The sequence below is a fragment of the Anguilla rostrata genome, chromosome 10 (genome assembly GCF_018555375.3).
Source record: "Anguilla rostrata isolate EN2019 chromosome 10, ASM1855537v3, whole genome shotgun sequence".
NCBI lineage: Eukaryota > Metazoa > Chordata > Actinopteri > Anguilliformes > Anguillidae > Anguilla > Anguilla rostrata.
In genome coordinates this window covers 43510776-43653271 of record NC_057942.1, presented here as the reverse complement: position 1 = coordinate 43653271, position 142496 = coordinate 43510776, and the positions used below count along the sequence as shown (strand labels likewise).

General features: G+C 47.6%; 4 protein-coding genes across 13 annotated transcripts in view; 3 read left to right on the top strand and 1 right to left on the bottom strand.

Annotated features, from left to right (window-relative positions):
* Window positions 1–12846, bottom strand: part of lmbrd2a (LMBR1 domain containing 2a) — a 14020-nt gene extending 1174 nt beyond the window's left edge. Inside the window, exons 1-18 of one of the 6 annotated variants that reach the window (XM_064297338.1) lie at window positions 12796–12846; window positions 10645–10920; window positions 10417–10514; window positions 9938–10033; window positions 8027–8194; window positions 7707–7917; window positions 7488–7562; window positions 7288–7401; window positions 6876–7059; window positions 6289–6500; window positions 5292–5425; window positions 4929–5034; window positions 4522–4619; window positions 4223–4326; window positions 3296–3342; window positions 2052–2163; window positions 1730–1886; window positions 1–1481 (exon numbers count right to left, since the gene is read on the bottom strand). The exon at window positions 1–1481 is cut by the window's left edge and continues 1174 nt beyond it. In XM_064297338.1, the coding sequence (XP_064153408.1) occupies window positions 1418–1481; window positions 1730–1886; window positions 2052–2163; window positions 3296–3342; window positions 4223–4326; window positions 4522–4619; window positions 4929–5034; window positions 5292–5425; window positions 6289–6500; window positions 6876–7059; window positions 7288–7401; window positions 7488–7562; window positions 7707–7917; window positions 8027–8194; window positions 9938–10033; window positions 10417–10514; window positions 10645–10818 (2154 nt within the window). In that variant the 5' untranslated portion in view covers window positions 10819–10920; window positions 12796–12846 and the 3' untranslated portion in view covers window positions 1–1417. Of the gene's footprint in view, window positions 1482–1729; window positions 1887–2051; window positions 2164–3295; window positions 3422–4222; window positions 4327–4521; window positions 4620–4928; window positions 5035–5291; window positions 5426–6288; window positions 6501–6875; window positions 7060–7287; window positions 7402–7487; window positions 7563–7706; window positions 7918–8026; window positions 8195–9787; window positions 9866–9937; window positions 10034–10416; window positions 10515–10644; window positions 10921–12223; window positions 12579–12795 lie in introns of those variants that run through there. The other 5 variants (XM_064297336.1, XM_064297339.1, XM_064297337.1 and 2 more) reach the window with 5 other exon arrangements.
* Window positions 12847–36324: 23478 nt separating this feature from the next.
* On the top strand, window positions 36325–59784 carry slc1a3a (solute carrier family 1 member 3a). Its single transcript, XM_064297335.1, has 10 exons — window positions 36325–36875; window positions 38690–38979; window positions 41340–41477; window positions 49715–49919; window positions 50463–50505; window positions 51831–52102; window positions 52731–52964; window positions 54397–54591; window positions 55246–55380; window positions 57381–59784. The coding sequence occupies exons 2-10, from the start codon at window positions 38799–38801 to the stop codon at window positions 57589–57591; spliced, it is 1614 nt and encodes a 537-aa protein (XP_064153405.1). The 5' UTR covers window positions 36325–36875; window positions 38690–38798; the 3' UTR covers window positions 57592–59784.
* A 9128-nt stretch (window positions 59785–68912) lies between these two features.
* Window positions 68913–126341, top strand: nipbla (NIPBL cohesin loading factor a). 5 transcript variants are annotated; one of them, XM_064297334.1, is made up of 47 exons: window positions 68913–69357; window positions 91535–91683; window positions 95714–95879; window positions 95994–96094; window positions 98608–98719; window positions 98961–99112; window positions 100388–100542; window positions 100972–101062; window positions 102805–103410; window positions 104370–105629; window positions 106385–106558; window positions 106761–106943; window positions 107240–107311; window positions 107401–107490; window positions 107794–107894; window positions 108466–108552; window positions 108651–108882; window positions 109896–110047; window positions 110453–110533; window positions 111228–111328; window positions 111520–111652; window positions 111883–111965; window positions 112080–112212; window positions 112546–112689; window positions 113159–113245; window positions 113618–113838; window positions 113921–114023; window positions 114116–114214; window positions 114646–114792; window positions 115480–115614; window positions 116192–116290; window positions 117153–117206; window positions 117462–117570; window positions 118185–118321; window positions 119227–119367; window positions 119599–119692; window positions 119908–120062; window positions 120288–120378; window positions 120635–120808; window positions 121880–122070; window positions 122169–122276; window positions 122859–123059; window positions 123567–123713; window positions 123910–124250; window positions 124414–124588; window positions 124722–124898; window positions 125148–126341. In XM_064297334.1, exons 2-47 carry the CDS (start codon window positions 91620–91622, stop codon window positions 125511–125513), a joined length of 8025 nt encoding a protein of 2674 aa, XP_064153404.1. In that variant the 5' UTR covers window positions 68913–69357; window positions 91535–91619; the 3' UTR covers window positions 125514–126341. The 5 variants fall into 5 exon arrangements, with proteins under 5 accessions (XP_064153404.1, XP_064153402.1, XP_064153403.1 ...); XM_064297332.1 differs by having other exon boundaries at window positions 68915–69357; window positions 119908–120080; XM_064297333.1 differs by having other exon boundaries at window positions 68916–69357; window positions 107791–107894.
* Window positions 126342–129694: 3353 nt separating this feature from the next.
* Window positions 129695–132877, top strand: LOC135264535 (uncharacterized). The gene is made up of 6 exons (XM_064353242.1): window positions 129695–130205; window positions 130354–130576; window positions 130812–131071; window positions 131460–131550; window positions 131763–131835; window positions 132095–132877. Exons 1-5 carry the CDS (start codon window positions 130194–130196, stop codon window positions 131816–131818), a joined length of 642 nt encoding a protein of 213 aa, XP_064209312.1. The 5' UTR covers window positions 129695–130193; the 3' UTR covers window positions 131819–131835; window positions 132095–132877.
* Window positions 132878–142496: the final 9619 nt, after the last annotated feature.

Sequence of the window (142496 nt, the reverse complement as noted above, 5' to 3'; positions counted from 1 at the left end):
TCCCTCAATTTAACTTTTAATTTTGAATTTCACTGAACAAATAAAACTTAAATTGTCACCAATTTCACATTAAAAGTAGACCACACAATTTCAGTGACATGCATCAGATAGAAATGTCTGACTTTCACACAGAAATATGTCACCCATGATCTATTCAGTCTCCAAACATTTTCAGACCAAGGCACCTTCCGGACTCCTAACGGAACCCAGCAGGCCCAGGCTCGGCTGAAGCAAGACTTGCTGAGCTGTGTAATGTCACATGACACGTGCCTTCATCATCAGGGTGAACTGAGGCGAACGCTGTCAGTTATTGACTCAAACCATTATAAAAGCAAATGTTGTGTATGCCAGCCAAAACAAAACGAGGAGAAAGGGGCCGAGGAAGAGACATGAATCCGAAGGTCAAAAGGTCATGGAACGACCCGCGCTTTGCCCTGTTAGGTCTGCAGAACACCAGCAGCAACTGGGTCCGCGCCTCAACAGCAAAGCAAAGAACCCCCAGAAGGGCTTCACTATACTCATGCTCATTATACACTACCAGGAATCACACCAAGCCAAACAGAGACTGGAAGACAGCCTCACTAAAACACAAAGGAAGAATCCCTTTTTTAAAATAAATTCACAATATCGTTATATTTACAAAAAAGATTCATAGTTGATTGGTGAATAACCTGCTCCACTGCTACTCAACTCCAGGTCCTGCCGGCGGAAAAATACAGATGCAGATGACCCTCCAATAGAAGAACAAAAGTACAAACGTGTTTTGGGACTTGAACCCGATGATGAACGTGTAATATGCACTGCTCCCATAGGAAACTTGTTTAAGATCAAGTCTAAGGGAAGAAAGTGCACCCTAACGGTGTATAAGAGAGGTAATGCACTACATTCACAGACCAAAGAGCCTCACTCCTCTGGCCTGAGTCATCCCTGCAGGATTGATGAGGGGATCATAAACACTCACTCTTTTCTTTCCCTTCAAATAAATAAATACTTCAGATACAGACGTCCCTCATGACCGAAATAACAAGAACAAAAACGACGAGCACGTTTCCGGATTTGAACCCGATGAAGTGGCAGAATTTGTGATATTCAACGCTCCCGGAGGAAACTTGTTTAAAATGGAGTCCGCGTGTAAAAAGTGCATCTCACTCACGTACAAGAGAGGTCATGTGCTGCATTCACAGAGGCCAGAGAGCCTCACTCTCCTGACCAGAGTCTTCACTGGAAAATGTCCAGGGTTATAACACCACTTACAGAGTGTATATGAGGCCACTATGGCCAGGGTGGGTTTATACGAACTCTGTAAGAACTGAATTAACACTGAACACTTCACTGCGCTCCCCACAGGACTGCTGGGGGCACCGTAAACACCCCCTCTTTTCTCTCTCCCTCTCCTTCTCCTTGCCCAATCCCTCGCTCAGACGTCGTCGAAGATTCGGCTGTGGGACGAGGTCATGGACAGGTACCGCCCACCTGTGTGTCTGATGGGGAACAGGGAACAGGAAGAGAGGTCTGTTCGCTTTATGATGGGATAAACGACATGCATTTAACATTACAGACATGGACAGAATTATGATTGAGTGTGCGCCTGTGCGAGAGATGTTTGCAAGTGGTATAACAGGAGAGCACAGGGATAGACAGGGAGAGAAGACAAGAAGAGGGCAAAGGAGGAGAGAATAAAAATGAACGCAGAATTTGAGAGAGAATTTGAGGGGGACCTCAACCACACCTTCCACCTTCGGGCTCCAGGGGCTCTTCCAGGACGGCGTCTCCGCTGAAATCCAGTGGCTCCACATCGTGCAGGAGCTCCATCCGGTCCCTCTCCGTCCAGTCCCTCTCCGTCCGGTCCCTCTCCGGCCGAGCGCTGGGGCGGGAGAACTTTCCTTCTGTGGAAAAGCAATATTGATGTCTCTTGTTAATTTGAAGATCGCTTTCAAAGTTATTAGATTTTTACGGACACACAAACACACAAACACACGTCTAGTATTGAGAATGAGAAGCAGCCTGAACGCTGCTCTTCCCCTGAGCTCCAGAGCAGGAACATCACTCACGTCTGTTTGCTCCGGCTGCCTCCGGCTCTCCGGACTCCGTCAGCTCTGAGTAGGTGTTCCGGTTCCGTGTGGGATAGTCCTCCCGATGATTCCCATAGCGCTCCCGCCAGTCCTGGAGCATGGACATCACACACAAGCATGCACATGCACACGTACACACACACACACACACACACACACACACACACACACACACACACACACGCACACGCACACACACGCACACACACACACACAAGCATGCACAGTCGCACACGCACACACACACACACAGACACACACACACACACACACGCAAACACAAAAAAACACTCATTGAACTTTTTTTATTAATTCATTTATTACTTTCTAATATATTTATTTATTAATTGAATAACCCTCATTCATACAGGCAAGGCTGACTGAGCATGCATGCTCTTTAAAGAGCAACCCTCCCCACTAGCCTAACCAGCATGCATTTGGATTCTAGTCTGCAGTGCTTTGGATTCACTGCTGGACAGCGGTGAGAACACAGACGTGATGAAGTCGAACTACACTCCCTCCTACACAGGCACTCTAGCGCCCCCTGTCTTCCCTTCCCTGCCATTCATCTAAAATTAAACGGACCTGACTAGAGGTCATTAGTCAGCATGTTATATCGCTAATATTAATAATACAGTGTATTATATTACACAATATAACAGGATTTAATTGAATATGACATGACCTTTTTTTTTAGAAAAATAAGAAATAGAAGAGCTAGCTGGATAGCTTGGAATGCTCAGAGCAGGCAGAAGAGGCCGGGGCCTCTGTTTGGGGGCAGAACGTCACACCTGTTCACCTGCCCATCGCACGGTTTACCTGGAGGCTTTGTGCTATGGAGAACCTGTGAGCGCTTGTGAATGGCCTTTTGTTATTGATGTTTTGTTTATTTTTTTAACGACACGTATGTCAGCTGGCACCCGGGCTTAATAACCTCAGAAAACAAAAATAAAACTCCCAACATTTCTGGGAAGATTTGGACTTCCTGGTTTCTCTTTAAGACCACTCCCTGCGACAACAAAAAAAACATGGTTTTTAAAAGCTGCATTTATTTACGTCATGCAGGAAAGAATTCTAGAATTGGCCGTTGCCACAAGCATTTGTCCCTAAAGTGAACCGGTCTGTAGCTTGGGGGGACAGTGACTGTGTAAATTAGGTTTGCGGGATGGAAATAAAGCACAGAAATAAGTGGTAAAAAAATAGATTTTAAACAAAGGACTCACTCTTCTGCGATTCTCTCCATCTTCCACCCTCTGCTTTTTTCTTTTCTCTGCACGGAAATCAAAATCCGGAAGACTTAGCATCAATTTCCTTCTCCTTTGACTTTAATCTACTGGTAAATCCGGAATCTAAACAGAATAATGAATACAAGTGATTACCAACCCTGTTTCTGAAGACCTGTTCCAGGAACAGGGTTGGGCGGCCCTGCTCTAGCTGTTGAATTTGGTGTTTTGTTAGGGTTGGAGTAAAAACCTACAGGACAGTAGATTTCCAGGAACAGGGTTGGGCAGCCCTGCTCTAGCTGTTGAATGAGGTGTGCTTTATTAGGGTTGGAGTGAAAACCTACAGGATGGCAGATCTGCTCTAGCTGTTGAATGAGGTGTGTTTGTTAGGGTTGAAATGAAAACCTAGGATAGTAGATCTCCAGGAGCAGGGCTGGAGACCGCTGGTGTAGAGCATGTGATATCAGCACTACCATCAACACATTACAGCCCAGGTGTCAAACTCCAGTCCTGGGGGGCCGCAGTGTCTGCTGTTTTTTGGCGTGTTCTCGCCACGAGTCTTTTTTTGACTGGCAAACACACCTTGTTCTCAAGGCTTTAATTGGCAGCTGATCGAAAGGAAACCACAAAAGCCCACGGACCCTGCGGCCCCCTTGGGGTTCAGTTTGACACCCCTGAATCGCAGCAAGACCTGCCAGTGCACGTTCATGCATTACATCATTACCCCCAATATCCAGCACGTCCTGTACCACCATAACACTGCTGTACATCAGGGGCACCGCACAGCTTTCTAACACCAAAGCAGTGGAGCCTCAAAATTCATTATGATTTACATTATGATTTGTTTTTTTATTTAAATGAAAGTGTAAAATGAAACAGAGGTTGTCTGTAGTTGTGCTGAGTAACGAAAAAGGCCACAAGGCCTACCTCGGCGGATCAGCTCCTTGCCCTCGTCGATGAGGTCGGAGGTCATCTCGTTGTCACCCACAAACTGCTGGAACCCCAACAGGTTGAGACAGCGGGTCCCGAGGCTGTGGGGGGGGCGGGGTTTGGGATGGGGGGTAGGATCAGGATGAGAGAGCGGAGCGTCACACCAACACTGACAGAAAAAAAAACCCCGCAGGGGCTTTTCAGCTGGATTTCAGACAAAACCAAACGGAACTGCACCTGAGTCACCTGTGTTTTAAGTGGGAGGGAGACCCCGGGTCAGGACAGGGGGGACTCACCTGAAGTAGGTGGCGATGCACAGCAGGAGGATCAGCATGGGGTAGTAAATGTAGAAGCCGTCAGCGATGAAAGACAGAACCTTCATGGATCCCATGATCTGGCGGGGAGACCCGAGGTTAATATAATCAGGCTTGATTAAATAACTTCATCATTCTGTATGAGCCCCTGTCACCATGCAGGCACAATGCCTTGTTAGCAATATCACACTCCAACACTGTGTTATTGTTACATGAAAATTGTCTGGGTACCGCTAATAATTTTGAGTATGGTTACAGAGGAGTTCTGCAGACAGAAAAATAGGAAGAGGTTTGTTTTTAGACAGGATTTCCATGGTGACGATGCTGCCAAGCGGAGCAGGTGTCCCGGGACGCGGAGGGGGAAGTGTTTTGGGGCTCTCTGAACTCACAGAGGTGTACGCAGTCTGCTCCTTGTCCTGGTGCGAAATGGCCGAATCCATGTGGATGAGACCCAGGAAGTTCAGGCAGAGGGGCGGAGTCAGGCGGCAGAACAACCTGCGGGTCGACAGCGCACCTCGTAAGTCCCCAAAAACTGACCCCAGGTCAGTTCACCCACCCCTAACCGTGACACCGCCCAGCATGTGAAACTGGGGGAGACTGATCTGAAGTCAGTTCATGCCTTCAAGGAAGAAAAAAAAATCACCATTGATATCTATTGGGTGCTGATAAGACAGCCAATCAGCAGCAACGTCTGATTGCTGTTCACATACATGATCACCCCCCCTCCCCCGAACACACTGCTGCTCACATACATGCCGCTGAACTGCAGGCTGTAGGCGTCGGTCTGGTGGTGGGGGGCCAGGTAGTAGTAGTTGAAGACTCGGATGCGGAACACGGTGGAGTACACGCAGGTGCAGAGGAAGAAGATGGTGACGAAGCACGCCATCTAGTGAACGAAAACGGCACCCGACACATTTTTACATCACATCACAGGCATTTGACAGATGCTCTTATCCATGAACGAATTACGCAACGTAAACACAAATACACGGACCAGGGATCAAAGTTGCAAGGCAACCAACCAGGAATCAATAAAGACCCATGAGACAGACAGGGAAGCGTAAAGGTGGGGGGGGCCCTCTCCCCCTGGCCTTACTGAAATACAAAATGGCCTCTCCTGTCATAACAACAGAAAGGTTTTCTCTCAGCTCTACTGTACTGTGGTGCACATACATGCTAGCTTCAGTAGACATGACATCTGATTGTGCAATGCAGTTCCTCCTGAAGGTGTTGCCTGTTACATCTACTGCACACACAGTAAAACACATGCTCTGTCAATCAGTTACCTGCTCCAGCAGGCAGTCTCAGTTCTTTATACAGACACCATCTCAGGTGTGTTCTGTGTTCACAGGTAACCTTGCTTCTACATACTGTACAGACATCGAACCAGAGCACAAATAATATCGCTGCTTTTGGCTCTTTAAAGGTTTGGTAGTTGTAGTCCCTCACCTCGATGTACAGGTAGTTGTAGTCCCTCAGCTCTATGTACAGGTAGTTGTAGTCCCTCACCTCTACGTACAGGTAGTTGTAGTCCCTTAGCTCTACGTACAGGTAGTTGTAGTCCCTCACCTCTACGTACAGGTAGTTGTAGTCCCTTAGCTCTACGTACAGGTAGTTGTAGTCCCTCACCTCTACGTACAGGTAGTTGTAGTCCCTTAGCTCTACGTACAGGTAGTTGTAGTCCCTCACCTCTATGTACAGGTAGTTGTAGTCCCTCAGCTCTATGTACAGGTAGTTGTAGTCCCTCACCTCTATGTACAGGTAGTTGTAGTCTCTCACCTCGATGTACAGGTAGTTGTAGTCTCTCTCGGCCAGCTGGATGAAGACGGCGAAGAGGGAGAGGACGGGCCGGGTGCTGAAGAAGGTGCACTCGGACCACACCACCGCCACAGAGAACAGGCTCAGAACCACCGCCAGGGCCCGGTAGAACCACTGCCTCAGGAGACACTCCCAGTACCACTCTGGGAAAAGAGACAGACCAGTTACTCACACGTCCAAGAGGGCCTCAGGCCTTCAGGGTTAGATAGAAACACACACAAGGCACACACACACACGCACACACACACAGACACACACACGCACAGAGGAAAACACACAAGTGCCTACATATACAGCCACAACAGCAGTGTGTGACTAACATAAAATATAAGAGTTTTATTCAACACGTTTCCTTTCCCTCCCTCTGCTCAAGCTCAGGGTAAGAGCAGTGCATTATGGGCACTGCTGAGCAGCTCCGTACCCCACAGGCTACTTTAATAATACATGGAAGTAATTTAATATTTATAAATCAACAGTCCTCCTTTTATTTCATCTGAAAAAATAACCCGCCCACTCACCCACGGTGGGGGGGTAGAGCACCCTGCTGACCCAGCCGCGCTGCTCCGGGGGGGGGAAACTGCGCACAAACAGGCGGGAGGGGCTGGTCTCGTTGCGGGCCACGTCCTCCAGGTGGAAGGCCTGCTCCAGCAGGATCCGCCACTGCACCTGCGTCCGGTTGTGCCGCTGCACCGCATAGATCACCTGACCCAGACACCCACACTTACCGCTGAACAAATCTGGCACTCTCTATCTCTATCTCTAGCCAAACTGAGATCGTGAATAAGAAGTGCAATGCTTGCATTTGCTTGTAACTCGAAGTTAAGGACAAAGGTTTATAGCACTTTCAAAGATACTACAGAAAATAGTTCTATAAAGCATAATGCTTTTGCCACATCCCAGCCCATTATATGTGAAATCCCTCCCTCTGACCTGTTTATGGAGCTTGGCGAAGCTCTTCTCGCTGGGGTAAGTGCTCCGCCGTTCGTCGTAGTCCTCGTAATCGTCCATATTCCTCCCCATCTTCTCCTGGTAGTCCACCGGACACTGCGGTTAAAGACCAGAGATTTGAAATTTTAAAAAATCTCTGTAGCTATCATTTTCAAGATTCGATATGGATTCACAATGCCCACCTTTCTCAGAATTGTATCAACGCACTTCCTCAGAGGGTTGTTGTACTTGATGGACTCGCTGAGTTTTCTCACTTCCTGTCAGAAGGGAGAAGAAGGAGAGTAAAACAGAACGTTGGAGCACTTCACCCACAATCACAGGTGAGAAAATCAGTCTTCCCATCCCATCCCTGCCCCCCCGGGCCCCCCTCCAACCCCCCCCCCCTCCCCCACTCCCAGCACCTCCATGGTGTCCTCCAGGTTCTCCTCCGCGTCCGCCTTCTCGGTCATCAGCTTGGCGGCCTTGAAGTAGGTCTTGCCCAGCAGGTAGCCGGGGCGGGCGGAGTTCCAGTACGAGCGCGGGATCTCCACCAGGCCGTAGCCTAGCAACAGCACCAGCAGGAACAGGCCCCAGGTGTTGGCCGCCGTGATGCCGATGGTCTGCAGCTCGTACCTGCCGGCGCGAACAGGGGGAGACGAGGGGGAGGAGTCAAGGGGGAGGAGTCAAGGAGGACACGCTGCCGGGGCTGGAGAAGGAGGTTTGGGAGGAAACGGACACGCACCAGGACAAACGCCACTTCGGGTGCACGGCCACGTAGATGAGCAGGGACCCGAAGACCAGCAGGTAGGTGCCGTAGTAGATGGCGTTCTCGATGAGGGCCGTCTTGATCTTCCCCGTGATGGAGAACGCGCCGGAGCGAGCGTACGACTGCATGAAGGGCAGGAGCAGCCTGAGCACACAGCAGGGAGGGAGACAGCTCTGCATGAAACGCCCATACATCATCAACCACCAGTCACAGCCATGCATCCACGTTAGCTCTGCATGAAACGCCCGTACATCATCAACCACCACAGTCACAGCCATGCACCCACATTAGCTCTGCATGAAACGCCCGTACATCATCAACCACCACAGTCACAGCCATGCACCAACGTTCAGAGGCACTGCCATGTTACTGCCATGCACCCACATTAGCTCTGCATGAAACGCCCATACATCATCAACCACCAGTCACAGCCATGCATCCACGTTAGCTCTGCATGAAACGCCCGTACATCATCAACCACCACAGTCACAGCCATGCACCAACGTTCAGAGGCACTGCCATGTTACTGCCATGCACCCACATTAGCTCTGCATGAAACGCCCATACATCATCAACCACCACAGTCACAGCCATGCACCAACGTTCAGAGGCACTGCCATGTTACTGCCATGCACCCACGTTAGCTCTGCATGAAACGCCCGTACACTACCAACCACCACAGCCACAGCCATGCACCCACATTAGCTCTGCATGAAACGCCCGTACACTATCAACCACCACAGCCACAGCCAGGCACCCACGTTAGCTCTGCATAAAACGCCTATACACTATCAACCACCACAGTCACAGCCATGCACCCACATTAGCTCTGCATGAAACGCCCGTACACTATCAACTACCACAGTCACAGCCATGCACCCACATTAGCTCTGCATAAAACGCCCATACACTATCAACCACCACAGCCACAGCCATGCACCCACGTTCAGAGGTACTGCCATGTCACTGCCATGCACCCACGTTCAGAGGCACTGCCATGTTACTGCCATGCACCCACGTTCAGAGGCACTGCCATGTTACTGCCATGCACCCACGTTCAGAGGCACTGCCATGTTACTGCCATGCACCCACGTTCAGAGGCACTGCCATGTTACTGCCATGCACCCACGTTCAGAGGCACTGCCATGGTACTGCCATGCACCCACATTCAGATGCACTGCCATGTTACTGCCATGCACCCACGTTCAGAGGTGCTGCCATGTTTCTGCCATGCACCCACGTTCAGAGGCACTGCCATGTTACTGCCATGCACCCACGTTCAGAGGCACTGCCATGTTACTGCCATGCACCCACCTTCAGAGGTAAAGCACACAGCAGTATACCATTATACGAAGAGACTGAGCACATATTCGATCGCACAGTATGACCGGTGTGACAAAACGAAGGACTGCCACGCCCCCACACAGAGTGAAGTCATGTTTCACTCTGCAGGAATGAAGGGAATCTGCCAAACCGTTCAAATAAAGTACATCGTGTGCTTGCACTGAGGTCAGATCAAGGTGCACGGACAGGTGTGCTTATAAATATTTAATAACCAGTTTAAACATTTTTCACATATTTCCATAAGATGATGAACAATTTTACATAAGAGGTTTCTCTCAAATTCCAGAGGAACCAGATTTCTAGAACATTCTAACAGTAATTGCTGAACCAGAGGGGGTACAGGTGTAACATACACTGCGAGGTCCAGTACACAACCATAGAGGTGTAACATACCAGGTCAGACACTGTGAGGTCCAGTACACAACCATAGAGGTGTAACATACCAGGTCAGACACTGTGAGGTCCAGTACACAACCATAGAGGTGTAACATACCAGGTCAGACACTGTGAGGTCCAGTACACAACCACAGAGGTGTAACATACCAGGTCAGACACTGTGAGGTCCAGTACACAACCCTCCAGAACACGGGCATTATTCCTTCAGGAATGTAGCTCCACGGCCTGTAGCACTCCTGAACGCTACCAGGGAGACAACAGAGCCATTAATAAACCCGCTGACAATAAACCCAAACAAAATCATTAGGACATCACTCAAAGCACTGAGAAATATCCCCTGCCAGGTTCCGCTCTTGTAATAATAGTCATAATAATAATAATAATAATAATTATGCTCCCTTCATACAATTGGAGGAGCCTAAAGTGCAAACACAAAAATAACAAATCAACAACAGCTTAAAACTGAGGAATAGATAAAAGAGCATATAAAAAAACACAATGATCAAAACAGATAAAAGAAAGCAATAAAAAAAATGCCAGAGGAAAAATCATATAAAAGCCAACTTTAAACATAAAATTATGAAGATATTTAGGAACTCTGTAACAAACTAGGAGAACGTTTCCACCTTTCGGTCAGAGAGACGGGGGAGTTGGGCATGGTCTGATTGGACGCAGTCACAACCTCATGCTGCTCATGGTCCTTCTTGCATTGCTTATAAATGGTCTGCAAATACAAAACAAGCTGTCAGTCAAACCAGCCGTGTCTGCCTTCGCAAAACAGACAAGAACGCACATTGAGAGTCACAGTCGGGAGAGCGATGGGGGGGTGGGGGGGAGTGGGCGTTCGTACGTACCGTGCTGACGTCCAGCGGGAGGATGAAGACGATGAGGAAGCACAGGAACCAGGCCAGCAGCGTGCCGAAGAGCACCATGAGCTGCTGCCGCCGGAAATCGCCATAGCGATGCAGCAGGAACAGCGCCAGGAAGAAGACCACCACGACCTCGATGCCCAGGGCCGCCCCGCTCATCCTGCCCCACCCGCTCAGCGCGCCAGCATCAAGCGAACGGAGCCGTCCACGACCACGCCCGACCCGATCCTGGACAGGCTCCTGAGGGCCGACCACCTAGAACTGAGGTCAAAGAAATGTTCGCCATTTTAGTCAGGAAAATGGCGAGCATTGTTGGGCTGAATGACCTGTTCTCATCATTATGTTATGCAGTGTTATGTTATGTTATCCGTGACTAGAGTCAGAGGCATGTATTGATATACTATTTGGCTCCAACCAAAACATTTAAGAAATTTTGTACAACAACATGGTATAACTGGGGTCCTCAGTGTGTTTCTCTTGAACCCTGTCTTCTCAATTAGTTACTCTTTTTCACTTTATGAACAATGTTTTTTCGTTGTTGTGATGCAATTACTCTGACTATAATTAAGAAATGATGGCTTCTCTTCCATGTTTGAAAGACCCCATTCAGCTGAGATGAAAATAAAACAACAAGTCAAGTATTATATCTTAAAACACGTGTAAGTGAGGTTCAATTACCTATAAACACAAAAAAACTATTGAATGGTACACAATAGAATTATTTTAATACCCTATTAAAAATAAATGAAATAACTAAACAGACAGACAAACACACAAACAAGTAAATATTTAAATTAATAAATAAACACATGAATAATTACACGTTCAACCGTAATGAGATATTGTAAAATATTAACATAAAATGCAAGTGAGCTAAAGCTTATATTTGAAGAGCAGATGGATAATGAGACATGGACTTCATCACTGAATCATACGAACATTTCTGATCTGGCATGATTTTCTCACGACAGTGCCCGACAGAAACAACAGTTATTCTAAATATTAGAAGTATGTGGCAGATAATTAATCTAAAGACAAACTCTCACTCAAGGACCTTGGGTCAATAACATACATTTTGGATGAAGACACCCGTTGTAGTTCACCAGAATACAACGTAGCCTACCTAACTTAGATATTTGACTTTAGTTATCCACAGCACCTAAATATAGTCCAACAGCTCGCATAGCTAGCTACAGTAGCTGTTGGCAACTACACGTCAGCGACAAAACTTCATTTATAGCGTCACATATATAGCAACTGTGGAAACACAATTAAAGGCACATGACTTTTCGTGACTATCACAGTTCATTGACAGACATCAACAACCACAATAGTCAGAAAGAACAGAGAAATGGCCGAAAACTACCGAAATATAACAACATTTGTCAGCTGAACGGTAAACTTCGACAAAAGGCGGTGCGTAACATATTGATCTGACTAAAGCTCGCTTTTCTGTCATTGTCCTGTTATTCAGTCAGGTAGTACGAGTTGAGAGCAGCGTAATCAAGCAAGCTAACCGATCAGTTAATCAACATACAGTATGCAATATTATTTGTATTCTTACCTCTGATCTCTCTGACAGTTCACCAAAATTCACGAGCCAAACACGTGTAACGCTGAGCCTATGATGACGAAATATGGAGTTTGTACATTTGTGCAATACCTGTGATATGTTATGCCAGTCAGTACCGTGGCGACTTTGACGTAAGTAGTTATTATGCGATTCTAGCCTAGTCTACTTCCTGTTTCGCGGACGCAGACCATCGCAGGATCCATGGATGCCCTTTGGCTTCACCGTCTGCACAGTATTCGGTACAGTATCTGTTCTGCACGGGGCTGCATTCAATATGAAAACCAAAGACGCTGTTGACATTAACAATTCAATATGCACAAAGACTTTATTTGGCCTTTGTTTTCATAGCGATGATATAACAGCTACTAATGAGGCGGGACAATGTAACACGCATTCTTAAATACGTCACTGGCCACTTCTGGTTACATCTATGGTTACCATAGAGCTACATTATGATTATTACACATAGAACTGTTGACACGCCCACCAAACGGGAGAAAACATGTTAAAAGTTTTGCAAAACGTTTAGCGTGAATCTAACGTCCAAGACGAATCTTGCGAACCTAAGAAAATGGTTCTGAATCTTCAACGCATCCTCGGATGTCAATCAGTCGTTCTTCTAACGTTATATCTCCGATGGAATCAGCAGATTCTAACATTACGTCACCGCCGCCATTTGTAGGCTATTCCAGAACTGGTGACAGCAGTTAGGTAGCCTACATGGCCAATCACAGACTGCTGCCTGGATCCAGTGTTAATATTTCATTTATTACGATATCCCTTATGCTAAAGAGAAAACTGCCGTTACATAGTGGAAGGTAACCCGCGTTCGTGGAGTAGCTGAGAGTAAATTCTAATACGTATTTGACAAAAAAAGAAATATTTGAAAACGATCTTTTATGGACTTTAATGATCGAAGCTGGGAGAGCAGAAAAGGAGTCACATTCTTTGAGGTGACGTGTCTGTAATCCCCTTATAGTTCTGCTGACAGGCAGCCGGCTCTTCTGTTCGTTCAGTTTGTTGTTGAATAGACGGTGGCAGCCAGGGTCCTTAGCTCTTACTGTAGATCCATTAAATTAAAATAAAAAAATTTTTAAACCCTCAATATAAAAATAGCCAAACGTAGGGGTCATCGGAGTGGAGGGATCCAAACAGGTTTGAACATACACCAGCGTCTTCCAACAGAAGATCCACGTTCACAAACAGATCCCTGCACAGGTGTTCAAACAGATTCAGACAAAGAGTCCAGTCCACAGAGGACGTCTCGGGTCCCCAAAATGGGTTCAGCCGCAGAGATCCAAAGAGATCCAAAGACTGGGTCCAGTCCTCCAACAGAAATTCCATCTTGACTGTGTTACAGCTGCACATGCATGTGAAACGTGTGCGTGCTCTGGAGCGTTGGTTCGCGGTGTGCGAGTGGGCTCCACTGCAGGGGTCAGTATGACATACGCTTGCTTTCTTAGCCCGAGTCTTTAGTGAAACAGTCCACCTGCTCCCTGATCTTAAATCCTTACTTCAAGAGCACACTGGACTGCAAGGCCACCCCACTGCTCAGGATTAAGCTTAATATAGCACCACAACACCACCCATCTTACTGCATGGATTATATACACCAAGAGTGGGCGACATCGGCTACCTGCTACCTGCTACCTGTAACCTGGGCTCCTGACATTTCCACGACACATTACGTTACATTTCCCCTGTACATTACCTACACAACTCATTACCCGCTACCACTCCGTGATAAAAGTTATTGTGCAGAGTTTAAAGAAAGGTACTTACACCTACAATATATAAACAGATGTGTGTGGGTACTATTTGTCATTATACAGATACTGGATTATGTATGTATGTGTTACATAGGTGTTATTTTTATTTTTAGCTTGATAGTAATGGTAATAATGCTCAGGGGCTGATAACAATGTAGCCTTTTTGCATGGGTATAAATTCTTCTTTTACATTTATTGCCATAAATATATTCTGTCTAGATATTGTTTCAGCCTAAGCAAAAATGTATTTGGCCCCACAACATTTCTAGCATTGTTTTTCTAATGTGAACATGTATTTAAAAACACAAGATTCAAGAAATAAGTTCCTTATGTATTTCTATGCAATTACTGTTTAAGTCAATCACATAATTTCATACACATAATACATAATACTGAACGTACTGAATACACAGTACTGAAAATGAAATGCTGAATTACTACGTACTTGAGGATTGGAGGTTGGGTTTCACTATTAAGATGAAACGCAATTCCATATACAGACCACAGGGTGGCAGTAATATCTCATCGGATGACTTCTAGCGTATAAATTATTAGTGCCTCTTGGGTCGGTTATTTGAATATGCAGCGTCTACCATTTGTACGTGTAAATTTATATACTTATATTTAACACTGTGCATTTATAATGTAATATAAAAAGTTTATATTATATTATTATAAGTAAATTCAGCATGAGCCTATCTAACATCATGTGATGCCCTCTAGATAGCAGTGTATAGTTGACCAAACAGTGCTGTTACTCACTGTTGTATTTGGATTGGCTGGACTTTTGCACCGGGCATTGAGGTTCATGTCTTCTTTCGCAGTATAAATACTGACCTGTGGCCTATGTGTATTCAGTGTGTGATGTTTGTATTGCATACAGCATTCTTGTGTCCTCTTTAATCAATAAGTATTTCCTAATGCTTGTTTTGGTCAGGTTACCCTTTAGTAATAGAAATTTATTTAAACACACACACACACACACACACACACACACATAATTTTTCACAGATGAGTCTAAACTTTACGGTGTAGTTTACATATTCATATGGATAATCAACCTATCCCCACTGTGTGCTAACCTGATTTGAATAGATTCAACAATGTTGTTTGCATAGTCTTTGTACAGCACATACCTCACTTCAGATAACTGCAATAAGGCTCTATTCAAATGTCTGGTTGAAAATTACAGTTGCTTTATATTATCAGAAATGCTTGCAGAAATGTTAAAAAAGTTGATTGCAGAGAAATAGTTTTAATATATTTTAGCTGTGACAGTATGAGAGAAACCCAGGTCAGGTGAAAGATGGTAAATATACGGCTGCAATCAGCTAAAAGTTCCAGCTGGCTTGGTGGAAGAGCCCTCTTGTTAATCAGATCACACCATGACAGGCGATAGAATCCAAATCAAGGGAGTTTCTACAAGATTCTGTTCTTGGGCTGGAGTTTTCTGCCTTCACAGAGAAGTCCCATCAATTTCCATCGCTGGGCAGATGATGCCAAACCATACATATATTTCAGTGGACACAGATTTAAGCTCTGCTAGAAGAGTGGCTTACAGTACTTTTATCTTAGTGACAAAGACACAACAAAAAACAAATAAAAACTGGATGACAGCTAATGTAGCCTTACTCATTTCTGGCAGATGGCATTCTTCTTTGTGCTTGCTCTGAAATGACATGACATGACTGGGCTTTAATATGGATGATTTTTCTTTAACCGAAGGCAGGAGTCTCAGTGTAAATGAGACCTCGACTTATAAATATCACCTCCACACGCAGGCCTTGTGGAAACAATGCCAGGCCGAGACGCACGCTGTCTCTCAGAGATGAGGCGAAGCGCGGTCCTGTAGCAGCTCGGGGTCGCGTTATCGCCACGCCTGGCGCCTTCAGTACGCTTTGCACTCAGCCAACTGTCAATCTCGCCTGGAATGCTCACCAGAAATTTGACTGGAAACCTGGATCTTCAAAGCCGAAAGCCGAAAGCCCATTTACACCCCGTGAGTATGTGAACAACACAGAATGCACACCGAGTGAAGTTAAAGCAAATTTATGAAAATTCAAATCTATGAAAATGAATTCCATTGTATCTTATTGTATTTATGTGCTTGCTGTAAAATCCACACTGTTTTAAAATGCACTTTCTCACTGTTAAATGTGCTCTGTCAATTTTAAATGTGCTCTGTCACTGTTGATTTCACTCTGAGCATACTGCTCTGCTCTCTGAGTGAGCACCCACTTCCTCCGCCATCTCAACTTCCTGCTTTTCCCTGAGGTGTCCCGCCAGGGTGGATAGCAGATCCCAGACTGCGGCCTTGGAGGCGAGCCGGCCTGGTTTACTCCAGGTCAACGCACAGGAAACGCTGGAGCCTCGTAAACGTGTGCAGCCTCACCCCCGATTGAACAAACAGCACATTAGGGCCCGGTTGGCTCGTGGTTTTTGTCTCTTTTCAGTGCGTTTTGGCTTCAGCTGAACCCGCGATAACGTTGCGTCACCGCTGAATCAACATTGTGTCCCATGCTACTGAATGAACCCCACTGTGCCCATTGTGTGCCAGTCGCATCGCCCCCTGTGCCCACTGTGTGCCAGTCGTATCGCCCGCTGTGCCCATTGTGTGCCAGTCGCATCGCCCACTGTGCCCATTGTGTGCCAGTCGTATCGCCAGTCAGATCGCCACCCAGCGGCTACTTCGCCGATGTTGCCACGCAGTGCCATCTCTGTTTTAGGTGGGTTGCCCCGGGTCGTGACCCCTCCCTCTGCCCCCGACACGATCAGGCCACGCCCGGTCAGGTGTGAGAGCGGCATGCGCGCCCCGTTCCCCGGGTAACGCCGGTGAGGAAAGGCGACCGGGTCTTTTCGGAGTAGTCGCCCGCGTTTGAAGTTTGATCCATGGGAAACCGGGGGCACAATGGCGCGGGGAACAATGCGGGCACAGAGCGGCCGGTCCCTGGGGTGGCACCGCGGAGCACAGCTCCCATAACCTGCCCCCGTTTCCCTGCCTCCCTGGGGAGGGACCCCCCCCCCCCACCGGCACAGGGAGCTGGGGACAACCACACAAAGGCGGGACAGATAGACTTACAGTTATTGAGGGCAGGGCAGGGGGCACTGTTCCCTTCAGCGGCTCAGGAGGTTCTGCTCCTGCCTGCCGTATGGGGACAGCGGACAGTTCCTCTGTGATGTCATAAAGTTACGGAACAATGACAGAACTCAACAGAAATCAGACGGGATTTGGACCTCTGAGAACCGCTCTTTGATTTGTTTAGCACTGTTAATTTTGCTCAGAGTAAGAGCTTGTGACAGACCCATACCATAGCATAAGCCCAGCACATTGTTTTTGACATGGAAAAGATATACAGTTTTGGCCTGTGAGTTTTTTTCATACTGTGCTTCATACAAACACAACTATGTTTCATAATGTGATGGGACAGCGCATGTGACTAATGCATATTACTAATGGGAATGTAATTTCAGGTATGTTTTCACACAGTGTACTCATTTACATGCTGTCCTAGTTAAATGAAGGTAAATTTGTTTATTTAAATCAACATCAACCCTCGCTTGGATTACAGAGTCGTTTACCTGTCTCCAGTGTAATTGCTGCAAAGCCCAGCAGCCTCCAGGTCTGTGTGTATGTGGGAGCGGTTCTTCATGTGAAGGAAGCCGACTGGTACCATGATGCAAAATTAGAGACGTGTAGCCAACCATGACCTGGTGTTACTCTCCATGCTTTAAGGCAGGCTTGCCTTGGTTAAATATTAACACAAAGAGGAACGGTCTCTACAGCAAGACCCCATTTTGAACAAGAGCTGTGACTACTTACTTATACTACATATGACAACGTACCACATATGACATTTTTAACATTTGCACTTCAACAGACAGAGGTCATATTCATATGAATCATTTCTGGATTAAAACACAATTTAAACATAATAGTAGAATAGAATAGTTCTAAGAATAAAACAAATACAAACATTTAAAATAAAATTAATTTAAAATAAATCTTGCTGCCGCCTGACCTAAAAGACGGCGATATTCCTGTAATCTTCATCAAGGTAATGTAACCACAGAAATATTAATTAATACAGGCCAGTCTGTTTGTTACAGAGTTCTTGTGACAGAAGCAAAGGTTCAGTCCCACCCTTGACACAAAGCAGCAGCCCTTTAAAGGTGGCAACAACCCTTGAATGCTTGTCGAACATGTCATTGCTGCATCCCAGTTACTGCGTTATTTTTATATTGTTAGTAGCTGAATGTGTAGATAATTTACCCTCCGCTGAGTCTATGCTACTTAGCGCCCGTCCGATGGCTGAGTGGCATATTTGCCTCTTTGTGTGCACACACATACATCTGTTGAGTCATTATGCTATACATGAATGGTAATGTAGTAATGCAAATAAATAAATTATGATATTGCCACCATTCTGTTGCTCACGGCTGAGTGCCTAAAGATAAAATGCTGATGTTAAATATGTATATCCGTTTGTGGAAAACTGAAACTATCAGTGTAGTATTTCAAATAAATATATTTAATTGGTCAAAAAATAACTAAACTTCCACTAAAAATAAAAAAATAACTAAATTGTTTGTGGGCCAGGCACGCAACAGCGGAAGTAAAATGTGTTTCTGGTGTGAACTATCGATGGTATGTTTAGAATCCCATGCCAACAGTCTGGCAATAAGCACTGGGGAAATGACACTTTGTGCCTGTGAAATGTTACACATGAAAAACATAGCTTAGCACGGCTGTTTTTTCTCACCTGGCCTCGGGGGGGATGTGACAGCTTAGCTCACCTGGCCTCTGGGGGAGGGGGGGGGGCGGGGCAGGACGTGATATTATCGTCTCTGGGATCGGCCATCGTATTGTTGGCTCGGGTCAGTTTACTGTGGAAAAGCTCACCTCGGATATATCACCTGCCCACAGGTAAGCAGGTCAGGGGAAATACGCTGTGCTGTAGTTCTGTAAACATGCGGCACAGGCACAGAGGCGGTCCCTGGGGGAACCGTTTCCCACAATGCCGAGCGCAGTGCCCGCTCACCATCACTCCCTTTTCTTTGTGGGTCACAGTATTACATCTGAAGGTGTGAATAGACAGACATTACTGCATCTTTGACTTAAAATTATTATTTTTGTGCAAACTTAGATTTACGAGCCATGGCACTGGAAGGCATGTTGACTCAGTCCTTTAAAATTCTGGAAAATGAAAGCTGGCGCACAGGAGGGACACTCAGTTTGCTCTGGAGGCTTCAAACGCTGAAGCGAAGCCCGATAAAGAGGATTAGCCATTCTAACAGGACTGAAGAGTGACTGAAGAGTCCCTCTTCACCAGCCCCCCTCCGCCCCTCACCCGTACCCCCCCCCCCCCCTCCGTATTAACGCTCCTGCCAGGACTTCCCAGGTGTCCAGCATGCTAATGACACAGGTTTCTAGGCCCGGGGCCTTCTCTGCTTTGCATTCTAACAGTGCCGAGGCATTCATCGAATTTAATTTATCAGCAGGAATAAGAGACAAAAAAGAAAAAGAAGTCCTTGAAAGAAAAAAAACCCTATTTTCATTCCCCAGATGCACTGAAGATTGTTGGTTTGGAGCTGGGGGGGGGGCAGGGGGGGCGGGGGGGGCAGGCAGCGGGGCAGCGGGGCAGGGGGGGCAGGGAGGGGGGGCGATTAACATGCCTTCATCGCTGGACCTCTCACTGAGCGCCCAGGAGAAAAACGGCCTGTTTGTTTAGCAAAGTCGTCGGGCCTGGCGTGGAATGCAAAGAAGACCTTAATCAACCATCAGCCCACAGTCTAACACACCACTGCACATTTACATTTATAAATCCGGACACTTGGCACCGTTATTGAGTTAGTGTGTCTGCGTAGAGCTTGTGCATCGGTGCCTAATTGGATCTTTTCTCCTAAATCATCTAGGAGAGATTTTATGTGCTACTGTATTATTTGGGTTGACATGAAAACGACTTTCGACGATGACACAATCTGGGCCAAAACTGGGATTACGATGGGATAGCATCGCTGTGTAGGTTCACAACAAACATTTTTACTGAAAGGATGAAAGGATGAAGGATGAAAGAAATCAGTGTGAGGAGGAGGGAGGCTGACATATTGGGGGGGGGCCCTGAGGAAGGAGAGGGAGAGGGGGATGGAAAGTGAAGGAGAGGGGTGTGACAAGGTAAAAGAAAAGACATGAATCAGAGTGTGTGTGTGGGTGTGTGTGCATGACAGAGAGAGAGAGAGAGAGAGAGAGACAGACTTACAGACAGAGAGAAAGGGATAGAGAGAGAGAGAGAGGTTTGAGAGTCTGTGCTATCAATCAGAAGAAATCTGACACTGTCATGGGACAACAGCCTTGGCAAAGTTTCACTGCTATAACAGTGGCCACATTGTCGGCACGGAGACTGAACTAAAATGTATAAAAACACTAAATCAAACATTCTGATGGACTAGGTCAACTAGCTCTATTTTTATCGGGGAACTCGCGTCTGATTATTTTTCTTAAATCGGTGAAGGTGTGATGTGTTCAGAGTCAGACTGTCCCTCCCCAATTTCCCAACTCGAGAATTTTCGGAACTTTGGCTCATCACTGTCAGGAGAATGGAGCTGAACTATCCCAAATGTGGAACAAACCTTCAAAAGAGCTGCATTTCCAGGGGGTGATGGGGTCTCTTTCCTTCGTTCACTAAGGTTCAACACCAACATGTCTTTAATAAGTGACAAGGTTATCTGAATTTGAGTGATAAAAATGTATTACATTTTTCAGGTGTTGCTTCAGTCATATTCAGTGCCATTGCACTACTGCTGTGTATCCTTGTATTGTAAGTATCCATAAAGGGTTTAGTTAAATGGGACTTAAATGTATTTGCTTATAACTGCACGAACATCCCAGCATCTTTCTCCACAATGCAAACAAATTTATGAAAGGACATTCAAACTCTGCTTAAGGATATTCAAATGATGCTTGGTACAGGATTCCCTGGGTTAAAAATCCAGCAAGAAAAAATCCCTGTGAGCAGTGGCTGGTGTTTCTAATAGCTAGTGAGTTCTGATGGATAAAATGTGTGTGTTGGGTCATTTCCCTGCTGCTGGACAGTCTGATTTGTGCTGACCGTTGCTTGGAAGGGAACAGGGTCTAGACCAGTGCGCTCTGGACTGGAATACTGATAGACGAAGTGAAATCCTTCTGTGAGGGCACTCTGGGGATTTGCTTCCCCAGTGAAGCTTGGTGTGTTTGACTTCTTTTCGGTTTCCTCTGGCTTCCTTGTTTTCTATTGCCATAACACAATTAGTATGTTTTTTTCCAGCATTACTGTGATTGCTTCATGCTTTTTTTGCCAAAGCTGGGTATTCCTGAAGAAAATCATTTATGATTTTTTTTGGATGGTCTGGTGAAAAGGATGTATGTGCTTTTTAGCACATGGCAGAGACATATGAAGTAAATAAGTAAAACGTGAGGGAAAGAAAATGTATTGTTGCATTGTATTAAAATGGTTATGAAGTGGTCTGGAATGTTGATACTTTCTTATTGCTAATGATAATGCATTTTGCACTTTACAGGATTCCCACACTTGTCTATTTTGCTAATTCAAGAACAACTTGGTTATTTTCCTCAAATTCAAGGACAGTATCCACATGGCTGCTGAATTATACAAAAGTACCCAAATATATTTATATTATATAACTTACTAAAAGTAGAAACCGAAACCTCCAAAATACAACATGTTTCATTTTTTATAAAAACATTCTTATGGTTTCCTTAAAATTCACATATGGATTTGTTTTTTGTTTTTTTTGCTGGTGCCTGAAATGATACAGTTTTTCTACCTACCACTATTCATGCATATGATCATATGACTTTAAATCTGAAAGCAGTAATGCAGGGTTTAATTTTTATGGCCACAGGAAGTATTCTTTGGTTAATTTGGTTCCCAGGACCATGCCCCTGCCCATAATGCACTGCGTCCCTTTCAGGCTTTACCCTTTGCCCTTCCCATGACCCCTGCCCTGAGAATTTACTCTGAGGTGGCTGAAGGAAGGTCACCTTAAGCAGCCAATCACACGCAGTGGGCAGGGCCAACAGAATTACGATTGTCTACTCATTCAGACCAAAGAGAACCTCCACTGTGATTTATGGCCATGGCCAATTTCTTAATGGCCTTTCTCATTTTCAAAGACTATTGACGCTTGCAACCTCAACCTTTGAAGTTGTATACATACTTTTTATCTAGCATAGTTTTTGCACAAATATTCTTGAAGTATTTTGCTTTTGGCTACTAGCCTAATTAGCTATAAGGCTAATACTTTTCAATAGAGTTCTATTAAATAATGCATACAATATGCCACAGGAGCAGCTCTCTCTGTGAAATGGCTTCTTGATTCCACAGGGCACATGCACACATTTATTGCCAAAACACTATGATTTGGCGTCTGGAGATACAGTTTTCAGTTAGTGAAAGATTTTCTGGGCACAGTATCTTCAGCTGTGTTTAAGTGAATGATGGTGTGATTTCTGAAAATCAGACACAAGCAGGCTGTGTGTGAATCTGACTCGCATTATGGGTGGACGACTTCAGAATCAAGGGGAGTCTGGGCTGACTTTGAGTTTCACATCGGGGAAGTACACTGGGGAAATTCCGAGATCAGGGAAGTACACTACACATCACTCGGTAACTGTTGCCATGTCTGAGCTTAAAGGCTCCGCCCACAGGCTGTTGATGGTGCCCAGTAAGGCCGAGCCTGACCCCCTATGTCCACTCTGCCACACAAGCCCCACCCCCCACCCAACCGCAAATAACGTTTTACCTAAATAGCATGTCGAAATAGACTCTCTTTTCCCATTCTGCCCATTTCCAGCACAGTCCTGGCAGATATCGCACACGTTTCACGCCCGGGCCCACTGCAGCAGGGTGACGGACGGGCCCACTGCAGCAGGGTGACGGGTGGGCCCACTGCAGCAGGGTGACGGCTGGGCCCACTGCACACGTATCACGGCCGGGCCCACTGCAGCAGGGTGACGGCCGGGCCCACTGCAGCAGGGTGATGGACGGGCCCACTGCAGCAGGGTGACGGGCGGGCCCACTGCAGCAGGGTGATGGACGGGCCCACTGCAGCAGGGTGACGGACGGGCCCACTGCAGCAGGGTGACGGGCGGGCCCACTGCAGCAGGGTGATGGACGGGCCCACTGCAGCAGGGTGACGGCCGGGCCCACTGCAGCAGGGTGACGGCCGGGCCCACTGCAGCAGGGGACGGGCGGGCCCACTGCAGCAGGGTGACGGCCGAGGCCCACTGCAGCAGGGTGACGGGCGGGCCCACTGCAGCAGGGTGACGGGCGGGCCCACTGCAGCAGGGTGACGGCCGGGCCCACTGCAGCAGGGTGACGGGCGGGCCCACTGCAGCAGGGTGACGGCCGGGCCCACTGCAGCAGGGTGACGGCCGGGCCCACTGCAGCAGGGTGACGGCCGGGCCCACTGCAGCAGGGTGACGGCCGGTCCCACTGCAGCAGGGTGACGGCCGGTCCCACTGCAGCAGGGTGACGAGGGGGCGAAGGAGCCGGACTTTTAGTGAGATGGTGAAATCCTGGGCTCGGCCTTCCCTTCAGCCCCCCGGTGAAAAATTCTGCTCACGATGCCAGGCCCCATTCACCACCGGGCTGGGCCAACGAGCCCTTCCCTTTATGCAGGGGGAATGGTGAAGTCCACCTTTTCTCCTTTTCAAATCACTGCTTTGAAACGAGGCCCCCCCGCCAAGCTTGGGACCTGAAGAGCTCTCTTAATTGGATGGTGGGGGGCGGTGGTGGTGGTTACTTCACGAAGTCGATTGAGACCATCGATATGCATGGAATTATGTATGTAGACTAGTGCATATGGCATCCACAGTACAGTACATATAGCATGTGCAAGTAGGCATGCAGTAGTGTATGCCAGGAATGTCATATCATGTCAGAAAATTGTGGAAAAGTTGTGCCTGAATTTACTTCATTTTGTGACCTTTACCTCACATTTCCTCTTGGATGTACTAGATGTCTGAATGTAGAGTCTTAAGTTAAGCTTTCCGGAGATGGTGGGTCTTTTCCTAGGATGTGTGTTCGGTAATCATGGGCTGATTGGTTATGGGGTTTGGGTTGTCTTGGCAGTTTTTTCAGAGATATTATATTCTTGGTTTTTAGAAACCCAGTATGTGGTTGTCAGGGAACTGGCTTCAAAATCCACAAATCTTGAAAGCAGCCTGTAATTATTTTACTTTATTCCAGTGTAGTAGGATATGATCTATAATATAAATAATCATTCTCTTCAAGCTGTACAGCGCTTCATTTCAGGAATCCAATCTGCGGTTGAGTTTGGACTGATTTGAAAACTTTGTGATTATCGAAAGACCACAGCATTATAGTCCTTGTTTTCTGATGTAGTGGGACACGACCCACAATAAACTTACCAGAATGCTTTCTTTTTTTTCCAAGTAGCACAGCACAGTACTTCAATGCAGAGTATATTTGTTTATAAGCCACTATTTCTCCATTATTTCTCTATTATTTCAAAAACCATTCTTCCCGGGCCCCAGGCAGCAGCACGCACAGGCCCTTTTATGGATTCACATTCACACATGTAGCCCTCGTGAACTGGAGAGCAGTAAGGTAAATGTTTTCCTGCTCTGAAAGATAATGGTGGCAGTCTATCTGGCTTCATTACTCCACCTCATCAATGCTTTATGAATGGGCTAATGGATGCTGATATCCAGGGGATAATGGATGCTGATATCCAGGGGATAATGGATGCTGATATCCAGGGGATAATGGATGTTCTGATATGCAATAGGGGGCTGTAAGTTACATGGGATCAATAGGGATATGAGGATGTAGGTCTCAGCTTGTCCGTGCAGCTGGAGACGTGTGTCCCAGAGTTTACTCGTTAGAATCCGGGCTGTGCTGTTAGCTGATGAGCACAGGAATTTGAAAGTGGACCCAGGGTAGTCTTACCTTACAGCAAAAACCCATTCTGAAGACACTCAGGAAAGTTTCCTTATAAAACCAAAATGGCACAGCTGTTTAGTTTTGTGTTCACTCCCCTTAACATCGTGCCGCTGGGACGGACAAGGACACATTTATGTATATTCTGAACTCTTCAGCACTTGCTGTACATGTTGTGGGGCCAATGTACCTCTGCAAAACCTTCATATATTCTCTGCTATGCTATGTGACTGTGATATTGTGTTCACATACTGGAATATCACAGTGTATATAGTCTTAGGTCATTCCTTAAGGAGGTCCGTGGAAATCTAGTGGATTTATATATAGACATGGCAGAGATTAAATTAAAGGGCAGAAATTAAGTCAAGATAACGGATCTGAAACAGGGAAGAGTGTCACATGATGTGAGGTGTGCTGGTGAAGGTACGTTTGACTATAATAAAATATTTTGTAAAAAGATAATATGGAAAGCACGTTACACAGAGTACTGGTGTTGGGTGTTACCCCATTTGCTCAGACCTAAATTTGAGCAGTCCCAGAACGGCCTTGATTAGCCTACAGAGGACACCTGGAGGCAGAGCGTGATTAAGGGTTTTTTGGAAGGGTTCGTTCTTTTTCATTTGGTGCGGTCCCCTGATTGGAAAAGTGGTGGAAGAAGTTTTAGCTTTGACATCTGGAATTAAACTCGTGGTTTATTACAACCGTGCGATCGGCTCCCTGATTGCAATTTCTTTTTAGAAACCAGCCAACCCCGTCTTTCTCAAGGTTGACAGCTCTCAGCGACTGTTGTCACCAACATGACCTGGTTTTTAACGCGCAGTATCCTCTATAATTATACTCACGGTTTCATCTGAGAATAAGGCCCCCCGTACAGTCAGATGACTAATTAGAGCACCAGTTCAACTTTTTTCCAATTACAATTTTTTACTCTTCTGTGCCACTTATTGTGCTGATCCAGTTACAACCACAAATGGTTCAAATATGGGCTGAAGCAAACAGACTCAGTTTAGTGTGTATAAACTCAATAAACACTCTGGGACACAAGGACAGGTCTATATGTGAACATAAAAGGGTACTGAGCTTGCTAGGAAAGGGAAACAAACGTCAAGCAATTACACCCATAAAAACTGCTGATTTAAGTATGGATGACTTCGTTTAGGCTTTTTGCAATAGCAAATGTTTGCATTAGAATTCATGAGAACATTCTGCCGGCGAAAGCTGTCATGAATCATTTTCATGTTCTTATTGACTGCATTTGGATGTTACAGAGATGTTATCTGGTGAGGTTTTAAATGAGACCTTTGCTGATTGTACGGGTGTTCCCCTAGAAGGCTTGTTATAAACAACATTCAGGGGAGCAATCTTCAGCAAGATTATTCAGGTCATTCTACTCTAATATAAAGAAAGCCATCACTAATCATGTGAATTCATAAACAAGGTGCTCAGTGACAACTCAGCATTCAAAAACCCTTGTTCTAAAACTGTTGTAAAGGGGTTGGTTGTGTCTTAATGTAAAAATCTTATTGAGTCTTATCTTGCGTTAAATATTACAGACCCACAAACAAAAATGTCTGTAGTTTCAAACTGTAATTTATGAAACTAGGTGGTCTGAATTATGTTTAGAATATCAACCATAGTTTTGCTGTTTAATAAAGATAAAACTATGATATGATGTTGCACACTGAGTTGTCCCATTAGGTCCCGCAGGCTCAGTACATCGACTTTGTCGGTTGAATGGTTTCTTTTTCCGTTTTCGGAAGCCATCTCCCACGCACCTTTGTGTTTCGGAGAGGGAGTTTCAGGGTCTTTGTGACCAACTTCCGCATAATTAATGCGTATCTCCGGAGTTCAGACCCCCCACCCCCCCCACCCCCTCTTTGGCAACGTCCCTAATCTCAATACTGAGCAGCCCAATGCATGCTGGGACAGTTTCCCCCTAATGCCAAGGGTCAATTTAAAGAGGGTGAGGAATAAAGGCTCCACCTCATGCATCCCTAATGGCCCTGACAGGGACGGGACGGCAGGGTGATTAATGCCCCATGCCCCTCATTGGGAGGGACGGTTCTGCTTCGGGGGGGTGAAGGTTCTTTGTCACGGGTGAGATCCAGGATTTTGGGCAAGATCTTTGGTCAGACCCACCCAGACCTGAAAGGTACCGTAACTGGGTACTGGGTGCTAACTATTGGTGCGTTGGCATTGCCTCCACGGTCTATGAGGCGTCTACGCAGTCTGAAAAATTTCGGTTTCTGGTGGAACTTGATTTCTGCAGAGCAGGAGCTTAGTAATGAACAGGGGTGCAACACAGGAGACTTAACTTCTTGAGCTGGGGTTCCATGGGACAAGACAAACACAAGATATGGTGATGAAGTAAAAGGGCGGAAAGATTGGGCTTATTTTTTGATTTATAACATCTTGTACCTGTTACGTTTGAACTTGCTGTTATAAAGGTCCAGCTGACCGTAGAGCCCAACAAAAATACACTACTAAACGACAAGAGTTTCTGCAATTACAAGAGTTTCCTTTGACCTTCTGGCCTGGAAATTCACATTTAAGACCATTTGCAGTGGACACCTAAAGGACTTTGCAGATTTTTCCAAAGCCTCCTTCTCTCGCCTGTTCCCTCGGCCTACTCTTTGAGGAGCACACTCCATCCCTTTTCCTCTGCATATTGCTGTCAGGTGCCCGGTCCTTTCTTAAACGGGGGAAAAAGATTATCTTTATGCGAAATGGGGTGTCCCTGTTGGGACGGTGAATAGGTGGTGAATGTCCAGCATCGCAGCTAATGGGCTGAGCGGTTGCCGGGAGACCCGCCATTGATGATGGCCAGACGCACGGCCTTCTTCTCACCGGGTCGCCGTGGCTGCACAGAGGCCCCCGAACGGCCCCTGAATCATCGAGGCCCAGCGGCTCCGTCCGATTTAACAGACCGCGCTCGGGAAGAAAAACCTCCGCTAACTACAAAAAAAAAAAAAAAAAAAAAAAAGAGACATTGGTTAACTAATTCCACAAACACACAAAAGGGAAAGGAAGCAATTTAATCCTGGGGCCTGGAGCGAGGATAAGCCCAGAGGAATGGATGTGAGTCATCCCCTGCTCTGGCTGGGGCAATTAAAGATGAGGGAGAATAAAATGGCCGCCATCCTTTTGGACATTCACTTGCCTGACACTTTTTTTTCTGAAAGGACAAGAACACCAGGTTTAATCTTCTCTCCCGAACAACAGTAAGTGAATTTGGAAGGACAGCAGTAAAGAGAAAAGCGAAGGGGGGGTAGGGACGAATGGAGATACAGGCTCTGTCTTGTTCATGCTGAGGAATTGAATGTCTGATGCCACCAACATTACATCTCTTTTTTTTTTGGGTTGTTCCCTTCTTACCTTGCCCAGAATCTCAAAAATGGCACCTTGAGCTACATGCATTCCTCACCCATTTGATTGTTTGTAATCTGTAACCTTTCCAAAATAAACTGAAGTACACATGTGCCCAGTCCGAACAACCAGTACAGTAACAATTCTCTCTTCTTATCCCCTTGGCAACACCAAAGTTCGCTAAAGTGTTGCTGAGTGCTAAGTCTTTCTCTGGCAAACAGAACATCAGTTGTCAAGGGTTCTCATTATACAATTTCTTTTTTCCAAGCAAAAAACTGTTTTCCCTTCCCTTCCAGCATATGCTAGTGAATAGAACTTTTAAGCCAAATGCTACTTTGCATAACTTTGCATATACTTTTCTTCTCTGTCCTCTCACTCAAACATTCAAGTGGAGGCCCCCTTTTTAAACCCCGCCGCAGAGGTCTGGCTCGGGATGGGGCGAGCCCGGTCGCGTTTTGGAATTCGATCGCGGGCTCCCTTCCGCGGCTACGCTGTTCAGCGCTAGCGCGTCGTAGGGAGGGCGCGCCAAGCGTCGGCCATTTTGCACGCTCAGATGATTCCTTTGTTCGACGGTCACATCAGCTGGAGGTCGTCCGGCCCACAGAGAAGGCAGCGCATGGTTTGCCAGAGAGGAAGAGCGTTCATAATGCCGAGCCTGTCCTTCCCTGCTCACGCAGGCCTCCTCCATGACCCCCCCCACCACACAAAAAACGCCCAATCCTCAGTGGGAGGGGCGCTCCCCGTGCTAATGCTAGCACGCTCATTCAGAGAGCCTAACTATACTGATAATTCATGCCTCCGTCCGTCATGCTAGTGCTCACGCTAGCTAGCGACTTCGCCCGTTTCGCCGTTGACGGCTACGCTCCAGTGGGCGAAACACAGCATCTCCTTTGCAGCAGCACGATTAGCGAACCGCGAGCCCGTTAGCCTAAACCGAGGAGCCCCCATGTGGCGGACTGCTCTCCCAGAGAGGCTGCTGTCTCTGGCGGCATCAAGCTGGATAAGCGCACATTTATATCTTGAATGAATTGCCTTCGCAACGCGACCCATGAAAGGAATCAAACAGGCTTCCTTTCAGATTCAACTCAAGGAGTACTTGGGAAATAATCTTCAGTCTGAATTGCATGTGTGAATATGAAGTGCCTTGGAGGAGGTTTTGATTTTTTAATGATCAGATTTATTAAACATGGCATGCAATTGCCTTTCACCCCTCTTTCTAATGTCTATAAATGCAAAAGTTTAAACTTTGTCTCTGACATCACAGAAAGGAAAATATGGAAACTACAAAAAAATGCATACATATTTGATTAAATTTGTTACTATTTCTGGTTGGGGGTGTAAACATATATTTTCTTTGATCAAAAACTTTTGAACCATCTTTTAAATTACATTATTTTCTTTAGAGTACTTGCGTAAGTGTTTATTCTTTGGAAACAAATTGAAGAAAAGAAACGTTCTCAAGCCTGATCGTCAGTCTGGTGGGATTCTCTCTCTCAGCGACCTGCCGCTCGAGGGCTGCTCCTTCGCCGCAAAAACAAACTTACACGTACTGTAACCCCCCCACCACCCCGCCCCCCTCCCCCGGCAAAAAAAAAGAAGACAAAAAAGCTTAAAGCCCTTTTGTGTCGTGCATCCACTGTGTTCAGAGCGCAGGAGCAGAAGACGGGACGAGGTAACGAGGGGGGGAGATCAGGGGGAGAATTCTATGGAACAAATTAGACATCCAGGGTCTGGCCGTGTTTATGATTTCTGCTGGACGGGAAACAAAACTGGGTGCATTCCGGGGGCCTCGGTGAATGGGGGGGGGGGGGGGGGGGCTTAAAGGAAGGCATCGCGAGAGAGCGGCCCGAATGAACCGAAGTTCTCATGGAGCGCTCCGAAGTTCTCCTCCCTCCGTAAGCCCCCGTGGGGTGCAGCTCTGGTAAAGCACACACGCTAAAAATGCGGGATTGAGAGAGTCGATCGTTTTCCTGCATTCCTCCCTGCCAGGGCGGACTTTACTGAGTATCAGTTTTATACTCAGTGTTTTAGTGTTTTGATAGCCCTATTTTTTCCTCCTCTTCCCCATTTTGGGAATGGGCAGTGCTGATGTGAGCCTGTACCAACATCCTGCAGTGTGCTGAGGAAGCGGCACGCTAGCATGCTCTGCCTGCAACACGTGTGCAGCCAGCCACCGGCTGCTCCGTGCAGTTACTGCATCAGTGGTGAATACTCTGCCAACCGACTCTCTCCCTCCTTAAACAACATTACAGCCAATTGGACCTGGCACCGTCTCTGCCACGGTTATGAGCGCAAATTTCTACTCCCAAGCACATGAGAAAGTGTCCATGGGTAAAACAGAGTCCATTCATGTCAGCAAAAACTGAAAGAAATTATCTATTGAGTCTTGACAATGTGCAACTGTTAGACAACGCCCATATCATGTTATTACACAAAGGAGGACCAGATGGTTTATCAGGACATCAGTTCACCGAGTTTCAGAGTGTACTTTTTGGTGTACTGTGTCAGAGCCAAATGGAGACTTACCTCATATTTAACCTGTCATGAGAGGATCCATTGGAGATCTCTCTATGTTAGCCACAGAGCAATGGCAGCAGTTAGGAGTGTGTGGCTCAAATCTTATTCCTCTGCCTGCTCAGGATACCCACGCATTTTGTAACTTGTGGTTTTTGGGATTAGCTTGTGTGTTTCAACTGACATTCAAAGCTTTAGTGGGGTTATTCTCTTGTAAAAATATGAGAGTAAATGGAAGTAATTTGGAATCAAAGCAGCAAAGAAAGAAAGAAGATTATTAGCTCGATTGTTACAGTAATCATGGTTCTGGAAAGAGGAGATTGGATTCAGCTACACAGCGGTGAAAAGCTCCTGTTGCACAATATTGCTGCCAATAGCAATACTGATGATGAAAGAAACTCACAAAAAGGACTGTAGGGGACATTACAATGGGGAAATTAATCCCCCCCCCCTAGCCCCTCACCCCCGACCGCCCCCCCCCCCCCCCCCAACTGTGCCTGAATGAATCTCCTCCAGCCGGTGAGCTCACAGCCCCCTGGTCTGATCTAATCTTAGCGTTCTAGCTAGGGAGGGATCGCCTGTAGGGACTCTCCAATAGGACAAACGATGATCAACGGCACAAATATGTTTGCATATTTTAGTGTTTGTTCATGCAGAAAATGAGTGAGGAGGTAGGAAAAAACACATGCTCTGTACTGAGAGAATCACCAGTAAACCCACCCTGATATATTTACTTGTTGTCCACTTGGCATGGTTAGTGGTTCAGTACCAACACCAGAGGGTTGCAGGTTCGAGGCTCGTATTAGAATGGTTCTCGGTCCAAATGGCTCCAGCTGTACAGATGGAAATAACTGAAAAAAAACAAATGCCTGAATAGGTCATTATAAGGGCATCTGTTAAATTGCGGTTGCAAATTAAATGTTAATTTATACCTGAATTTTTTGGTCAAAGGTCATTTACTGCAGCCTCAGTAGCAATCAATGATGTCCCATGCCTTGAAAATGAACAACACTGTGTCATCATCGTTTTTATTGACCTTTCCAAGGCCTTTGATACAGCCAACGTGGCAGGCAAAAATGTTTGCATAGAATTCATACTATGAATTCCCTCCTGGTTTTCACAAGCACATCTATTTCTCTCCCATGAACAACCAGAGTTCACAGGAGGTCGCTTACAGGTGCTACAATTCTGGTGTCGATTATTGACCTTGGAATCCTGCATTTTTTGTGTGTAGGTTTTCAGTCTACCTTCTACCTTTCTATGAGTGATAATACTTATTCTGCTTCATAAAAAGCTGTAATACAACCTGTTTGCATAATTTAATATGGTAATAAGTTATGTAACACATGAATGTACTGCCCAGAAAATGGGTGTTGAACTGCTCCACCTCTGGAAAGAAACATTTGGGTTTAATAAATAATCTATCTATAAATCCTCAACATCAAAATACTACAGAGACGTAGTAGAACAGCCTTCTCTCTAAACAAATTCTCTAATGGAAATTTCCACATTAGAAAAGTTTCAGGGTCGCTAAACATTCTGAATCAATCATTCATAGTCTTTACTGGGGAATCCCACAAACCCACCGCTTTGGAATGACAAAGCCAGCCACAGGCTAGCTGTGGACGTAAGGTTTCTTTTTGTTCCCTTTCATGCACAAGTGTTATATGGACATGGACGTAATTCATACAAACGAAAAAGCAGAGAACCCAGTGTTATCTCAAAAATACCGAGGAGTGTTTGAATCAGATGAACCGGATTCATAATAGTTTAAACTTTAAAAGTTTAGTTTTAGTCTTTTATTGTTGACCTGTACAGTTCTGAGTCTAAGACCCAAGTTTGGACCATAACTACCTTCAGCAGTCAACAGACTGTAGCAAAAAAAAAAAAAAAATAGAAAGTCTGGAGATGATGAACGTGTAAAACAGAATTTTAGTCCTGCGTGGAATAATAAGGGAATATTTGATATTTTAGCTCAAAATCAAGTCGTATGGAAATGTTCAGCAGCCGGAGCCGCTCAGACTTGCTTGGGGTACTTGCTGTCATGCAAGTCCAACGAAGAGCTTTAGGTAGAGTTAGACTCACAGACGTCACCTGTGTGCGAGTCATATGGGGCCGGTGGTATATCAGGATAATGTGGTTGAGCAGGATGCAGACAAACTCAATGGTTCAGATGATGGAAACACAGCCACAGTAGTAATGAATGGTAATGGCCATGCAGTCTGTAAAGAGTCAACGTTTTACAGATTAAAGTGAAAAAGTATGAGATGTGATTTTAAGTAAAAAATATTAAATTCTGATTCAATTCTGAATTTACAAGATAAAAATTCCATTTTTTAAAATATCAAAATTATGAGTTTTTTCCACATAGCCCTTTTCACATGCTCTTCTGCAGTAAGCAGATAACAGTTTAAGATTCATCAGTAGGATTGTAGAATGTGAAAAGGGGATGCACTGTTCAGAAAGACAACGTAAAACAATTACTGCAAATTCTAATTAAATCCCCATTACTGCTGGTGTGACTATCGATTAATTTATAGCTACAAAATGAGAGTTACCCATTGATTATGTAATGTAGCAGACTATTCAAATTAATAAAGGGTTCAAATGAATAAAATTGCTGCATATTTGACTTTCAAAAGTTTAACATTCAAATGACGTTCATCACAATGTGTTCCAATCCCAGATTGTCCATTTTATTCTTCAGGAACGTCAAACTTTGCAATGTCTGTGATGTGCTTTGAATGAAGTTTTGTGCCAGCTTCCTCCAGGCGTTTAGTGCCAGCTTCCTCCAGGCATTTAGGCATTGGTGCACTCCAAACCGACAAACAACCACAGCTGTTTGGTGTGGAGGTGAGGCAGCATCGCCATGCATTGTGGGTAATCTCACTACTTGACCGGATGTTTTTTTTGTTGGTTCAATTGGAGAAACACTGAGGGCTTAAGGGGCTGTTGGTCATTGTAGTTTGGATGAAACAGCCCCAACTAATGGAGTTACATCCATCTTACATCCAGGTCACCTGGAAGATGCCTGAAGAAGCAAGCATTTATTTTTTGTTGTTCTTTTTTTATTGAAGCGAGGCTAGTGTCTAAGGCCTCAGATATGTTTAGATGTGGTAATTAGCGTTACAGATGTTTAACAGATAGATGTCTCGCCATCTGGGCCAGAAGAGCGGTCACAGCTCATATTCAGCCTCTTGACAGTATTTGTCTTGACAGTTTTTTACTTGATAATTTGTGGATGCAACATTATTGTTTGTATTGTATTGTAATTGTTTGCAATGTAGCACAGTAAGCTCAATATGAACATGGAAATGTTATTTTTTTAGGGCACGACATGGAGATTTCTGGCATAGTGTGGTTTAAGAGGGGGAATAATCCATCTAAACATGAAAAAGCACCTAATTATGAAAAATGAATAACATATGAAAATTCTGGGATTGCAACTGTGGTCGGAACGAAAACAAGCATCCACAGGGGTACCCAGGACTGAGTTTGGGAACCACTGCTATACAGCACATGCTATCAGCTGCTGTTACTATAAGATATGCTGTTTATGAGAGATGCTTTCTGTAATTGATATGTTATTGTTAGTTAAAATAAACCTGAATGAATAATATAATACACTGTCCACCCATTGCTTCAGATGGAATAGAATATGTTATGCATTAAGGAGTGATTTGATTTATTTTCCTGAGTAAAATAATATTTTTCTTCAAAAGCCTCATATGTTACATGTTATATATATAGGTTGTTATGTGTTTCCCAACCCCAGGAGGTATATTGTGTGTTTCTTTTCCGTCCAAACGCTCAGTTTTGTTTGATCGATCGAGCTGTTACGTGAACGCCGCTGTCAGAAGAGTGTTGGAGCGTCTGAGACGAGGGGAAACGGGAGAGCAAGGTCACCCGTCTTGACTTCAATAGCCCGTCAAGAGCTTTTTTTTTTTTTTTTCTTTTTTTTGTGCCACGATGCGATTGAATACGGTTGCGCAGTTGTATGGAACAGTCGGTGCAGATTGTTCTGTGCAGCATTCAGGGGTTTTTATGCAGGTTTCTGTCCCAGCTGGTGCGGCTCCTTTGAGCCGGCTGTTGCTCCGCACACCGCATGACTCTTCGGGCCCCTCCGACCCTGATACTCCCACTGCCGCAAATTCCGCACAAAACAGAGGAAACTTGTTGTCTTTGACATCCTTTGTCCCGGCAAAGCTATGGGGGAAATATTTCACCCTTTTGTTTCCTCCTCTGTGTTTCTGAGGGGGCCCGCTTACGTAACTCCTTTCAGCGCCGCTAATTGGAGACCGATGACGCGCCCCGAGCAACCGCCCGTTTATTTTCTGCGCCTGGCGTGATCTCCCCCCAAAGATTATCACATTAGAGAACGCTGTGGAACGGCACTGACAACCTGGCTCAGAACATCCTCCTGTCCCGTTTTTATTACACCCAAAACGAAGGTGCTTCAAAAACATTTACAAAACAAACAAACTACACAGTAGTAGACACATACTCGGCTTACAATCTGAAAGTGCTTAAGCAATGAAAACAGTTACTGCTTAAAAGGAATTCTAAAGTCAACCTGACATATTTATGCACAAACAGGCACACACACTCACGCAGTTCTATAGGCCTACCATGCATTAGATTTGAAATCTGTTGCACGAAAGTGTTAAAATTATATTTGCCTTCACTGCATGTATTGTCTCGCCAGGACCTCTATTCCCGCGACTGTTTCTTCTCCGGGTTTATGTGCAATGGGAAAGTGGCCTGGACGTGTGACTGCGTCTTTTCTAATAAGACAGTTGTTGTGAAAGGCAGCGCACTGGAGCAAAGCTTGAAACAAAAGCCCATTCATGACTGTAGCCCCTTGCATGTCTGTAACTGGTTTGGTGTGGTGTGGAAAGAGGGGGCTGTGACTTGGGTGGGCATCCAGCGCCAGACCAAATCCCACAGGCGCCCCTGCAGCCATCATCTACATCAGCGGCAACCAGCCCTGCTCCTGGCCATCTACTCTCATGTAGGTTTTCATTCCGACCCTAAGAAAACACACCTCATTCAACAGCTATTGATCTTATTGAGCTGCTAATTAACATAGTAGGATGTGCCAAGTTAGGGTTGAAATGAAATCCTACAGGTTGGTAGATCCTCCAGGAACAAGGTTGGCTACCACTGATCTAAATGAATAGCTCTGCCTCCATCGATGTTAAATGGAAATGCGCAACATGTCCACCGCGAGGGCTTGGGAACGCGCTTGGGGTAAAACTTTGCACAGCACCAGCAACTGGGATAAAAGCTTTGCAGCCAGACATCGTGGGTTACAACCCAATCCCAAATAAAAAACACCAAGCAAACATTAGCCTGATCGCTATTTTTACTTTTCTGAAAATACTTCACTCGCGCAAGCACACATCACAGGCAGTTGTACCACAGTCAAGTAAAAGATGCAATTTAGCCCCTACGTCTTTTTGCATGTAACATGTAACGTTATGTATCGTCGCTCCCGACGCGTATTTAATATCCCCTGTCCTGTGCATGCCAGGAATCGGGTTCGCATTTCTAATGAGACGGAATTGACAAAAGCGTGAGAGCATTTTGAAAGAAAACGAGAAGAAAACAAGCTAGCCTTTTTCTCTGCTCTGGAAGCTCATTATTCCTCCAGCCCCTCGGTCCGAAAGGGAGGATTTTTTCATTCCTTTTTTTTCTCACTCTCCCCCCAGAGTTGAGCTGGCAATCCCCTCCCTCTTCTACAAACCCGGAGTGTGAGAGACCTTCTCTTTTCTCTCTCTCTCACTCACTCACTCACTCACTCAGAGCTCACAACGCCTCCCCTCCTGTCCTATCCGTTTTCTCACTGGTTCTTTCAGTTCTCCGCTCCCCCTGTTCCCTCCTCTCCTACGCCGGTCTCCCGGGTTCGCGTTCTCTGCCACTACCTAACCCGAGCGTTTTCCCTCGCTGTGAATAATTGAAAAAAAAAAAAAAAAACTTCGGCGGAAAGATACAAACAAAAAGAAATTAAAGCATTCGCGCTGAGAACGAAAGGTAAGTATGCGTCTGTAGCTGTGAACGTTATTCACCCTGGTATATGTGCGTGAGTTTGCCGGCTGGAAAGTTCTGACAGGTCTTTTGAAGTCTACCGTGTGTGCGTGCGCGTGGACCCGTGGCGTTACTTTGTTTGCGTGTGACTTTGTTTTGTTTGCGCTGCGCTGTGTCGTGTGCTTGGTGTGTTGAGGTGACCGAGGACTGGCCGGATAATTGCGGTTGATAAATGTTGCAATAATTTACCAAAGTGCACCGAAGCATTTATAGTAGTTTAAAATCCGGATCTTTGGTTGTGGTTGCGCGTGGTGGCGCGTGGTGGCATCCTGTGCTACTATAGAGTCAAGTGTGTATTTTATTGCAGATGCAGGAGACCTCATTAAAGCGTAGGAAGTTTACATTAAACCGTGTGTTCTAGATATGCTGTAACGCACGGAATGTCAAAGGAATTATGGGCGTATTGTTCTGTGCTGCTGATTCAATTATTTTCTTCTTTTTTATTTTTTATACAAGGATTAGATGTTTTTTTAAGCACACACGTGGACTTTATACGAATGATTCAATGTGGACTTTGATGAATGATTCAATGTAAAACCATGAATGAAAAAAAACATCTGTTGTTGAAGAGGTCAGCTCTGAATTAGACATTTACCTGTGAGATGATGAGATGCATTAGGTTCAAGGAAATCTCAGGCTTGGATTTCTCTTGTGGTCCTGAAAATGCTGTTTTTTTGAAACATGGGAGCTATGGGTCTTCTGTTGGCAATTTTAAGCAGTTTATGCTTTTCCATTTTACGTTTTTAAGTTTCCATTTTACACATGGCTTTGTCTGTAATTTTGGAAAACCAAAGAACATTAAAATAAACTGTATCTGAACAGAGCAGTGGACTGAATTAGGGGGGTGAGCCTGCACACTGTGTTTGCTACCCTGTGGAATTCATTCATTACCACCAAACATGATGTTTATGATGTTCCACTGTGGGTCTTCATCATTCTTCATCACGTATATATTTGGGGCTGATATATGAGCCATATCTGACCTGAGCTTGACTTTCATTTGATAATTTATGGAATTAAAAAAAAAATGTTCAAGAATGATACCTGCAGATTTTGTTCCATTCCCTGGTTTCACGGTCTCAGAGAACCACCTCAGGAGACTTTCATTATCCTAAGAACTGGCAGAAAACAGTTTTTAAGTATTTTAATTTTTTGATATGATGTAACATTTTTGCTGAATAAAATGGTGTTTTGAATTCAAAAATATGATTTATTTTATTTTTATTGAATGCTCCTTTCAGTATAAACTTTCAGGTTTCAGTATAACAGAATATCTGTTTCTTGAGATTATGATCAGAGCCTTGTGCCCTACAATAGTCAAAAATGAATTTCTGTGAGGTTACAGCGTACTGCGCTGAAAGCTGACGCAAGATTCCATTGGAATTTTTTTTTTTTAGGTAATGCAAATATTTGTTTTGTTGGATGTGAAAATCTTGCGTGTTTCCATCTGCTTTAGCCGTACCCCAGCGGGGGTGAGGGGGGGGGGGTGCTTTGGAGCAGATGTTCTGGCCGTCTGGTGTTGGATTTCTCCCGTGTGGCTGTCTGGCATGTGAGGTCACCTGCGCAGTCACGTTCAGCTGCAGAGTTACACGCGTTCCCCTTCCTCACCCGGTATCCCCGGGCGCCCCGGGTCACCCCACGCTGGACGGGCTCCGTCTCACTCCGTCTCCTTTTAGGAGACCAGCTCCGGAGAGAGAGAGAGAGAGAGAGAGAGAGAGAGAGAGAGAGAGTTCACCCGGTGCGTCTCCTTCCTCCTCCAGACTCGTGGTCCCGCGCGGAGCCGGTGGGGGCGTGGCCTGAGTGTCGGACGGTGCGTGCAGCGCGGCAGGAGCGGTGCGGGGGCGCGGAGTGGCGCGGCGAGCGACGGCCATGGCGCAGAGCGACGGCGGGAACCCGCGGCCCCGCGGCCCGTTCCAGCGGCTGAGGCGGGACGTCCAGCTGCGCTCGCAGAGGGTCCGCAAGGCCGCGGAGAGCATCACCAGGGACGACGTCAAGGGCTTCCTGCGACGGAACGGCTTCGTCCTCTTCACCATCGCCGCCGTCATCATCGGTGAGCGCCGCTCGCTAGGGTCCCCCGCGCGGTCTGCCCACCGGCCAACGGCTGAGCAGACCTGACCGGGCACCTGTTTTAAGCCTGTGGAAATGAGGGCTATTTCCCCTCCCCCACATATACACACACACACACTCTCATACACACACACACACACACACACACACAACAGACACTCACTCTCTCTCACCACACACACACACACCTCTCTCTCTCTCTCACACCACACACACCTTCCTCTCCACATACACACACACACACTCTCTCTCTCTCTCACACACACACACACACTCCTCTGCTGAGCCCCTGCCCCTTAGAGGTACTGGAAGGCAGTGCCATTCATGAAGGGTCTGTTCAGGCCATTGTGCCAGGCCATGATTTAGGGATTTACAATGTTTAAGTGCAGCTTGAATGGGATTCTTTAGGGTGCCTAGCATCTCTGAGCAAGGAAACTACCACTGTGTGTGTGTGTGTGTGTGTGTTCACGATCGCGTGCATGCATGTGTGATTTTACTATTCAACTTTTTCCGTATCATGCATATTTATATATAATTACATACAAATTAATCTGTGAATAAGGTTGTTTTTTCTTCCAGAACATGAGGCCTTTTGCATGTTAATTTGAGGTAAATTTGGGTTTGTGTTGATAACGAGATGCTCGTAAAAATGCTGAAATGTAGCAGCTTTACAGGAATAAACTGACTGAAAGCACATTCGTTGCATCTATGAATAGATCGGTGACAGTATACACAAGAGAAAGGTCAGAAATAACCTGAGACTAGCACCGTTTGCACGCTAACACACCTTGCAGATTAGTTTCACATCTACTCCGTACTCACCTTGTTTTCCGAAATCCGCAGTTTGAAAGGTGTCCCGAAGGAGCGGAGGTGTGTTAATTACTTACAAGACCTTCGATTTCTGCCTGTGAAATTAGAGAGGAAGATTCTCCCAGTCTCTTCAGCTTTGAAATCTAAAGCAAACAAGGCAAAAAGTTGTACACACGCATGCACACGCACGCACTCACACACGCACACACGCACACACGCACACACGCACACACACACACACTCACACACTCACACACACACACACACACATTCCTGACCGCCAGCACCTACCCTACACTGTCAGTCCTTGGGCCATTACACCCAGTGGAGGAATTCCATGAGTCTTCTTCATAAAAAGAGACTGAGTTTGGGCATGCCTAATCATTGGCCCCCCCACCTCAGAACTAATGATCCTTCCCATACTGGGACACCGTCACTCTGTCCTGCAATAGGAGACTCAGGGCCTGCATAACCAAGTCCAGCCCAACTGCAGTCCAAATCCAAACGACTGTATGCATCCACAGACTTCTCTCCAGTTCCCGAACCCCACATATCTCAACACGTACATACACCAGCAATAAAGACAGTTCAGTATTTGTTACTGTTCAGCCTGGGCAAATGACAGCCACCTTCTCTGACTTCCTGTAAATGGTAGTCATTTTCAGTGAACCTTTCCTTGAAGGATCTAAGTATTCGTCCAACAGTGACGTCTAGTCCTCTATGAATGGGCGATAGATCGGAGAAGGTTGAGTGGGTGAGCTCTGGGATTCCCCTGATGTACATGTGAGCTGTAACTTACATTGCACTCTTGGGTTACATGTTCATGCAAGCTCAAATACAGTATGTACAGTACTATGCTTTGAAACTGGCTCAGCCTGTGACTGTAAGTTTGGGTCTGGGGGTACTGTAATATTCGCATTGGATTTGAGTAGTTTGAATATGTCATAGTTTTGGAGCGCTACAATTCACCCAGATGATTATGATTAAAACAGAACTTCCTCAGAGCTTCTCGTAAAACTTGAATCCTCTCGTTTCTCCTCCACAACTGAAGCCAAAAAGATTTCTTCCCATCTGAAGGTGGCTGAACAAAATCACACAACTAAAAAGCAATTTAGGCATATAATAACAAATTTCACCTTACGATTAACATACATTTGGAGGGCACAGTATTTAGTTCATTTTGAACTTGGAGTCAAAAAAAAAAAGTTTTTCACCAATCACATTTCTGTTTAATTTGTGATTTATGATTTGTGATTAAGGAATGATTCTGAGATTCATCATCAGACCTAAGCATTTTCTAAGAGATAGTAGCCATTCATTTGGAATTACAAAAACTGTGTAGATGTGCAATATTCTATATGCCTTTTCCAAATTTAAGGGGAAAATGATAAACAATGGTTACAGAATTGTACGCTTCCTCTGGTTGTGGTCTAGTCAGGGTTTGTGCTGTGATGTTGAACCTGTGCGTGTGAGAGATGTTCCTTAAAGCCAGTTTTTAGCGTCGTCTTTAGCCGCTGCTTGTTTTTCCTCCAGGAATTCTGTTGGGTTTCGCCCTGCGGCCTTACAAGATGTCGTACCGTGAGGTGAAGTACTTCTCCTTCCCTGGGGAGCTGCTCATGCGTATGCTGCAGATGCTGGTGCTCCCCCTGCTGGTCTCCAGTCTCATTACAGGTATGAACCCCAACACGGCACACACGCATCCTCAGGTGGACACGTTCAGTCTGCTCTGGAGAGTCCCAGTTTGTCTCGCAGCACACAATGTTGTTCATGCTGACAACACCATTTAGACAAAAAGTCTGCTGTTTTCACTTCTGGAATGTTCTATCGGTCTTCTGGAACCTTCTGGATTTGTTGCTGCAGGATTCCAGATTCCGTTAGCGTAATAAAGGGGTGCTGTTCAATTGCATAATAATGAACACAATCCTATGGTCTATGCTGGATTTTCTTTTCTCGACAACGTAGCAATTATTTTGTTGTGGTAATCCACTGTCTGCTTGTTCTACCACTGTACCATTTGTTTGTGTTTTTTGGGAATATTTCTCCACGTACATCAACATGCAACAAAGCATTTCTGTTTTTGCAGCTTTTACTGTTTATTATTTTTTTGCTTTTTATGTAACAGGAGATGCCCTTTGGCATGTTATATGATTCTGGCCCAGAACATCAATGATGTTTCTGAATTGTGAAAAACAACAGCAACAAAAAAAAAAAAAAAAACGTGGCAATTATATAAGTCCACAACTGTCTTTCCTGAATCCCCCCCCCCCATTGTTTGTTTTTGGAAGGAAGACGTTGTTTTTGAGACCTTTGTGTCTGAAGCGTTCGTGAAGGCATCTCTTTGTAAGGGGCTGCTTTGTGTGGGAGGTCACGTTATTACCATCCCCAGAAGAATCAGTCCTTTCATTAAGGCAAGTGCAATGCACCATGTTTCTATCTCCAAGGATTACGTATCTGCTAATCCAATCTTTTGGATAGCCGAAGTCCCTTTGGTGGGCTCTGAAAATTAAATGGAATGCTGATAGCTTTTGTACAATATGACCCTGATCATTAATTTCCTCTAACTTTGTCTCTATTGAGAGTGAGAGATACGGTAGCACTACTGAGCTACGCTCCCCTCGCGGATTTTAACGGGACCCTTGTTTATTTTGCTATCATTAGCAAAGCCTCTGAGCTGGGGGGGGGGGGTCTTTGAAGTGAGGCTAAGGGCCCCCACGCCGTAGGACATCCAGGCTTTCTCACAGAGATCAGAAAGACAACTTGAGGTGTTGCTGTTACTGGACATGCGGTTTGTAATAATAATAATACTGTTACACACGTACAGCCTGTTACTGTGTCTAATCACTGGGGCTCTGAGGTTTGCTGGTCACCTTGGCACAAGAAAATGTTCCCCCCATTATTCCTGAGCCTTCCTTTAATATGGAATTGTCATTACCTGGTGTGCATCGCACATGGAGCCAAGGAAGATTTCTATTCATGGTGGAAAGCGTGATTAACAGTCGTTCAGAAGCTAGTTTATTTCACTCACTTTTTCCTGGGGTTCAATGAGGATCTTTAGTTTTTTTCCCTTCTAGTGTCCGACTGGATTCCTCTGTTTTTACGCTGCTCACACCACAAAGTCTTTTTAGTTAAAGCATGTGATGTACAGAGGAAAGGTTGATTGGTTTGATTGACTGTTCGGTTGCTTCAGATTGATTGTGAGCATCAGTAAATAAGACTGTGCTGTTTTCTGTTTGGTGTTCATTTAATTCAGTAACTCCAGAGATGATCTCAAAGCCCGATTCTTGTATATTATTGTTTTTCACGAGCATTCTGTCCTTGAGGCTTGTGGTATGTAAATTTGCTTTCTCCTTGGCAACAACGGATGTTTTGGCACAGGAGATCTGTACATATTGGTTTTAGGGAGAAAAGTAAACAGCAAAGTATTGCTCCTTGGCACTTGCTGACAGCTCGTTGATGTTTCTATGTGGTCAAGGCTACTTTCAATGGACAGAGTTACGCGAAGCATTCACGGGCAGGAATTATGGGGAATGGAGTACAGAGCTCAAAGTTGGGGAGCTTGTTTACTGAGCCCTGAATTTTCAACAGTCATAGGTGATCCAGAAACATTAAAACAGGGCCCCCCAGACATTGTCAGCAAAAAGGCCATTTAACTTTTATCAACTTTTTTGAGTCAGAAGATGAAACGGTTCTCTAAAAACCCCAGCATGACTTACCGTCTTTTTCTCATCTCACTGGCTAATGTTGGGTGCATATAGCTAATGAACGTAGCTAGCTACACACACTAACTACAGTTGTTTGTGTATGCCAAGACCATGGTTATCCGTCAGGAATGTCTTAAGGTTGTGAGTATGGTTGGGCTTGCCTACACTAAAATGGAAAATAGCTTTATATAGCCATGTCTGTATTATGTCTATATTAATATTTAAAGCCATTTAAAATCAAGGTAGTTCCACCTGTTTTCACACAAAGCCTTTGTAAGTGCTATAACTCTCCAGTAGCTCAGCTGAGGTCATGTGACCTGACCCCGGAGGTCGATTTAGACTGTTTACTCTGCACTGGCACCAGGCCGATGAGAGAAGAGTGAGATTTGGCCCCCGGGGCCAAAGTCTAGGGGCTCAAACACCACACAGAGAGGGCATGGGGATGAAAGGGGCAGGTCGCTGTGGGCTGGGGCAGATGGGAGCCGGGGCAGGTAATTTGGAGGGGCAGCAGAGGTGACCGGAGCGGGGGCGAGAAACGGCCACTTGCCCCTGTGTGGTCAGCGGTGCCCCCCTTGGATCTTCAAGAGAGTTCGGTGGGTGGGTGTGGGGGGGGGGGAGGTCAAAGGTTACGGTGGCTGTGCTCAGATACAGCTGGAGAAGACAAAGAGCCCATTCAGCGTATTCATGAAAGGAGGTCGCCTAATGAATGCGCTGGAACTCTGTCTTTGCAACAGTGTGTCACAGCGACTGTTTTTTTCTAAATTGAATGTATAATTTATTTCTCGTTTGTTTTTCCTTTTGACCTTATGTAATGATGTGTGGGGGGTTTTTTTGGTCCATACACTGTAATTATGTGTGCATTACACTAGCTGATTGAAAAGCCACAATAATATCATTCATATTATCATATCTAACTCTGTTCAGAAAAGTTGTTTATTTTACCCCAAGAGAAAGTTGTGGTCCGTAACAAACATGCAAGCTGAAATGATTTGGCAGCCCTGTAGAAATGACACTAAATAAAAAGAGGTTTAGTTTTTCACTGCTGCTGTTCTTGTAACTGAATGTTCTCATTAGTGGTGTGGGAGGAGAAGGTTTTTTTCATTTCCATGACGATTCCCGTTCTTTTTTTATTAATTACATTCCTGTCATCTGTAGCAGATTGGCAGTTTGTTTAACTGATGTCCTTGAGTTTTATTTTCAGTTGGAGTATCCACAAGAGTTTTCTGAGGCAGTAGTGTGATAATATATCACATTACAGTACATGAGGCGAGTATAAAAGTTGACTAAAAAAATAATTATTACACTTATGTGGTTACTGTAGCATTTTAACTGGACTCTTTGTTATAAGTATGGTGGCCCTTGTTGCTCCTGAGATATATTTCTATTTTTTCTGTCAAAATATAATTAATTCCCAATGAGAATATCGGCCTAATGTAAATTAGGAAGCAAACAATCTGAAGAATAGTAGTAAGATAGTGAGAACAAATGTAGGTGCACTTAAAGAAATATCACATGAGCAAATAATCCTTATAAATATCTAATAGCTGTGACCTTGAAAGAATCAATTGCGTTAAAGGGAATTACGTTGAGAAGGAAGACTTGTACAAGCACCATATTGCCTACCCATAATGCTCTAGTGTGTAAATCGGTGATGTCATCCTTCGTAGCTCCAGTGGAATCACAATGGAACTCTGGCTCGCGCTGATACAATGAACTCTGGATTCACCCCCCAACCCCCCCGCCACTTGGTCAGATGTATCCGTACTTAAGAAAGTTAAGTAACATACCATTTCATGTGCACTTGTTTAATAGAAGTTGACAGGAACTTAGATGGAACTAGGATAAGTTAGGAATACTGAAAAAGGATTTAGCATGGAACTGACAAGAACGAAATTGTTTTGGAACTGAAGTTGACTAATTGAGCCGGAGTTGAATTGGAACTGACCCCAGATCTAATCACTGGCTATGGACCACAGATTTAAAACCAATGTAAAACAATACCTTTAATAGAGACAGGGGGAGACTATATCCATGAAATGTTTGGGGGGAGGGGGGAAGTGGGGGGAACTGATTGATCTCATAGGAGCCATGCAGGTAGCTGTAGCTGTTGTCATGTGAAATGTTTAGCTTTTATTTTTCAGTGTCCCTTGGTTTCCATTTTCTGGTGTGCAGACAGTGACTCCTTTGTACTACGGCCTTGTTTATTAAAATGCAGGGGTGAGAGAGATAGAGAGAGAGAGAGAGAGAGAGAGAGAGATGGGGAGAGACAGAGGAACAGAGAGAGAGAGAGATGGTGAGAGAGAGAGAGAGAGAGAGATGGGGAGAGGCGGGGAGAGACAGAGGGACAGAGAGAGAGAGAGATGGTGAGAGAGAGAGAGAGAGAGAGAGATGGGGAGAGAGACAGGGACAGAGCGATAGATGGGGAGAGAGAGAGAGATGGGGAGAGGGAGAGAGAGAGAGAGAGAGAGAGAGAGAGATATTACACAGGGAAGAATCCCTCCACAGTGCTGGTCTGGGATGGTCAGCTGTTACTAATCAGCACAGTGTGGCTCCTGATGCTTCCTGTCTTGCCTCTCTCTCCTGCTCTGCTTAGCACACATAAAGGGCCTAAATTGCCCTCCATCTCTTTCCATGGCATTTCATTACCATATACAATAAGCCAGTAAAGTGTGACGTGGCGTTCCCTAGCAACTTCGTCCCCGTATCCAAACCAAGTGTGTGAAGAGACAGATGAGACGTACAGATTAAACCTGTTAAAAATGGTGTTATCCTTTATAGTGTTTCCAAAACTTTTTATCTGAAGTCTTAAAAAAAAACAAAAAAAAACTTAATGAATTGAGTCTCATATTGGTTTCCAGTGATTCAGTGATTTGGGAGTAGAATTCTGGCAGTTTTTTAAAAACATTTATTTAAATTATTTTTATAACAAGATACATGTCAAATTCATATTTCGATATTTAAAAAATTATTTCAGTCCAACTATTATTATCTCATACACCAAATTTCCAAATAATCAAAATATTTTAAGAGCTTTTCCATTGGGAAGCTCAGTGTTATCGAAATATGTTGCCATGACAGTAATGAATACACTGAAGCGGCCATTGAGCAATATCCAACTGGACATGTTTTTATATTGCCTGAGCGGGGGGAAGTGAGTTAAGTGAGATTAAGGCTGAACCTCCCTTTTTATTGGCCGGGACCTGAGTGACCCAGGCCTGCGTAACGTTGCATCACCAGCACTATGTGCTTAGCCCAGGAGATGGTCCACAGGTCGGCAGCTGATTCCTGCTGTTCCTGTACCAGGTGTTCCTGTTCTGCAAGCCTAGCCCTTTGCCCTCGGTCGATGTCGGTTTTTTGGAGCCGGTCTGTGTCCTGTCGCGCCCCCGGCCCGTTGGCGGTCTGACCCCGTCGTTCCTGGAATTATCCGAGGAGCGCCGCTCGCGCATATCTGTCTTTAGGGAAACATTCCGCGTCTGAAACTGCCAGTGAAATATTCCGGGTCTCCAGAAACGTGCGGGGAAAGGGGGGTTGGCCAAAACGCCAAACTGCCCTCCGTCTTTACTGAAGTCAAATGTGAACACCCTAGGGGGCGCTATTTACAGTCTAACTTTACACATTTTTGTATCAGGCTTATCGGAGAAGTTGGGCCTTGAGGGAGAGAATAGCTCGGCATGTTGTGACTGAGGGAGTTTTCTCCTAGTTCCTGTTTTTCTTGAAAGCATCTTTGTGACAGTGTCTCTAAAAAGTACTATGGTAAAAAAAAATGTATATCTTTCCCCAGAGTTGGAAATAAAGTAAGTTGTTTAAATATGTATAAAAATAAATACCTTAAAGTGTGAAAGACCAGGTTTGCAGGACAGATGATGCATGGCTGACAGTGATGTATGGCTAACGGTGTATGCTGCTTTTCAGCTGAATTGTTGTGGAGGTGTTTGAGGTTTTCAAAGGGCTACCTTTATGCTAAGGGCGCAGGCTGGTGGACTGAAGGGTCCTTGGGCTGGTCTGGGGGGCGGCTTTTATGAATTGAATTTTTTGAAGACTTGGATTCAAGGAAACTCCTCCCACTTCCCAAACCCCCCCCTGACCCCCCCGACCCCCCGTCCCCCCGTCCCCTCTCCTCCTACGGACTCAGTCGTTTTCTCTGTCCTGCTTTCATCTGATAAACTCTGGTATAAAAACGCGACCCGTGGGCCTGAACGTTCTCCAGCCGTACGGGTTACAGCCTCATCTCCGGGCACAGGGTGCGGCGAGGCGGGTTTTTAATGCTGAAAATCTGTAGAGTGCAGTAAAAAAAGAAGAAGAAGAAGAAGGAGAGAAGTGAGGATGGGGGAGGGCACTTTGTTTCATCTCCTGTGTTTGTCTGTGGGGTTTTTTTCCTGAAGGGTTTTCCCTTTTCTGAGGGAAAGTCATTTCTTTAGTCCTCCGGACCGAATTGCGCAGGCTCCGTTGGCTGTTGCCAGGGTGATCTGGGGAAAACAATGCAGCCGTACGAGTCAACAAGTTTCCCAGGGTTGTCAGGGAGGGTGAAGGAGAGGGAGAGACGGCAGAGAGAGAGAGGAGTGGTTTTGGGGTATGAGGACTTGGGGACCGTGAGATCCGTAACGGGGACTGGGACGGGGATGGCGGGTGGAGATTGGGGTGCGGGCAGAGGAGGAGAGGAGGAGCAGGGAGCGGAGGAGAGGAAGATGAGAAGAAAGAGAGGCGTGTATGGATCACGCTGTACAGGCTGAAAGGAACACATACATCTCACGCCGCACAAAGGAAGCTGCTGCCTGTGCCATGCTGAATGAGCACAATGGCGCATAATGGCGGGTGACACTTTGAAACCGCACACTTAACTTTATTGCTTCTCAATCCAGCTCATTGTTCGGGTTCGAGGTCTGTCCTCCCCACGGCCGTTCTTTCTCTCTCTTTCTTCCTGATGCTGCTTTTAACCCTCTTTCTTCTGTCGCTTTTCTTTTCTGTCGCTTCAACCTGAGGGGTGGGGGATGGGGGGATGGGCGAGTTCGGGCCCTGGGTGGTGACCACCCTCAAACCGATGTTAAAACGTTAAAATGATAAATGGGAAGCCATGCGCACACGGATGCAGGATGTGCGCATGCAGACGTGCAGGCTCGCGCTAGCTGCATTAGCACGTGGTCGGCATGTTCTACAGGCATCCTGCAGACCTCGAGGGTGTCCTCCTGATGTACCCAGGTCTCCCGAAAATCTTCCGGAGGACTAGATGTTCCCAGACGTCCTTTTGTTCAGCAGTGGCGTTTGATTCCTGAGTGGAATAGAGAGATTTTAGGGATTTCGGGGCAGCAGACAGTCGGTCCACAGGGGTGGAGGTAGGCAGGGGTTCCTCCAGCATGTCCGTCCTTCTCTGTGCCTGTGGATTGGGCTTCCAGAAACACCAACCTCCTTCCGCAGGCTTGGGGCGATGGGAAGTTCACACACTGGGGGGGTTTTGAAATCTCGCCCGATGGTTGCTGCTCTGCTGGCTTGTTGAAGAATATAGCGCTTGTGTTTGAAGGACCACTGGCAGCTTTCCAAAGATGCAATGTTTGACCCTTTCAACTGTAAAAGTTTAGTAGTGCTATCACTTCAAAAAAGGAAATAAAAAATTAAATTATACAGACATTTCCAGAGGAGAGTATGTTCTTATGATCTTATTGGCAGGAATGCTTCCTACATTAATTAGTAAGTTCTCAACCTTAATTAGCATTTGCACATGAAAGGCTTCACTTGGTGGATTTGGCTCGTAATTGGCTCTAAAAATCGTGTAATCCTTTCATTTTTTAGAAATGCACTCCCAGTCGGAAGAGTGACGATGGTCTGTTTTGCAGTTACACTTATTAAATTCAGGAACTGCTTTTTAAAGACCACAATTCCTGTTTTGTGCAAGTAATTTATTTAAATGCAAAAAGATTAAGATGTGAATATGAATATTTTATTATCACAAGGATCGTTAAATGACATCAATGATAACTGTCAAATTTGGCTTTTATTTTGTTACAGTATGATAGGATTGCAGGACATGTAGTTGCTCAGAAGCTCGGGGAAGCCTTATCTTTGGGTTCGTGCAGTCTCAGTGTAGCCCCTGTGGTGTAGCTCTGATTTTAGGCGGGATCGGCCTCTTGTCTTGACCGCTTTTCGGCCCTCTCTCTCTCTCCCTCTCTCTCTCTCTCTCTCTCTCTCTCTCTCTCTCTCCCCCTCTCTCCGCAGGCATGGCGGCACTGGACAGCCGGGCGTCGGGGAAGATGGGCATGCGGGCGGTGGTGTACTACATGACCACCACGGTCATCGCCGTCTTCATCGGCATCATCATGGTGCTGATCATCCACCCGGGCAAGGGCTCCAAGGACGAGTTCAAACAGCAGCAGAAGATCGAGCAAGTCAGCCCGGCCGACGCCTTCCTGGACCTCATCAGGTACCCCGTCAGGGCGTGGCTGGCGAGGGGTGGGGCCTCGTTCAGAGGAAGGGAAATGGGGCTCAGTCGGTCGAGGTCTTTCCCACGACTGCCAGTCGGTCCCTATGCGCCTTCAAACGAGTCCATTCACGGATAATCACAGGGCTTTACCACAGCACTGGGGCTCAGCAGCTCCCGTCCTCCCGGGTGAAGGATCTGCGTTGGACAGGGTTCTGTGGGGTTCCACAGGGTTCTGTAGGGTTCCACAGGGTTCTGTGGGGTTTCACAGGGTTCTGTGAGTCCAGCTGTGCACCAGAAGCTCACTGGCTGCTAATTTATCATCAGTGAGATGCACGCCTCTCCCATTATTACCACATAAAATATATTGCATGCAGAGTACAGCACTTGTATGAATATTCTGTATTAAATGTAAATATTATGTTTTAATATTTTGCCGAATGGAAATTTCTGTTAAATATTAAACAACATTTTTAAAGACATTCTGTTCTGTTTTCACCTTATAATAAAGTGCCATGAATCATGATTATGCTTCTTTTTTTCCAGAAACATGTTCCCTCCCAACCTGGTGCAAGCCTGCACACAGCAGGTAAAGATGCATGCCATTATCGTCTTCTTTTTCATCTAATGTTCACCTGAGTCTTTTTCTTGCTACCTCTTCTTGCCCTGTTGAGAAGGGATGGGAGTGGGGTGGGGGGGGGGGGGGGTCGGGGGGAACAGGAGGGAGGGGGGAGGGGTTGGGGTTTGGGGTTAGCGGGGAAGTCTGGGTTCCAGTTGCTTAACTTACGAGTGCAATCTTGTGTCGTGTGTAGCTACGTGGCACGGGGAGGTTTTTTCTGCAGAATCCTGTGAAATTCTGATGGATAACATGCTGTCCTCAGTGTACTCCCCAAACCAAGGAAAACACCAATTCTGTCACAAGCAGCACTTCAATTACATAACAAATCACCAGTAAAAGGAGATGCTTTTCACACAGATCCCTCTTATCGTATCGCAATGACTATTTCATCATGATTTTTTTTTTGTCGGTATTCTTTCATATCAACAAAAAAATGACAGCTTTATTCTCTCTCCGCTGAAAACAACCCAGCCTGGCCTCCAGACCTGAAGCTGAACCCTGTTTTTTTATTGAAAAGCTTTTTTTCTGTAAAAGAAACACGCGCTTGTTGAGTGTGCTACCTAATACAAGGCGCCTATAAGATAAAGGGTATCGCTACCCTTTGTGGGAAGGCCACTTTTTGTACACGGGGAAGGGCAAACAATGATAACAATGGGACTTTAAATCTGTTAACAAAGCGTAAAAGCAGCGCGAGAAGGAGAAGGAGAGGGGAGCTGAGCAAAGCGCTGCCCTCTAGATGCTGGCGTCCAGGACAGACCGTTCTCAAACACAAAACAGAGGAACTGTTGTCTCGCGGATATCAAATTGGGGTGGATTAATCGAGGCGGAACTTTCATTTCCACCCGGGTGCCTTCCTTGAAGAGAAGAAAAGTCCACGTGGTGCCCATTCCAGAGCGATGGCTTTTTGGGCAGCTGTTGTGTCTCACCCCTGAGTCTTACTCATGGTGCCCAGTCATCCGTAAATTCAGTCAATGAAAGTAAATACTTAATTTCGTTTTACCAGACATGCAACCTAACAGCAGCACCAAACACGCCCAGCCCGTGATTCACCCCGTTTAACCCTTTGAAGAGTCCATTTTTTAAAAAGTCAATGTTCTAGAACTCCACTGCTTTCAGTCACCAGCACTGATTGTGACATCAGCATTAGAATGTTCCGCTAAGAACATTCCACTCACACATTTGTGATCTCACACCTTAAAGGGTTAAATGATAATTTTAAAAAAGCAGTTTGAAAGCTCACCTCTCATCCTGTACTGCTCGGTGATTCCACTTCCCTTCCCCCGTCCGTCTCCCAGTTCAAGACGCAGTACGGCAAGCGGGTGGTGCTGGTGACGGTGACGGTGAACGACACGATCTTCAACCTGACCAACAGCACGCAGGAGATCTCCCGGGAGGAGGTGATCCCCATCCCCGGCGCGGTCAACGGGGTCAACGCGCTGGGCCTGGTGGTCTTCTCCATGTGCTTCGGCCTCATCATCGGCAGCATGAAGGAGGAGGGCCAGCCGCTCCGGGACTTCTTCGACTGCCTCAACGAGGCCATCATGAGGCTGGTGGCCATCATCATGTGGTCAGTAGCCTGTGGACGGGAGAAATTACGTTTCACGTTTGCTTTTTTAAAATTGCTACTCATTTTTTTAAAAAACGTCAATAGTATTAATATAAATTACCAGTCTAACAAATGCTTCTTCTTATGTCTACTCTAATCTCATTTAATCTAATCAAACACTCTTCTTTGAAGAAAAAATATCTTAAGTGCCTTTGACGGTAAAAGTAAAGCTACAAATTGTTTCCTTTCGCTAAAGTGATTCTCATCGTTTGGTAGGCCACAGTTGAAGAACTTTTTCAAGTGATTTAAGATTAGATAATCTATGTTAATAGAACAGCACTCACTGTGTGACTGAATAAATAAAGGAGCAGAGAGGAAGGAGCTCACTGAAATTAATAAATAAGGTCCTTGAATCAGCATATCTGAGGATAATTGCAGACTGGGAGCAGTGAAGTGATCGGATCCCCCTGGTCTGGCCATGTGATTGGATGGTGAAACACATCCCCACTGGTTTGTCCGTGTGATTGGATGGTGAAATGCATCCCCACTGGTTTGTCCGTGTGATTGGATGGTGAAATGCATCCCCACTGGTTTGTCCGTGTGATTGGATGGTTAAATGCATCCCCCTGGTCTGTCCGTGTCACTCCAGGTATGCTCCCATTGGTATCTTGTTCCTGATCGCGGGGAAGATCGTGGAGATGGATGACATCACGTCGATGGGCGGGCAGCTGGCCATGTACACCATCACGGTCATCATCGGCCTGTTCATCCACGCCACCTTCGTGCTGCCCACGCTCTACTTCGTCATCACGAGGAAGAACCCCTTCATCTTCATCGCCGGACTGCTACAGGCGCTCATCACTGCCTTGGGCACGTCGTCCAGGTAGGGGACCTCAAATGAGCCTTCCTCCTTTGGAGTGCAGATGATGCGTCCATGTTTATAAAATAATTATTGAGTGGTACAGCCAGAAGGACACCTAATATCATGCCAGCCCAATTGTTATTTGCATTGCCTTAATAATGAATGCTTTTATGGTGGCTATTTGTCAGGAATAATGACAATAATAATGACTATGATGATGAAGATGATGATGATGGTGAGAATTATTTATTTGTTTTAGAGGTACTCTTATCCAGAGTAAGAAATATCATGAGCTATGAAAGCGAGGGCATACGTGCAGAATGGGTGCGTTGCCAGTGGCTCTCTTGGGTATCGAACCTTTGGTACTGCGAGACCAGTTCCCCAGCCTTGTCTTGGGGCTGAAAGATGGAATGTGATTGGTTGGTTCTGATTGATGCCGGAGGTCCGTTCTGCCCCTGGGGAACCAATAAGCCGCGGCTGGAGGGCACTGTTGGGTGACGCTGGCATTTTAAGAGCTCGGGTGAAGGATCTGTGATTGATTGACGGCAGTGAAAAGTGGTAGAACTTGGCGGCCTCGGCGGCCCATCGCCAGGGGCTGTGAATTCGACGCGGGCTGGAATTAGCGGCCAGGGGAGAGAGGCGACCGCCGACGAGACGGACGGGCGCGTTCGGGGGGCGAGGCTGAACCCGGGCCAAGCGGTCACGTTCTGAATGGGCCGGAGCGGTTTTGGCGGGACAGGCGGGGAGGCCAGCCAGCGGGGCCCCACAGGAGCCCAGATGACATTCGGCAAACGGCCCGGACCGGCTGAGGCATTGGGGGGGCCGTAAAGAAGAGAGGCCATTGTTTCCTGTTAATGGACCTGCCGGACCAGGTCACAGTCACGATGTTCCCGGAAAGAAAAAAAAACTTGAGTGTGGCACCGACGTTCTTGGCGGACGGGGACAGTGTAACTCATGTTTTTGGAGAGGCCTCAAAAGGGACTTGGGGACTGAGGGTCAAACGATGGTGTGCTGTCCAGACGGAGATCAGACGCCATTATGCAGCCACCTGTGAGGGCTGGAAGGAGAGAAAGACAGTTGGGTGTCATCAAATAGAAGCCGAAGAAGCTATTGGCAGAACCAAATGAACTGGAGTGAGGCAAGAACCAAGTGAGAACAAAAACAAAAAGTCAATGGCTGGGCAGAACAGTTAAGCAAGGAGAACGCAAAGATCCACAACCACAGTCATGACTAGGACGGAAAAATTTGGGGAATATTTAGGGGTGGAAGCTTTCCATGGGAATTAACAGGAATGTATGGGAATAAAAGGGACATTGTGGGGGATATTTGCACAGGCTGCATTTACCATGTCCATATGCATATAGATATGACATTATCATAAGCGGACTTAATTGCAAAAACCTGGTCATGACAAATGTCACAATGTCATAAGCTCTTTCTTCCTCTCTTTCAGCTCAGCCACTCTGCCAATCACCTTTAAGTGTCTGGAGGAGAACAACAAGGTGGACAAGCGGGTGACGCGTTTCGTGCTGCCCGTGGGCGCCACCATCAACATGGACGGCACGGCGCTGTACGAAGCCCTGGCGGCCATCTTTATCGCCCAGGTCAACAACATGGACATGAACTTCGGCCAGATCATCACCATCAGGTGCGCCTCGCGGGGGAAATGGAATAAAATCCTCGCTCCTTATCCACTGGATCTCACATATATGGCTGACAGAATGTGTTGCTGTGTGTGTGCATACATGGGAGTGTGCATGCGTGTGTGTGTTTGCACATGTGCGCGTGTGTTCGGTTGGTGTGTTTCTGTGTGATACACGTGTGCTGATAAACTGAGAGAACATTGATGTGTTTGGCCTCTGAATGTTGGGTGAGTGTGGGCAAGCTTATTCTCAGATGTTGGGTGAGCGGGTTAGGGTTAGGGTTAGCAGGCGAGCGTACGCTCAGACGTTGGGTGAGCGGGTTAGGGTTAGGGTGAGCGCGTGATCGTACGCTCAGACGTTGGGTTAGCGGGTTAGGGTTAGGGTTAGCAGGCGAGCGTACGCTCAGACGTTGGGTGAGCAGGTTAGGGTTAGGGTTAGGGGTTTATGCTGGGAGACTGTATTGTGGTGCAGTGGATGAATAGTTGGCAGTAGATGAATAAGACAGCTCCATGAGGGGGAAATCATGCTCTAATAAAGAAGTGGTTGCACAGTAAAGACTCTGACTCAGTCCTGCAGTGGGCCGAGCCAAGCCTGCTTAATGAAAAGCTAGCGTGCCCATTCACTGCACGCTGATTTATACTTCTTGCGTTGCGGAACAGCATCACAGCCACCGCCGCCAGCATCGGCGCTGCCGGGATACCACAGGCCGGCCTGGTCACCATGGTGATCGTGCTGACCTCCGTCGGACTGCCCACCGATGACATCACCCTCATCATCGCGGTGGACTGGTTCCTGTGAGTATTTGCTCTGCCTCTGCCCCTCTGCCCCTCTGCCCCTCTGCCCCTCACGGTTACAAAAAGTGCCGTAATATTGAGATATATTCTCACAAACAGTCCTGAGAAGCCAGTGCCGGAAATATACAGAATCAGTTTTGATATGTGGAGTGAGTATACTTATTTCTTTAAAAAAAAAGAAAATAAAGAAGAAAAGAAATAACCATATTCACTATCATGATATTATAATGTTATAAAATGAACTGGGAGATCATGTTTGATCATTCTTCATTTTTTCCTGTAGAGAAGAATATATCCTTCACTACTTGACTGGAAGAATATAACGACTTAACCCTCACACTTAACCCTTTAGTTGCCAGCATGTGCAGAGTGTAGTTTTCAGTGGGGAGATTTCAGCAGAATCAATGACACACTTTACCACGCGCCCCAGAGTCTTGCTCTATATTTCCTTTTTTTCCAATTGTGCATTTTTGCAATTGGTGTTAACACAGAAACATAATTAGATGGCCCAAATTTGTCCCTTCAATTAAAATCCCCTTACCCACTCATATGGCTGGACTAATTAGAGAAATAAAAGGGAAAAAAGGTTATTCTCTTCAAACTAGGATGTGAGCCTGCAGTCTTGACAGGAAGCACGAGAGACAAGGTCGTTGAGTTTGCCATTCCAGAAAAGCAGGATTGTTTCAAATTTTTCATATTTCACTTTCCAAAATTTCATTTCCGTAACGGCCTTCCAATGTGCAGACGTCTGGCTCCAGAGAGTCGCGGCTGAAATACGATACGCTTCCCTACCCGCCGTATCTCCCGAACATGTCTCCACATCACACGGTTGTCGCTGGCTAGCAGAAGTCGAGAGCGTTTTTTTTCGCCCGCTATGGTTTTTTAAAATACGACCTGCTCGTTAATGCATCGCCTTATTTCACCCCTGGTTTTAAGAGTAACGCTGGAAGAATTGAAACCGCACCCCCCCTCCCCCCTCCCCCCTCCGGGACAGCTTAAAACCGCGCCCCTCCCCTTACACACGGGGCTCCTTTTCCCCCCTGCGCCTCCTCCTCTCCCCCCGCGCCTCCTCCTTGGCCCATTCACTGCGAGCGCGTAGCGGGATCGAGTTCCTCCCCTGAGGGAGGCTCTTCAAAATGGCGCACAATGGGGCCTTGTGTGTGAGAGCGGGAACCCCTCAGCCGGGCAGGTGAATGGGGGGTGGGGGTGGTGGGGGGGGGGGGTTCAGGGGGTGGGAGCCCCTCTGTAGCCCCAGGGTGGGGGGTGGGGGAAGCCACACAACCCGCTTGCGTAACTTGGGTGGAGGAGATTTGGCTCAGGGAAAATGGAAATGGAGGGAAGGACAGATTACACACTGTTATGCAATTTGCCTTTATTTTTTACGAGCTTTTAATCTAATCTGCATTTAATTTCTTTGTGGCCAAAACTGAACAAACATCACTCGCTACTGGAACTGGCTTGAACAGTACAGGTGATAACACCAGTGTGCCTATACTAAAAATGCACCCAGATAAGTGGACCATTTTATCTTGTTTTTAAAGTGGTAATACTTTCAGTGACACATGAAATCTTTTGTTTCCTGCTTGCTTTCCTCCCCCTACATTTCCTTTTTTTCTTGGCCCCGTGTTGCCTTTGCTACATGTCTGTCCCTTCCTCCACCTTTTTAACTTCATATTCTCGACCCTCACCCTCTCTTCCTCTCTCACTCAATCACTTTGTTCATCTTTTCAACTTCTCATCCTTCTATACCGCTACACTGCCCTTCCCCCTCCTCCACCCTTCCTCCCCCTCCTCCACCTTCCCTCTCCCTCCTCCACCCTCCCTCTCTCTCCTTCATGCTCCCTCTCCATCCTCCACCCTTCCTCCCCCATCATTTAATATCACTTCCACCTTCCCTTCCCCTGTCCTCCACCTTCCTTCCTCCCTCCCCCTTTACTGATCTCTTCTCCACCCACCACCCACGCTCCCCACCCCCCCCCCCCAATCCTCCTGGCCCTCAGGGACCGCCTGCGCACCACCACCAACGTGCTGGGGGACTCCATCGGGGCAGGGATCATAGAGTACCTGTCCCGGCATGAGCTCCAGACCAAGGACGCGGAGATGGGCAACTCGGTGGTGGAGGAGAAGGAGATGAAGAAGCCCTACCAGCTCATCACCCAGGAGAACGAGTACGAGAACGAGAAGCCTCCGGACAGCGAAACCAAGATGTAGTGCCCCCCCCCCCCCATCCCTGCCCTCCCCCATACCCCCACCCCGCACACCACGTGTCCCATCAGGTCTTGCTCCTTTATGGGGAAACTTGGGAACTTCTTTTTTTATTGTTTTTTGTTTTGTTTTGTAATTTTTCTTCTGATTTTCAAGAGCTGCTGTACAGGTGTTAGACATTTTTTTCAGACATCTGCTGTTTTTTTGTTTTTTTTCAAGTTTTTTTTATGTGTTGCTTAACATTACTTGTAATGTTCCTGAAGAGCTTAGCTGTGGAAAAGTGGTTCACACAGAAACAAAAAGAAGGAAAATCTAGTTTTGTGTTTTCCAGAAGTGACACGGAGACCCATTGTACAGTCTCTGTTTGTCACTGTTATAGACCGTGGGATTGTATAGTCAAGTTCATCTTTATCTGTAGCTTGCCAGAGTTTTGAGACCTGTATACTCGTAATACTTCTGCTGAATTCATTAGGAGCCCCAGGAGTATGGTTGTGCTAGTAAGTCTTCTCTTCGACAGGGGGGTTCTAATTATGGCTTTAGTTATGTTTTTATTTTGTTTTTCACTCACCAGCTGGAAAAGGAACCATCTCTGAAATGCCATTTTTTCCGGGGGTGGATATTTAAATGGCTCCTTCGTATTCAGGGCAAATGCTGTCAGTCACACTCGATGCCGAGTGTGATGCTGCAATGTGAAGGATCTGCCCCCGTTAGTGTTACAAATTTTATTTTATCGGTAAACAAACAAACATTGATGACTCGGTCCTCAATATTTACATGTGATGAAACTAAGTTAATGCTGGAATAGAAAAAGAGCCTTCGGTTTTTATTTTTAATTTTTATAAGAGAATAGCGTGGAAGGATTTGAGTGAGGATGGGATGGGAAGAAGGTCATGGGGATATGGAGAACGCATGGAACTGGACGATGGAGATTTTTAATAAGGTGATGACAGAAAGCGGAATTGCATGTTTCCCACAGGATTTTGAGAAGTTTGCGCACTAGTACGCGAGATTGGGCTTGGGCTAATCAAACAAACGCGGTCCTGCCGGTAAATTAGTTTGCTGAATCACGGGCTTTGATGTCCTGTTGCAGTCATCAGACCTTTCACGGTCTGGGGCCCTGAATGGGTTCTCAGTGCCAAGACTGACCTGACTTAAATTTGTCTGTTACGTAAGATAAAAACAGTCCTTAGTTATGTTCATCGTATAAGATTGAGCTAGAGAGGGGAGAATTTGAATGGCAGGCTAAAATGTTGTTCCTTAACTTTAGGGGTGCAATGAACCAATCAGGGGTATGAGCTCTATGTCTATGAACCCCATTTGTTTACCCAGATTATACTGAAAATAGATTACAGGGCACTTCACTTTTAGGGGAGTCCCAGTCAGTCATTCCACAAGATCCATTTATCTGAGTAAGTTTCACAAGATGAAGTTTCCTTTTTGTGATTTTGAAAAGTTTTCCTTAGATTTTTGCATCTTCCTTTTTTTCCCCCACTTGACGCTGTCTTTGCTGCTCTTTTCACCCGTGCTTTAACATGAGTAGTTTAATGCTACTTAGCCTGCTGAAGTCCGTGCTGACGTTGCATCAGGACTGAACTGCTTTTCTTTCTTTTTCCTTTTTCAGCATTTGTCAGTAAACTGAGCCTTCAAACAAGTGCAACATAAAATTGGAAGATCGTGATAGATTATTCTTTTATTTTTTATTATTATTATTTTGCTAACAGATAATGCAGTGTATAGGGAATTGTGTTGACAATGTTTATATAGAGAATTTGTAGATATTTGTGTAAATTAACTGTAGAGTATATGGATAATTGTTTACTTGAGAACGTCTGCTGTAAGTTTGCTGCGGGAAAAAACGAAGAAAAAAAGAAGTTAATCTCACTCGTGAACTGGACAAGCTGCCCATCCTAAGTATTGGTTGACAAAAACCAAACATTAGCACAATGTTTTATGATTGTTTAAGAACTAACTCTGATGGAGACTGTGATTTCTCCCCTTTGTTGTTTTTATTGTTTTTTTGCGTGATTCTGACGGTGCGGTCAGTATGCGAAGGAAGCACATGACATTTGGTATACGAATAAACACATACAAACACACAAAACAAATAGATAATGTATAGAGCTAGATTTGTCTGGTAAATATAGTTTTAAATAAAAAAAAATCAAATGGAAAAAAATAAAAGCTGTTTTGTCATCCTTTCATTTGGCTTATACTGCAGTGTACTTGAGTTACTATTGACACTGTCTGCTATTGTGTTCTGTTCCAAAATGGAAACGCCAGATTTTTCACAAAACATAATGCAGGCGGAGATCTGATACACTTGTGCAAGAATATACGGGCAATGTGAGCTGAGCTGCAGTTTAGGTATTATGAAATTGACCTGCTTGACCTTTTCTAAAATAAACGATTTGGTGATGTGTGAAATCTGCACGACAGTCATTGCAGTAGAAAGGCTTTCACAGTTTAGGCACGCATCCTGCTGCTTCCCAATTTTAAGAATTTTGGCCAGGATTTTTATAATCCTGGCCGGGAAGAGTTTCAGTGTATGTTCAGTGAATGTTTAGATTAAAGTAAATGACAAACAGTAGTGTTGAATCTCTAATTTATTCTTACTCTGAGTACTGAATAGTTTGGTTGGGCTGGACATGCTATAACGCTGAATTTATGGGTGGTTTATAAATTTTTTCTCCCTCAACAGAAAACTGAATTTCCTACAGACACCTCATTTACTAATATTTTAAATCCCTCCCTACATCACTCTCTTTACCCTTCCAGAGGCTCCCTTCATCTCTTAGCTGTTCTCTCGCTTCCTCTCTTTCAATTTCACTCTTTCTTTTCATTCTTCCTCTCTCGCATTCAGTGCATGAACTGAAGTGGTGACACGAGGTTTGATCTCGAGATGGCATTCTTCACTGGTGACATCATCTGAGAAAGCGGACATATGAAAAGCTTCTAACGAGCGGCTGTGCTAATCGAAGGGAGGAGCGCTTTGCAACATCGCGCAACATTACAAAACTTTGTACATTTCACTGATTTGGCTTATTTCCTACTGGATGCACTTAAGTCAGCCCAAGATTACAAGCTGGGACGTGGGTGACTATTGTAAAATCATTGTTTGAATTAAAAAAAAATCAAATAAGAAATCTAAATCAGATTAAAAATAATCAGACCAAAGAAACTATATAACTTGCAGCAGGCACTGTAATTCAATGGTGTTAAATTATCTCTTTATCTTTTAATATTTAATTTAACTAAATAGATAAATATGTTACTACACAAATTGGCACAAGGGCATAAACATAGATATGAACAGATTAGAACTCAGGCATAGATATACAAACTGCTGAGCTTCTGGAAAATCTAGTTTTCAATTAATGAAAAATGAGAGTTTTAATGATTTTTATTTTGGCTTGGATTTCTAACGGCTGTTTCCGAGGAAGGCTAGCGAACCGCCACGTAGGCTGTACTGTACCGTGCTTCCTGTAGGACAAGAGCACACGTGGCCGCCATCTGGAGGCGGTGGAACGTCCTTCACCCCGTTAAACACTGGCTTCTACTGCCTCCTTGTGGACAGTAATATTCTACCAATATTATTCAAAAATCCTTAGGAACCCATTGGCCATTGTATGAACACTAATAAAATCTATATATACTTAATGTAAAAATCACTGGCTCGTGTACAATAAAACATTAACAGCAGTGGTGTACATGAATAACATTGGTACCGAACACACAGGAGGTGTTGGGACTGATGTCTAAGAGTGATCTTAAGATCACTGTGATGGTAGGGCTTAAATTGGGGTTTTTAAGTATTATATTTTTTTATATTGAGAAACTTTGAATAACTGAAATCCATATGAAATGCAATTGAAACACATGTCATGGGTATTTAGAATTTTTTTAAGTTTGACTGCTCATATTATAGCTGTTAAATATTTTTTGGGTTTACCAGAATAAAAACTTCCAGAAGGGACTATGGTGTGGATGAAAATTCAGGTGCAAAAATGCATGAATGAATCCAATGATCACTTCAGTTCTCAACAAGAACAAGTGAAAGGTCCATATTATGATGTTACATGACATATTCCTCAGAGCATAATGCTGTAAGACTTGAGGACAGCTCTCATTTTGGGAGACTTTTACTGAAGGGAAACATGGAGACTGGTGTGTTTTGGACACAAGCTCCATCAGAGTCTTACAACTTTATGTTAATTTCCATGGACCAGTCGCCTTCTTTGTATATAAATATAAATTGAATTTTCTGGAAATAAGCACCAACACTACAATTTTTGAATGCTCATCAGAGCCTTTATACATTGTACAGTATATGCAATTGAAATTAAGATAATAGAACATGTCAATTGTATGTGTTCTATAGTAAAACAAGTTCAATAGGCCAATCATAGCCAAGGCCATTTGTTTTGTAGCACTGATCTATTTCCAAATTCTTATTCTTGACCGTAACTACTGCTTTTCTTCTGAAGTGAATCTTCGTCCTTTCTAACATTTTATTCTCAGTAACACTACTCAAGCTTTGGACATTTCTCTCCATGACGAATGACATTTATTTTAAGAAAGTGTTCTTTCCCTCTGGCCTCCTTTCAAATCCATTCAATGGACCTCCATTCATTTCAGTGGTTTCAGAACCCATGCCCTTACGTAAAGTTTTAAAGAGTGTCCTGAATGTGTTTGCACTCAGAGTTAAGGATGTGAGTGCATTCTGAATAAACTAAAAGATCAGTGGCCCTTCGGTTTATGCAGAATTACAATGCTGATCCCACCTACCTTGTCTCTTCTTCGCTTTTCTCAGATGTCACAGTTCAGCTTCCCTGATTGGCTGCCTGTTGGTCATGTTAATATTGCTCTTATTTACTGCCTCAGTGGCTGAAACTGCACCTTTAATCATTTATTTTCCCTGGGGATTTAGCAAACTTCCTGCTAATGTTAGAGAAGAGCATCGTTTCAAAGTCTTCAGTTCTCTCTTAAAGGCTCATTGTTAAAAATACTTCTCCTCGCTCCCTGATTTCTTATTTTTCTTACACCGCAGTTGAATCCCTTCAGTTTATTCTTATAACCCTTTCAAACAACTCGGTGTTTTTTTCCATTTTAGCTCCTTTGTAAAAAGCCTTTTCAAAATGTTTTATAATTCAGCCTAGTTCTGCAGGGGATGTGGGAGGGTTGGACACACTTAGTTTACTGCATACCTTAACTAGCATTTCAACTTTCTAACTGACCTTGCTTTCTTATATTCTGGGCCCTGTGCATAATGGTATGTGCCCTACAACAGATTGGCAACCTATCCAGGTTGTATCCCTACCTCTCGCCCAATGCATGCTGGGATAGACTCCAACACCCCCCATGACCCTGCCCAGAAAGAAGCGGGTTAGATAATGCCTGGATGGATGGATAATTAACAAAATGCAATAACACATTTAATAATACAAGAAAACACTAAAGATTCACATTGAAGTAAAAATCTCATACAATATCAAAAATATGAAACAGCATGCAAATCTGCTTACTGATCTTTTTTCATCACTGTAATCCTTGCACAATTTAATTTATTTTATTTAACGTTTATTTAACCGGGAAGACCCGATTTGGATAGATATCTCTTTTCCAACGGGGACCTGACCAAAAAACACGAAGTTGCAAAGTTACACAATGGCACCCTCTAGTGGCGATAAATGGAATGCAGCTGCCTAACGGTAGATTCTAACGGCTCTGACGCTCAGGCTTCGGGCGGCAGGTCAACGACACTAAAAGCAGGGAGGCACACAAAGCAGCCCGCGCGCTTTGGCCCGCGAGGAACGGATTTAGATAATGGCGCGGAGAAACTTCTCTCGTGTATAAAGCGGAGGTCGCTGCGGAGATGAGAGGAGGCGGTTTGAACCTGGGCAAGTCTCCCTTTGTTGCTTTGAGAGCGCTACAGAGCTCAGAGTGTGCTTTCCTCATGGTGTTGAACTGAATGCTGATTCATCATCTGTGGCCTCAAGCTATGAATGAACCATTCTTAACTGTTATCAGTACAGTGCCCTGTGATTGGCTCCAATGTGTAAATATGCCACAAGGGTACTGGGCAATGGCCTAGTGCAGGCTTTGATGCAAAAAGAAGAGTTGATATTTGATAAGCACACAGGAATCAGGCAGTTTGTCAATGATTCAGTGATTGTGTCTTTCAAAAACAACTGTGAAATGGTGTTGTGTTGCTAGCGACATTGTAAAGGTTTGGCCAGAAGAGACAAACTAATAAAGGGGAGAACTGCTATCCGCTGACTTGCTATATGATACATCAACAGGATAGGCATCGCATTAGCAAATAAATGCAATAGATGTCAGCTTGCTAGCCAATTTTATGGAAAACTGAGGCAATATTTTAATGAGTGAGTTTAAGATTGAAGTTGAAGTAACTTTCTTACTTATGCCTCATTTTATCCATGTTAAAATCTGTTAGTTTGAAGATTATTTATCATGGCAGGGCATCATTAAGCCTGACCTGATCACATCTGCGCTGATCTATGTGGCCATTGTATTTGTTTATTATTTATAAATTGCATGTTTGCTTTGATTTTAACTCTTAACAATGCAACTTTGTTCCAACATTAAAATAATTTTTTTTACTGTGTAAAATGTAGCAAATTGTCTCAGTGTATGGTGTGGTCTGCAACAAGATTTTCCATAGGGCCCCCAAAAGGCTTAAAATGGCCCAGATGAGTACAGAAGAAGAAGTAGTAGTAGAAGAAGAAGACAAAGAAGGAGAAGAAGTAATAGTAGAAGAAGAAGATTAACAGCAGTGGCAACAACAACAACAACAACAAGACCTCCACCACAGGTAGCAACTAAATGCTGATGCTAAGACTGTTTTTCCCTGAAGTTTGATGTGTTTACAGATTTTTAAGAAGTTTACAAGCTTTTATGATTATCATTACAGAACAGTTCAAAATTTTACAATTGTTTTTAAAAAGGAATGAATAAGTGTTCATCTTTTGATATGCAATATTTAATTGGCCACAGAAAGATTACATTACAACTACCCTTTGTCCTCTTCCCAAACATATTTGGCTTTGGAAGTTCTGCGTGAAATCTTTCCATTCAAGTGAGGTTTCAGTCAGCCTGCACCTCAGTGATGTCTTTTTCATAAGCTTTATCAATTGCACCCTTAGCAATATCACAGTTGGCTGCGTTCATACTTCTTGTTGTAAACTGAAATAATTAGCTGATAAAATATTTCCCAGCTGTTTCAAGCTGTTTAAAGATGCATATGCTCATTTAGACTATCGGAAGGAGAGGAGCTGGAATATGATAATACATTTGCACCACAAGGTGGTGCATTTTTACACAAATTTCAATGTGGCCATTCCTGAAAAACTTCAAATACCTGTTAGTGCTTTATAATTAAACAAGAACTGATCAGATTGTATTAACCTTGAGAGCAGGTAATATCTTCCATTTATTTTTGCTCAAATGATTGCTCATAACTACTGACTGGTATCTTATGAAACAGAAAAGACACCTATCATGCAAATGCAATGTTAAATCATGTTTTAAAACATGTAATTAAAAAAAACAAAATAAAGAAAATGACATAAGTAGACGTTAGAACAATGTTCATTATCTGTCTTATGCTTAATAAATAAAACAGTAATAATTGTATACCTAAAAAGTGGCAGCCCTAATGACTTTAATTAATTAGATCAAAGACTTTAATAAATTAAATCAAACAAAATTAAATCTGCATTACCATTCTACGTTTATAAGTTAATCGCAGTCCTAAAGAACTGTATTATGGCCTTCCAGGGCTTCCTGTTTCCCTGGGGTTTAAAAATGAAACACATGGAAAATCCATTACTTATCCATCTCCATGGAGATAGGCAAAGAGCTCGCAAACGAAGAGACAAAAGGCTATTGGCTGACATAAAAGAGGAAACTGAAAAACAAAGGGCAAAAAATTTATAAATATGCCAATTTCTACTAATAAGGCTAAACCTGAAAGGTTTAAAATAACTGGAACAGTGGTAAACCTGACTGGTAGAGGATGTAAATGTGTCTGCACTGTGTGCAGTGAGGAAGATGGTTCCAGAAGCAAAGGAATCCAAGGGGGCAGTGGGAACTTTACAGAACTTGGCTGCATCTACGGGTCACCAAATCTACAAATAGATGTAATTTCCATGCCAATAGACTATTTGGAACAGAGTCCAACAAAACAGTTTCCTTTATTGGGAGTGATCGATAAATCTAAGCACCTGGACTTTATTAATGGCATTAGCACTTGGATTTGAACTGGGAGCTGTATCTTTTTGGCCAGACGCACCAGCAGTGGGTTTGGTGCTGAAAGAAGGATGTGTATGCAGAAATTATCCTCCTCACCTACTGAGGCCCAAAGAACTGAAAAGATTCTGTGGATGAATGGTATATGATTCCTCCCAATGTGTTTAATACTACTACTACTACTACTACTACTTCTTCTAATAATAATAATAATAATAATATATTTTTTTAAAGAAAAATTGTGATTTGTTATTTTTTCTTGATATTGAAAATAGTGTAGCCCACAGTTGCCATATAAAGAATATAAAGACTTGTTCATCAATGAGTTACATATCAAGGCTAAAGAACACAGAAGAGTGCTTTGGATTTTTAGTCACCTGAAATGTTTTGATAGCTGATAATATTGCAGAGCATAATATTGCACGGCATGGCAAAATATATTTGGCTTTTTCTCTTTTTATATCTATGTTCGTTTGGAATTATTTCTAAAACATTAAATATCGCAAAGAAGTATATCTAGAGAGATAATTCAAATGGCTGCCTTTGCTTCCCACATCTAAGAAGTGTTATTTGTTTCTGGGCCACGGCTGCTTGTTCAAACGTAACCAGCAGAGCGACACAGAGGCTCGGTCATTGAAAGCACTCAACAGGGTGGGACCTGGAATTGTTCCCATGGCATTGTGGGAAGTTATTTCTGACTTTGTTCATTAATATCTCTGTAACAATAATAGTAAGCCGGGTTTAAGTTGCTGTTACCACTCATTCATATGTCTCTCATTAGCTGGAATATTATTTACAGGGAGGGATAAATGAATGCACAGTGTCACAGCCACATCAGTTACTATCAGGTACTACTTCTAGCCCCAAATGGCGGACACTGAATTGGTTCACAGCAGAAAATCTACCACTCTTAACTAATTTATCACTTCTACAATACTGCTTACTTTCTACTAATGTTGATACAGTTACATTTGAGTGTTCATTATTTTATCAGAAACACAATTTGGAAGTTTCAGTGATCACCAAATGTATGTTGCCAAATTGCATTTGTGAGGAACACGTGCAATGCTTGCTTTTATTGTGAGGCAAGGTTAATAACAGACGTTGACAGACTCCAGGCCATAGTGTAGTTATAAAATTGTTATCCATGCAACTTATAATTAGTATGAGAAATCGGACCAGTTTTGTTGTTTTCACATGGTACCAGTTCAGGCCGAATTTTCCAGAAAAAGAAGGCCAGTAGGGAACTCCTGGTTCAGAATAATCCAAGCTCAGTGTGTGACTCTGACACAAGTTCTCAAACAGCATTACAGTGATTACGAATGCAATTTTTTTTTTCCTTAACCAATGACCTGCCTGACCCACTGCTTGATGCTTGTGGACGTGGTAGGTACCAATCACTATCAGAGGTCACTGTGGCACATTGTTCCTTGTGCTGTAATTAACTATCACTGATCATTGCCCATAAATGTGACACACGTGCTCTTGGAGGGGGTAATATGTGCTTCATCTCCCCTTTACTGTCATATAATGACTGAGTCCTGAACTGACACACTGTACATGTGTGGCTTAGTGTGACTCTCCTGTGGTGCATGCTGCTCATTGCAGAGCATGTCTTAGCACCGAGTGCTCAGCTAAGCAGCCAAAGCTAGCTGCCCAAAATGACGTTTTATCTAGGTGGGTACTGTGATTGATTGATAAACTAGGTTGTGCCGCAGAAGACTGTAGTACCCCTTCAGTTCCAAAATTTCTTAAGACATTTAGGGCCGAATCCAGGCTTGCTTTTAAGCGCTTTTTCCGAGTAAGTCTCTCACTCTTTTTAGTGGTGAGTCATATGGAAAGTGCACTTGATTCGGCCCTTAGGCTGTGATAGCCCCTTAATGCAAAGGAGAGAGAGGGAGAACATTACAGGTTGCTTTGATTGTTGATCTCTGTTTGAGGATGATGCTGTGTTTTGGATGCCATGCAAACTGATGAATGGATAAATACTATCTAGAGAATTAAGTTGTGAGGATATCCTGCACACACCTGATGAAGACATAACCTGGCCTTGATGCATTTAGTTACGTGTGGGCCATTCAGTTTACTCTACTGTGGCTTGCCTTGCGTAGGCATCAGTGCTAACTTTGGGATGTACGCATTACATTCTAACATAGGCTGCAGTAGGATAAGGAATATAGCCATTGTTTAATGAGAATTTCTCAGGAGCACTGTATAGAAAACTGTCTGCATCCCCAAAGAGATTGTCAATAAATTATCTTCCCAAATATTTAGATCTGCAGGGCTAAGTGACAGCAGAATCATGTAGATGTTTTGTGGACCATTCACTCACACACTCATACCCACGGGCAATTTAGAGTCTCCAATTAGCCTGACCTGCATGTCTTTGGACTGTGGGAGGACACCGGAGTACCCAGAGAAAACCCATGCGGACACGAGGAGAACATGCAAACTCCACACAGAAAGGTCCAGGCCTTCTTGCTGTGAGGTGACAGTGCTACCCACTGTGCCACCGTGCCACTCCTCCTTTCAAACGTCTGTCCAAATTTTCTGTTGGGGTGGTTCCCTATTTTGATGATAGCATGTTAATTTTCTATTTTTGGTTGGTTGTCTCCAGTTTGTTTCACTTTCAACTTTCCCACATTTTTCTTGAGACATTTCTGTCACCTCTGTACTATGTGCGTATTTTTGGCCATTTGTATGGAATCTTTCTGAAACATATATCGTGCAATTGTGGCTTGCTATATATATATACACACACCATTCTGGTACAACTGAATGTGTGTGTGCTGGGCTGGTTCACATGAATGACCCCGGACGAAACGTACCGAGCTCACCAGCTCCCTCGCTTGGTTAAACAGGGATGTGCTTTCACAACCCGACCACAACAGGAAAATAAGTGTTTAGAAGTTTTGGTCGTAATTTTGGCTTATTCCTTATTCCCCGTCGACCGTGCCTGATGTTGTTCTCTTCTGCAAACGGCGCGAAAACACTTCTGAGGTAAAATCTACATCGCCGTTCGAAAAGAAGAGCGTACGCGGGATCTCAAAGCATCGGAAGTGAGAGAGTCGCTGCTTGTTGGTTTGGCGCCGGTGGAGGGAGTCATTCCTGCAGCTGCACTTCCGGTCGGCATTTTGTTCTGCGAGAGGGAGAGAGAGTCTGAGTGGACCCTTTTGATCCCCGCGTCAGTCGTCATAATTTTCCAAAATCGGGCGAAATATACAAACATTTTCCTTTGGTGTCGGTGTAAAACCGGCGAAAAGACCGGACGATCGAATGTTCCCCCAGTTACACCCGTTCAAGCCTACATGTTTGCAGTGAGACGGAAGAAGAACGAACCTCCCCGACCCGGATTATTGTTGTTAGCTAGCTAGCCAGCTAGCTAACCAGCTATCTACATTATTTCTACGGAGGAGCTGTGAGAAAGAGAGGGGGAGCCAGAGATACAGACCCGGACCGTTTACAAGATTTTTTATTTTCCTTTTTTAAACAAAATATCTTGAGGTAAACGGCTAATTGTAATTAAATACTTTGTTTCGTATTTGTTAATGATATATGTTACTCAACTTCATCTGAATTTGCGCAGTGTAGTGTTGAACTTGTGAGGAATCCGTTGGCGAATCGGCTATTTTTTTCTTGATGGCTGTGTGTTAGCCTCGTTTTGCCCAACGAGAAGCTTGGGCCCCGGGCTGGTGTCGTACGTAGAGACCGTGGATTCAATATTTTTAGAGGCCGAATCAGGCCGCTGGGAAACAATAAAAACAACCATTCACATGATCGGGTAACTTAAGCGAAATAGCTCTCTGGCGCTGCAGTGGAGTATGACTAATTAAGCGGGATGCATTTAGATGCAGCAATTATTAACGTACCTGATCATTATGTATTTAATGGTAGACGGGAAAATGACTTTCACAAGGGATTCGAATATCTAAGTAACTAGTTACGAAGAGGGGTTATAAATATGCTAACTCGTTTGGTAGCTGAAGCGTAGGTAAAAGAAATTCTGCTTGACTAACGTTGGCATCGTATAGTGTTTGCGATATTTTGTAATTGATTAGCTTCATTAAGCTTACGCGATCGCTTGCGGACCTGCTAGCTAGATACCATGGTAGCTAACCTTACGTGTTTTGTTGATATAGACCAGACTGTATGGGACCGCGTCGGTGGCTAGTCAGTTGGTAACTTGGCTATTCTAAAGGATCTCTTGGCTTGTGGTAACAGTAGTGTATTTCTTGCAAGTTACTGGTAATTCAGTTGGTTGTGCTACATATTAGTTAAGCAGCTCACTAGCGTGCTAGCTAACACCACAAGAGCTTGACTGGAATAACTTAGTGAGCTGAATAATTTAGCTTGGGGTCGATAGTCATGGTTTATACAGCTCTCTAGCGAGCCGGTTCAGTCAGCATACGAATTGAAGTTATCGTACTAGGTAGACATGCCTTAGTGGAAGAAAATTGTTTGAATGCGATCATCTTCTGCTACAAGTTGAACAAAACATTTTGTTGTTTGTTGATAGTTAAGATTAGCGACGTAACGCTGGCTAATTTAAAATCTGAAGACGAGTATACTCTGCGAGTCAAAAGGTGACATGTGGTTAGCTAGCTATCATAGGTTAACTGGGTAAAGTTAGATGCACAAGTTGTCAATGAACTGAGCGTGAATTGTAAAGAGTGTCGGACCCCACGCAAGTTAACTGGTTATAGTTGGAACCATCTAAATAACGCGACTTATATTAGATGCTAATTTAGCTATTGAGTTGTTTTTTTCCATGATGGGTAGTTAATGCAAATGAATGGTTGCTAAGTAGGTATGCATATGTAATAGCCGTCAAGTATCCTAGATACATATGTTGAGTGGACTTTTGCATGGAGTTGCAAATACAATTGGTTAAAATAATAAACATCCAGAACTGACCAGATGAGAAGTGAGTAGACTAATAGCAGGCTAGCTGGATATGAATATCGCTGGCGCAATGTTACATTTCAACGCGGATGTGTGAATACATTAAGCTGCACGGTGAGAGTTGGTGTAACTAATAATTAACGACAACGTTAGTGACGCCCCCGTGTTGCAATGTGCTTGCGCGGTTCAGGTTATTATCTAGACTAAGCATTTGTTATTGCCGAAGCCGACATGGTTTATTTCAATCGAGTGCTTTGCTAGCCAATATACATCTGGAAACGACATAGCGGGAGGGCATTGTTGAAATGGGTGGTCCTCGTTCATTTAATCGATGAAGCGTGCCTGTAAATTTTGAAGTTAGCCGTGCTGTGCATAAATCGTCTGAATAAAATGCACTCATTCGTTAAGTTAACGTAGGCTAGCTAACGCTACAGCTCATGATTATAGTTAGCTAACGTTATATAGAAATGTGACCGTCACCGTTTCTATCCAAGTTTAGGCTAACCAAATGAACGGGTTTGCGTTGCTAGTCTAGACTAGGTAGGTAGATAGGTAGTTTTCTGAGGAACTAACTTTGCTAACGTTAATTCAATATAACGTTACCTTTCGATTTAAGGTTTTTTTTTTTGTAAAATAGACTAGCAACGTTACTCGCTGTGCATTTCCAAAGATGTTCAAGTTTGTATACTTAGCTAGCTAGCTAGCAGACTGACTAGGTTATTATTGTGCACTATAATTCATAATAGTTATGAAGCTTCACATTTTTTGAAAACCGAAAGTGCAGAAGTAGCTAGCGATGTGTTTAGCTAGCTAGTTCGTGTTCACTTACTGTGTAGATAACGTTAGCTAGTCAAGTTTGCATTTGCTTAAACGCAGCTCTGTATAACGTTAGCTTGCTAGCTGGTTACGTTTTTTTTGCGATTGCATTGAAGTTACTATATTTTAACACTTTGAGGCTGAAAATACAACGCTACTGTAGCTAGCTATAATATTCAGGTTTGGTCATGGATTGTTTATGGTATCTATGGTTAGGACTTGTGGAAAAAGAGCCCGTGCTGATTGGTAGTGGAAGGGTCTAATCGATGGGCCAAGTGAGCCATTAGCGAAAAGGGGGTCGAGCGGTTTGAATTTTAAACAGGCGGTGGATCCCGCTGGGCCCCCGAGCAGGCCTCCCTCCCCGTAATCTCAGATTCCTGTCTTTGTGCTGGCTGCCCGCTCCTATCTGACCAGCCTGGCGGTGAGCTGGACGACTCCGGGCCCAAATGGGAGCGCCAGATTTAACGAGCCCTGCTTTTCCATCGATCAAAGCAGGTAGACTAGCCAGTTATTTACCTTACACTCGTACATGCATAAACGCAGGGATCTTTGTTTAATTACCAAATGGTCCAAATTTTTGTTGTAGATATGGTAATATGTTTTTTAAAATGTGTAGTCTATGTGAGTGGGTTTCTCCTGGTCGTTAGCTAGCGCCTCACAGAATTGTTTTCAGACGGGCTAAACAACGCCCCAGTGTGCTGAGGATGGAAACGATGTGGCTAGCCTTTGGAACCAAAACATGCTAAATACACCATTATACTGCCGCACTGTGTTGTTTTTTAAAATGTAGTCCTACACTTTGCGACCATGTGTGTTTATATCATTTTAATATTCCCATGAAAAAAAGATTAGAGATGTCCGTAGGTTTGACAACATATAGCTAACCAGTTAGCTAATGCCATCGCATTTCATACATTACAGGCGTAAGGCCTGTTCAGACGAATTGTTTTTTTCCCCCTCCAGTGTCCAGCCAGGTATCGTTAGCTAAGTTCGCCAAGGTGCCTATCACGCATTACGGTTTATTATTAACGCGATACGTTGCCTTTCGCGATTATGTAACTAGAAATCAGATTTCGGTGTTTTGGTTTCCTGGCTAACGTTAGCTTATTGGGTTAGCGAGAAGGACTGTGTTAGCTAAACGGAGCGTGTGCAAGTGTTCGTAATATATGGTATTGGATGTTAGCTGACTGGCTATCTTGGCATCGAACCTAAGACGCCTTTCACGGAAATTTTAACGAATCATAAAAGTCAGGAAACGCGAGAAGTCTGTCCCTCTGCATCTTCCATATAAACGGCGAAGGAAAGCCTGTGCACATGTATCCGAGTTACGGGACCGTCTTTAATTTTAACAGAGACAAACTTTCTCGAGGTTCTGTGGAAAACAGCGAGACGCGACAGTTTATGGAAGTGCATACGGATGCGTAGCTGCTCTGGGCCTATTGAGTTCTAGCCAGGGGACCCCTAGCGTTATTTTCATTCAGCTGTCCATAAAAAAAAAACACACTGCTCTTGCTGGGTAACTTGCATTTTAGGAGCATTGTTTTTAATATGACTTTTTAGCCATGCAGTGCTTTGAAAGACGTGCACTAACGTCAGTATTTTATGCATTATGCTGTATTCGTTCATTTCACAGACGGGTTTTGTTTTCAACATAATATTTGAACCTCAATTCAAAAGATTTTCATAATTTGTTATATTTATTTTGGTTCCATAGAATGGTTTTTGCACAGTGTGCAGCAGTGGCTGTGATTGGCTTAGCTCTGCAGTGACTGGTTTAGAGCTGAGCTCACGATCTCGAATGCCTTTTTTTGGCTGGACCGCAACAGCGGGGCCAGCCCTATAAACACGAATGTTTGTCTGAGTCACTGAGTGATGAAGTTACACCATTGGTCGGCCGAGTTATGAAGTTACACCATTGGTCGGCCGGTCCAGCCATAAACTAGGTTTTGACCTGGTCTTGTTCCCTCTAGGTTAAAACACTGGTACGTAGCAGAACTGCCAGCAATTTCCTGCACCGATTATGTGGTCTCATCACTGTGGTGAAATCACACGGTGACCGGGAATACGGAGACGCTTCCGGGACCGAGTGTGGCATGACCTTGAATCTGTGACGTTGCTCCGGGAAGTTTTATTGAAGTGCAATTGTAAGATCTGGTTAAAACAAAAAAAAGTAGAAATGCCAAGGAATGCTTCAAACTCATAAAACTCTCCAGTAATAAGTTACATTCTAGTTTATTTGTAGTTTTCAAACCGTATTTAAGGTTTGCTCACGTTAAATATTCCATCAAGAAAATAAATAAACAAGAAGGCAAAATTAACTTGTTCTGAGTCTTAGGGTTCCAAAATTTTTTATACCTCTGTCAGCAAATGCTGCTATGATTTTGTGGTCGAAAACCATAGACCGTGTGAAATTAAATGGGACGTGCCAGTTGTGAAAGCACCATGTGATCATTTAACCCTGCCAATGTGGCAGCCAGCACTGCCCGAGTGTGTAAGAGGCAAATCTGACTCTTCCGTATGTCCAAAGTGAGCTGAAAGCCCCTACCCTCCCCCTCACTAACTTACTTACCCCCGTAACTGGCAATTTGCAGTTTAGATAAGATTGATGTCCTGTAGAAATCCAAAATATTTGGCAGCATTTGGAAGATGGATCCTCTAAGTGTTTCCTGTAATATCTAGAGTGGGATATAACGTGAGAGTCAATATATGTGTGTTCAGCAGGTCCTAAAATAGTGAATGAGATGGGTCTGCTAAGAGGCTGGTTCATTTGGTCTACGTGATAATTAGCCATCTTGCCATCTTCCTCCATTTCTTAATTGTGTGTGAGTCTCCATGTAGCGTACTGACCTTGGAACGAAGTTCTTCCATAACTCATAACACTTCTAAAGTCGTATCTATACATTTTTGCTTGATTTGTTTTTATTTGAAAATTGATTGCTTCCAGTAGCTGTTTGTCAGCTACAAGTAATGGAATATATGAAAAAATTGCACTTCTTGATTTATGATCTTAAGGAATGATGAAAGTGCATGTGCTTTAGGAGCCTTTTCACATGTATAGCATTTGAATTCTAGCCTTCCACAATTGCTGTTGCGCAAGAACATCTCGAAATATGTTACATGCGTGCTAATTAAAGTTTAATTAATAACTTTTCTTGATTCAAGCCAGTGAGTCTCAATGTGGTAAATGGGGAAATAGATTGCTGTATTCATTTGATAAACACACAAAACATAAGTCAGGCAAAACTATATTATAGATTTAGTAACCCCTTCTTTTTGCAAGATTGATTCATTTCTTTTAATTGAATGATGACAATGTACAATTCGTGTCTGTTTGTGTTTTTCTGGGATGAAATTGCTTGGTCAGCTGTTATCAGTTTAGTTGACTGCAACCGGCCAACCAGGTTGAAGCAGAATTAAGCTGAAATATAGCTGTGCCAAAGGTAACACCAGCTTAAAAATGTATGAAATTAAAGTTCATGAATTTGCAGATTCATGAATTGTCATTCCAGGGGCTAAAAGCCAGTCACGATCAAAAAATAACTCATACCTGAATAGATCCTTACCTGCATGTTTGTGACTGTCTCCATATAGGTCTGTTAAGCATGCCCAGTCTGTTTACTCCTCCCTGTGTGCATGTAATGTAATGTGTGCGTATTTAGAAGTAAGAGGAGAAAATACGAAGTATAACTGTCATTGGCTATCGGCAGTGCAGCGTTGACCTATTTGCTGCTGTTCGAGTTGAAATAATCGTAGTCCTTAAATGGAATCGGCCCTTGCAGTGGTGTGAAAGAGCAGCACTGAAGAATGGATCTGGGTCTCAGAGCTGGCGCTGCGAGAGGGGAGATGTCGGTGGGGAGGGGGGGAGGGGGGGGGCGGGGGTACAGATTGTCCTATTGAGGTGGGGGAAGGGGCGGGGGCGGAGCCTACTCTGACAGGACTTTGGTCGTCTCATTAACAGGGCAGGGTGGAGCCCCGCCCCCACAGAGAGGCCTTAGCCGCCACCTCCGCCGCTCTCCTCACAGATGTGCGCTGCCTTCCTTCCTGACACCGCGGAGCGCGCGGTAATCCGAAGCTTCTCGGCGCTTTACCGCTGTAGCGTGTAGCTGGTGGAATGGGGGGGGGGGGTTTGGCCAAAGGCAAGATGGGTCAGAACAATGCAGCTAGTCCTGTGATTAATCAGCTGTGCTTGTAGGATTGGTGGATTCTGTAAACACCTCTCTGTTGCTTTAATTGGTTTTGGAGTCCTGATGCTTTCTGTTTTACATGTGACGTTGGTCTCGTTTATACAGTGTATTTCAGTATCTCCTTGCTGGTGCTATTTACTGATTTTTAAAAAATAATTTATTTCAGCAGTCAAATGTTTTCTCACCCCAAATTCAGAAGTGTATTTTCATCTGAAATGACCTCAGTAAGTGAGAATGAATGGATGAAAGGCCTGCTTAATGCTGATTTAGGGAGTTTTGGGGATTCCCTGCAAGCTGCCAGTGACATTTCATTTCGTGGTGACATAAGTTTATGCTTTGCTCTGTGGCTCAGTGTCCTGGCGACCCGGAACGTTCCAGATGGTTTTCCCTGCTCTTATCAGCCTCCCGCTTATCTGTGGCATATTTTTCCCCTTTCGGTTTGGAGCGCTTGAATCTACTGTAAGTCTACGCATTAACACCTAGAAGCAACAGGGTGCTGTAGGGTACATCGCTAAACAACTTTGAGCAAGTCACATTTGTAACTGTTTCACAGTTTGTGGAATATTTTCGAATAGAATATTTTTGAAGCGGGAATTACTAGCAGTTTATTGCCGCCTTTAAAATGGCGTTGCAGTTTAATATTTACGCTGTTTTATCCTTTACCTTCGAAATCGGAGTGGACTGACCTTCTCTGTTAAACGCGTGCTTGAGAACAGGCGTGGAAGCTAGCAGACTTGCCTGCTGTTAGAAACCCGACTGTGTGGTCGTTGGCTGCTTATTCAGTGACCGTATCCTGTGTTTGTGTGAGGTGCTGTCGGAGTGGGAGGTGTAGTTGTTTGTTGTAGGCGGTTGTTCACTTCTTCCTGTTTTGGTGACCTCACAAACTGCAACCCTGCGCCCGCTGCCCTGGATGAGCTCAGTGGACAGCCTTTGCTGTTTTAGCCTCTCTCTCTGTGCTTTTGGCCTGAACTGGAGTTTTCACCGTCTTTTCCATTTGTATGCCTTCCTTCGCCTTTTTAAGCATTATTTGGAAAGAAAAAAAAAATATTACTGTTCGCTGAAACCTTCAACCTGCAAGTTGTTGGAGGGTAATTGCTTAATTCTCGAGGCAGTTCTCAGAACCCTTCAAGACGTTGGGATGTCAGGAGTAATAGATTTGCAGACAGGAGTTGTAGGAGAAGGCTTGAGGGTGTTGTCTGAGTTGCGCGTGTGTGGTGCTTGCTGAGAATGCTGTGGTTATTCTCTCTGAATGCTGTGGTTATTCTCTCTGAATGCCTGGGCGCCCAGAACAGGCTCGGCTCGGTGACCCAGCGTGCTCCGGTATTTGTTCGATCTGTACCCTCGATTCGTCGATCATCATAAAGCAACCCGCCGCGCTTTTCTGAATGGTTTGTTCTCACGTGGTGCGCACACGGTTCCCCGTCCCAGGCTGTTGTACACACACGTTGGCGCAGGTACGCGAAGCTTTGTTTTGAAGCCTTGGAAGATTGATGTGAAAAGTTGGGCCCTTCTTTAGTGGACAGTTTTTTGTGTGACTGTGGTCAGTCGTGCAGCTGAAGCAGTGCTGATATCTGCTCACACGTGAGTAGATATCTGAAGAGGACAAAGATCTTTTTTTAAAAAGAGTAAAAAGATTTTTTTTTTTTTTTTTTTACCAATTTCTCTTTCAGAAAAGCCCAATTTGAAAAAGTTTTTCTTTGATGCCGGTTCAAAAGCATTTTCATTTTGCTTGACAAAGGTCAACAAGGCTCCAAAAATAGCTTTGGTCCTTAAGCTTGTGTTGTAATTGATTGTCATACATTGGGGGGTGTGTGTGTGTGTGTGTGTAGGTTTACGCACCTGAATCTGGGTGGTGAAAGACTCAGCGTATCGTATACCAGTCCCATGCATAGAAAGTCTGCATCTTTTAACTACAGGCATTGTTTGGCTGTGTGCTCTGGGAAAGCACATTTTACTCATCACAGCCCTCAATGGGAGATGAAAGTAACAGTGAAACTTGTTACATGCAAATAAGTGACGGTTGTAGTCATGGTTACGTAAATGCTTGTAGGGCATTCTTGCAGGTTGTCGTGCTCAGAACATCTCTAGCTGTGCTTCTGCAGGTGCGCTTATTGCTCGAAAGTAACCAATTTTGTAAGAGCAGACTGTTGTTTTATATTATTTATCCATGCATTTCAGTAATGTACTTATAATAATTTTCGGGTTATTAATAATATTCCACTGTAGCCTTTTGTTTACCAGATGTGTAAAGTTGAAAGACTTCCCCTTGATGTGCGCAGTTTACAGACAGCAGCAGTTAGGCGCTGATTACAGCCCCTGTGAGAACAGGAGGTGATTACTGTCTGCACACCGCTGCTTGCATTGCAGCCGGCTGCAGCGATCCTCAGCAGTGATGAGGTCACCCTTCAGTTCTGTCCCAGCCCGTGCAGCAGAGGTGTAGGGCTCTGGTCCCGGTGGGCGTGACATCTAATGCCAGCTGTTTGCACCCTGCTCACACTGATGTGTACGCCTGTTTGGGGGAAATGTACTTTGGTCGTTGTTACTCTAGAGTCGTTTGTTTGGAAAATTCTTTGGACCAATTAGCTAGAAGAATCTGGTTGAAGAAGGGCTAGTGTGCAGACACCATGATGAAGGAAGTGTTTAATTTGTCAGCCAGATAAAGTAGAGTTTGTCAGGTGTGATCAAAGATCAATTACAGTGATCTGTGCTCGTAGGAATCTGATGCTAAAATCTGCACTCCTAGCACTAGAATTGCAAAGTAAGTTTTATCAGCGGTTTGATAAATCTAGTTCTCTTACAAACCTGACACGGGTGATGTGTGTTATTTCGGTTTTGACCAGCTGAATTTGCCTCAGTAGTGGCAGAGTAAAAATGCAACTTTGTGGTTTCGCGGTTTTGCGATTTCTTGATTTAAATGAGCAAATACTACAGAGATCACTGCCACACTGTTCTGATTCTCGTGGAGGGTGGTTCACGCTCAGGGTGCGTCATGCTCATTTATATATATATGTATTGGAATGGCCTCTGCTACTTTTCAGGGTTCTTCTTGCCTGCATCTCAGATTATATTTTTATTGTACATTTATTTTGTGCGTATGTATTAATTACAGTAACGGCCTTTGCTTTCAGCAGGGATTTGCTCTCTGGTTCCACAGTAACGCAGTTCTTTTGGTCATGTGGTTCTTTTGGTCATGTGCTTTTTGCCCTTGGGCTTGGCTCTGATTGTGAGTGACGTAAACCTGGGATGGACCGTGATGCGTGTTGTGTTGCGTGGCACTGCAGAAAGGCATCACAGAGAATGGCGTAATGCCACGTGCGTTGTGTTTGACAGGCTCTGCTGTGTGTGATGCCGTACTGACGCCCGCTGCAGTGTAATTAGCATTCCCCTTTGCATATGTGCAGCCTGCTTTAGTGTGGTGTAGAGCACTCTGTGTTGGAGATGTGTGTTGTGTGTAATAGATTCTGGGCGTTGGTTTGTTTATTTGCGGTGTGGTGTATTGTCATGTGCTCTGAAGGTCTGCGCTGTGATTGGTGGGCTCAGGTGTGCAGTAGTATGGTGTTTGTCATACAGTTCTGTTAGCACAGTAGCACTCTGACGGGTGGAGTAGTTTGAGTAGTCGTCACCCAGGTTCTGTAATGTGTACGTAACGCTGTTTTAAATTGTGGAGCAGTGTGAACTGAGTTGCACAGTTGTAACGGTGTGATGAAGTGTGGGGGTGAGGGTGAGGAGTTGTTACTCAGGACTGCAGTGCGTAAGTTACAGTGTGCTGAAGCGTGCGTGGGATGGTGTAGTGTGTAACGCTGTGCAGGAGCGCATCTGTTCCTTTGTGTTGCTGGGCAGCGCTGTCTGTCTCCCAGCTGTCACTGGTGAGCGTGGGGGTGGGGGCGGAGCTCGCACGGGGGATGGGCATGCGAGCGGGGAGGCGCCTCCTCGTCTGTGCGGTCGCAGCGTGGCGCGCGCGTTTGGAGCGAGCTGTGGAGACGCTTGCGCGTGTGTGTCCCAGCGACCGTGACCCGTCCCCCAGGCTCACCACCAGAGACCAGCCTGCCACACGCAGAGGCCTCAACATGCCCTCTCAGATTTAGGGTCTTTAGTTCTGTACTGAGTTTTTCCCTCCCCTGTGGGTCTGTCTTCGAGGGGACGTGGGACTTAAAAAAACATGTATGAGCTGTGAGCTGGAGTGGCACTGCAGTCACACACCGTCTCCTGGCTTTGAGATGTTCTGTCTGCTCGCCTGTGAAACGGCAGGTACTTCCTCCTGTTTAATTCCAGTGTGCTAATCCCATATCAAGCCTCCCTTACCCAGAGCTTTGCGCTCAGTGTGGGTAAGTCAGGGTTTTTCCTGGCTCAGAATCGGCCAATGACGGTATTCCAACTGAAATCGCGCTGAAACCACAGCCGCCATCCCTAGGGTGACTGAGGCGTCTGAACCTCGTGTGATTCGCACAGCAGCCGTTCTGAGGAGCTCATTCCAGCCTTGTCTCGTGAGTTGGAGTCCTTTGCCTCTGCAGGAGGGCCAGATTTGTGATTCCCAGTATGCAAATCGGAGTGGACCACTGTTCTTTGGGCGAATGCATTGTCTGAATCCAGTCTGCATTGTATTGTAGACATTCAGTGGAATCATTCCTCTCCAGTTTCACTGAGTTAGAATCCATTCCTCTCCAGTTTCTCTGAGTTAGAATCCAGTGCTTCTGCGGGAGAGAAAGACTTGCACAGAGATTTGTGTTGCCTTGCATTCAAAGGACCCCAATTTTTTTGCTTTCCGTGTAAAAATCATGCACCTGCAGCTGTTTGTATGGTAACAGAGATGTTAAACTCACCCGATTTAGAAACTAGACATTTAGAAGAATCAGATTCACCGCACCTGTTTGTTTAATACCTGTGTTATTTTTAAAATAAGATTTCCCCACAGTCTGTACATATGGGTATTATGTATTGTTTTTCCTTTACTTAGCTTAGCGATGTTTGTTCAGAGTTCATTATTTAACACTTTATTATTGCTTTTTATTCTGCTGCTGCTCCATGAAACATTTATATATTTGGAGTCATAATTAATATCACAGGTTGTGCCGGTGTGTTCCTGCCCTTGAGACAATATGTAAAGAATTCAAAGTACTTTATTTTTAATAGTTAATTATACAAAGTAATATGAATAAAAGATAAGTTACTCATATTTATAGTTAAGTTTCAAAACTAGTTTTTTCCTAAATTTTTCCTGCTGCAAACATCTGGTGGATGTGCTGACAGTTCCGTTAATGTAACGTACGACGTCAGCAGTGGTCACAATTCTAATCTCTGAAAACCCTGCAACAGCAACTTGCTTTTATTTTGGTAGAGAAAGTTGTCAAAAAACAAACCACTGTAAGGTGGAAAAATTGGTCATTTTTCTATTATATGAAAGTGACACCCCCTATGGAAAAGTGATAAAATATATTTTATTCAGTATTTATTCAGTTGCATAACCTATGATGGTTTGGATTTCTACATTTCTGTGCTATGGAAAACTGTGAAAACCCCAAACCCAAAAACCAAGGCCTACATTACGGGTCATTTTTTCCCTGTGCTGTAGAAAATTGACCTTGTACCAAAATAAATATGACTGCTGTGTATTGTCCTATCACAATGCAAGGGTCATATTTCTGTGCTCTGGAAAATGAATACCATGCTTAAATTTAAACATGGCCATGCATGTACATGCATTCATTTACCTTGTTTCAATTTAAATATTTTATATTGTCATGATTTAGAAGAACTTGTCACTTTTTATAATTCATTCAGTGCCTGGGAGGGGGGTCATTTTTCTATACAGGGTGTCCCTGTATTCTAGGAAAATTACAGGGTGTGGGAGGTGGATGTATGTGTTATATATATATACACATACATACATACAGTATAGTGAGAGAGAGAGAAATGACCCTTGTGGCAGATTTCTGTATGACATCAGCAGCAGGAAGGGGCTCATTGTCGCTAGCCTCGCTGTATGACACCAGCAGCTGGAAGGGGCTCTTTGTCGCTAGCCTCGCTGTATGACACCAGCAGCTGGAAGGGGCTCATTGTCGCTAGCCTCGCTGTATGACACCAGCAGCTGGAAGGGGCTCATTGTCGCTAGCCTCGCTGTATGACACCAGCAGCTGGAAGGGGCTCATTGTCGCTAGCCTCGCCGTGTGACACCAGCAGCTGGAAGGGGCTCATTGTCGCTAGCCTCGCTGTATGACACCAGCAGCTGGAAGGGGCTCATTGTCGCTAGCCTCGCCGTGTGACACCAGCAGCTGGAAGGGGCTCATTGTCGCTAGCCTCGCTGTGTGACACCAGCAGCTGGAAGGGGCTCGTTGTCGCTAGCCTCGCTGTATGACACCAGCAGCAGGAAGGGGCTCATTGTCGCTAGCCTCGCTGTATGACACCAGCAGCTGGAAGGGGCTTGTTGTCGCTAGCCTCGCTGTGTGACAGCAGTAGCAGTGCAGCGGCTTTTCTTCTTCGTTGGTGTTGGGCCTGTCCCTGTCCCTGAGGAGCGTTAGCGTTGATTGCGCTGCAGCTCCACTCTGCAGTACCGCCGCCGCTGCAGGCTCAAACGATAGCGTTGGCCCGCTCGCTGCTTCTGGAGCGGCCTTCACTGCTGCCGACGCCGCTCGCGGTTTTGTGTCCAGGCGGCTCGGAAAATGACCGCAGCGGCCAGCTTGGAGATTGTGTCGGGAAAACCCTGTAAATGCATTTTCAGCAGCTGTGGCTCTGTGTGCTGTGCATCCTGTTCTCAGAATGCTTATTTACATCTTGGGTTATGGGCTAACTACAGCTTTAACGGGCACGTAGGACTATGCAAGATGTCTGCAGTTAATCTATTAATCACCGTTTCATATTTAGCTTGCTTCTGTTCGGGAAGCTCGTTTTCATTTGAAGTTTGCTTGGGGAAGGTGAATTCTTGAAAGTGGTCTCAGGGAAATTTGCTGTTCTGTTAGTGTGCAGTTAAAGCACGGGCAGTGTGCTGTTTCTACGCTAGCGTGCGTCACTTTGCATGAACCCATAAAACAAGTTCTTGTTGCTTGGCTTTCGTTCACATTTTTCTGGCATCGTTTGAGGCTGAGCTTTTGGAACACCGAACATGCCCTCAAAACCCAAAATGCATTCAGTCGTTTCTCTCGCGGCTTTCAAAGTTCACCATCCACTTGCTGATTGGCTGAGAGTTTTCATGCCTTGGAATCAAGCCTGCACATCAAAAAGGCCTGTGCTGTGGGGTATTGAATGCTTATCGCTCTGGTTTTAACCGTACCACGTAACGTCTGATTGTTGCAGCCCTCGTGCCCCGAGTGTGTGCAGTGACAGAGACTGTCGCATGTCGAGCTGCGCGCTGTCGCATGTCGAGCTGCGCGCTGTCGCATGTCGAGCTGCGCGCTGTCGCACGTCGAGCTGCGCGCTGTCGCACGTCGAGCTGCGCGCTGTCGCGTGTCGAGCTGGGCGCTGTCGCATGTCGAGCTGCGCGCTGTCGCACGTCGAGCTGCGCGCTGTCGCACGTCGAGCTGCGCGCTGTCGCACGTCGAGCTGGGCGCTGTCGCATGTCGAGCTGGACGCTGTCGCATGCTGTCCTGCACCTCAGCTTGCGAGCTGTGGTCTCGCCTGCAGCTGGGATCTGAGGAGTGGCGGCGCACGGGAGCAAAGCCTGGATGAGCCGGGCACCTGGCTGCCCGCGCCCGTGCGCGTGGGAGTGCCTGTGACTCAGAGCCGCTTGCGTCAGGGCTTTGGGCTAACGCCGTAACCCACCCCGCCGGAGCCCGACCTGCCGTCGCTCATCCACGCAGTCGCGTAGTCGCGCAGTGACCTGGTCGGCGGCTGGAGCGTATATTAAAAGCCTCTGGCTGATGCGCCACATCGATCTCTCTGCCCGCTTCCTTCTGGCACCGCAAAGCGGGATGTGTTTCATTCCCACCCGTCAACGCTTCACGCTTGTTTTCTTCCTCATTTTGAGACTCGCTGAAGGAAGGGGAGGAAGGGAGGGTGTTTTTCTTTCTTGTCTCGGTGTTGCAAAACTGCACACAGCCAAGAAGGGCAGATAGAGGTGTCCCAACAGGGCTCGGCCTAAGACGCAGGAGAGTGCGCAGAGAGGCTCCTTATTCACTTCAGTGATTTTGGAACCAGAGTCGCGCTGGAGTAACAGAGCTATTTTTGGCCTGGGACAGGCAGCTGTGTCCTGCATGCGGAGGGGTTGTAAATGCCCACAGAACGATGGAGGAGGAAATGAGACGACTCGGAGGTGTGTGTTTACCCTGCAGGAGTTCTGCTGTGGGGGACGGCCGTCTGCTCTGTGGGGGGGGGGGAGGCTGGACCGCTGGATCCCTGCGCTCGCGGGATTTTTTATTTACCGCCAAAAAGGGCCGCCGCTCACAGGCGACGCTCGCTGCTCTCTGTCCGGCGCCGCTGCTCCCTGTCCGGCACCGCTGCGAGGGCACGCCACGGGCATCTGGGCCGGCTCCCCTCTTCATCCAGAACCGGAGTCTTACCGTCATTCTTAAACCTGGAAACCGGCACGGGCTGCACGCCGGGTACGTCTGAGCCTCCAGTTCTCTCGCCGTTCGCTGTTCTGTGAGACCTCCTGCAGCAGAGCGTGAGATCAGTGGGAGTGGAGTGCGCTGGCGATGCTGATTCTTTGGACTTGCTCTCTGCTCGTCTGTTATCGGGCACTGTTGGAATTATGGGTGAAAAAACATCTTGCATAGTAGTGACAGGAGTGAACTGTCATGAGCTGTCGTGGAGGTTTCCTGTGTTAAGTCACTTGCTGCTTTCTGAAATGCTTATTAATAAATGTTATTTTTGTACAAACTGCATTTTGATTGGTTCGCACGGGAAGATGATTGTCATTGCGATGGCTCCACCCATTACACGTTCACAAAGCTTCGCTCTCCAATCACAGTCCAGCTAGGCTTTGGGCTGTCTCCTTCAGGCTGTGTGTTTAGTGTTGGATGTACTGGACCTCCTCCTAACGAGCAATGCAGATCATTTTCACTCAAATGCTTATTTATGCTGTTTAATAGTGAAATGGAAATACTTTTCATGTTTAATGGATGTGACCTGCAGGGGAATGTGAAGCGAAGAGGCTAAAAATAAGCCAGCACCCCGCCTGGGGCTTGGTTGATAAGGGCATTTAAATACAGCGACCCTGATCACACTGCGGCAGCTTTGCCAGGTTGCATTGTTGGAGCCGGCAGTTTATTGGGCCAGAGTGAGAGAGTGAGAGTGAGAGAGAGAGTGAGAGAGAGAGTGAGAGAGTGAGAGAGTGAGAGAGTGAGAGAGTGAGAGGAGTAGAGAGTGAGAGTGAGAGAGAGAGTGAGAGAGAGAGTGAGAGTGTGTCGGTTTTGAAGCGGACCCACGCTGTATGCACTGACACATGCTCCTAAAAAGCTCAGCCTGAGCGTCCTGCAGCCCACGCCGGCGTCCCGGCTGCCTGCCCCTCTCGCGGTTCGGCATGCGCGCTGCAAACTGGGAGCACACTTCAGTTTTCAGGAGCGGATGCCCCTAAACGGGGAGCGCTGTGGAGCCCTGTACCTCTGGAGCTAGAGGAGCGCGTATTTTCTGACCTGATGGGGTTTCAGTGACAGCATTTATTTGTCTTAGTTTTTCCCCCCCTTTATTTTTTACTTTATATCAAATGAACCATCGCTCTGGAATGCGGGTACCGGCTGGCCTGAGAGCACACCAGCTGGCAGGAGAACACTGCAGACCGCCAGTCGGGGTAGAGTTGGAAATAAAACGTTTAATTGTGCATTAAAAATAAATCCAGCCTTCAAAGGAAGGAGCTTCTCAGCACTGTCCTGTGTAGGCGAGCTGTTGCCGTGAGCTCGAGGTCCCTCCAGCTTTTTAATTCCTTTCAAAGTGTGGATCGCTGGGGCGTCTCGTGGCGCAGACTGTACAGCATTGTCTGCATGCTCATTGTGAGCTGCGATGCTGGTGGTTTGAACCCGACCGCGCGACCTTTGACCTCGCTCCGCATTCTTCCTGTTTCTATACACTGCTGTCTGATAAAAGGCTGAAATAAGCCATACAAACGCTATGACACTATGCTGTCGAGGAAAAGAACCCTGGCCACTTGGGGGCGCTCTTAGGAGGGCGGATGCCCTGCGGCCATGCTGACCGCACCACATGGTCTCCCTTTAATGAAGGTGCGAGTGATGCTTCGGATGGTTACGTCAGTGTCTGGCCGCTAACCCGCTTTACAGTGGCAGGCGTTGGGTTATTCGGCCATTGTGGTTTAAAGCAGGAAAATGTTTCAGAGTAATTCCAAAATGCAGCTTATTCTGTGCAGTTGCTTTGTAAGAGCGACACCCTGGTGCTTTAGGAATCAGTGCTGCTGAATGTGTACCCGCCCTCTGTGTTAAACTGCAGTGTGTGTGTGTGTGTGTGTGTGTGTGTGTGTGTGTGTGTGTGTGTGTGTGTGTGTGTGTGTGTGTGTGTGTGTGTGTGTGTGTGTGTGTGTGTGTGTGTGTGTGTGTGTGTGTGTGTGTGTGTGTGTGTGTGTGTGTGTGTGCGTGTGCGCTCTCCTGTGGCTGTCATTTTGAACAGTTGGTGAGCCACTGTTTGTGCTGCTTTGCCCTGCACTTGCTGGTGTGTTCTCAAGTCAAGTTGTCAGAAGTGACCCTAGACCACCTCTTCCAGGGGGGGGGGGGGCACTGGGTTCTTCTGAACAACATTATTTTAGAGCATTTATTAACTATTATAAACATAAGCATCAGTTTCTATATTTCAGAATTTCAAAGAACTTTATTGGCGTGAAAAGCACCAGTGCTTGTGCTTCTCCATCAGGGCGGTACTTCCTTCCCCATGTCTCCTGCTCAGTCCCTTCACTCCCACGGACCCTGTCAGTAACGCTGATACAGGAAGTCCTGCCACGCTTTCCTTCAGCGCAGCGATCTCAGGTTGCACGCTCCGTAGGAAACGGTTCCCTCCGAAAGTAAGATTAGACTCTGTTATCGTGGAGAAATCAGGCGATATGCACACAACCAGCCTCTGGAGGCAGGCTCTACAAGCTGCTTTCAGTGACTCAGAGTGCATTCTCCTGCTTCAGAGCTCGAACACCAAATTCCTCCACGCCAGCCAATGTGAAACAGGCCAGTTTTCAGACATTCCAGTTAGTATCTAAAATATCCTTCATTGTATGCTAAAAAACTGTCTGGGCTGATCAGCATATGCTAAATGATGTGAAACAGCTATCGCTTTGAAGACACATCCTTTGGCTGCCAGCTTCCAGTATGCAGAACTTTCCTTCCAAGCTTCTGCAGTCCACATTAAAGGCTAGTCCAGATTCAAGCCTGAAGACTGCAGTGCTTTTGAGTCGGTCATGATCCTGCATTCCCTGGCTGGACTGCAGAACAGAACCCTTTGGCATCATGCTGTGGTGTTCCGGTGGATGCACCTCAGACCTGGAGGGTAGTTTATGTTATGAAATTTGCAGCATGCGTGTTTTTGCGAGGAAACTTTAAATGTTTCATGAACAATAAAATAAATATTTTATTTTAATATTAAACACTTTTTCGGGAAAAAGAAGATTAACTTAATTTGACTAGACCTGTGTATTTATCTTGTGGCTGCATCATCTAGGAATCTGCTGTTCAATGAAAAGATGACTATAGAGTAGCAACAGGACAATTTTGACAGAAGTCTAGAAACAATGGGGGGTAGGGAGGGTAATCCTAATAAGGCTGTTAACCCCCCCCACCCCCCACAGACACACTCATTGTGTATTTATTTATTTACCTTTTAAAGCACGATGTTAAATGCCCTGAATGACTGGCACAAACATTTTTTAATGCACTAATGATGCTGTATCTCATGACTGTCTGATTGTCTGGCTCTGTGTTTAAGCTCTCATCATATAGGCTAACTCGCTCTGGATCAAAGCATCTGATGAGTAATTTAGTGCAGTCTCTCCCACTCTTTCACAGTGATTGTCTATATTCATTTTCATGCTTTTGTTTATGTAAAAAGTGACTGGGGTTTAGGATGTGAGCTTTGCATTTGTGCATTGGCAGATTTATGGCGTTCTGTGATGTATTGCTGCTCTGTGATACTATCTGTGTAATGGCCTGTGGACCTCGACAATCCTCAGGTGAATTTTTGTGAAACCTGCAGTTTCATGTGTAGGCCGACTAAAAAATGAATTTGTGTGGTTGCTGGGAAAATCAGTGTCTGTACCTGTGTGCACTGTTTGGGTTCTGTTGCTTTACCTTATCAGTTATCAGCCTGACTGCTGTTTTGGCATGTGTGTGGTTATGGATTAGGCTGTCCTGTCCAGTTGTGCCAGGAGTAGCTGTAGTCATATATATATATATATATATATAGACCTTTTCTGTAGGGTTCCTTTACAGGGGACTAAGCTTTTTATTTAAACAATTTCACTGTGCAAATCTGTCTTCTCTCTGTTCTGTTTGGAATAATAACACCTTTAAAATTTACTGATCACCACAGGGGATATTTAACTTCTGTTTAAGTATATGAAATAATGTAAACTGTCTTCTTTGCTATAACAAATCATTCAGATCCTCCCACCGATTTTGAATAAGTCAAACATTCGAGCCAATGGCGTGCTCTCCTCTGCCCTCCCCGGCCTCTGATTGGCTGCGGGCAGCCCGTGCAGCACTTGCCCTTTTGCTGACTTATGCAAATGAGGCTTCCATTCATGTGCCGCGCGGCTCGCAGAGTCCGACCACCGGAGGGAGCACTAGAGCTCAGATCAGCGCTGGCAGAGCTCGGCAGAGCCGGGGGGGGGGGGGGGGTGTTCTGTAGTGCAGCGCCTGCTGGAGTGTAGAAGTCATCTAAGAGCCAGTGGCAGACATCCCCAAAACATTCACAGATATTTAATCATGTTTACTGACATAAGGTTTAATATTTTATCATATTTACTGGCATTAGTTTTTGTATTTGATCATTTCTACAGACATTGGATTTAGCATATTTTATCATATTCACACGTTAGGTTTTAGGATATTTTCATTCACAGACATTCGGTTTTGCGATGTGTTGTGCCTCCGCTGTTTTTGTGCAGTTCTTTGCTGATAGGAGAGAGAACTTCTGTGGTCTGCGGTCCAGATTCTGTGACTGTAACGCGACTCGGGGTGGGAGGATTTCTGATTTCCTCTAAATGATCGGCAGCTCGTTTGTCCTTGAGTTTACTCCAGCGCTCTTATTGGGGTGTCTGAAGCCCGTTTTGCAGCCGCAGACCCACGTAAAGGAATCAGAAATGCAGAGCTTTTTCTCCAGGTATGCTTCACACACAACAACCAGGAATGAGGCAATAAGCACCTGACAGCTGTCTGTCTCCGGTCCAGTACCAGGCTTGGGTGGGCTGACGGGCTTCAGACAGGGTTTGATAAACAGTGTTTGATGGCTGGAGGCTGCGGGACTGTCCTGGTTTGATCTGCAGAGATCAGGCCCCGTGCCCTGTGGTCCAGCCGCGGTTTCGGCCTTAACGAGCGCCCCGACCCGCTGGGGAATGATTTAACGAGGTGACCTTCAGGTTTAACGGCCATTAAGGCCAGCTGAGGCCGTCTGGCCGAGCGGGAGGGACAGACGGAAGTGTAGCGGCACAGGGAAATGTCCGGTGTTAATTCAGCTCTAACAGTGTGTGTGGGGGTGGCAGGTATGCCAAGTTAGGCCTTGGCAGGGCGGCATGCCCCAGACCTATACAGCACCGAGAGTTTGGCACTTTTCTGGGTTCCCTGCAGAAATAACCACATATGAGACCACTCTGGCCATAATGGACTGATATTAACTCTGTATGTTTTTTACTGTACATGTTGGCATACACATTTAGACTGACTGTAAATAAAATCCAAGGGAAGAATAATATTCAGTTTGCAACTTCACTTGTGTTGAACGCACTGGTGCGAAAATAAACGCGTTGGTCATTGAAAGATGAGTGTGAGTGACAGGCACAGGCTCGTCTGAATGGTCTGCAACGGTCGGGTTGTGGAAAGAGAGGAAGTTTGTCCAGGCAGCAAGGGCAAGAAATCGGCAACCAGAGAGTCTGTGGACCAGAGTCATCATCCGCCTGAATTAGAGAGTGACAGTGCCTTGATTTGGGCTGAGAGCCGGCCGTGTGCGAGACTCTGCAGTAATTATGTAACTGCAGGCCTGCCTGTTCGCCCCCTGCCTTGCATCAGCAGATTACAGCATTTCAGTTATTTTCCTCAAACACGTCTTCATTTTTATTATTTTTATTTACCAGACAGGGCTCTACGCTCACGTTTTTTCCAAGAAGCACACGTGCTCCCAAGTTGATAAATGTAGGAGCACACTGATGCATCCCAATTAGATGTGTTACAAAATTATGCTCCTGAAATGGGAGTGATGTAGAGTCCTGCCAGGTGTTTAAGCAGTGTGTGTGTGTAACAGTTGGCCTGGACTTAAATGACCCGGGTCGGGGGGCTGGGGGGTCGGGCGGGGGGCTGGGGCTCCTCTGGTGGTGAGGATATTGCCTCTTCGTTCCTCCCGCCTGTGTATATGGGGGCAGGAGGTGCCTGGGGAGGCTGCTGTTGTGTGTTCATCCAGAGACTGCCCCTCGCTGCCCTCTCAGAGAGAGGATGCCTGGTGTGCTTTGTGCTGGAGATGTGGACAGTGCTGCTGTCGCAAACAAACACGTTTAAAATGTGCCCTTTGGCCGAAGTGCAGGCTGTTCCTGAATGTGTGTGCGCGTGTGTTTGTGTGCATGCATGAGTTTGTGTGTGTGTGTGTGTGTGTGTTCCCCCGGGGTGAAGTGTATGTATATGTGTGTGTGTGTGTGTATGTATGTGTGTGTGTGTGTGTGTGTGTGTGTGTGTGTGTGTGTGCGCGTGTGTTTGTGTGCATGCATGCGTTTGTGGGCGCGTGTTTGTGTGTGTGTGTGTGTATATGTGTGTGTGTGTATGTGTGTGTGTGTGTGCGGGTGTGTGTGTGTGTGCGCATGTATGCGTTTGTGGGCGCGTGTGTGTGTGCGCGTGCGCGCGTGTGTGTGTGCATGTATGCGTTTGTGGGCGCGTGTGTGTGTGTGCGTGTGTGGTTTGTGTGTGTGAGTGTGTGTGTATGTGTGTGTGTGTATGTATGCGTTTGTGGGCGCGTTTGTGTGTGTGTGTGTGTGTGTGTGTGTGCATGCATGCGTTTGTGGGCGCGTGTTTGCGGGCCCCCCCTCGATAAGTCGTGCCAGTCTGGGTCTGGGCCCGGTGTTAATCTGCAGGTGTTTGAGGGGGAGTTTCCAGATTCCCAGGGTGCAGCGTAATGATGTGACGGTACATATTTTTGCATCGTTTGACACGATAACCAACATATTTATTCAATAACTGCAGCAGCCTGGAGTCGATCAGCCAGCTATCACAGCCACTTAGCCACAGCTCTCTGCCTGTCAAACGCTCACTGATGGGGTTGCTACGGGTAACACCAGGACTAATGCATCTCCCCTACTAAAGTAGTTTAATGCAGCTGGATTTGAACACGATGACTTTATGCATTTCTGCAAAGGTTTTTTGCCCGTGGTACAGAGGAATTCAGTATTTTTTTTTCCTTTGGTTTATGGCTGCTTTGGTTTCTTCTGGTTTATTCAGTTTTTCCTTTGTTTTATGTTTAGCTCCCTTTGAAATATCACATTTTATGGAGTTGGAGTCTCTTCTGCTGGCTTTCGGAGTGGAGGCACCAGGTTTCTGTCTGGCGTGCAGTTTTATTGGTCAGTAAAGCTGTGTTTGAATGTGTGCGAGGCTGCCCATTGGCTGAGCCGATGGGTTGCCTCGCGACCTGACTGACGCCCTGTTTCTCCGGCCTTGCCTCCGCAGCATTAAGGAGATGTGAAGGACGGTCGGACGGCGGCGACACTGAGCAACCTGTGCATCGACACAACCTCCCGCCCCCACCTTCAGCATGAATGGGGATATGCCTCATGTTCCCATCACCACTCTCGCTGGGATCGCTAGCCTCACCGACCGTAAGTACCGCACGCTCGCTCTCCGCTGACAGAGCTGTCCGCTGTGCTGGGGTATCGGGGGTTCTAAGCAGGACAATGTCTGTTGGGGTTCAATGTGACATATCTGTCTGTGCTGGGGGAGGTGATCGGGGGGGTTCTAAGCAGGAGCATATGTCGTTGGGTCTAAGTGTGAGATACTGTCTGTGTTGGGGGGTTCTAAGGTGCAATCTGTCTGTGTTGGGTTAAGGACATATCTGTCTGTGCTGGGGGAGGTGATTGGGGGGGTTCTAATCTGGAGAATATTGGTCTGGGCCGGGAGGATTGGGTGGGGGGGGGTGGTTGGAGGGGTTCTCAGAGCAAGCATTTTGAAGGGTTGTGGTGGATGGAAAGGTTTGGATCCCCCGCTCCAAAGATTGTTGCCCATTTCGATTAAAAAAAACAAAGGAGCAAACGAACGGCAGATAATTCAGCGGCCGCCGTGTCCTCATTTCCTCTGGCTGGTTACGGAGCAGAGCCCTTCTCCATCTCTCTGCTCTCTGATGATGAGATCCACAAATATAAGTAATCAGCACACCCACCTCCAGAACACAGGGACAGCCAGAAATAGCGCGGCGCTCAGACGCAGCCTCTCCGCCAGACCGCTTCCGATGCGGAGCAGAACCAATGTGCCGCTAATTAAGGAAAGAGTGCACCATGCAGCCATCGCAGAGCAGCCCCGTAAAACGGAATTACGCTTAGTTTATTCAGCAAAAACCATCGCGGGGGGGGAGTTTAGAGCGGATAAGGGGGGCTGGACAATGCCCTCCTTGAGATGTGCCGGTGAAATATTACGATGATTGTGAGCGCTGTGTTCTCATTGGCTGAATAGTTCGGCCTGCTGCTGCTAATCGCATCGGCAGATTTAGAATTTGTCAAAACTGGAAATCGTGTGTGTGTGCATGTGCACAGACTCAGGCAAAGAGTTTGTGTGCTGAATGGGTGGGGGGCAGCTCGATGCTTGAGAAATGATGGAGGGTTGGGGCGGGGGGGAGGATGTGGGGCATCTGGAAAGAATGTTGGTTAGATATCATCTTTTTAAAAAGTGTTCACGTTTAGTTGCTGCTGCAGTGGTGTTGTAGTTGTGTCAAAGAAAGTGCTCCTCTGCTTCCTGCTGAGAGATCTCAGGGCTGGATGGTCACAGCTACCTGGGGCTGACAGGTGCGAGTGGTGGTAAAATACCTTCAAATCCCAAAGTGAGTCTGTTAGTTTTCAGTATATAGACTCTGTCGGGGTACGTTTTTCATTTAGGGAAGGATGGCTGGCTGGATTGCTCATTTCAGGTTGAAAGCTCTTGAGAGACTGGGGAATGAGCAGCATCCTCCTAATGTGAGCGTTTTTTGGGGAATCTGTAGGGAACGCCGTGCCAGAGAGTAGAACTGACGTTGGCCGTCCTACCTGACAGCCAACCTGTATACTGCATTGTGGAGCAAGCAGCAGAAAGACCTAAATGTCATCTTCTCTCGAGTCTTTCTGTTCTTCTTCTGTAAAGACTTGTGCTGTTGAACTGGCTTCTGCAGTTGAAGGCAAAGTATTTTGCTTGTCAAACAGAATTGATTTTGTACCTTTGTGTGATAGAAAAATGTGACTTCCTGTTTTAAAAAATAGCGTGCAAATGTATGCCGTTATCGTTTAGCATACGCCCATTATGGAAATAATTGTGTAAACACGGCTATTGGAGTAATTGCATTACTTATCTATGCGTACGCACTAATGTAAACACTGGTATAAAATGATTACTCCCAGTAATCAGGGTATTAGCGTACGTGCGTACTTGGCCAACTCGTTGTGAAAGGTCCATAAATGAAGACATTAGCACTGTCCAAAAATCACTTTTTAATTCATTACAAAAGGATTGAAAGCCTGTCACAGTCCATCGCCCCATTTAGCCGATTTTGAAAACATGAGCTCTTCCACAGAGCAGTCTCTTCCCATGGATAGTGATGTAGCCTTTTCCTGGAGAGGTTGTTTAATTCATGGTGTGATACCGCGAGCGTTAACATTCGCTCCACTCCTGACCTTGACCCTAGCAAAACTCATCCTGCTGTTGGTTCCTTTGGGCACGGCCAAGCCAGCGTAGCGCCCAGTTCTGCCCTGGTCCCGGAGAGCTGCAGGGTCAGCTGACTTTAGCTACTCAGCATTTGATCAGGTAAAGCAGTGGACTACAGGGCTAGCTCAGGTCACCTGGTTTCTTGGGTCTGGTCCGGTTCATGATCTCAAGGCGTAAACAAACACCAGCAGGCTCTGTGGCTCTCCAGCACCAGGATTTGCGGGTAACTGGTCCAGAAGAATGTCTGAGTTGTCCTAAGTGCTCGCACCGCTCTCTCTGCCCCAGCTATGAAAGCAGAGTGAATTTTCTAATCAGATTTTCAGCAGTGGCGTGGCGGTAATGTGGCGGAGTCCCAGCTTGCTGGTAAACAGCATCGTGAGCTTTCCAGCGGCTCATTCCTGCAGTTTTCCACAAAGTGCGCTTCATTGACACATCTCAGAAAACAAAATCCAAATCCGTGGGCAGTTTGCATCATCCACAGAAACTGGAGCAGCTCATGACAGGCTGGTTATGAGTAACCTGAATGCTGTTTTTATTCGGGACGTACAGTACTGGAAGTGCACACACCATGCTCATGCATCAGTATAATTCCCAATCTCCCATTCTCTGGAGTGCCATCTGTTTTTCCCCTTTTAAAAGTCAAATTATTCTCAATAAATCATCTGTTGTTCGGTTGCTGTGTTGACCATTTCGCCAGATTTTGCTCGCTTGAGTAAATTACAGATTCGTGCTGATTGGACTGCAGTAAACCAATGAACTTGAAATGTTTTTCTGGGAATTTAGATGTGTGTTATTCCCTGATTGAATAGGAGGAATGTCAGAACAAATCATTTTCTATTTTGAATGCCCCAGAACTTTGCCTCAATACTTCCTCTGCCCTGCATCTGTTGAATGTAGATGGTGCTGTTTTTATTTTCAGTTTCACGTATAGCAGTATGTGGAAATTGTTTTTTCTAATTATTGAAATTAGACCACCTCTAAGGCAGTTTTCCTTTGACATTGAAACAGTAAAAATGGCCTTATTTATTTGTATTAAAATAAACAGCCAACTAGATTGCACACACAAGATTAATAGTTGCCACTTTGTAACTTTTTAAAGCACTTTCTTTGGTGTACTCGAGCTTTTTGTGAATATGAGCATGCTTTGAGTGGGCTCAGAGTTCAAGCGGTGCAGGTTGCTGCATAGTCTGTGCAGTTCATTCCAGTCAGGTTTTTTAAAAAGCGCATTTGCATCGTTTCAAACTTGAAAGGATTTTCAGAGAGAGAGGCAGAAATCCTGGGGGGGGGGGGGGGAAGGGATTTCCTGAATCCAGGGAAAGGCGGTCGAGTGAAATCTGTGGCTTCATGTGCAGCTCACTTTATTCTTGCGGCTGGTATTGTGTTTTTCCGCGCTGTAGTTTCCTGTTAGTGGCACAAACTGTGGAAGTGCTTCATTTGCAGTTATTGAGTCTTAGACCAGTGGCCCACTAGTCCCCCCCCCCACTGTAGTGTCATCTCACCCTTCTCCCTCTCAGCTCGGTGTAGTATTGTCTCTTTCTCCCTCACTGCACTTGTCACCTCAGTTTCCTCTCAGCATAGTGTGTGGACTGTCTCTGTCCCTCTAAGTAGTGCATAGTCTGTCTGTCTCACTAAGTACCTTGTGTAGTCTGTCTCTGCCCCTGTAGGTACAGTGTGTAGTCTGTCTCTGCCCCTGTAGGTACAGTGTGTAGTCTGTCTCTGCCCCTGTAGGTACAGTGCATAGTCTGTCTCTGTCCCTCTAAGTAGTGCATAGTCTGTCTGTCTCACTAAGTACCTTGTGTAGTCTGTCTCTGGCCCTCTAAGTACAGTGTGTAGCCTGTCTGTCCCCAGAAGTACAGTGTGTAGACTGTCTCTGTCCCTCTAAGTACAATGTGCAGTCTCATGTGTGTCAGTGCAGTGTGTAATCTTGTGTCTCAGTGCATTGTGGGATTGTGTTTCCCTCCACAGTGTTAAACCAGCTGCCCCTGCCCTCCCCTCTCCCTGCCACCACCACTAAGAGCCTGCTGTACAATGGGAGGATCGCGGAGGAGGTCAACTGCCTGCTGGCCTGCCGGGACGAGACTCTGGTGTCCCAGCTGGCCCACAGCCTCAACCAGGTCTCCACCGAGCACATGTGAGTAGCCCCGCCCCCTGCGCCTCGTGCCCCGCCCACCTCGTACCTGCCGCGCGCCACGGACCGCCAGCCTGACCTCCCGCTGTCTCTCCCCCCCCCACCCCCCCCACGCAGAGAGCTGAAGGACAACCTGGGCAGCGATGAGCCCGAGGGCGACGTTCCGGTGCTGCTGCAGACGGTGCTGTCCAGGAACCCCAACATCTTCAGGGAGAAAAGTACGCTCCGCCCCCTACAGTACAGGAGGAGACATGGACACACTGCTGCTCCGGTCCCCACGGCGACACTTGGCCGAGGGCCGTGGCGTTCAGAGACGCCCCTAAAAACACACCGTGCACTGGGTCAAAAAACGGGGTTCGGTAACTGCTGCGAGGGTAACAGGTCGCCCCCCAAAAGAGCTCACCGTTCTGTCCTTGTCAGTTGAGGTCAGTAGCAGCTAGCAGTGCTGCACGTATGCAATACAAACGATGGAGCGGTGTGTGTATGTGTGCGTGCATGCGTGTGTGTGCGTGCATGCGTGTGTGTGCGTGTGTACGTGCGTGTGTGTGTGCGCGCGCGTGCGTGTGTGCGTGCGTGCGTGTGTGCGTGCATGTGCGTGTGCGTGCGCGTGTGTATCCGTGTCCTTGAGCTCATTATAACATGCTGAATACGGCACTTCTGATTGAATGCAGCCGGGGAAGCGAGCGGAGCTGTTATTCAGTGTTTGCGCAGCGGGAGGAAATGGCTGAGCGTAATGCACTCCCAGCCTTCCCGCTGACTCCCATCATCGGTGCCCGCTCATGTGACCCTTCTGAGGTTTGTGTGTGAGTGGCGGGGTTTTGAGAGGGGTAACGGTGACCTGCGGAGGGGACACACAGAAATGCTCAAGTGAACAGAAATGACAGCGCCCCTCAGCCCATGTTTAAGACTGAGACGCGCGAGCGTGTGAGTGCACTTCAGGTGCGTGGGTCGTGTTCTTGATCTGTGTGCGAACGAGGCTGTTCAGAGACTGGCGTATTAAACGTTAATGGTTTGAATAAAGCGGAGCGGAGGACAAACAAGCCGCTGGTGCTAGCTCAGCTACACGTGGAGAGAGAGAGAGAGAGAGAGAGAGGGAGGAGGCCTGAGAAATGAAACCCCGCGTCCCCTCTGTGTGGTGCTGACCCCGGGGGGAACCTGCTGACGAACTGCTGTCTCTAAACGCTCTGTGGCAGGACAAGGTGCCCGAAGAGAGGGCCGTGGACCCCTGATATACGGTCACCGGTAGCGTCAGGCTCCAGAGCAGCTCTCCTGGCTTTACCACACCGTTTGTGAGAGGTTGTCGTCTTTTTAAACAGAGCAGACCTGGTTTACCCGCACCCGTCCCGTCAGAGCGAAGGGTTGAGTGGTTTTGGCTCATCGATGTTCAGGTCCCATGCTAACGTTAGCGTTAGCGCACACCCGTGGTTTTTCTGACCCAGTGCAGTGTTCCACACACACACCTGCGCATTGCTGCACACCTGCGCATTGCTGCACACCTGCGCATTGCTGCACACCTGCGCATCGCTGCACACCTGCGGTCCGGTGTTCCATTCAACAGTGAATCAGAGGAGCAATGTGTAACTTGTAGCCATTGGGTAAAGAAATCAGACTACAGGCTGTGAGGGTGGTCTAAAATACAGCAGATGGGTTAGAACAAACCACCTTTCTGCTTGAAGCTAAAAGCTGTAGCCTCAGAGATGAAAGTGACAAAAAGTGAAACATTTTACTCCATCAACCTCCTTTATACCCAAATACCTGTAGAATACGAATGTTTTAGCGTTTCCATCATTTAAATGTGACTCCTCTTTACCGTTCGCTCTGTTGAGTGGGTACAGAAGTCTGTCATAGCAGCGGAGTGATGTCTGTTGGAGTCCATTGATGGGAAGAGCCCATGGTTTCTTCACTTAAATAGAATGACGGCACTCTTTCATTGAGCTGCTTACATGTGCCTGTCCATGGTGATGTCATGTGTAGCTGCGGGTTTTGGGCGCGGTGCCATGCGGGGATCCAGAGTGGCTGTGGATCCCCAGATGAAGCGAGAGCCTGAGCGGACTGAGCCGTCTGAGACGCCAGTACTGACCACAATCTGGGCCCGCAGAGCAGAGGACGCCACGTCTGCTGCGGAAGTTTCTCTGTTTTCACATTTACAGATCGGGCTTGATCCTGCTTTCACTGCCTTTTAAAACTACGGGTTTGCAGAGGCCTGGTTAAGGACTAGATTTTAATTTAGTGTTTTGGGGAAAGACGCCCTGCGATGGGTGACGTGTGCAGCGTGGAGCCTCCCAAGCCTGCCGAATCGGCAGAGAACGCTGACAAAGTCTCCAGCCAGGGCTGCGGTTTCCAGCATCGTGAAAAAATTACGTCCACCTTTTCCCCGATCCAGAGAAAACAGATCGTCCGCTTTTCGCGGTTAGCGGCCTGGCTGAGAATAAAAGGCGGTGCCCGGCGTGCGTTTCTTGGTTTGACGGCAAGGCTGTTGGTTTGGAATGGTTGCAAAAATAGCGTGTGAAAAATTTTAATCCCTGCGAATGTGCAGTGACGTTTTTGCTCGACTCTCTCTGGAAACGGCACTTGCCAAAAGACCCCCACGCGGGACAAGCCTTCCCAGCGAAGCATCGGCACTTTGACGCCTCGTCCTTGTGATTCGCCGTCCCTGTCTGTCGCTGTACGGCAGGAATATGCTTCACTGCTTCGTTTTACATTCGTTTTTTTCTCTCCCTTTCTTTCGCAGGTATAATGCAGCAACCAATGATGCCACAGTACAAAATTACCCAGAATTCCATGCATGGCAGTCCAGCATCAACGAATTACCAGCAAGCCACCATCTCTCACAGCCCTTCCAGGTAGGGCAGCTAGCCTGGCCTGTTCTGCTCCGCTGGTCGCTAGCAGGTTTGAATAGAGTAGCAGCTAGCAAATTGTTTCCTTTATAATGTTGAATTGTGTCGCTGTTTTATGTCCGCTAACATGCTGAGTGGAAAACTAGATGTGATAGCAGGACCTGGTCATGTGGTGGAGGCGTAACGCTGTGTGTACCATGGCCCGTCTGACCCCCCCCCCGTCTCTGACCGCTCCTCTCTCTTCCAGCCGCTTCGCCCCCCCGCAGACGAGTTCGGGCAACAGGTTCATGCCCCAGCAGAACAGCCCGGTGCCCAGCCCCTACGCCCCACAGAGCCCGGCCGGGTACATGCAGTACCCCCACCCGCCCAGCTACTCCCAGCACCAACAGATCCAGCAAGGTGAGGCCGTCGCGCTCCGCTACGCACGCTAACCGCTACCGCCCCCTTCAGGCGGGGAGTACTCCGCCCTGACTTCTGAAACTGAACCCCCCGCCCCGCCCGCCTACACGCACGCACACGCACGCCCCTCCTGTCTCTGACTCCCCCCCTCTGCATCTCTCCTTCCTGTCCCTACCCCCTCCTGCTGCATCTCTCCCTCCTGTCCTGAGCCGCCTCCTCTGTCCCTGACCCCCCTCCTCTGTCCCTGACCCCGCTCCCCTGTCCCTGACCCCGCTCCCCTGTCCCTGACCCCCGCTCCTCTGTCCCTGACGCGCCCCTCTGTCCCTGCCCGCCTCCTCTGTCCCCTGACCGCGCCTCCTCTGTCCCGACCCCGCCCTCTGTCCTGACCCCCCCGTCCCTGACCCGCCTCCTCTGTCCCTGACCGCCCTCCTCTGTCCCTGACCCGCTCCTCTGTCCTGAACCGCCCTCCTCTGTCCCTGACCCCGCTCCTCCCCTGACCCCCCCCTCTGTCCTGACCCCCCCTCTGCATCTCTCCCTCCTGTCCCTAACCCCGCTCCTCTGTCCCTGACCCCCCCTCTGTCTCTCCCTCCTGTCCCTGACCCCGCTCCTCTGTCCCTGACCCCCCCTCTGCATCTCTCCTGTGGTTATAGAGCTTCACGGCTCCCCCCTCGTTTCGGCACCGCCTTATTCAGGAAGCCCCCAGCGGCCGGTGCAGCCCTGCTTGGTGGGGCAGACCCAGCCCTCCCCCCAGCAGAACCCCTCCACCCCAACGTTAGGTAGGGGGGCGCTTTCCGGAAGCTTCCGGAACCTTGGATACCTCATCCGTTTTTTGCGCCTTTTATTTTACCAGTGTCCCCCCCCCCCCCCCACCCCTCCCATAATCCAGACGCTTTGTCCTCATTGGCCCCTCCTCCTTCGCCTCGTATCGATCCATAACGGTGTCTGCACGCCCTCCACACAGCGCTGTCACCTGCTGCATCAGAACATTTGTGTTTCGCGTGTCTGGTGGATCCCCACTGTTATATTATTTGTCTTTTTCGAAGCCATCCGTGTCCAGAAAGTCCCGTGTCTCTCCGCAGAGCGGCGCCTTGCCACCGGCTCGTTCACAGGCGTGTGTTTATTTTTTGTGCTGTTGGCTGAGCCTGCATGCTTGTCCAAAACGCTGCCATCTCAAAGAGTGACTCTGAAAGCGATGTGGGTTTGGCTCCTCCTCACGCAGCCGCTTGATTGGACGGCGAATACCGCGCGTTTGATTTGTGCCCTCTCCGTCGCCAGTGTCCGTAGCGAGCCCCATGGTGCCAGGCGGCATGAGGAACATCCACGAGAACAAGGTCTCCGGGCAGATGTCCAGCAACTCAGCCAATCACCACGCAGACAGACACGGCTCCAACGAAGAGTACATGAACATCGTTCACAGACTAGGAAGTGAGGTAAGTGTTGCCAGGTAGTCTAGGCTTCTTTCAGACATTAGTTGCAAGGAAGACTGACATTGAATCCGCTGGGAACCATAGGGGGCCTAAGAGGAAAACTCATGTCTTGCTTTAGAAATGTCACTGATATTGGCATTGCAAAAACATTGATGAACGTTTTAGTTTTTTTCACCCAGAATTCTAAGTCAGTGTTCTAGAACTCCACTGCTTTCAATCGTCAGTAGTGATTGTGACATCAGCATTAGAATGTTCCATTAGGAGCATTCTAATCACGTTTGTGATCGCACACCGTTGAGGGGTTAGTGGGAGCTGATTGGACGGGAGGATGAGCTGCTCTGTCGCCCGCTAGGCCGGTCGACTCTGCGGTCACGTTAGCGGGCCTCACGCCGCCGAGCGCTCACCCTGCGTCTGTGTGTCTCGCGTTTTCAGGAGAACGACCCATCCATGAGGAACGCCTCCTTCCCCCTGAGGTCCCCGCAGTCTGTCTGCTCCCCTGCCGGCAGCGACGGGACCCCCAAAGGTAGGAGGAGGTTTGGGGGAGCCCCCGCAGCCCGCCTAGCTGGCTGGCTCAGCTCCTCATCGGAGCCTCCTAGCCTAGTCATCCAAGCTGGGTCCGAATTTGAGCTGAGCTGGGTCTGAGTTTGTGTATATTAGTCCTAAGATGAGTCTCAGTTTGTGTATATTTGTGCTAAGCTGGGTCTACGTTTGTGTGTATTTGTGCTAAGATGAGTCTCAGTTTGTGTGTATTTGTGCTAAGCTGGGTCTGAGTTTGTGTATATTAGTGCTAAGCTGAGTCTAAGTTTGTGTGTATTTGTGCTAAGCTGGGTCTGAGTTTGTGTGTATTTGTGCTAAGCTGGGTCTGAGTTTGTGTGTATTTGTGCTAAGCTGGGTCTGAGTTTGTGTGTATTTTTGCTAAGATTAGTCTGAGTTTGTGTGTATTTGTGCTAAGCTGGGTCTGAGTTTGTGTGTATTAGTGCTAAGCTGGGTCTGAGTTTGTGTGTATTAGTGCTAAGATGGGTCTAAGTTTGTGTGTATTTGTGCTAAGCTGGGTCTAAGTTTGTGTGTGTTTGTGCTAAGCTGTGTCTAAGTTTGTGTGTATTTGTGCTAAGCTGGGTCTAAGTTTGTGTGTATTTGTGCTAAGCTGGGTCTGAGTTTGTGTGTATTTGTGCTAAGCTGGGTCTGAGTTTGTGTGTATTTTTGCTAAGATTAGTCTGAGTTTGTGTGTATTTGTGCTAAGCTGGGTCTGAGTTTGTGTGTATTTGTGCTAAGCTGGGTCTGAGTTTGTGTGTATTAGTGCTAAGATGGGTCTAAGTTTGTGTGTATTTGTGCTAAGCTGGGTCTAAGTTTGTGTGTATTTGTGCTAAGCTGGGTCTAAGTTTGTGTGTATTAGTGCTAAGCTGGGTCTGAGTTTGTGTGTATTTGTGCTAAGCTGGGTCTGAGTTTGTGTGTATTTGTGCTAAGCTGGGTCTGAGTTTGTGTGTATTTGTGCTAAGCTGGGTCTGAGTTTGTGTGTATTAGTGCTAAGCTGGGTCTGAGTTTGTGTGTATTAGTGCTAAGATGGGTCTAAGTTTGTGTGTATTTGTGCTAAGCTGGGTCTAAGTTTGTGTGTGTTTGTGCTAAGCTGTGTCTAAGTTTGTGTGTATTTGTGCTAAGCTGGTCTAAGTTTGTGTGTATTTGTGCTAAGCTGGGTCTGAGTTTGTGTGTATTTGTGCTAAGCTGGGTCTAAGTTTGTGTGTATTTGTGCTAAGCTGGGTCTGAGTTTGTGTGTATTTGTGCTAAGCTGGGTCTGAGTTTGTGAGTGCGGGGGGCTGTGTCATTTACATTACATCATGTGAAGAAGCACTGAGGATAAAAATATCAGCAGCAAAGTTTAAATGGCATTTAGCTAAATTAATGGACTGTGTCTGTAATGACCGTTCTTGCAGCATCATGAAGCTTTTTGTTAAATTGGAGGATAATTTGGCTAATGTACTTTTTCCTTTTTTATTTCTTTTCAGTGCAATTGGGTTTACTCTTTTTTCCAATATTATTCAATTAAAAAAAAAAAAAATGATTAGACGAATCGCATGAAAAACAACAATATAGCGAGGACAGAAGGCCAACAAACTGCGTTTTTTTCAGTTTAAGACGTTTTTTTGGAAGAAAACCGAAAGAGAAAAGTAAAGAAAGAAAATGAAAAATAAATGTGTATTTGGCCAGCTTTTACAGAGTCTGACTGGACATCAAAAGAATGTTTTTATTTATTTGTTTTTCTTTTTAAAGGGCCTCGCCCCCCGCTGATCCTCCAGTCCCCGCCCCCTTACACCTCTCCCCGGGACGGGCCCCCAGACCTCCTCCTGGACTCCCCCGAACACAAGAAGAAGCAGAAGAAGATGAAGCTGGGCAAGGACGAGAAGGACCCTACAGACAAGTCGGCCATGTATGACATCGTGAGCTCGCCCTCCAAGGACTCCACCAAGCTGACGCTGCGCCTGTCCCGGGTCAAGTCCTCGGAGACGGACCCGTCGGGCGAGCTCCCGCCCGGCGCCGAGCCCGGCTCGGACCCGGAGCCCGGCGAGCTGGCCTACAACAGCCTGCAGTACCCCGGGGGCCAGCCGCCGCGCACGCCCCAGGACCACGGCCTGCGCCCCGGCCCCGCCCCGTGCCTGGCCCCCGGCGAGCAGGCGGGGTACCTGCAGCCCCAGCAGGTCCCCGTGCTCCAGAACACGGGCGCGGCCGCCAAGCAGCCGGGCCCGGGCGGCGCGCCCCTGTCGGCCGGCACCACGCCCTACGACGAGGTGGAGATGGACGCGCTGGCCGAGATCGAGAGGATAGAGCGCGAGTCGGCCATCGAGAGGGAGCGCTGCTCCAAGGAGGTGCAGGACAAAGGTGCGTCAGATCTGGGTTAAACTCAGGACCCTCGATTCATCTGCTCCTGATCGAGCAGCACAGGGGCTTTTGGGAGAGTGGGGGGTGCAGGTAGAACCCAGAGCCCTTAGGAGGTGTCACAGGTTTTTCCATAGATTTTTCCCTGGTATTAACTGGGCAGTCTTGGAGGCTGTAACTACAGGGAATGGTTACCCTAATTAAAAGCCCAAAGTGTCTCGTTCTTTATCCAAACACAGGGACTTAGACATTTGCGTATGATCACGTCCATTTCTGGGGGTTCTCTTCGCCCTTCTGTATTCCCTAAAACCCGACGGAGAGCCCTTTGGCCTGTTGAGTTTGCCCCGTCTCCGTTCTGTTGCGTGTGCTCATATTTAGGCTCGAGCTCGCCTCCGAGGCGGCTCCCTGTGTCTGCTTGCTGACCTTAATCTGTCCCCCATGTTTTATATGAATAAAACATGGCTACTGTGTTCAGGTACTAACCCCCGCTGAGTATTATGTAGCGGATGCCTGTTTCCTGTCAGTGCCGTGGTGCAGCCTGCATGGATTAGGGGTGCCTGCACGGTCCTGTGGATGCACTGTTTAGAAGCGTGATGGGTCGGTGATGTCACACAGCTGTGACATCACAGACGGGGTGTGGAGCCTGTGCTGGTGTGTGGCTGGTGTGTGGCTCGGCTGTGTGTGCTGCTGGGGTCTCACGGTGTGTGTGAGCGTGGTGTGTGTCTCGGCTGTGTGCTCTGAGTGTCCAGGTTGTGTGGCTGGTGTGTGTCTCAGCTGTGCGCTCTGTGGAGTGTGTCTCGGCTGTGCGCTCTGTGGAGTGTGTCTGGGCTGTGCGCTCTGTGGTGTGTGTCTCAGCTGTGCGCTCTGTGGAGTGTGTCTCAGCTGTGCGCTCTGTGGAGTGTGTCTCGGCTGTGTGCTCTGTGGAGTGTGTCTCACGGCTCTTCCCTGTCCTCTCTGCGCAGACAAGCCACTGAAGAAGCGGAAGCAGGACTCGTACCCGCAGGAGCCGGGCGCGGGCGGGACGGCGGGGGCCAGCGGCGGGCCGGGCGGCGGGCCGGGGGGCGGCGGGAACGCGGGGAACCGGGCGGCGCCGCAGGAGGCCAGCGCGGCGGGAAACTGCGCCAGCCGCCCCGCGCTGATGGTGAGCATCGACCTGCAGCACGCGGGACGGGCCGAGGGCCCGCTGGACCCCTGCACGGCCGCGCCCATGCCCGCCCTGGAGGCCCAGCGCTGGCCCGAGGAGCCGCGCGAGGGCCCGGCCGCCGAGGGCTCCGACTCCGCCGGCGTGCTGCGGCTCAAGCCCGACGAGGCGGCCCGCCGCCGGGCCGACGGCGAGGTGCAGCGGGCCGCCGACCGCCGCCCCGACGTCATCAAGCAGCGGCCGGACACGCCCAAGAAGACCGCGCCCGACGCGCCCCGGCCCAAGGGCGCCGACGGGCACAAGCACGAGCACCGGCGCGACCCCTCGGGCAAGCCGCTGAGCGCCGAGCGGCGGGCCGACCCGTCCAAGCACCGGCACGACGGCAAGCCCGACCCCGGCAAGCCCCGCCCCGACGGGAGGGGCCAGGACGGCCGCCCCTCCTCCTCCTCCCGGCGGGACGGGCACGACGGGCACCGGGACGACCGGCACAGGAGCGCCGGCGCCGACCCGTCCCGCATCCGGCGGCCCGAGACGCCCAAGTCCGGCCGGGGGGAGCACGACCCCCGACACGGGCGGGACCGGGACCGGGAGAGGAAGCACCGGTCCCCCGAGGAGCGCTCGCGCCCGGACAGCCCGCGGGTGAAGCAGGGCGGGCTGGACCCCAGCGGCCGGCCCCGCTCCGACCGGCCCGGCTTCAAGCCGCCCGGCGCCGACGGCGCCCGACACCGGCCCGAGGCCCACAAGCTCCCGGCGCCGGACGGGAAGCCCGGCGTCTTCCCCTCCTACCTCCTGGGGCACAAGACCGGGGCGCTGAAGGACTTTGTGATCCCCAAGCTGAAGCGGGACAAGGACGCCAACGCGGCGGTGGACCTGCGCGCGCTGGAGGGCTGGAGCGAGCCGCGCGTGAAGCTGGAGCGCATCGGCCTGGTGGAGGACCTCAACAAGGGCGCCAAGCCCGTGGTGGTGCTGCAGAAGCTGACGCTGGACGAGGTGCAGAAGTTCATCAGGGACAAGGAGGACCGGAACGCGCGCAGCTCCAAGTCCGGCAAGAACAGGCTGTCCTCAGGGAAGATGGGCAAAGGTGAGAGACCACAGGCCACGCCCACACAGCGTGTGGGGCCCCGCCCACTCCTGCTCTCTCATACAGCGTCTGTGACCACCGCAGTGTCCAGCTTCCTATTAGCCAGGTTGGGTCAGAAGACTGTCTGCAGTCATTAGGACTTGTTCAACTGATAGAAAACTTTTTAGCAAGTAGACCAGTGTGGTCCGGTTTTGGACTTTTGACTGCAGTTTTAGGGTGATCCCTTAGGGTGATCCCCTAAGTTCTATTAAAGCAGCCCATGTTATTGCACTAAGTAGCTCTTGATTGGGTGGCGCTGTCCTACAGTGTTGTGTGTATTGTGACATTAGGAGCTGGTGGTTCAGTTTGCACCCACTCTGGTTTGGGTGGTAAATAAGTCTAAATTTAGTTTTCCAGCTGGTGACGGCTGTTTCTCTGCAGTTATTGCTGAGGGAATTCCTGCCCACAGAGCTGCGTGTCTTCGTAAACAGTTTTAACCGGTGACGCTTTTGCCAAAACGCACAGCCAAACAGCCCTCTTTCCTCCCCAAACGCTGCACCACGCACAGCACCCTTCTGCTGGTCTAGCGCGTGCGGCTCTGCTTCTGTTCAGACCGGTTCAGACCGGCTCTCTGTGGCTTGCCTGCCGTTTAGCGACGCGCTAGCGCGTTACACTCTGACCGGTTCAGACCGGCTCTCTGTGTTTGTGCGCTAGCGCTTCACTCTGTTCGTTCGGGCTGACCTTCGTGGCCCTTTTGATGCCTTCGTGCCCCCCAGGCGGGATCGACCAGTCGGTGCTGAAGGAGCTGCCCCCGGAGCTGCTGGCCGAGATCGAGTCCACCATGCCCCTGTGCGAGCGCGTCAAGATGAACAAGCGCAAGCGCAGCACGGTCAACGAGCGGCCCAAGTACGCCGAGGTCAGCTCCGACGAGGAGAGCGACACGGCTGAGTGTGAGTACCCCCCGCCGCCCCCCCCTGCCCGCCCTCCCACGCCCCCGCCCGCACCCCCGACCCTGCCCCCCTGCCCCGCCCCTCGTCACCCTGATACACAAACGCAAACCGTCATGCTTCTGATATGTACTAAACATGCCTTTGTGTGGTACTCTGCTGCTTTGGTTTTGTGATGGTGGTTGTAACCGTGTCCCCCCCCCAGCTGCTCGGAAGCGGCACAAGAAGGACCGGGACAAGGCGTGGGAGTTTGAGGAGCGGGAGCGGCGGGGGTCCGGGGAGCACCGGAAGGGCGCGATCGAGGGCCGCCGGGGGTCCGGCAGCCGGTACCGGGAGCGCAGTCCGGAGTACTCCGACGAGGAGTCGCCCCAGCCCAGCTTCACCGACAGTGAGCCACTCGCTCAGCGCGTGTGTGTGTGTGTGCGTGTGTGAGAGTGTGTGTATGTGCGTGTGTGTGTGTGTGTGTATGTGCGTGTGCGAGAGTGTGTGTGTGTGTGTGTGTGTGTGTGTGTGTGTGTGTGTGTGTGTGTGTGTGTGTGCGCGTGTGTGTGCGCGCGTGTGTGTGTGTGTGTGTGTGTGTGTGTGTGTGTGTGTGTGTGTGTGTGCGTGTTGTGCGTGTGCGTGCGTGCGTGTGGTTATGTTCTCCCATGTTTTGTTGCTGACTGCTCGTCTTCTCGCCCTCAGTTGCCAAGAAACTGCGGAAGAAGGAGAAGCAGAAGAGGAGGAAAGCGTACGAGCCGAAGCTCACGCCTGAAGGTAACCCGAAACTCCGCCCCCTGCGCGTGCGTTTGCGTTGCCCGCGTTTGCCGTGTTGCTAACGGTCCCCCTCTCTTAACTGTGAACAGAAATGATGGACTCCTCAACATTCAAGCGGTTCTCCGCCAGTGTGGACAACATCCTGGAGAACTTGGAAGACATGGACTTCACTGCCTTGGGTAGGGATTCATTCTCATTTAAAAACGATCGCTTCTGATCAGCTCCATTACACTGGTGTCATTTAATGCACTTACAGTAGCGCTGGTATCAGAGGCGTCTGTGTGCGTGATCTCTTAACCTGCTCAGGCGCGTAGTGTAACCGATGACATCACTTAACCTCGTTCTGTTCCACAGACCGTAAAATCTCTTGTCCGAGGGAATTTATAAAAAATGTGAGAAACTGCACTATTTTTGAGTCGTTAGGTCCTGAACGAATCCCCCCCTCCCCCCCCCCCCCCCCCCCCCCCTTCTCTTCGTAGCAGACGACGACGAGATCCCTCAGGAGCTGTTGCTGGGGAAACACCAGCTGAATGAGCTGGGCAGCGAGTCGGCCAAGATCAAGGCCATGGGCATCACCTGCAGGGTACGGTACACAAGGGGGCGGACCAGGACTGGGCGTCAAAGACCAGTTCCTGAAATACCAGGTTCTGGATGACCAGGTTCTGGATGACCAGGTTCTGAAAGACCAAGTTCTGGATGACCAGGTTCTGAAAGGCCAGGTTCTGGATGACCAGGTTGTGTAGATGCTGTATTTTCAGACCTGTGGGATCCACAGGGTTACATAAGTGGCTCCAGCGTTGTGTAACAGTTTAGGAACTGGCCATGTGCCCTTCACCCTTAACCTGCAGAGCTTCAGACATGTATGTAGCTCTACTTCATGGAACATGTGTGCAGCTTTATTTAATGGATACTATGTAAAAAAATGCAAAAAGCTGTGTGAGTCGTTCTGGGTAAGAGTGTCTGCTAGAATGCCCATAATCTGTGTGATGCCCAGTCACTTGCCAGGAGAGGTAAATTAAGTCCTTTTCAAATTCAGGGCCATGGGTCTTGCCTTCAGGGGGCAGAGGCAGGGGCATATTTAATTCTGATTTAAGTGTCCTTGGCTTTGGGGTAAGATGGCTACATTAACGCCGTCACACTTGTTTCCTCTACAGCTTCCATCCGACAAGCTGGTGAAGGTGCTGAACATCCTGGAGAAGAACATTCAGGACGGCTCCAAGCTGTCCACCCTCATGAACCATGTGAGTTCCCCCCAAAACCGAACCGCATGTGCCTGCGTTTTCCCACCCCGGACCACCCGCTAACGCCGCTGGTCTTCCCCCCCCCGACCCCCCCGCAGGACAACGACACGGAGGACGAGGAGCGGCTTTGGCGGGACCTGATCATGGAGCGGGTGACCAAGTCGGCAGACGCCTGCCTGACGGCGCTGAACATGATGACGTCGGTGCACATGCCCAAGGCCGTGTACATCGAGGACGTGATCGAGAGGGTGCTGCAGTACACCAAGTTCCACCTGCAGAACACCCTGTACCCGCAGTACGACCCCGTCTACCGGGTGGACCCCCACGGAGGTCAGGAGCCTTCGCCCACCGCCCCTCACATCGACGGGCTCGCCTGTGTCCGTTAGCCAGTCCCCTCTCTATCCCTTTCCCTCTCTCTCCCTCACACTCTCTCTTCTCTCTTCTGTTCCCCCTCTCTATCCCTCCCTTTCTCTCTCTCTCTCTCTCTTTCTCTCTCTCCTCTTCGTTCCTCCAAGCTGTGGGCCTGTCACCCTCTCAGAGTGTCGATCTCACCCTCACGCCACCATCTGTTTGTCTCTGACGCGTTTCCGTCCCAGAGTTTGCCCTTGGTTGCTTTTACTTTGAGGTGAAACGCGCGACTCAAAGATGCTGTGTAAAACCAAGATGCTCCACACACACTGTGGCGAAATTCCCGTCCGCTCCGACCCGCTGAACCCAAACTTCCGTCGTGCGAGCGCCTCGCTCCGTCTGTCGGAATAGCGGCCGAAACCTCTCGACCTTCCCGGAACGCAGAGGTCACGGTGTCCGTAGCGGCTAGCTCTCTAGCGACCACGCTCATGGTTGCCGTGGTTATTGTGCGTTTCCTCCCGCCTCAGACGGTTAGGGGCATGCTGAGCTGCTAATTGGGCGCTAATGTGGAATGTGACCTCTGACAGACACAGGTCAGGGGGCCCGAACAGAGCAGGTCGCTAAGAGGCCCTTTCCCATCACACGTGTGCTTTCAACACTCGCATCAGGCTGTTGTTTTTAAATTCGTTGTACAGAATACATGTGTAATTGCATGTAATGCATGTGGTTTTCCTTTTTCTTTCTACCCCACAGGCTGTGTTTGTGGGGCACAAATCTCTGAGTATAAATCTGTTGACTGGTATAGTGCGGTTCAATAGGTTGTTTTTCCCCGACACATCCCACGTAGGTGGGGAAGGGTTCTTTGTTATTGAAATCTTAATGGGCTTCTGGGAATGTCGTTCATTTTCGTGACGTCCGTATTGTGCGTCATTATGGGCGTGGCTAGACACGGATTTGCTCCGACTCCGCCCTGATTCCCCCCCCCCTCGTTCCAGGTGGCGTACTGAGCTCCAAGGCGAAGCGAGCCAAGTGCTCCACCCACAAGCAGCGGGTCATCATCATGCTGTACAACAAGGTGTGCGACATCGTCAGCAACATCTCCGAGCTGCTGGAGATCCAGCTGCTGACGGACACTACTATCCTCCAGGTGAGCGGGGGGCAGGCTGTTCTGACCTCACAAGAAATGTTTCACATCCTTTTACCAGAACATCTTAAATACATGTGAAATTTGCGCTTATGAGGAGTGTGCGTGAGTTGAAGTTATTTCGATTTTCACCTGTCATCTGAAAAACAGGTGTGCAAAAATGTATTTTTCCCTGCCATGTGAGAATGTGTAAATAAACTGAAGTGGCCCTATTAGTAATGTTCTCGTGTGGATGCCTGTTCCCTGAAAAAGGGGTGCTTTGGTTGAGATGTTTTTGTAAACGTGTTGGTGCAGTGTGGACAATTGGCCACGACACATTGAGGTTGAGCGCACAGTGAAAGCGAAGCGAGGCTTGCTTGTCGCGGTGCCTCAGCCAATAGGATAACGGCGCTCTCTCTCTCTCCCCAGGTATCCTCCATGGGCATCACGCCCTTCTTCGTGGAGAACGTCAGCGAGCTGCAGCTGTGCGGCATCAAGCTGGTGACCGCGGTGAGTCCGTATGAAAGCGCGTCGCCAAAACGCCGCCAAACCTGACACACAATGCCCCCTGGGGTCCCCGCAAGCACAGTCCCCCTCATTCGGTGTCCAAATTACGGGTTTTTTGGTGAATGTATGAAACCACACACATGGCTTATTAAATTTCAGCCTTGGACTGTTGTGTGATCTCAAAGCCAAAACCTAGGGAATCAGGAAAGTTGAAAGGAAACCTTTAAATAAAAATAAATGGCATCCTCAAGGCTTTAAAGATGTGATCATTCTTCATTCTGCTCTGTTCTCTCTGGACTTCCTTCAAAATCCGTGGAATTTTCTCTTCAGGCGAGAAAAAAAACTGACAGATTGACCGCTTTAAAATCCATGAACTTTATTGTATCCAATTAAAATTCCAGCACCTCACTCAAACTAATAAAATTAAGCTATTACCGTAACTTTGTAAGTGCTTTCCTGAAAAATTCCAACCATTTCTCACAAGAAAAAAATGTATGTCCTCAAGGCAGGGGTAAAGGATAGGGTACTTCTCGAATGGCTCATTACATACGGCATCATGGGACGTGAAGTCTAATTCTTTTAAACTGTAAGATGCATTCAGCATGTTCTGGACTACACCTCCCATCAGCCCCTTTGTGCTGCGCTCTTTTGGATTTGCGTTGCCCTGACGACGTGTCTCTCTGGCTGTGTGCTGCAGGTGTTCTCACGGTACGAGAAGCACAGGCAGCTGATCCTGGAAGAGATCTTCACCTCTCTGGCCCGGCTGCCTACCAGCAAACGCAGCCTCAGGAACTTCAGGTAGCGCAGTCTCCCTGTTCTACGGCAGGAACTCTCCACAACCTAAATTAGAGAAGTGACTTGATTTGAGAAGTTTGTTATCTTGAAAATAAGAAAGTGAACGTATTTAATGTGTTTGCTTGTGAAGAACTTTTTTTTGGCCGTTATTGAACTCTGACCCCTTGGCGTCATGCTTGTGACTCCGCCCCCAGGCTGAACAGCACTGATGTGGACGGCGAGCCCATGTACATTCAGATGGTGACCGCCCTGGTGCTGCAGCTCATCCAGTGCGTGGTGCACCTGCCCTCGGACAAGGACTGCTCTGAGGACCAGTACGACAACAAGGTACCCGCCGGGTCTGGACAAACCCAGTGCCCTGCCTGGAGATGGCCGTCTGCTTTTAAATCACATGCACTTGTTCTGATTGGTCTAGACATGTCACAAGGCTTGAGGAAGTGAATAGACAAGGTTTTCTCACCAAGGCCAAGTTAATTTTGTGTTAATTTTGAGTTTGAGTCTGTGTTTATCCGAGCCGGTCCTGAGGCCATCTTTGTGTCCTTTTGTCCCCTCTGCAGATTGATCATGACGTCCTGATCACAAACTCCTACGAGACGGCAATGAGGACCGCTCAGAACTTCCTGTCCGTGTTTCTCAAGAAGTAAGGCCCCGCCTACCTTCAGTTGACCTTCTGGAGCGTTACCGTGGAGAGCGTGTGCGTCGTCACGGCGCTGAGTCTCCGCCCTGCTAAACGACCCCCCCCCTCTCCCCACAGGTGCGGCAGCAAGCAGGGCGAGGAAGACTACCGGCCGCTCTTCGAGAACTTCGTGCAGGACCTGCTGTCCACGGTCAACAAGCCTGAGTGGCCGGCAGCCGAGCTGCTGCTCAGCCTGCTGGGAAGACTGCTGGTGAGCCGCCACCCTCGAACCCGCCATCCACGCGCAGTCCCCCTCACCTACCCCACCCCTAAACCCCCCATCCACGCACGGTCCCCCACCCCACCCCACCCCTAAACCCCCCATCCACCCCGCCGCATGGTCTCTGTCCAGTAAGCAGCCGTCATGGAAGCGGAGAGATGGCCGATCAGAACTGTCACTTCCCTGAGAGTCTGCAGACTGTGGCTCAGTCAGTCTGCGCTCCGTCACTTCCCTGTGTGTGAGGGAGTGTGTGTGTGAGAGAGCAAGGTCAGGCCCTGACACGCCCCCCTGACACGCCCCCTGTGCCCCGCCCCCTCCCCGCAGGTGCACCAGTTCAGTAACAAGCAGACGGAGATGGCGCTGAGGGTGGCCTCCCTGGACTACCTGGGCACCGTGGCGGCCCGACTCCGCAAAGACGCCGTCACCAGCAAGATGGACCAGCGCTCCATCGACCGCATTCTCAAGGATGTACGGACCTGCGCACGCACGCACACACACGCGCGCACACACAAGCACGCACATACACACGCGCACACACACGCACACACACTCACTCACACTCACACACACACACACGCGCGCACACACACGCACGCACGCACGCTCACTCACACACACACACACTCACTCACTCACTCACTCGCACACACACACACACACGCACGCACGCACACTCACACACACACACACGCTCACTCACACGCACACACACACACTCACCACACACACACACACACGCACACACACACACTCACTCTCTCACACACACACACACACACACACACACTCACTCACTCACTCACTCACTCACTCACTCACTCACTCACTCACTCACTCACTCACTCACTCACACACACGCACACACACACACTCCCAAAGTGCGTCTCGTGGGGGAGGAGCCTCTGTAACCCCTCCCTCCTTGTCGCCCGCGCTGCAGAACCCGGGCAGCGACGAGACACAGCAGCTGCAGAAGACCCTGCTGGACTACATGGAGGAGAACGCCGAGACCGACCCCTCGCTCGTCGTGAGTGTTCAGTCACTGAACTCGCTTTCTCTGAACGCCCGCACGAGAGCGACCTCAGTGTCCCGGCGGGATGTGTCAAAGTTTAATTAATCCCAATGGATTTCACAACTGTCTTTATTTTTCTTCTTAAACTCAAGTCTGAACTGATCTTGTAGGACTGATATAAAAGTGCTGCTGTTCTCTGCATTTGAAGCTCCCTCCTGACAGTTCGTCACAGAAGTAGGGAAATTTTCCCGGGCAGAAATAGACTTTCCTTCAGCCTGTTGGATTTAAATGTTAGCTTTGGGAGACGGGGCTCTGTAGCTCGCTGTGTTGGGGGTTCAGGAGAGGAAGCAGGGCTCACCTCTGTCTCGCTGTCCCCCCCCCCTCCAGTTTGCGCGGAAGTTCTACATCGCGCAGTGGTTCCGGGACACCACCACGGAGACGGAGAAGGCCATGAAGTCTCAGAACCAGAAGGACGAGGACTCGTCGGACGGGCCGCACCACGCCAAGGACCTGGAGTCCACCGGCGAGATCATGCAGAAGGCCGAGGCCCGGAAGAAGTTCCTGCGCTCCATCATCAAGAGCACGCCCGCGCAGTTCAGCACCCTCAGGTCCGCCCCCGCCCTGATGCCTCCCCCCCCGCCCCCCCTGTTTTCCTCGCCCCTCTCTAAACCTTTATCTCCCTCCCCCCAGAATGAACAACGACACGGTGGACTACGAGGACTCCTGCCTGATCGTCCGCTATCTGGCCTCTATGAGGCCTTTCGCACAGAGCTTTGATATTTATTTAACGCAGGTAAGAATCCTGTGTAGTGTTGCTAGGCGCAGGCGGGTGTGATGTCACAGGAGGTGATTGTGATGTAACGGGCTCCTCCTCCTGCTGTGCAGATCCTGAGGGTGCTGGGGGAGAGTGCCATCGCTGTCAGGACTAAAGCCATGAAGTGTCTCTCTGAGGTGGTGGCTGTGGACCCCAGCATCCTGGCCCGGGTGAGTCTGCCCTCTGCCCGCCGTCTGCTGCCCACTGCCCGCCACCCGCCAGCCCCCGGCCCTGGGGTCCGCCCAGCGCTCTCTACCCTGGGCAGTCGGCCTTTAAATTGTTCACTGAGCCACTGGATGTCTTTGAGCTAACCAGTGTGCCCAGGTTGTCTGCGTATATATGTGTGCACAGTGTGTGTGTGCTGACCAGTTGGCCTGGTTGTTCTGTGTGTATGTGCACAGCAGGCCTGATTGTCTAGGCCTGATTGTGTGTGTACATAGCATTTGTGCTAACCAGCAACCCTCGGTGTCTGTAAGTGAGTGAGCGTGTGTTAGCCAGCAGGCCCGATTGTGTATGTGTATGCGCAGTGTGTGCATGTTAGCCAGCATCTGGTTGCCAGTGTACATGCAGCTAACCCCTGCCCCCCCCCGCCCCCCCGCAGTCGGACATGCAGCGCGGGGTGCACGGGCGCCTGATGGATAACTCCACCAGCGTGCGGGAGGCCGCCGTGGAGCTGCTGGGCCGCTTCGTGCTGAGCAGACCCCAGCTGACCGAGCAGTACTACGACATGCTCATCGAGAGGATCCTGGTGCGTAGCCCAAACCCGCCAACCCGCCACACCCCCCAGAGCGGGGGCCAATCGCCCGCAGCGTCCACTCCCAGGGCTTCCACATTAGCACTGTTCAGTAGAGAGGTCCCCTGTGAGGAGTGCACACCTGTTTATTTATTCTTCTTAGTGAAATGGTTTTAATTTTAGATCATGGACGATATTGCACACATTCTGTCACACATTTAAAAAGGAAAAAAGAAAAAGCTGTTGACGTACTTTGATACAGGCAGTTTTTGGGTTAGTGGGGTCTAAATTGGGAGGTTTCGTGCGGAGCAGGGGGGTTGGCCGTCCTGCAGGGTGCTGCAGGGTGCCCCTTTCAATCCCCAGCTGAGCTAATACCCGCCCCAGCAGCGAGGGCCACGGCCTGTCTCTGCCTCTCTGAGTGAAAGTTCATTCTGAGTACCAAAGTTCACCTGAGGTGAACTGCGCTGCTCCACACTGCCACCTAGGGGTGTGGACCAGGCATAAGAGACAGACGGTCCTTTCTGTCTCTGCTGAGCACCAGCATGCTCACATCTCTTAAAGGAGTGGGATGTCACACCCTTATCAGTGCTTTACTGAATAAGAACATTATTTTACTGGCGTTCTCCAGGCCCGTGCTCGTGTTTGTGTTTATTTTCCTGTCAGGATTTTTGTGTGAGTCATTTTCCCGCTCTTTTCTCCCAGGACACGGGCATCAGCGTGAGGAAGAGGGTGATAAAGATCCTGAGAGACATCTGCCTGGAGCAGCCCACCTTCCCCAAGATCACCGAGATGTGCGTCAAGATGATCCGCCGCGTCAACGATGAGGAAGGCATCAAGGTTCGGCCGGGCGCCGCTCACCAGCACCGCCACCGCGAGGGGGCCGACCGCGGCGGGGCAGAGCTGTCTCAGCGCTGCCGACCAATCAGCAGCCAGAACTGCGACTGAGACGATACACATAGTTTAGATTTAATCACATGAGCGCAGGCCGAAGTCCTTTGGGTGGGGTAAATGGCTGGTGTGTGTGTTATTGCTTATTGATGTGTGTGCGTGTGTGCGTGTGCGTGTGTGTGTGTGTGTGTGTGTGTGTGTGTGTGTGTGTGTGTGTGTGTGTGTGTGTGTGTGTGTGTGTGTGTGTGTTATTGCTTATTGATGTGTGTGCGTGTGTGCGTGTGTGCGTGTGTGTGTGTGTGTTATTGCTTATTGATGTGTGTGCGTGTGCGTGTGTGCGTGTGTGTGTGTGTGTTATTGCTTATTGGTGTGTGTGTGTGTGTGTGTGTGTTTATTGCTTATTGATGTGTGTGTGTGTGTGTGTGCGTGTGCGTGGCGTGTGCGTGTCTGTGCGTGTGCGTGCGTGTGCGTGTGCGTGTCTGTGTGTGTTATTGCTTATTGATGTGTGCGCTCCCGCCTCCTGCAGAAACTGGTGAACGAAACATTCCAGAAGCTGTGGTTCACCCCCACCCCCAATAACGACAAGGAGGCCATGACCCGCAAGATCCTCAACATCACGGACGTGGTGAGTGTGCACACACACACACACACACACACACACTCGCACACGCACACGCACACGCACACGCACACGCTCACGCTCACGCACACGCACACGCACACGCACACACACACACCATACACACCACACACACACACACCACACACACACACACACACACACACTCCACAGCACACGCTCACCACACCACACGCACACGCACACACACACACACACCACACAACCACACACACACACCACACCACACACACACACCATACGCACACACACACACACACACACACACACACACACACCATACGCACACACACACACCATACGCACGCACACACACACACACTCACACACACACACACACACACTCACACACACTCACACTCACACACACACCCACACACCGTACGCACACGCGTTTCGGACAGGAAGAGACCTGCTGTGGGGTGGGGAAAAAGCAGTTTGCTTCTGGTTTTAAAAATAATAAGAAAATGTTTCCCCAACACCTTCGTTCACCAGCGGGTTTTGAGTTAGTGCAGCCTGTTCACACCCAAGCCAGGTACACTGGCTCTTCATTGGAACAAAAACTTATAATTGCCTGAAATTCTTTCGAAGTAACACTGATTTTTTTCCCTTTATTTTTCACCTAAGATAACCTTTTTTTCAAGATCATAAGTGTCCACTAAGTACTCTTTTTTCCTGAATTCCAGTATATAGTGTATCGGTGTACGACATGAACATTGAAACATTGTTTAGAGTTACCCACGCCACACGCATAATCCACGTGTTGACTACACTGTCCGATGCTCAGACACCAGACCCGTGTCGAACCAATCGATTCGCTCGATTTGAAAAGACGCTTCTCTTTCAGGTGTCTGCCTGCCGAGATACCGGTTATGATTGGTTCGAACAACTGCTTCAAAATGTGAGTGTTTTTACAGCAAATATGACAGTGTTTTCGCTCTTAGCCTTCTGTTTTTGATTGAATGTTTAAATCGTATTAACAGGAATTTGTATAAATTCTTAGAAAGTGGCTTAGAGAGAGACTGATCTTTACTTATCTGCTGAATGAGGCTGCTAAACGTTTACCTGACAGGAAGTTTAGTCGTCTCTTAGCTTCGGCTAGCTCCGCCTTTAGCCAGCTTGGGCTCACTGGCTCCGCCCCTTTCTCCGCCCACAGCTGCTGAAGTCGGAGGAGGACGCCTCCTACAAACCGGCCAAGAAAGCCTGCGTGCAGCTCGTGGACAATCTGGTGGAGCACATCCTCAAATACGAAGAGTCTCTCGCGGGTACGCAACACCGGCCAGCAGCCGCAGGTCCACCACAGGGGCACAGCGTCATCTCATCTAACGGTTTATAGAACAGTTAGCCAGTGCCACACCTGCACCTGACATTTACATTACACATCCAGAGTGGCTTACACAACTTTCAACACGGTATCCATTTATATTTATCCAGCTAAGCCAATCAGCTTCAGGACGGCAAGCATTCGACCTGTGATTCGAACCCGCAGCCCTTTGGTTACCAGCCCAGTTGGCTGACCACCGTGCTACAGTAATACTCCCTCAGTGAGCATTTCACTGTCCCACTGTGGGCCAGCCTGCCAATCACCATCTCGCTCAAACCAATCTATACACCTGTTCTGATTGGTTCAGTAACATGATGGTTGCCTCTGTTTTACCCTCTCGTCATTGTTTGCGATACACCAATTTGACCTCTGACCTCTGGCTATTCCCCTTATATGTTGACTGGGATTTCTGTGAAACTGTCTGTGTGTTTGTTCATCTGACTGAGATTGTGGTCGCTGAAGTCCTCACAATGAATATGAACTTGGGGAAAGTGTGTGTTGACATTTTTTCACTCTTATTCATTCTTTATTTTTTTTTACACGGCCGACTTGCAGACACTGAGCACAAGGCTGTGAACTCCACCCGCCTGGTGGCCTGCATCACCACCCTGTACCTGTTCAGCAAGATCCGCGCCCAGCTAATGGTGAAGCACGCCATGACCATGCAGCCCTACCTGACCACCAAGTGCAACGTAAGGACCTCCCTTTCTCTCTTCTCTCTCCCTCTCCCTCTTTCTGTCTCTGTCTCTCTCTCTCTCAGCATACACACTAAGCACAACATCTCAATCTGCTGTTTGAAAATCTGCGCGCTGAAGATTTTGGCAGAAATGAAGCCAGTGGAAGTCATGAGTTGAGTTTTGAGGCCACCTTGTGGCCGGCGTGTGCCGGTGCAGGTTGTTAGTCTGATAAGTGAGCTCTCTAACCACAAACGCTTTCAGGATGAGGCGACTTCTCGTGTAAGTGCTCTGATCCTACCCTTTCTGACTGGGCTCTGTTTCAGGGTTAAAAGTCATTGCACCCCTAGACGCTTTGTGGAAACATTTTAAAGGAATTTTTGACAAAGATCTGAAATGGTACATTGTGTTCATGGTCCTCTATTCAAGCAGTGTGAGTTTTGTCGTGTACTATTCTATTTTCCAATTTTTCAGTAAGTTTTCGCTAATTTGGAAGCGCAGGCCACATTTTTCCCAGTTTTCCTATTTTCCGTTTTTCTGTAAAAAATGCTGCAGCGCTGGTCCTTGTGCATTACCCTGTTTGTGTCCGCTGTGGTCCTGTGTGTTACCCTGTTTGTGTCCGCTGTGGTCCTGTGTGTTACCCTGTCTGTGTCCGCTGTGGTCCCTGTGTGTTACCCTGTTTGTGTCCGCTGTGGTCCTGTGTGTTACCCTGTCTGTGTCCGCTGTGGTCCCTGTGTGTTACCCTGTCTGTGTCCGCTGTCTGTGTGTATCCTGTTTGTTCGCTGTGGTCCTGTGTGTTACCCTGTTGTGTCTCGTGCCCTGTGGCTGTGTGTCCGCTTGGTCTGTGTTACCCTGTGTCTGGGGCCCTGTGGTACCTGTCTGTGTGTTGGCCTTGTGTTGATATTCCGGTTTGACCCTGACAGACCCAGAGTGACTTCATGGTGATCTGCAACGTGGCGAAGATCCTGGAGCTGGTGGTGCCCCTGATGGAGCACCCGAGCGAGACCTTCCTGACCACCATAGAGGAAGACCTGATGAAGCTCATCATCAAATACGGCATGACGGTGGGTACGCCCGCGGTCCGAGCGAAGCTTCGCTCCAAAAACAAATTCCTCTCCCGGAACGAAAAGCTTTTAGGAGCAAACCTTATAGACGAGGTACGCTCTTTCAGAAGTGCTGAGAATTTGATTGTGTGGTACTCGGGCCTGGAAACAGGGAGGCTGTGTGCCCCAGTGCATGATGGGAGGTGGGCGGGTGAGACTGACTCCTGCTGTGTTGTTTCTCCTCTCTCTCAGGTTGTGCAGCACTGTGTGAGCTGCCTCGGGGCAGTGGTCAATAAGGTCACTCACAACTACAAGTTTGTTTGGGCCTGCTTCAACCGCTACTACGGTGAGTACCCAGGGCCAAAAACAGGAAAGTCCCATCTGTTGTCCCGACTGCATCCACGCCAGGCTACACGTTGCCTTGAACCGAAAGTAGCCCTTTGGCTAGTTTGCTTCACTCCTGCATGCTGCGTTTGGCTGTATGTGGACTCGCTGCCTTGCCTGGGTGTGGGTGCTGGGTTTGGGATCGGTTCGGCTAGGCTAACGGCGTTCCTCTCGCAGGCGCGCTGACCAAGCTGAAGGTGCAGCACCAGGAGGACCCGAACAGCACGGTGCTGGCCGCCAACAAGCCGGCGCTGCTGCGCTCGCTGTTCACCGTCGGCGCGCTCTGCCGCCACTTCGACTTCGACCTGGAGGAGTTTAAGGGCAGCAACAAGGTAACAGCGTCGAACCCGGTACGCATCTCCCCCCCCCGCCGCCTTGAAAACGCTCATTACACAGACCCCCCCCATTTCCATGCATTACCCTTTAGTGTGTGAGGTCACAAGTGTGTGATTGGAACGTTCTTATCTAAACATTCTAATGCTGATGTCACTGCTGGAGATTGAAAGCAGTGGAGTTCTAGGGTTCATTTTGACATGTGACCCTTGCCCCTCCTCCAGGTTATTATCAAAGACAAGGTTCTGGAGCTGCTGCTGTACTTCACCCGGCACGAGGATGAGGAGGTGAAGACGAAGGCCATCATCGGCTTAGGTAACCCGCGGCGACTCGCGTCTGGTCTGGTCTGTCCTGCCCTGTCTGTGCCCATGAACTCCGCTCATGGTTTAATGTTCCTCAGCTTGAGATCGCAAAACTAGTGATATCTCAGTACTGTTGTTTATATGCTGTGTAGCAGTATAATGATTGAAGCTGAAGTGGAGGTTATTGTGGGGTGGAGCTTTGTGATTGGTCCACTGCTCGCCCCATACTGTTTGGCCCCGCCCCATACTGATGGGCCCATCCCCCGCAGGCTTCCTGTTCATCCAGTACCCGAGCCTGATGTTCGTCCAGGACGTGAAGGGGCTGTACAACGGCATCCTGTCGGACCGACGCAGCTCCGTCAACCTGAAGATCCAGGTGCTGAAGAACCTGCAGACCTACCTGCAGGAGGAGGACTCGCGCATGCAGGAGGCCGACCGGGAGTGTGAGTCTCTCACACACGCGCACACACACACATTTATACACACACACACACACACACACACACACACACACACACCTACCTGCAGGAGGAGGACTCGCGCATGCAGGAGGCTGACCGAGAGTGTGAGTCTCTCACACACACACACACACACACACACACACAGCTCACCATGCCTTCAATATTTGCATTGTTGGGGTTAGCTGTTAGCCTAGCACTGCACATGCATTTCTAGAGCCCTTCACCCAGGCCTCAAAATCATGTCAGGGAGGTGGTGCTGATCTCGGAAGTTTCCTTTTCCATTATGAACTAAAAAGCAAAGCCGAGTCTATTTCAGCGCTATAAATATGGCCCTAGACTCCCACACCATGCTTTCCTTGTTGTCGTGTAAACCTTCCTTATTAAAGTGGTTTGGTGTTAAAGAGCCGCTTGAGCTGGACGTTCAGGGCCCTGGCCTCAGAGCCCAGCGCTGCAGGAGGAGCTCGCGACAGTGCAGAGGCCGCTAGCTGTGTGCTCGTTAGGGGGAGCCTGTGCCCCTCGTATCTGAGAGGTTAGCGTTCAGCTCAGGGTGGGGTTGTTGTTGGGTTTGTGAGTTACTGCAGGGCCAGTGGGAGCGCTAATCGGGCTTAATTGCGGCAGCTGCGCGGGACGGGTGAGAGTGCAGCCGGAGGGGCCGGCCCGCAGCGAGCGGCTCCTTCAGACTAATTAATTAAGCGCTCCGGTGTGACTCAGCGATTCCCCGCGATGGCGCTGCTGAGCGGCTCCTCGGGGGGCAGCGGGCGCTCCTCATCGCGGGGTACGCGGGCGCGTCGTCGCGGCTGTCCCGACGTGCTCCCGGCGCTCTGCCGGTCTGCGCTGCGTTCAGACGTTTACAGCAGAGCTGCGTCTGCGTCTCCATGGAGATCCAGCTTCCGTTTCCTCCTGTCTTGGGATTGTAGTTTTATTAAGGATGGCACTTAGAGTGGCACACAAGAGCGTTGCTGTATAAATATTACTGATGTGTTCTAATGTGTTGGACACATGGTTGTGATTACTATGTGTGACACTGTTATGCCCCCCCTCCTCACCCCCCAGGGAAGAAGCTGTCGAAGCAGGAGGACCTGAAGGAGATGGGGGACATCTCATCGGGCATGAGCAGCTCCATCATGCAGCTGTACCTGAAGCAGGTGCTGGAGGCCTTCTTCCACACCCAGTCCAACGTGCGCCACTTCGCCCTCAACGTCATCGCCCTGACGCTCAACCAGGGGCTCATCCACCCCGTGCAGGTGAGCCTGCCCCCCCCCCCCCGCTCTGACAGGTACGTGTTTAAACGTTTAAACCCTGACCCTGACCCGCCTCCCCGCCGCTCTGTCCCCGCCCCCAGTGCGTGCCATACCTGATCGCCATGGGAACGGATCCAGAGCCCAGCATGAGGAACAAAGCCGACCAGCAGCTGGTGGAAATCGACAAGAAGTACACCGGCTTCATTCATGTGAGTGTGTGCCAAACTGCACCAAACTGCACCAAACCAGCCTAAACCGGCTTCATTCATGTGAGTGTGTGCCAAACTGCACCAAACTGCACCAAACCAGCCTAAACCGGCTTCATTCATCTGAGTGTGTGCCAGACTGCACCAAACCAGCCTAAACCGGCTTCATTCATCTGAGTGTGTGCCAAACTGCACCAAACCAGCCTAAACCGGCTTCATTCATCTGAGTGTGTGCCAGACTGCACCAAACCAGCCTAAACCGGCTTCATTCATCTGAGTGTGTGCCAAACTGCACCAAACCAGCCTAAACCGGCTTCATTCATCTGAGTGTGTGCCAAGCGAGTGCCAAGTTTGCTCCTGTGCAAAGTTTCTGGACTTCATGCACCTCAGAATAGCAGCTTCATTCATGAGTGTGGAAAGTGTGGAGGGGGGGGGGTATTTCTGCTGTGCTGCGTAAAGAGGGACTTCATGCCAGTGTGGGGGGATGTTCTGGATGTGCGAGGTGTGGCGTCTGTGTGAGTGTGACAGGGTAGGGGTTTAGCAGCAGAGTTTGTAACCGTAAGGCCCCCCCCCCCCCCCGCGCAGATGAAGGCCGTGGCCGGGATGAAGATGTCCTACCAGGTGCAGCAGGCCATCTGGGCCTCGCAGGACGCCATCATCCGCGGCTTCCGTCAGGACGAGACGCACACGGCGCTCTGCTCGCACCTCTTCACCATGGTGCGGGGGAACCGGCAGCACCGCCGCGCCTTCCTCATCGCGCTGCTCAACCTGTTCGACGACAGTGCCGTGAGTCGTCCCCCCCCCCCTGCCAAACACACACGTTTACACACGTACTACACGCACACAGACACCAAGGCGCTCACACAAAAACAAACACACACGTTTACACACGTACTTCCACTCAAAAACATGTGCAAAAACACACACAATCGTTGCAAAACTCAAAAATGCACAGACGCCAAGGCGCTCACACAAAAACAAACACACACGCCTGCAGGACTGTCACCAGCAGCATCACAAGGGATCTTTCTGTTTTTTAAGTTTTAATTGAGCGATTATCTCCCCACATTAAAGAAAAGAAAAGGCTGTGAGGTCTTGCAGTGACTCATTAAACTCTAACTCAGTGACTCACTCCTCACTGCCCTGCTGGGCGCTCTCATTATTCCATATTTTGGAGTCCCCCTCCCGCAGTGCCTGCAGTAACGCTCACCCCCCCTCTCTGACTGGCTGTTGCTGACCCCCGCGGTGTGTGGCGTGGTCTCTCTGTAACTGGCTCTCTCCCCCCCCCTGCAGAAGACGGAGGTGAACATGCTGCTGTACATCGCAGACAACCTGGCCTGCTTCCCCTTCCAGACGCAGGAGGAGCCGCTCTTCATCATGCATCACATCGACATCACGCTGTCCGTGTCCGGCAGCAACCTGCTGCAGTCCTTCAAGGAGGTGAGGCTGACACACGCATGTGTGTAAATACACAAACACACCCACGCGTACGCACACACACACACACACACACACACACACACACACACACACACACACACACACACACACACACACACACACACCCACCTTTCCCACACGCACGCCCCTCGCCAATGAAGAGAGTGACCCTTCTCTAACCCCCCTCACCCCCCAGTCCCTGCTGAAGACCCCCAGGCAGCGGGAGAAGAAGGTTCGGGAGAGGAGGTACGAATCTGAGGAGGAGGAGAAGGACGAGGGGGCGAGCAGCAGGGGCAGCAGCGAGGAGGAGGATGACGAAGAGGTGGTGCGGCGCCGTAAGAAGCCCAAAAGGGCGGCGGTGGCGGTCAGCTCCTCGGAGTCCGACTCGGACCTGGAGGTGGAGGACGTGGAGAAGGTGATGCTGCGTCTCCCGGACAACCACACCCCCCTGCTGGACTTCGCCAACGCCTCCCAGGGCATCCTCCTCCTGCTGGTGCTCAAACAGCACCTGAAGAACCTCTACGGCTTCTCCGACAGGTACCCCCCCCCCCCCACCCCAGGCCCAGTGGGGCTGATATCTCATTCTCAGTGTTAGTAGTGAGATTCTTACCTTTCGATGAGAAGTTACCAAGAGTAGGGAGTTGGGCCTTGGGCCTTACCCCCTCCCCCCCACCCTCACCTGTGTCTTCTCTGCTTCCAGTAAAATACAGAAATACTCTCCGACGGAATCGGCCAAGGTGTACGACAAGGCGGTCAACAGGAAGGGCAACGTGCACTTCAACCCGCGGCAGACGATAGACTTCCTGTCCAACGACGTGGCCAACGTGGCCCTCACCTACGAGATCAAGAGGAAGATCGTCAAGCAGTACCTGGACGTAAGCGCTCGGAACGCCCCGCGCGAAAGCACCCCGACTGAGAGCTAAATCTATGCCCGTCCGGTCCAGGCCATGATTTCCCCCCCATACCATGCGCCTGGCTCACATTGCTCTCTCTCTCTCTGCCACACAGTTCAAGCTACTGATGGAGCACTTGGACCCCGATGAGGAGGATGAGGAAGGGGAGGCGTCGGCCAGCGCCAACGCCCGAAACAAAGCCATCTCCAACCTGCTGGGGGGCTCCAGCCCCAAGAACCACGCCCCCGACACGGAGGACGACGAGAGCGACGGCGACGAGAAAACGCCGGGGGTGAGTCTGGGGACGGCGCGGGAGAGCGGAGCCGGTTCTGGACCGAGCGCGCTCTGTGCGTTCTCCTGCCGAACCGCACACCTCAGGGTTTAACGTGTCCTGACCCTGAGCGGCAGTTTGGTCATTGGGGGTAGTTTGGTGCACTCGGGGGTAGTTAGGTGCACTTGGGGGGTAGTTAGGTGCACTTGGGGGGTAGTTGAGTGGCGTCCGGCGTGTCACCGTGGTAACGCTCTCTCTCTCTCCCCCCAGTCTTCGCGGCGGGCCCGGAGGGGCGGGGACTCGGCCGAGGCGTCGGGTCACATGAACGAGGCGGTGGAGGCCATGGACGTGATCGCCATCTGCTGCCCCAAGTACAAGGACCGGCCGCAGATCGCCCGCGTGATCCAGAAGACCAGCAGCGGCTACAGCGTGCACTGGATGGCCGGGTCCTACTCCGGCACCTGGGCCGAGGCCAAGAAGCGCGACGGGCGCAAACTGGTGCCTTGGGTGGACACGATCAAGGAGTCGGACATCATTTACAAGAAAATCGCCTTGACCAGTGGCCACAAGCTGACCAACAAAGTGGTGCAGACTTTACGATCGCTGTACGCAGCCAAGGACGGAACTTCCAGCTAATGAACTCTGCAGTTTCTCCCGTTCAGCCCCCCCTCCCCTACCCCCCCTCCCCCCCCCACAGCCAAACTTCACTGGGATCCAACCTTTTTTAAAAATAAAAATACAAAACCAACGCGGGCAAAGAGGCGAGTTATTGAGACACTACAAGAACCCTAAAATGCAGCATTCTGGCGTCAGAGCGAGAGCGAGCGAGAGAGAGCGAGCGGTTTGTGGATATCGGGCGGGCGTACAGATCCAGGACACATTTGAGCAACTCTGAAGAGCAAAGAGGAAGAGTGGCGTAAAGGAGAACACAGAAAGCAGAAGGAAATGTTTGGAAAACATTGTGTGGGAGTCCCTTCGCTGTTGTGCAGCAGAACCCTGGCGCTTTCGTTTCTACTCCCACTGTATCATAGTTTAACACAAAAAAACTAAAATGTTTATATCTCGGAGAAAAAAAGAAAAAAGAAAAAAAATTCTGTTTAAAAAAAAAAAAATAAAACTTAAAAGTGAATGTTGGAAATTAGTCTGTTGATGTTCTTAATAAAGTGTTCTTGGAGTTTAACCTAGCACCGGATGGCTTTCTTTAGCTTAGCTCATTTTTCCTGGGACGCGATTTTTATTTTTGTTTACTTTTGTTTGTCCATGCTGTACAATGGCAGAGTCTCCTGGATATAATTTATTCTGTTTTAAAGGAAGCATGCAGTATCTGTGGCCTACATGCAGGAGGGTTTTTTTTTGTAAATGTAGATTTTGATGTATTAGGTCACCCCACGAATAAGAGCAAAGGGATCCCCCACGTCTCTGGCGGAACAAATACTGCAATAAATTTTCTACTTCTCTTTGTTACTTGTCTTGTTTGCGTTTGACTTTTTGTTTTGCTCGTGTGGTTGATGTTACCTTCCTGAACGTCCTCAGGCGGAGTAAGACAACGTCAACTTGCGTTACGTATCGACCTGTCTCCTTTTCTTTTCCCTTCCTTTCGTTTGTTCGTTTGTTTCTTTTTTTGTTTGTTTTTGGCTTGCTTTTGTTTTTATTTAGAGGTGACCGTCATTAAAGAAGCAGGCCGTTGAGCTGAGTCCTGATCGTTTGTTTTTTACCTGGAGAGGCTCGCTCGTGCGGTGTCTTGTCCGAGAGCGTTTTTGCGTTCTGCGAGGGGAAACGTGCGCGTTTGTTTTTCCCGCCTTTTTTCACGCCGTGCGTGTCCGGTTTTGAGGCCGCGCTTCTGGAAGCTTCCCTCGGCCGGTACTCGCGGCAGGGCCTGTTCCTCCCGTTCAGCGCAAGCCGCCATTTTGTCACGTGACGCTCGTTCTCCTCCTCTCGTCGGGCGGTGTCACGCGCGTCACCGCGGATCCCTTGCCCTGCCCTCACCGCGCTTATTTCCCCTGGCCAGTCCCGCCCAGCGGTGCGCGCTGGGGGAGTGTGGAGTCCTGGCGCTAACCGCTGGTGCGATTTACGTTCTGTATGCAAGAACTGACTCGGCCAGAATCAAGCCAAGTCCCTTCCCTTCCCATTTTGCCTAAAATGAGCTTAAAATGAGCTGGAGTACATTTTATTACACGGGCACATAGTTACTGTGACACACTTTTACACCACAGCAGAATTTTTTTATTTGTTTTTTGTTTTTTTTTCCCCGAATTGAAATATTTCATGCCATTATTTTGTGTGTAATCTATGTTCATCTCATGTGTACTGAAGGTTTTACGCTGGGTTCTGTGAATATTTTCTCCATCGTATAGATTTATGGCGGGCGGATTCGTCCTCCTGCTCGTGCACAGTAGCGTGTTAGCTCTAGTGAGAGTAAGTGCAGGGGTACAGATGCGTTCTCACCGCTGTTCCTGGGTGAAGAGGAGAGAAGATACACAGGCTTTCTAAATATGAAATGTATAGCAAATGAAACACCCTAAGAGAACAAAGCTAGTAAAAAAAAAAACAATGCTACGATGTAATTAGCTTCAGTATTGCTCTGAATTCAGTACTTTTGAACGGGGGTTAATTATTGGTTGGGTATTGCCAACTCACCTTGATTTAGGAACTTCTGCCTCCTGTTATTTTTTTCCCCTACCCCCCTGGAAATGACAACAAAAATATTACAACCTCGTTCCTCTCCTGTTTTGAAAATTGTAAATAAATTTACATCATTTTTAAGAAGCAGGCTCATGGGTCCTATCAGATTTTTGGATGTGAGAGCTGTGCTGGTGGAATATGTCTGCGTGCTGATTGGTTAATCCGATTTCCTAAGACAACAATCATTACCATAGAAGGGAACATTACCTTGTGTGGTCTCCATGTTCTGAAAAACACTGTAACAGTTGGCCGTTCGGTGCATCTAGGCTCACCATTCACCTACAAACTAGAGCGTCCAGTACTGTGTAAAACCTAGACTTGAATACCTCTGTCACACGCATTAACTCATTCCTGTGTAATGAAGTACTTCCCTATATTTGTTCAGAATTTGCCTTGTGTGAATTTCCCCCAAGTCCTCTCGCTTTGACTTATAAACCTGAAAGTGAGAATGGTGTGTAGTTCTCCATAACCCCTTTATTTGCAAGGAAACTGTGGCATGTTGGGAATTGCAGTCCTGTGAGCGGGAGAGCTTTTAAAGGCATGCTGGCGGGGGAGGAGCCTGGGAATGGAGCTTGTTTCCAGTCTGCTGATTGGCTCGCGTAACAGAGAGAGCCACATGGTGACTCGTTCCGAATCGGGGGTTACCGACCCTGGTCCTGGGAAGAAGGCCCGCGTACGCTGGTCTCTGTCCCAAACAAGCTTCTAATTAAGCTTATTGAAAACATGATCTGAGTTCCGTAAATATGTGGAGAAACGAATTTTAACACAATGCGGCTTTCGCCTGTTGTCAATAGTTTCTCTTGGAACTACATGAAATGGCTTTTCATCAGTTAAGCAATGCAAAATGCCACATCTGAGAACTGCTGTGACTGCCCACGTGCTAATATAGCATGTTCATTCTGTGTCTGTTTCTGATATAATGTGGCATCAAGAGAGTAAACAAACTGGCATTGGACATTCATTTCTAATTAAAAGGAGGATTAACAGCTGTAAATACTTGGAATTAAGTTTGAGGAAAGCGCGCCGCTGGGTGTGGGGCATGCACGGGGCTTCTTCAGGACACGCGGTTTGGAACGTCTGCTTGGTCTTCGCCTCGCCCAGAGCTCAGCTTTGTGTAAGCAAACGGGTCGCTGTGGTTTGAAAACCTGCCCAGTGCTCACGTTTTGGCTCAAACACTCTGCTCTTGCACACATGCGATCACACTTGCACAACACCGCCCCCTGCTGGTTGGAAAGCACTCTGGATTATGGGGTCTGTCTGGGTGGCCTTCCCCTCTGGCAGAAAGATAAAAAAAATATTGAACAAGCAGTAAAACGTGCAATACGAAGGGGTGCACGTTTAAAAAGGCAAGATTCTCGAAGAAACCGGACTACTTCAAATTCTGGTGAGTAAAATATAGGTTACTGTATTAGCACAATAAAAACAACCCCAATATTTTAGGTTGCCTGACTTTTTAAGAAGTATTTTTTGCATGTGCATATTCCCTTGGTGTAATCAATGGCTGGTGTAATACCAGGGATCTTATAATTATATATTTATACAGTTATACAAAAATGTAGACCATGCACTCATAGAATTTAGACCTCACTAGCCTTCATTAGTAAAATGTTGATTGGGGATGATTTTGTATGGGAGCTTTTTATTATTTTAAATGACAACGATCTTGACAATTTTTTTTGTTGCAATTTTCTTAGATGGTAGTTATATGAGGGTACAATGTGAAATTTTCACATTCTATAATCTTTTTGAAAAAGATGAAATACTGGACTTTCTTTGTCCCGGCCCGTGAAAGTGTTTAACTTCTCGGTGCGCCCATCTGTCCGTAACGTCTTTGAGATCTTGTCGAATTCTCGCTGAGCTCCCTTGTGCGGTCTCCGCGACAGCAGAAATGTCAGATCCTCTAAAGCCCCTCCCCTCCCAACCTCGAGGTCACCTGACGTCACCGATGGCCGACGTATCCAGGATGCCGTTCGAACGAAACTGGGTTTGAGTTCTCCCACTTTCACCCAATCTCTCCTTCCTTCTGCTCTCTCTCTCTCGCTCCAGCGAGCCCCCCCCCCCCTCAGCCCCATTTTACTCCCCCCTTCCCTCCCTTCCTCCCTCCGTTTCTCATCACTAATTCAGTAAAGAGGATATTCCGGATTAGGCTCTGGAAATCTCCGACAGGCCGGGCACAGTGCAGGACAGTCACAGTGAGTCAGCCGTTACTTCAGCAGCGACTGTACAGTGAGGCTCCTCCCCCTAACTCCTCCCACTGCCCCCCCTGTAGCTCCTCCCACTGTTCCCCCGGTAACCGCCTAATCTCGGGCTTACAGCACACGCGTGGCCGAGATGTCGAAACACGCTACAGGTGAACCCGTCAGATGTGCTTGTGTGCTTGTTATGAATTCTGGTATAATGCTGATGGTGTTTTGCACAGTGGGTTTGGGGTATTGGGGTATTTTCAGAAGTGATGACATGAGTGCTGTGGGCTGATTTTGGGCTGACTGTGGACTGACGGCGACGCCCGTCTCTGTGGTATTCGTTCCCTCAGCCGGTGAGCAGTCCTTGCAGGACAGCGCCATTCTGCCTTTTGACACGTTCCAGAAACTGAGGTTCACCTGGGACCCCGAAACTCCAGGGGTCACATGGCCAATGCTGGAGGGGGTAAGAGCAATTTGTGGTACCTCTTTGTCTTGAACTGATTCTTCTCGTTCTGTTGGTGATAATAACTGCTGCTGTAGCTGTTTGGATGACTCTCATGCAGACCCGTAATGCGTAACCGTCTGAAACCTCTCAACTCTCACCCCCCCAGGACGGGCCGGGCAGACGCTTCATAAGCGTGGCTGATCTGGAGGAAGAGGAGTTTCTGCAGCGCCTGCCTTCCTCCCCGCCGCCTGCCGAGCGCTGCCGATCCTCCACGCCGCCGGGGCCCGTGTCGCTTCGCTGCCTCGCGGGCGCGGTCCTCGAGCGTTCCGCCTGCCCACATCCACTTTCCCCGCCCCCTCTGAATGAGGCTCCTCCCCCTGCGCCTGCAGGTACGTCTCCACCACGGCCTGAGCTGGTAGAGCTTGGGTAAAGTACTGCTTTTTTTTTTTTTTAGGCTGCTACTCTTCCAAATCCCCAGAGGATGCACTGTGAAAAAGCCCTGGAGGAGATCAGAATTAGGGTTTGGATGTAATTGGGATTTAAACGGGTTTGTGGTATTATTTTACCACTCTGAGTATGGTTTCATTCACCTCTGACTGACAGTTTCCCCACCATCTCTTTCAGAACCGGTGGTGACAGTATCGCCCCCTGCAGGTTCACAGGTGCCGGTGACGTCCGCGCTCCCTGCAGTTTTGCAGGCGGTAAAAGCGGTGCTGGAGCCCCAGGGGGCTGCAGTGACCCTCAGTGACAGATGGGAGCCAGGCCAGCAGGGGGCGCTGTCCAGGAACAAAGTCCCTACTGGGCTGCTGGAGATGAACGCCTGGCTAGCCTCTCTCCAGAGCATCGCTGACCGGATGGAGAGGGAGATCGACGAGACCAAGAAGGTAAAATAGACCTATCGGTGTGGTCTATGCTAACATTTCTTTCCAAGGAGCACATGTGGAGCACATTAGGAGCACTGTTATGTATCCAAATGATTTGATGTGCTCCTAAGTGATCTTTCCAGTTAGCACACTTCAGTTTATTTTCAGGAGCAAATGTTCTTAAAAATGAGCGCACTTCTCCTTCCTTTTCTTTCCTTTCTGGTGTCTTCTTCTGTGGTCACTCCAGTAGAGCGTTGAGCACCCTCTGTGTTGGCTTGCCTTGGTTCAGAAGCTGGGTGATGATTGTTCCATGTCTCTGCACCTCTTCTTAGAGGACTGGGGCTGTATCTGTGTGCCTGTCTCAGTTTATGCATGTCTTAGCAACCGTTGTGTTGCTATGGCTCCTCAGCTGATCACCGCCATAGAGATGCTGGACCCCGCGGTCGACCCCGCGCCTAACGATGTCTGTGAGGTCATCAATGCAGGGATCACACAGGAAGGTGAGTCTTACTCAGCACTTCTGATGCATGTGTAATGAGGTTTGGAAAGTAACATACAATACTCAGCCATTATACAACCTTTTAAACCATTACATAGCCATTTAAAGTAACTAATACAAATGTGTGTGTGCGTGCGTGCATGCTTGTATGTCTGTTTGTATGTGTGTGTGTGTGCTTGTATGTGTGCGTGTGTCCGTGTGTGTGTGTTTCAGAGCCCAGGCAGCTTGCTGCTCCCACCCAACTCTGCCCAACCCGGTCAACCCACTGAGCACATCACTTACTGTGGTAAATATCACTATGTTACCTTTCAAATCTCTGTAATCAGCTCCAAGCATATGATTGGCTGCACAATCCCTTCCAATCCCTGTCTCCTTTGATGGCCTGGGTCATCACTGCAGATGACCAATCGCCTTCTTAGTTGGCCTGCCTCGTTAAATAAAGGCCACAGCTTTCTCAGAAGAGCCCGGAGCCAGGGAGTGGCACTGAATGCAGCTCTAATGTTATTAGTGGTCTATTGCACCTCTTTCATTTCCTTTCATTGCAGGGAAGAACCAATGAGCCTATGAGGTGGACGATACATGGGAACCAATAGGACGTCCTAGCTGGATAATATGAGTGGCGCATATGTTGTCCAGTACAATCAGACTGTAAGCATTGGATCATTTCATTGGATGGTTCCACACCTCAGGCTGATTTGGATCATTTCATTGGATGGTTCCACACCTCAGGCTCATTTGGATCATTTCATTGGATGGTTCCACACCTCAGACTGATTTGGATCATTTCATTAAAACAGGTCACGTGTGTCTCTGAAGACATACATTACATACAGTAGTAGTGCTTAGTCTTAGAATTGAATAAAGCCAACAGAATAAAGCCATAAAACCTATTTCCACTGAGCTCCTTCCCCTCTTGTGTTGGGCAGACAGAAACGACAGGTGTTCTGGAGACCGTAGCGCGGCGCAAGCATGCAGTAAATTCATGAAGAGACGGAGAGCATCTGTCCTATGGACAGGAATGTAAATGAAACAACATGGATGCTGTGGTCTTCCAACGTGGGGCTTTGTGCGGTATCTAAAAACACGCTTTTCCCCTGAGGAGACCGTGTAAACCGGGCTCAGAGCTCCTCGTTACCGTGCCATTCTCAGAGGAAAGGCCCCACCAGCGGAGCAGGGCCCTCTGTTCACAGGCTTTAGTAGTGGTTTTGCATTTAGTGCAATTTAAAACAGAAATTGAACCGTTTTGTGACTAGAAAACTTCTCTGACAAACTGTATCCCTTTTTTTAAGCAAAAATGCCGTAATTTAAAAAGTCCTTGAAGAAAATAAAGAAACAGTAAATGAAACCTCATGGCTGGGCTATTGAACTGCCAGTCCAGGGGCCAAATCCCCTGCCCCTCCTTACAGACATAGTCTTGGCCCTTTGATCATTATGAAAAAAGTGTTACTCAAAAATTGTCCAGATCTGCAGAATATCAGCATGCTTCCCTGTGCTGATTGAGAAATATGTAATGGCAGTGCGTGTTTTGTGCCGAATCTTCGGAAAGCCAACACAGAAAATAATGTTCAAGCGCCAATGAGATCCAGCTCACAGTCTGTGCACACAACACAGCCAAACAGGCCTGACGTTGGGTATTAATTTCCAAAAACAACTTAACAAGAGTCAAGTGGCAAGTTTTTAGAAAAAAGGAACAGAGTACTCCAAGTATGCCAACCATTCCAGCACATTATTCAGATTTAAACTGGTGTGTTTTGACTTCACTTTCAAAGTTACAGACATTTCAGAGGTCTGAATAATGACCCCTGACCCCCTGGGGGGTTTGTATCTGTGAGGTTCTGTTGTAAAATCATTACGGGCGTGTCCTTAATTTACACACACAACCGCAACGGGCTCAGCGTGGCACTCAAATACACCAGCGGGCAATTTTAGTGCTCACCAGGAAATATCGGGCAAGACTGTCTCAGGTTATGAACTTGCAAAGTGTCAGCTTGTTTGTTGATGAGCAGCGATACAAACTCTGTGTTTTATTGGCAGAAATGCTCTTGAGGAAAAGTAGAAGTTGGAGTTGGAGCTCTGTGGCTCCGCAGATTTGCAAAACCGTATAAAACAAATTTATTTGAATTGCACATATTTGCCTGGAGGGGCATATTAGCTTTAATCACAGCTCTACAACAATTACATCATTAGCTGGCTAAATTTGAGTTTTCCGTGAAAACATAAATAACAACATTAATATCAACTTTATTTGGTGCTCTATACTATTTTTCTGCTGGCAAAGAAGATTCTGAAATGTTTTTAACATCTATGAGAAATTCAGCTAACTAAGTTTGAATTTTGTAGTACAGTATCTGCCACAAGGAGTCACTGTAGTCTGTGGAAGTATTTTGGAGGTGAAACGTGCACTCTACTGAAATGCCACCTTGAAGAGACATTCTCAGGTTCTCAGTGGATGCTCAATCTACTACTCACTTATCTTGGAACATTCAGATATGCTCTTGAGCTTCTCTTTAAAATGATAATAGTGCTTTATTCAGTAGTATCTGTGTGATACGGGTATGCAGGTCTGATGCAGTGTGCAACGGACAGGCGAGAAAGATCGTTATATCTTTTGACATGTTTGACATGATAAAAAGTGTGGTAATTTAAATGCGCTTCATACATGAGCAGCTGATTCCATAAAGTTGCTGTCTGTTAAGTTCTCAATGTCATAGTTCCTTTTCCAGTGTTGTACTTTATTTTGATAGTGGTGTTTTGTGTTCCTCTCCCTCTCTTCCCCCTCCCTCTCTCTCTCTCCCCCCCCTCCCCCCCCCCCCCAGCCGTTCACAGTTCTGTGCTCGAGCTATAAATGTCTGCATTCCCCCCGCGTTGCGACTGACACAGTCCAGCAGCCTCCATTTCCCAGGGTGCCCGGTGCTCGTGGGACCGCACAGGGGTTCTGTGATGGATGACAGGCCTGCTCTCGCACCTCATGATGTCACTGCTTCCAGAAGCTTCCGGCCGGGCCAGGTGCGCCGGACGCCGGGCCTCGCAGCGCTGCTTAGACGTCACGCGAGCGAGCGTGCAGTGTAGCCGGGACGACCGCCATAAATCGAGAATGTGAGGAGCGAAATGAATGGAGATATGGGGGATGGGGGATGGGGGATGTGGGGTGGGAGGGGGGGGTGTACCGCATGGCAGCCCCCACGAGCGTGTGACAGACAGTGGTCGATGCTGTGTGAAATCTGATTGGCTCCGGTGTGAAACGGGGAGGCCCCAAACAGCCCTGCTGTGAGGGCGTGTCTGCAGGCGAGTCGCTGTCACTCACAGGGGGAGCAGAGGGGTCTCCCCTCCCATTCTCCCAGGGGCCTTCATAGCCCCGCCCCTCCGCAACAAGGTGGCTAGAGACACACTCAGCCCAAAGCTCTCCTAACTCCATCTCTCTCTTTTCTCTCTCGCTCCCCTTCTCTCTTTATCTCTCTTTTTCTTTTTGATGTTTTTTGTTTGATAGTTTATGCGGTGACAGTGTGTGTACTGATAGTGACAGGCTTTTTTGTATTGTTTTTGTCCTAGTGACTATGATGTTTTAATAAAGGAGCATCAAGTCGCTCACTCTCTCTCTCTCTCTCTCCCTCCCTCCCTTTCTCTCTCTCCCTCACTTTCCCCACCACTGTCTCTTTTTTCACTCTTTCTCCCCCTCCCTGTCCCCCTCTCTCTCTCTCTCTCTGTCCTCCCCCAGTGCCAGTGCGGACGTTTCTGGAACCTCCTTAGCCCTCCCTGCCGTACAGTACTCAGTCGCTGCCCTTGATTCGCTGTCACGCGTCGCTCAGCAGGCAGGACTGAGTCTCCCCTGTGGTGCCCCCCCCCCCCCCCCGGCGACCACACATCCCCTTCCCTTCCAGGCGGAATCTTCTGTTCATTCACATTGATTTTTTTTTCAGTTGTTTTGGTGAGGGCTTTATTTTTATTTTTCTAAACTTTATCCAAAATGTAAGCTATTCGTGCAGCACCACAGACACAGGGCAACTGTTTGAAATTATATTTGAGCTCGGAACGGTTTCCAAATGTTGCTGCTGAACAGTTGGCCTCGTTCCCAATGTTTGTCCCTCTGTGCAGTTTATATGATGTTATAAACGGGACCCCGGCCCTTGAATGTGGAATTTTGCAATTTAGAGGATTCGGAGAACGAAAATAATGCCTGTGTTTGTGTGGCGGGGTGGGTGTGTGTGTGTGTGTGTGTTTGCGCGCATGTGTGTGGGTGGAGGGTACGTGAACAGATGCATGCATGTGCAGGTTTTGTGTGTGCGTGTGAGAGTGTGAGTGTGAGTGTGAGTGTGTGTGTGTGTGTGTGTGTGTGTGTGTGTGTGTGAGTGTGTGTGTGTGTGTGTGTGAGTGTGTGTGTGAGAGTGTGTGTCTGTGTGTGTGTGTGATGAGAGTGAGGTGAGAGTGAGTGAGTGAGTGAGAGTGGATGTGAGTGTGAGTGTGAGTGTGAGTGTGTGTGAGTGTGAGTGGTGGAGTGTGAGTGTGAGTGTGAGTGTGATGAGTGTGAGTGTGAGTGTGTCTGTGTGAGTGTGTGTGTGTGTCTGTGTGTGTGTCTGTATGCGCGCACACGTGCGTGTTTGTTTATTTGTTGCTGAATGTAGTCAGCCCTTGCTTCCTCCGGTTCCAAACGACGAAGCCATCAGCACACTGAGGACATGATGTAGCATCTCGAGTGCTAACGGGTGCTAATGGAGTGTGGCCCGTCCGCGCAGGTTGGGACCCTGGGAAGATGCTGCGCTCGAGTCCCGGAGGTCTGGAAGCCATTGGAGAGGGAAATGAAGCACTCTTTGTTTGCCTTCGCCGATCGTACATCAAAATGGGAGCCGATGAGCGCTAACAGGCTGGGAGAAGCCTTCTGTGTGTGATATCTGAGCTGGAGAAAGAGGCTAAGCTACACGTCTGTTTTCACTGGTTATATAAAGGTCATTAAATGCTTGTTCACTGTGAACCTTTTCTGTATTGAGAAGATGCTTGTCTCTAATCCCATGATACACATCCTGTCTGTAGTGTGTAAGCCCCTCCACACACACACACACACAAAATTCTTTTTTTGTATGTTATAGTTTTCAATGTCACGACAAATATGAAATGGCATTTAAGATACGTATTTTAGAGTCATTGTATCATCACACCCTGGTATGCAGCACTGACCACGTGACCTTCGGTTCCGAGTCTGTATCTTTAAATTCGATGGATCTTGTCTCTAGCGGAAACTAAATGTGACCAAATCATACATCACATGAAGATGTTAAAAATGACTCCTCTCTCCACCTTGCTGGGTATTCAGCTCTGCGAGAGGCTCTCTCCACATCTGCTGAAGTGTCCAGATGTTTCCCTGCTAGCAGTTATTGGTTCCCCAGCCATTCCCAGAAGGTCAGAGGGTAAGTGCTCCCTACGTACATATTTGTCCAGTTCTCTGGATGTCCGTCGAATGTTATTTTTAAGCCAAAAGGGAAAAATTGCAGGAACAGTTACAGAATCCTGTTCAGTGTTGTAATTCTAGTTAATTCATGTTCGGTAATTCATCTGGAAAATTGTCAGTTTTCAACAAATCTAACATTTTAATTCTTACATTTGGGACATTCTTTAATTGTTACTGACCTATAGGTTCCATTATGTTTTTTCATAACTAAATTATGACCATTAGTGGGTGTAGGGAGTTGTCGGGGTGGGGATTGGTGGGGTCAGGTGAGCAGTGGGGAGGGCTTTTGGAGGTGGTTCCCTGTTTATCCCGCTTGCTTGCTGTGGTTCAGAGCCTGACATGGCGCTGCACGGCTGAGCTCGTTTGCAGGAAGGCTGAATTTAGATTGAGAATTAAGTCTGGAAATGGGCCGGTGAGGAGAAGCCGGTTCTAATGTGGCGTGCCCTCGTGCCAGTTTATTAAACCGTTCAGCGCCGGTCACCGCCGGTACTTTCTAGGAAGAGACGGATGGTTTTCTCCTTGTTTCTGTTTGTAGTTCTTACTCTTCTGTGATGTGGCGTATACTGTCTTTGTTTTTGCGTCTCCCCTTCTGTGTCAGTTTATGATTGCACTTAGTCACTGGCAATTGGTTCTCCATTAGCGCTGGAATGGCAGATTAGTGTCTTATGTAGCTACGTGTGTAATTATAGTTGCAGGTTTACGGTACAAGTGCGATCGCTGGGGCTGCATGTGTGTTTTGAAGTTGTTTATATCTAAAAGCAAGCAGCGAGGGAGGTTTTGGTTGCATTACAGTATTCCACAGTCGTTTTATTGCCTTTAAAAAAAATAAATAAATAAAAAAGTAAAAGTATCCGGATGTACAAACTGAAATGTATTGCCTAGGAATGTAACAAAATGTTTTTTTGTTTTTTTTTTGGCATTCTTAGCATTTGCGTCCTCTTTGGTGATTGGCCAGTTGGCAAGACCAAGTATCATTACTTCAGCTTGGTTTTCAAAATGTGTCCCATCCAATCCTTTTTTTCTTCACTACCATTTTCAGTAAAACTCCACATTGCTTTGATGTTTCTTCTAACATAATTACCAGCATTCTTTTTAAAACTGACATCTCAACTCTAGGTTTCTTGTCTGCTTGTTTCTGAGATACCCATCTCGGTGAATAGTTTGTTGTTTTAATGCATTGAGTTTTGTTCAGGTTTTTAAAGAAATATTTAAGCATTTCCCGTTTTTAAAGGTTTATCCAAGTTTCACATCAGCTTTCATGAACCCTTTTTTCGTAATTCATTATGAACAGATTTCCACAGTTAAAATATTGAAAATGTCTGGGTAGGATACAGGAAATTCCACGCTCTTTCGTGAATAAAATAAAACCCTCAAATATGTTTAATCCTAAAACGGATCCAAATGTTAGCAGGTTGTGGTTTGTCAGGGGCAACCGTTTAAACTGGGGTACACACTGGTAGTTTCCGAGTGTGAAACAGATAACTCAACACTGGAAACTAGGAACAACAGATACAAGTGTATACTGTATTCATTTATGGACCAAATAGGAACCAGTTTGCAAACAGCTATAATTAAAAATTTTAGTGACATTTTAACAATCGCATTAAATAGAAACATCACAGAAATGCAAAGCAGTGCATGCGCATTTCCGATCTGTCAACGGGATGGAATTTTACTGCCCTGTAGAGAATCCGGCTCCCCAGAGAAACAAAGTTATCAAATCGCACATTGACAAAATTCACTTTATAATCAGCCCTTATTGTTCTATCAGCTGCTTACACTCTATTGTCTTGACACCTAAGGCAAAGTGTATTTTTGGATCAGACTCACCGAATGGTTTATTACACGGACTGGCTGAGGTCGTTAGTTCGGTCGGTGATTTGAGCCACAGGGAGGTAGTAGGCTACGTGGTGAGTGATGTGAGTTACGGGAAGGATTTTAAGATAAGGGAATACGTGCAGCATCTGCAAAGCATTGATCCCGAAGGAGGGAAAAAAAACGCACAAGAAAAAAAACCAAACCCACGATTGTTTCCATTTGTTTCCAGAAACATGGCAATGCACTTGTGCAACGGCTCCAACGACTTAATTAGAGGCGTGTGTGTTTGCAGAGAAGCCCTTTAAAACCAATAACATCTAAACGGGAAGGTTTTCCCTGAGCAGTGGTGTCAGCACGGTCTTTACCTGGTGTATTTTCATTAACGGTATTTATTTATTTATTTAATAATTAAAAAACAAACTTTTTTACGGCAGTTACAGGATTTACGGTTATTAATAATAATACAAAAAACAAACGAACGTCACTCTTTCATGGCTAACTCAGAAGCACAAATGTAGGTTACACATTTCAGTGCATAACTAAAAAGTCATGTGGCCATAATAAGGGATGTCACAAACCACAAATAGTTCCTTCTGGACAGAAGGAACGATCAGTAAGTCATGAAAAAAACAAACGAACTGACATATACATTAATGAATAAGGGATATGTCAGTTCGTTTCTTTTTTTCATTTTTTTTGGTGGCTACGAAAACAAAACGAACAAATGTTCCCCGAGCCGCTGAGTGTAAACGCTGCTGAAACATGACAGAGAAAGCGGGAAGCTGCAGGAACTACAGGCCGCAGACATCTTTTATAACCTTCGAGCAACCGATTTAAGGACACATGCGATTGTGATTAAATTCACATTCTGAAATGAGAAAAGAAAAGAAAACACTGGAGCTTCTTTCCGTAATCCCTGCTGGATTTTGTGATGTCACTTGCGCCTCCTGCGTCTCTTTGACATCAGTAAACCGCCCCTGAGCTCATTACTCAAATACAGCACAGCCTGGTTGTTTTCAGTCGCTGTGGGCCTTCCTCAAAGCGCGGACTGATTTGTTTGGTCAAGTTCTCTGTGTCTTACTTCCTCTAGTCACTCCTGTAATTTCACTGCCATTGTCCAGCTCTCTCTCTCTCTCTCTCTCTCTCTCTCTCTCTCTCTCTCTCCTCTCCCTCTCTCTCTCTCTCTCTCTCTTCTGTCTGTCTGTCTGTCTCTGTCTCTCTCTGCAGAGCCCCTCCTTTGAAGTTGTTGTTTGTTATGGCTGACTCTCTCCCGGCTGCTGTAACACTGGAAAGCACTCAGGCGACGTTCGCAGCGATCCCACTGCGTCGGGCCCCTCCGGCTTCCCCTCGGACCGTGGATCAGTGCCATCAAATAAGCAGAAGGGAGCGAGTGGGAATGATTATTTTCCTCACAGTGCCCGCCGGCGCGTCAGCCCCTGCTATGACGTTAGCGCGCTGGTAATGGAAGGTCTGACAGCGACGGTATCCTTGGAGAGGCACACTGGTCCTCCTCGACACGGTGCTGTCCGCTGTCTACCTCAGAACCCCCTTCCAGCCACTGCAAAACCACCCATATAAACACGGCTTCTTTTATCTTACTGTTCTGCATATTTATTAGGTAATAGGCACTGCTGGATCGAGTCTAATGGAAAGCAAAAAGCTTGTTCATTGGAGAGAAAAAGAATCGCATGTATCTATTCTAAATATTGTTTTTGGAAAATGAAATGGACGTGTTCTTAGTGACACCCGGTTGTAAACATCCACTTACAATATTTGTGTGTCTGTGTGTGTTCGGTTTATCAGTAAGGATAGCTGGTTCTGACATTGTCATTGAAAACGATCATCAGGAAACATGCCACAAAAACGTGTCGAGTTTTCGTGGCGAGGACGAGAGGCGCAGATGTGGGGCTGCGTGTCTTTATTTAAATTTTGTTTCTGGACATCGTCCCGTGGCACTTTCTCGCGGGTGTTCCCGGGCGTTTAAGAGGGGAGGCTGGGGAGCAGTGGAGGCCGGAGCAGCTGTAGGAGTGTGGGACGTCCCGTGTGGGGCACCATTTCAGCACCTCAGGCCCTAAAAATCAAGAGGGATGGGGGGTGGGGGGTGGGGGTGGGCTCTGTGATCGGCAAGTGTGGCCTGATGAGGGCGGCTGCTCTTCACCCTCTGTCCCCTTCAATTATATGTCCTGTTATCAGGCGCTCTGAGCGTGTAGAATTTGGGGAAGGGTCTTGGCTCGGTGACCGCGGAGGTTGCGGGTTCAAATCCACCAGGGGTGAAGTGAGAGTCACTCTACTCTGCTGCTGTGCCCCCGGTGAGCGAAACATTTTCACCTAATTAACTCAAAAAAGTAGAGGGAAAAAAAGGAGGAGAAGAAAACAACTGGATGAATGAGCGCGGTCGTTTGTAATTTTCTGTGGATTAAAGTGACAGCCAAATGAAAATGTATTGCTGCTGCGGTTTCTCTGGTTACTAATGGGGGCGGAGGTGCAGGCCCCGGGGGAGAGAGAGAACAGGCACACTTGCACGTCGATACCGGCCGGCAGTTTGGGGGGGTCGGCGAGGCCAGCGGAGGGGGCTGTAACTGACACCGCGTGACCCTGCGGCTGCACAGCCGGAGCGCCGCGGAGGCCCGGCGGAATTCCCAGCCCCGCGGAACGGGATATTAGGAGATGTTATTGGGAATGGATTCCATCCTGGATGGAATTCCTCTCTTCTCTCAGGCATTGGCTCTTTCTCTCTCTCTCTCACTCCGAGGAGCGGCATCCCCCAAAATTCTAAATTCACAGGACAGCCCTACCTGGGCGTAGTGATTTCCGTGCATGGTTCATTTGTCAGGTGATGCAGCGAGATGCCAGTTCACAGAGTGTTCGTTTTCACCTGAAAAGGTATGAAATGAATCTTGGTGGTTTTGTTTCCATGTTCAAATTTAATTTAGGTTTGTGAATAATAGTGAAGGAACCAAGGCAAGAGGTTAACAGAAACAGGCACAAGATCCACAGTTATGAAGAAAAACTAAAGATCTATGGAACAACAATCAGGAACAACAACAAGTAATCAAAACAAAAATTCCCATCAGTTGCAACTCTTACCATGATATTCCCTGACTAATAGCCCATCTCTAAATAACTTTCCTCACCAATGCATTCATACGGTCTGATTATTACATTACAAAATGACAGCAGCCACGACTTCTGAGGTTTCATGCAATGAAATGCAGGGGCATATGATTTCTGTACAATATCCTCCCTACTGAATTGCCCATCCTCATATTACATGCTTAAAATATGTAAGATGTAACACCGCAAAGTTAGGATCGTAATTCTTAATCATCTGCTGTAGGCTCAGAATTAAAGCACACTTAATCCTCCTCCTGATTGGGCCCTAACTCCCAATGACAAATTGAAACGAGCTCGAATGTCTTTATAAGATAAATATTATTTTATCTCCGCTTGGGAATAAAAAATCTATTGTTCCTGCATTGAAAGAAGAAACACAACTGGTTCTGTGAATGAGCACAAAGATCCAGCTTCTTTTTTTCCTGTGGGAACATTCTTGTCCAAGATTTAGTGGTGCGGAATCCCTTAAACTGAGATTTCGGAGAAAGCGTGTAATTGTGCCACGGATTTTAGGGGAGATCTTTCATAACCCCCCTCCCTCATACACCCTGACGAATGTGCTCCTGGAATTCAAA

Bases quoted from the DNA above. Each gene is read 5' to 3' on its own strand.
- slc1a3a (XM_064297335.1), top strand. From the start codon at position 38,799: ATGGCGCAGAGCGACGGCGGGAACCCGCGGCCCCGCGGCCCGTTCCAG. The intron at 41,478-49,714 runs GTATGAACCCCA...CTCTCTCCGCAG, and splicing joins GGTCTCCAGTCTCATTACAG to GCATGGCGGCACTGGACAGC. The intron at 52,103-52,730 runs GTCAGTAGCCTG...GTGTCACTCCAG, and splicing joins CTGGTGGCCATCATCATGTG to GTATGCTCCCATTGGTATCT.
- nipbla (XM_064297329.1), top strand. From the start codon at position 91,620: ATGAATGGGGATATGCCTCATGTTCCCATCACCACTCTCGCTGGGATC. The intron at 98,720-98,960 runs GTAGGGCAGCTA...TCTCTCTTCCAG, and splicing joins ATCTCTCACAGCCCTTCCAG to CCGCTTCGCCCCCCCGCAGA. The intron at 107,491-107,790 runs GTAGGGATTCAT...TTCTCTTCGTAG, and splicing joins CATGGACTTCACTGCCTTGG to CAGACGACGACGAGATCCCT.
- LOC135264535 (XM_064353242.1), top strand. The intron at 130,577-130,811 runs GTACGTCTCCAC...CATCTCTTTCAG, and splicing joins TCCTCCCCCTGCGCCTGCAG to AACCGGTGGTGACAGTATCG. The intron at 131,551-131,762 runs GTGAGTCTTACT...TGTGTGTTTCAG, and splicing joins TGCAGGGATCACACAGGAAG to AGCCCAGGCAGCTTGCTGCT.